Source organism: Apus apus, chromosome 5 (genome assembly GCF_020740795.1).
Source record: "Apus apus isolate bApuApu2 chromosome 5, bApuApu2.pri.cur, whole genome shotgun sequence".
In the NCBI taxonomy this organism is placed as follows: Eukaryota; Metazoa; Chordata; class Aves; order Apodiformes; family Apodidae; genus Apus; species Apus apus.
The window spans coordinates 11,253,958-11,374,864 of record NC_067286.1 but is presented as its reverse complement, the minus strand read 5'-3'; the positions used below and the strand labels follow the sequence as shown (position 1 = coordinate 11,374,864).

The 120,907-nt window shown below is 38.5% G+C and overlaps 3 protein-coding genes and 1 non-coding gene across 9 annotated transcripts; 3 read left to right on the top strand and 1 right to left on the bottom strand.

The window, feature by feature from the left end:
• Positions 1-5,028: 5,028 nt before the first annotated feature.
• Positions 5,029-16,350, bottom strand: TMEM41B (transmembrane protein 41B). Its single transcript, XM_051622549.1, has 7 exons — positions 16,153-16,350; positions 14,488-14,605; positions 13,226-13,354; positions 11,492-11,585; positions 10,595-10,699; positions 8,710-8,848; positions 5,029-7,853 (listed from the first exon to the last, which is right to left on the bottom strand). The coding sequence occupies exons 1-7, from the start codon at positions 16,232-16,234 to the stop codon at positions 7,684-7,686; spliced, it is 837 nt and encodes a 278-aa protein (XP_051478509.1). The 5' UTR covers positions 16,235-16,350; the 3' UTR covers positions 5,029-7,683.
• Positions 16,351-36,570: 20,220 nt separating this feature from the next.
• On the top strand, positions 36,571-75,562 carry IPO7 (importin 7). The gene is made up of 25 exons (XM_051621086.1): positions 36,571-36,814; positions 45,915-45,996; positions 47,568-47,721; positions 48,070-48,228; positions 51,645-51,801; positions 52,299-52,388; positions 52,821-52,915; positions 53,002-53,086; positions 57,935-58,069; positions 58,595-58,694; positions 59,760-59,836; positions 60,148-60,264; positions 61,028-61,117; positions 61,575-61,740; positions 62,417-62,577; positions 63,328-63,456; positions 65,090-65,156; positions 65,235-65,360; positions 65,675-65,772; positions 67,131-67,226; positions 68,194-68,414; positions 68,509-68,714; positions 69,895-70,101; positions 70,468-70,584; positions 72,611-75,562. Exons 1-25 carry the CDS (start codon positions 36,731-36,733, stop codon positions 72,706-72,708), a joined length of 3,117 nt encoding a protein of 1,038 aa, XP_051477046.1. The 5' UTR covers positions 36,571-36,730; the 3' UTR covers positions 72,709-75,562.
• Positions 61,250-61,431, top strand: LOC127386133 (small nucleolar RNA SNORA23). Its single transcript, XR_007889823.1, has one exon. It is a non-coding gene; the product is annotated as a small nucleolar RNA SNORA23 (small nucleolar RNA).
• A 3,673-nt stretch (positions 75,563-79,235) lies between the features above and the next one.
• On the top strand, positions 79,236-118,537 carry ZNF143 (zinc finger protein 143). 6 transcript variants are annotated; one of them, XM_051621113.1, is made up of 19 exons: positions 79,239-79,331; positions 87,880-87,942; positions 88,639-88,783; positions 89,476-89,609; positions 92,497-92,627; positions 93,408-93,500; positions 93,966-94,049; positions 94,281-94,361; positions 95,459-95,655; positions 98,379-98,453; positions 102,834-102,953; positions 103,698-103,773; positions 105,934-106,059; positions 109,008-109,187; positions 110,270-110,497; positions 111,745-111,893; positions 113,586-113,747; positions 114,578-114,724; positions 117,791-118,537. In XM_051621113.1, the coding sequence occupies exons 5-19, from the start codon at positions 92,504-92,506 to the stop codon at positions 117,872-117,874; spliced, it is 1,926 nt and encodes a 641-aa protein (XP_051477073.1). In that variant the 5' UTR covers positions 79,239-79,331; positions 87,880-87,942; positions 88,639-88,783; positions 89,476-89,609; positions 92,497-92,503; the 3' UTR covers positions 117,875-118,537. The 6 variants fall into 6 exon arrangements, with proteins under 6 accessions (XP_051477075.1, XP_051477071.1, XP_051477076.1 ...); XM_051621112.1 differs by lacking the exon at positions 87,880-87,942 and having other exon boundaries at positions 88,154-88,783; XM_051621114.1 differs by lacking the exons at positions 87,880-87,942; positions 89,476-89,609 and having other exon boundaries at positions 88,154-88,783.
• The last annotated feature ends 2,370 nt before the right edge of the window (positions 118,538-120,907 follow it).

Below are 120,907 nucleotides of genomic sequence, written 5' to 3'. Positions count from 1 at the left end.
TAGCACATTTCAGTCTTTTAGAATTATTATTATCTAGGAGTGCCCAAGTAATTACAGTTGCATCCATAAGGCTGAATTAATCAGACACCAATCTAATATAATGTGCTACCAAGCATGTGAAACTCCACATATTTCAGTTTACAGCACCAAGACATACAGAGTTCTTCACAGGCACTAGAGACAGCAGCACATGTAAGACTTCACTGTCAATGGTCTACAGCCTTTTGCAGTACAGTAACTAAGCTAAGAATTGTGAAGAGCTTTTCCATCCTTTTGGGAAACCAGAAAAACTGTAAGAAGCACTGGTGCTATTAGTATTCAGTTGATTAAGACTGTAATGGGACACAGAATGGCCTAACAAGGAGTGAAAATATTACTTAGATTTGATCGACAGTTCAATTTTAAACCACTAGTGAACCTGAGGGAGAGGTTTCAATAAAAACAGCCAGATAATTAGGAGCAATATTAGAATGAAACTTCACAAATTAACCCTACAGTAAGCACATACATTAAGATTATGTTGAGCCTTCATGGTGCTTTGGAAAGGACAGCAACAGAAGTAGCAGACTCTGGTTGCTCTTGATCTGCTATGTTCTCTAGCTCTTTTTTGCCCATTTTGCTTCTCAGTCTGTGTTTGTGAGGAAGGACCATGTATTCAACACCGTGGTAACCTTCCTTTGTGTAAGCCTGAACTGTAGTTTAACCCTTATAAACAAAAATAATAGCCTGAGGGGCTCAAAAGGACTTGTAAGAAAGTCTAGGGAAACAGCAGAGATATTGGAGGAGCAGGGACAGGGTGTCCAATGAAGAGTAAAACAGGGAAATAAAAAGTTCTTACTTGCACTTCAACTGTTCCAGCAATAACCATGTTTTTATATCTAGCAAATAAAGTGGAATGGGCCAGTAATTAAGCAGATTACCAGAAATACTGTTGAACAGCAATACTTAAATACACAAACGCCTTGCTGCACAGCAGGCTAAGGCATAAAAAGTAATCTTTTAAAGGAGAGTCTCGGATAAGAAATTCAGATTTGTGCTACACGCTACAAGACGGGAGGAACTGCATGAACCAGAATCAACAAAATTTTAATTAATCAAGAAAGAAAAGCAAGAGTCACCACAATTTTTGCTGTGAAAAACTCATTTGTACTTTGACAGATAAATTATCTGCTTTACCAGCCCGTTTACAACCCAGTCTCTTTAAAATCTAGGCATCCAATAGACGTACCCAAAGAGCTAGAGCTTTCTCCTCCCATTTTGTCTGTTTCTTTTCCATTACATCATTTTCATCCCTCTGAATATTTTGTTTCTGAAATACTCTTGCGTAGTGACCAGAGGCAACATCTGTGATACTTAATTCCAAGGCCAGTAACTTTGTCAGTCTTCTTGAGCAATGTTCCCATCATAAGAAACACTCCAAATAAAACAATTTCACTAGAAAACTTTGCAAATTGCTGATATATCCTTCAGTAAGGCAATGACACTCAACTACATTACGAATTCCTTAAAGTGTTCTTTATAATGTTGAGAAAATCTGTGGAATTGTGAAATCTGTGGAAACTGTTTAGCCAGAGAATTATAAAGCTATATTAGTAAATAGGAAGTTATGTAAAAGATCCATTGTTTTTTGCAAGACAATCACTGTTGATTCAGCTACTGTTTTCAATGGCAAAGATGAGGATTTTCAAGCTTAAGCCTTAAATCAAAGAGAATCAAGTCAGAGACAGACTTACTGTGAACATACCTTGATTATTTCTCATATTAGTTAAGTCAGACTTACTTTCCCAACAATCACAATTATTATTATTATTAGAGTTTATTACATAAGCAGTAAGAAACCCAAACAGCAAATTACAGTTTCATTCAACTCTGCTGAGATTTGAAAAAGTCTGAAATAGGTTATCTGCCTTTTTTCTGTACAGCCATTTCCCCAAAATGAAGTAAACTCAGAAGGGTTAATGGAGCTCAGAGCATACACAGATAGCTACAGTTGTCAGGGTTCTGATTGCATATGGTGTCTTCTTACTACAATTGAGATATTTCACCCAGATCCTTAAAGAAGAACATCAATCATTGAACATTAAAGTAATCCACTCCAGTCTGCAAGACTGGACACTTGAAACTGGCTGTGATTGCTTAATGACAATGTGTCTGGTGAAGGCAATGGACTTCTGGAGTACAGCCCACACATCAGCTCACCTAACACACACGCCCGCCCACCACAGGACACAGATGAGAGAACTGTCATGTCAAGCTGCTGAACCTTTCTTAAGCTCTTGTGCAGTGTTATCCCTCTTCTCCCCATCTCCAGGAGCCCACACCTGGTGGTGCAGCTTGTCAGCAGGTCACAGATCCATTGTGCAGGTATATCTACTACTAGGCTCCCAGAGCCTCAGACAGGCACTGGCACCAGGCTGCTTGTCAGTGAGGTCCAAGTTTGTCAACATTTGAGATGACAGCAGAAGGCCAGTATGTGAAAGTCTGGTTTGTTTCCACTCCTTTCACTTGTTAAGGATGGTGCCCCAGCCTAAGGAAGCTAAGTCCTCCAAGACAGAGGCAAACGCAGCCAAGGTCTCTTGAAAACACATAGTTTCAAGAAGGTCTGCACATTTCCCACTTGTAGGCCCAAGACTCAACCCAGTGGCTGCAAAAGCAGCCCAGAAACCCCCCTGCAAGGGCACTCCATCTTGCACCCTGCAAGAACAAAATCGAACCATCAGTAAGAGGTTCCCTTTCACCACAGAATCAACCATGGAGAAAGAAAATACTCTGATTTTTATCACCGACGTCAAGACCAAGGCAAACACAGGACAGAAAGGCTTTCAGAAAACAGCACAATATTAATCAATGTGTGGCCTTTAACTATATCAAGTCTGAAGTCTGGTATGAAGACTGGTGGCTGTCTGGCCTAGTGTTCTTGTTGAGACACTAGATCCACAAAGGGGCTAATTTACTGTATCTACTTACAGTATTCAGACTAAGCATTTAGTATCTCCCTTAACACTGAAGGAGAATCAGAGGGTATTAGAGGATATAATTCAGGACAAGTCCCATCATCACTGCAGACTTGCTTGATGCATGAGCCTCTTGGTTGAGGCTGCCCCCAGCCTGCCCTGCTCTCTTCCAACCTCTGCCCTGGGGATACTCCCTGTGAGAAATCATTTCAACAAACAGTCAAACATAAAAATGATTAAGTGATCTGCTTAAAAAACACTTTTCCATGGCATGGAACTCTGTTCCAAGTACAATAACAATTGAGAATTCCAGATTATGTGATACAGTTGCTCAAGGGCTAGGTTGTGAAAGAAAAATCAGGAGTTATGACCATAACATTAGGTCTTAATTCTGAAGCAGAATCTTAAAAGCTATTTCCCACTGTGACACTCCCACTCCTCTCCAGAGCCTAATCAATTTTAAGGCTATGAAGGTGTCAGGCTTTTGTAATGCCTCTTGAGTAGTTATGTATCAGTCAATGATCTTAGTTCTCATAATCCAGACCCAGATTCTTCCTTTTGTACTATAAAACAATGAAACAGGAATTACTGCACTAGGTAGAATATTTTTAAGTACAGGAAGCAGAGTTATGATATGTTAGTAAACATATTATGTTCTTAGTATTGGCAATTAGTATGAGTTACAGGCTGTAACTTCTCAGTTTGGGTGACATGAAGCTATAAAGCCACCAGCTGACAGTTAGGTATGTGTGTCATTGCAAAACATCGATTGCTTATAAAAATAATCAGAATAACTATCTTCTCTTTGAGGGAAACATGAAAAGCTCGCTCTGGATCCTGCTTTCCTGTCAAAACTCCTCTCATTTCCCTCTCAGCACTGTCATACTAAAAATATATGGCTCACAAACCTCATACTATTTATGACAGAAAATTTTAAATATAGTTTAGCCTGTATTCTTTTCAGCCTTCTGGTGAAAAAAAAAAAAATCACCCTCTTTTGTCATCTTGCAAAAGAGATTGTCCCACATTATGAAAAATAATTCATTATATATTTGAGGGATAGACTGACTTCCCCCTTCTAGCACAGTCTCTGTACCAGGTGCTAAGGAATGGACAGGCAGAAAATAAAATGAAAGAAAGAAAATGACTAAGTGACTAAGAAACAGGCAGAAACACATTTCCTCATTTGTTCCTTTTCAATGTATCTCTAGTGCAAAACATTAGAGGTATGGCTTCCATTCCTCTAGCAGCAGCTTTCAGAGACTTCTCTTTTGGTTCTCACACTTGTAAAAATGTACCTGCAGTAGCTGCTGAGTGTTTCAGTCCTCCATCAGCTACCTGGTTGAGTCAGTTCTCCTGGCTGTTCAGATTAATCCAGAGCAAACTGCAGAGAATAAGGCAGGAATCGTACTTCACTTCTAATGCACATCAGAGTAACCCACACTGCATTTAAGTTACTATCATAAAACTAGGTTATCACAGAAACTACACATGATGAATATTCTCAGGAGCAAAACACCAAAACCTTCAAAGTTACCTAACAAGAATATCCATGTTTTGACTTTGCATAATAGTATAGTTCACTACCATTCTAAAGAAAGGCTTGTTTTCATTTTTTGTCTTGACCTTTCAGCACCAGTTTTCCATTTAAAAAAAATTCCATAAACTGGACATTACAGAACATGGAAGGAAGGTGGAGGAAGCCATATTTGCACGTGAGTCTTCCATCAGGAATTAATGCAAAAAAGAAAAAGATCAAATTCTGCAAATGGATCTATTTGAGGAGATAAAACAATTTAGACCTAATTGCCTTCCATTGCAAAATATAAAAGCTTTTCAAAATTACTGTTGTATGTGAGAAATTAATTTCAGACAGAAAAGGAAGTCAAATTTACCTATGTGTTCTGAAATAAGGTAGAAATATGAACCTCATCTACAGATATAATCAGCTCAGTTAAATTTTTAATTAGTCATTAAAAATACCATTTAAGAATAACTCATCTCTTTTAAAATGGTTAATAAAATTAAGCTAAGTGGGAAGTTCAACCTGCTTCATTGTACTCAAAATACAATGTTTAATGTTTTAAATAATAGCTTTATTATCAAATGGCAAGAGACATTTAGTAGTGATGTCATGCAGGTATCAAAAATTTTAAAAGATAAATAGGTCACCTAACAGCTCAAAATTCCTTGCAATTAAAAAACAAAGCTACATCTTCCCATTTTCCCAGTTTGCTTCATGGTAGCCACTGTTTTCCTATTAAAATGTTATGGCTCTCTCTTGGATCACTTGCTGGATACCATAAAGGAAAGAGTAGACTAGTACAGTATTCCATAGCACAGTGCTCTTTTGCCTTTTTCACAAGGCTCTCCTTACTCTTCACATCCCTCAGAAGTAATCCTCATAGGGTGGGAAACTGCCTGAGGCCCCTGGCAGCTGAAAATAAACAGAAGGGACAAGTTAAAAAAATGATGAAGTTTTGCAGAGGGAAAGAACCTTATTTTCAACCTTTTTAAGGTCTTAAGGCTTTAGCCACTGTAATGGGAATCCAGACTATGGCTGAAATGCAACAATAACATGCCCAGATCCCATCTACACAGTGAAAAACAACTCAGTGAAAACATCAAGTGGTATTATGATTCATATTGAATTGAAACACAGTTCAGTTCTTTCTTTAGTGTCAAGACTCCAACAAACCTTAGCTTTACACAGAACAGAAAGGATTTTACAACAACATTTGTTATTGACCAAAAATTGTGAAAAATTTTGAGAGAAGCCACTGGACAGTAAGTAGTAAGTAATTTATTCTGAGAGTTCATCTGCATGAAAAACTAACTATGGAGAAAAAGAGGCTGTAAATCTACAGCAACTTCACACTCAACAGTCTAGGGGACACCTGCTCACAACAGCTAGATTCACACTCAGGTTTGCTATGGAATAAATCCCCTGGGTAGATGACCTCTGAGATTAGAATTGCAGCAATAAAAGTAATCACTGTTCAGTTTTAAATGTCAATAAACTACACTTTTAAATTCTAAACAACAAAACAATTGCTGAAGCTAGATGATCTTACAATAAACTTGCAAACAGATGTGATATGAATTCCTTTATCTACCTATGTAAAAATACCATTTACTGTGCAGCCAGATTTAAATAAAAGGCAAATATTGTATCAATATTTACTATATATTTACATGTAATACTGTAATGAAATGAAGCAGTCAATTAACATTATGTTACAAAATGAACAAAACTCTTTAAAGGTACCTTTTACATTATCACATTTATGGAACTGTTGTCTTACATCTCAAATGATCCTTTGTATGATGAGTTAACATGAGGATGCAGACAAACCCTTGAATTGGAGAATATGCTAATGAGCCAACTCCTGTTTCAGCAAGATACTTCAGGGGCATCAAATTAAAGCACATAAGCAGCACTGGTTTCAGTAGGATAAAACTTAAAACATGCACCCTGGTTTCTTGCTGATCAGAGCCTCATTTTATGGGATTCCACTAACAATACAACCAACTACAACAGTTAAAAGCATACAAGGGGAGGTATCATATACCTTCGAGTGAACATATATACTTCTGCTTAAAGATGGCTCATAGCTGGTTGCCCATCGCCAGTTACTGACTTTCCAGATCATGGAATAGTCTTCAATTTTATATACACTGACACCAGAGCCTTCTGTTACATGATGCTTTGAACATTATTTGGAATCAGCTCTTTAGTAAGAACTGCACCAGCTTGGTACCTGACATTTCTCCTAGCTAATTGAGTTGCAATGGAAGATTTTATACTCTTTACATATTGCTTGAGAATAGGTAATATTACACTGCTTAAAATTAAACATTTTAAGTCACTTGAGAATTGAAAATTTTAGACAATCATACAATCATTTCCTTAAATTGGCAGGATAAATCTATGAAACTGAAATATTAGCAAAGTAATCAACATTTAAAAATTAAAATTAGAACTTCAAAATTATTAGCCAGCCATGATAAAAATTCTAATTTGCTCTCTACCTTCCTATATCCTCTCCCGGGATAAAACTTTACAGAGGATTTATAGGGAATGATGTGACACTTTGCCTTTGTTAATCCAGTTAGTAAAGCAGATATAAGTTCAAGTATTTAAATTCACACAGCACTAATAAATAGAAGTAAACAATCAGAATGAGACTATAATTGTAGTTAAAGTACTGCAAAAAACCTTTGTTTCTGAGTGAGCACCGTTATTAATTATGCTATTATTTTGGAACTCCCAAAGGCAAAAAAGAAGAGAAATATTGTTGATGAGAAATGTACTTAAACCAGATCACATACAAGCCTACAGAGAATGTTACAAAATCGGACTGAATGATTAAGGGCTTTTTTTCCTGCAACTTTTAGAAAGCAGTATCTGTAGTTTAGGCCCACGTTGCAATTTTTGCTCTGTATATAATCAGAGAAAAAAATGTTACAACTGTTTCCATTTCCCTCATCCTGAGGGCCACACACTCACTCCCAGAGTAAAACACTGATGGTTTGGTTACAAAACTATATGCAGTACATTTCTGAACACAGTTCCTTCAATTTTAGGCCACGTGTTCATTTAAAGACATTCTTATCAATTACAAGCCCCCTCTTCAATTGCTTAAGATCCAATAGAAAAGCAAATATACAAATATCAGAAGTGCTGATCCTGAGATGAAGTATGGGAAAATTTGGTCCAGTCTGATCCTTATTCAAACTTCTGTTTCAGTTTCTTCTGGAAGACAGCTGGTAGGATGGAGAGGATGGCTAGAACCATGAGAACAAAAACAGAGTTCCAGGAAACAGCTTCCCCTGCTGTTGTAAGTTGGTACAGCGTTGTTCCTGCCTTAATGGCTACAAAAGACGGTGGCGCCACACCTGGGGCGGAGATTGAAAAGGGTAGGAGGGGCAAAGGAAGAAAAAACAGCGTGTTAGACCAAAACAAGACAGAAAAATATAATACATTAATAACCTAACTTTCAACACACAAAAAAAAATCACTTTGTTGCCTTGTACTTTTTTTTAAGAGTGGTGTACATACAAAATTCAAAACCAAAAATATTATCAAAAGAACTATTTTTAGGCTGTTCTCATATTTTTAACACCAACTCAAATAGAAGACTAAGAAAATAATCTCTGCTCTTTAGACTCCAGTTTCAAGTTCGCTCTACAAACGGATTTTATTTACGTTCATCATGAAAAAATGTGGATTGTTTCCTAACCAGATTAAAAAGTATTTGCAAAGAAATGCCAATTACAAAACTAGGTTTTCGTGCTAAATTAGTTAAATTACTAACTCACTCCTAGGTAGATATGTTATGACAAACCAAATGAGAGTGAGAAGGGGAAAAACAATCCTTCAGTCCAAAGTCTCACACATCCTCGTACAATTATGCTGAGCCAACATAGGAGCTTTTGTAAGTTCACAGAACTATTATAGTTATGGAGTGGAACAAAAAGTTACTAATAAAGTGTTCATATAACATACCTCTGGTTAAGCAAATAACTATCCTGGTCTCATTACCTCTGATTTAGCACATCAGAATAGTCCTGACTGCTAAAGTCTTTTGATGCTATAAGCTCCACACATTGAAAAGTACCAAAATAATATTCTTGTGTAATCTTCCAACTGCCCAGCAGGTGGTGATCTCTGCTGAACAACACATACAAAGAGGAGCACAGGATATCTCTTCTAGCTACCCCCTAACTGCAATTCACTAACAAGAATTCTTACCTAGAAAAGTGCCGATGAAAAATACTTTCAGTGGCACATTAATTACGGGAGATGTTATATTGATAAACCAGTTGGGAAGAAAAGGTGTTATTCTCAAAAATATTATGTAGTTAATAAGGTGTTCTCTGTGTCGTTCAACCTGCCAAAACAAGAAGAACAAATCACTAAGAAAGTTCCTGCCTTGAAAATACACAATTATTTTAATACTAGAGGTTTTTTGTACATCTTTTGTAGAAATTTGCTGTTTAACTGAGTTTTATGCTTGCAACTTGTAAGTGACTCAATGAAGAGTCATCAGTGAATCACTTGTTAAATAGTACTGAAGTTAGTCTGGAAATACCAGTCTGTGGTAGAGCATGATTATTTGTCTGAATTAGTCAACTTAAGCAGAACACAACTAATTCAGCATAGCAGCAGGTCTAACCCTAACTTCAGTGCAGCAACCTCTGCCTGGCTAACTGCAGCTCTGAAGTTCATCAGGTGACTGCTTCCAGCACAGGTGTAAAACCTATCTCCCTATGTGTCAGAATGCCTAGCCTAAACATTACCACAACAACCTTAACTTTATTTATATTCTTAATTATATTCTCGAGTCTGTCCCAGCTCCTTACACTTGTACTACATCAAAGCCTCTTCTCCTCCCTTCCTGGCTTTAGCACATCAGCCTTTTCAAACAATAACTGTAACCTCAAACAAGGATATAAGGACTTCAGGCCTATCCTGACACTTTCACTAAGCCTAAGTGTGGTCACCTGGCCCCAAACTGCTGAAATCAAACCTGGTCTGACTGCAATTTCACCTGAAATCTCATGTAGCAACTCACCCCAGTCACAACCCTGATTTTTCACAAAACTTTAGCTTGAACTGCAACACTAAAGCCAGTAGCTCTGCTATTGTTCAGTAATGCCATTGTGTTGTGTTTTTTTTAATCTTAGTGAAGGACAAACATTGAAACATTTATTAATCCTGCATATAAAATGTCTTAGCCCTCAAAATGCAAGCATGATATAGTCCAATTAACTTGGAAACAGTGAGATATGAGCTGCACGAGCAATTACATAGTTTAATTTACATAATTTAAAATCACATATCCAGTTCTACTAATGGAAACAGTAACCATTTGCTACTCAGAGGTTAGCCTTAAGATAATACTGCAATATTAAGATTTACTAAAGTCTAAAGTCAAAATATTACTATACTGTTTAATATGGTCAGTTGTGCAGGACATAGCTCCATAACTTACTTAATGAGCAACAAGTTTAAAATATTCTTATGTGATTCCAAGGTCTTGTATAGAGTACAGTAATAAATTGTGCTTTATACTTGCCAAAAAATTTATCTTTTTGAACATGTTTCAGAGTATCAAGAGATCCAAGGTCAAATACTAATCACGCTACAATTTTGTACTGCAAAATCTTGAACTTGATCTGACGATGAACACTTGCTGAAACTAATATTACCAGATATGGTAAGAGAAAGTTTCTAAATGCTCCAACCACGAAAACATCTTAAAATTAAGATTGTGCAATCAGTTTCCTTCCCTATAAAAACACAAACCCAGCTTTCATTAGTTCTGATGCTTAGAGAGCTATCACTTTAAATTGAAGCTGGAGAGGTTTTCTATTGACATTAGCTAAACCAGGGAGGTTATCAGGTGCAAACTCTTCTGCAGTAAAAACAACTTCCTCATAGGAAATACCATAAAATCAGGAATGCTTCCCACTGTTTAAAAACACCCAGAGAAAGTAACTACACAGTGTCAGAAAGGAGTCAGAATCCCAAAATCCTTTATTTGTAACTAGATACACAAGCACAAGACCCTAGTTTTCCATGCTGTTCCAATATACATTTCTACCATAAACTTCAGCATTGCTAGGAACTTTACCTGTTCTGACCATTTTACTGCTTTTTCTGTTAAGTATCTGTATACAACAGGACGTCCCACTAGGTATGAAAGCATATAGCAGAATGAAGCTCCAAGTCCTGAGCACTAGAAAAAAACAAACATAAATGAGAAGAAACTCTAATTTTAGCCTTGTATCTCTATTATCTACACAGGCTGGACAGAGCCTGCTTCCATGCAGTCCTTCATTGAGGACAAAGGACTATCCTCCAGCAGCATGTACACACTCCCTAAGAATGTTGTTGACTCAACATTTGAAGTAGACAATGTTGATTACCTATCAGTGAATATTGAGTGCTTCTGCAGTTTTATTTTAACATTTTGAACAGTGAAAGCTTTGCAAATACAGGGCAAAATGGCACTAAAGAGATTCAAACTTGAAAATTCATCAATTTGGTCCTCCATGTCTACTCAATTATCTCACTTGTAAGTACTGAGACTGCATCTTCTGTACATGACATTACTTGAAGCTTGTCAATAACACTTCATATCTTAAATTAAGCTTCTTGGCTATTTAAGCCATTTAAAACCGGGTGTGTTTTGCAGTATGATAATAAAAATGCAGTAATTGTGTTCTGAAATTACAATCAGGGTCTAGTGGACACTAAAATTTGCAGTAAAGGAAATCCTGGCTGATTCACACCCAGCTGCCTCCATTATTAAGAAAACCTGGAGAAACAGTTTAGTCTTTTGGATCACCACCTAACCCTACAGTGATTTTGTGGGTAATGCTATTCTCCAAAGAAGGCTGAATAAGAACCCATTCACACCCCTATTTCACTCAGACTCCAGCCATTTCAAACAGGAAGAGATTAGATACTTGGCTGTATTCCAAACTGATAGAAATACATTTCCTCACAAACTATTATCCATACTTACCAGACAAACAAGAAATAAGGCCAGGGGAAAGGGGTAAAGAAAACCTGACAGGATACTGAGAAATATAGACCCAGGAATAGCAAATGTTTGCAAGCTGAATGTATCTTAGTTAAGAAAAAAAAAGGAAAAATTCAAAATATATCAAATTCTTAGTTTTACGAACAGTCAGGATACACAATACAATTTGGAAAAGAATAAATACAAATAAGCATAGTCTCTAAAGATCTTTACTTCAAAATACACTTGCAGAGTAGCACAAGAAGCTCAAGCGGAGGGAAACAATGGGTAGATTCATAATTACACAAACAACAAGTCTCTAAAACATACTTCTGATTTTATATTGCTGACTAGAGATACACAGATTTCAGCCATTCTCTCTGAAAAGTTCATAGACCTCCTGTCTGAGCTCAGAACTACTCAAGTTTCATGCAAGACAAGTGTGAAGGCAACTACTACTTCCTTACAAATAGTATGGTGCAATTGCTGGATAAACAGGATACATGATCACTAACTTCAGTCAGAATTTTTCAGAAAGGCAAAAATTAAATTTTGCATAAGCAAACAGACTGTTTAGCTTAAGGCTTTCTAGACATACTTGAAAACTGGGATATATTGCTCACTTTGGATACAAATCTTATAAAGCAAAAAAAATTGCACACTATTTCATCTGGATTAATAATCTTCCATTATATGAAGTCCATCATACCAGTACAGCTTTTTTGAAACAAGTGTCAAGGTTCTGAGATGACTGTAACATGTTTGTCAACTGGTCACAGTCTACTGCTGAGACAGTAAATGTTGTCGTATCAGCTGGTACAGCAGTTCAATAAACAGCCAATTCTACTTCTTGTTAATAAATTAACATTTTCATTTTCTTCATAACTCTGTTATTTGTGAACTACACTTAAAAAGAACAAGCTAGAGGATAACTACTAGTGTCACATTCAGGGCTGATTTTTCTTTGAATTACAAAAGCTTCCTGATTTAAACTATGAAAGACCTCTTATATAGCTTTTAGAAGTTATTAACCTTTAGTTAAGTGTCCCTGTTAAGAGCTGGCTTAATGATTAATTAATATTCAGCACTCAGGAAAAAAGAAGTTAACACAGAACACAGGGAGGCTTTGTGTCTCCCCAGGCAGAAAGTACTTCAGAACTTCAGCACCCCCTAGAAGGAAACAGATTTGTTTTTTCAAGGTGGGCACTGCAGAGATGAAAGAAGCCTCAAAATACTTTCCTTGAGAAATATTGTACAATATTCTGTAAATGACCCTTATATGGCACTTTTTAATACCTCAAGGAAGAGGAGTGCAGTAGTCTTAGTTTTCCTTTAGAATCAAGAGTAATCTATAACTGGCAATTCAGTTTGCAATTTAAGAAGTCAGCATTACACTAAAATGAGACCAAGTCTAATATCAAAATTACTAATGCTGTCCACAGCAGACACAGTCAAGGTGAAGCTGCATGCAAATCCCCAACAGCATTTACTGCTATAGATACAGACAGATATTTCCTTCCACTCAATCCCTTTTTACAGTCCAAAAAGCATACTGAAACAGGTAGGAAATGGTTTTAAGTTCAAAGATTTTGGAATATCTGTGTCTATTTACAAACACATCCAGGTATGTTAAGCTTCTTCACCCATGATCAAGAATTTAAGTTTGTATGTTTCATTTATTTTTCAGATAAATATGACTATATCAAACCCATCATTTATATCAGAAAAAAAGGATACAAAACATATGTTGCAAAATAAGCCACTAATACTTGAACATAAAATGTGTCCTTATATTTGGACAGGACTTTTCCCAAGGCCTTTGCATCATCCATATCTCTAGGAACCTTTATACATTCTCTTTCTTCTCTGTTAAAAAAAATAAAAACAAAAACAGGAATGGTTGTAAATATAATCCAACAGCACAGTGACATTACTTACTGAATGTATAATCAGACACACTACACCACTAAACTATAACCTCAGCAAACAAACCACATTATTATTGTTGTGATAACATTCTCAGATGAACATTTAATATTTACAGTGTGTTTTGTATTAGAAAATCCTCTATTTTCGATATTTGAAAACCATGGGATTTTTATTAATTACAACAATAAGCCACACTTCTAGGGTTTTGGGTTTTCTTACCAAGTAATGATAAAAAATAATAACTCAAACCAAACCTTGGCATCTGAACAGCAGTCAACATTTCAGCCAAAACCAACCGTAACTGCCTCGATACTAGAGTCGTAACATTTGAAGTGCAGCAAGAGCAGAGCTTTACCTCACAAACAAGCAAAGCTTTAAGAGCAAAATCTCATGTCACACCTTAATCTGGTGCAACCCTGGGCAGCACAGTTGAGTGTCCTCTCTTCCTCTGTATCAGACTTAGTGATTGGACTGTTGCAAACTGAACTTGTTGAGCAAGTTATCAGACAGAAAATTAACTACTAAAAGAAAAAAAGAAAATTGTCAGAAAAGCAGGCTTCCATCTTGCCAAACTATCTACCTTCCTAACACCAGTACTAGATGCAATGAAAAGGCGAAAAAGAGAATGTGAAGCTTAGCTAAGAAGAATGTCAACTTTTGATGAGAGCCTGCAATTACACCAGTGCACAAGGAATTTTAAAATAAACCTAGCCCTAACCAAGCATGTTTTGGCCCTCAAGTAAAAAAGGTTAAGAACATAGTGAGTTACCATTACTAATGTAGCAGGAGGTATCTTTCCAAAACACAGTAACTCAACTGTCAGACAGAAACCCTAAGTCAAGTACAACTCTGTTTACACAGATCCTACCAATCGATATTTTAATATTGAGCTTTGTATCCTGACATTCTAGGATACACACTCAAATTACCTTTAAAAAAAAAAACACAATAAAACACAGTTATATCTATAATTAACTCATATCAGTTTAAAAAACACTTAATACCGTGTAGGCTCCTCTACAATTTGTGGAATGAGAAGCAAACAAATTAATCTTTCCTGACATACTTACTCACTAAGTTGTGGGAAATTTTTATATACCAGGAACATAAGGAAAGCAGCTGATGAGAAGATAGACACTAAAATAAGAAGTGATGTCCGAGCTGATCCACCTTCTGCCTGAGCTTTCCCTGAAATTAAACAAAAACAAAGTTAAAACCAAACAAAAATAAAACAAAAAAAGCCCTCTCATACTTTTATTTTAAAGAAATGTTAAGGTAGGCTCTCTACAGACATAATCTTCCCACCTTTCAGTAACATATTCAACACATTGCTCACAATCCCTGAAAGCTTTCAAACACATCTGAAGTTCTTACACTGGCAAGCATCCCATAGAAGTCAATGAACCATTAGAATTTAAGCCTCAATTAATTAAATAATGTGTAAAGAAAAAAACAGAGCAAAACAAATTCAGCCATAAATACTTCTTCCTTTCTGCCAGAAATCTGCCAATCTAGTTAACTCAATCTAACTTGCAGGTAAACCTTCAGTATGCACCATGCAACTCTGAAATAGGCTCATGAATGGATTATAACTTTTTTCTCCCTCCTAAGGAATAACCACCAGGCACAACCACTGGCCAGTTAGGTGAGACACTCATCAAGAGAAAATATATGTAAACATATACACCAGCCTGGGATATAAAGACTACAGTTCTCAGACTTGAGAAGTATGTGTATTTTACACTTATATATAAAAAAAACTTCTCTTGGATATGTCTATATGAGTTTTTATTAGCCTTTGCATTCCTGTGTAAAAGAAGTAATGAGAGTGTAAGTAACACAGTTATATTTTAGGCCTCTTCTATACTTCAGACTTTTATCAATATGCAAGACACTCCTTAGCACAAAGAACTTTAATCAGAGAACCAAACAGTAACAGCTCTCTGCATCCACACCAGGGTGGTGCATGTACCAAAACACCCTCCCCTCAGCCCTGCTGGGCCAGCCCAGCTCGGCAGGAGCAGCACTCCTGGCCACGGATACCGCCCGGGCTGTGCCTCCCTCCGCGGATGCCCGGGGTGAGACTGTAACGCCAAAGCACAAGACTCAAGCGGGTCACGCTGCCACCTCACTCTTGTGAAACACAGCAAAAGGATGATGAAACCCGGGGCCGGCTGGACAAGCAGGCGGTTTCACTCCCTCTAATGTTCCTCGCTTTGAGGTCAGCGTGACCCCGCGGCTGCGCGCCGGCCCCGCCGAGGCCGGGCGGGCAGGAGGCACCGCGGGCACGAGCACCTCCGCAGGGCTTACCTCAGTGACACCTCCTCCAGAGAAAAGGAATTTCTTTTTAAAAAAAAAACAACCCCAAACTTCAGAGAACCAAACCAAACCGCACGTTCTGCCACTACCACCTCCCGCACTACCGCCGTGCCGGCAGCGCAGTAACACGCACCGGGCTCCTCCTCGGCGTCTGCGCGGGGCCGCCTTCTCGCCCCGCTCCCAGCGCGGGAGCCCGGCTCCCCGCCACACGCACCGGCCTCCCCGCGGCACCCGGCGCTGCTGCTCGCCCGCCCAGCCGCCCGGGCAGGACGGGGACGGTGCCCGCCCCGGCGCAGCAGCCCCCCTCGGGCGCGGGCACTACGCGGGCACTACGCGGGCACTACGCGGGCGCTGCGCGGGCGGGTGCCCGCTGGCAGGACGAGGCCGCCCGCTCCCGCCGCCCCGACCCCCAGCACCTGCTAGAAGCTGCCGCTGGTGCCTGGCGCTCTCCTCCGCCGTCCGGCACTGCCCGTGCTCCGCCGCCTTCCGCTGCGCCATCGCTCCGCGCGGTCCCGGGGCCCGCCAGCCGGCGAACCAGGCCCAGGGCAGGCCTCGCCGGCACCGCACGGCAGGGGAAGGAGGCGGGACCGGCCGCTCCTCCTCACCCCACCGGGCCGCGCTCCCGCCCCCGGCCCGCCACGGCGCATGCGCCGCTCTGGCGACGCGCTGGGGCCGGGAGTTCTGGCGCTGCGCTGCTGCGCCGCGAAATACGGGAGCGCGTGCTGGGCTCCACGCCCTGCCGTGCGGCGGCGGGCGAGCGCCGGTAATTACGGTAGCGCCTCCTTTTCTGGGCGCGCCCCGGGAGGGCGTGCGGGAACCGGGGTGCGCTCGGGAGGGGTCAGTGCGGAGCGGAGCGGCGGGAGGCGCCTCGGCCCGGCCCCCCCCGGCCGCGGCTGGAAATAGAAGCGGGTCGCGTTTGCGAGAAGCGGCGTAAAACTCGTCCGCGGGCTTGTCCCGGGAGGCCGGGGACCGTGAGCGTGGCCGTGGCCGTGCCCCGGGCGTCGGGGGGGGCTCCCCGGAGCGGGGGGGGGGGTCCCCGGAACAGGGGGGGCTCCCCGGAGCAGAGCGCGGCGGGCGGGCCCCGCTGGCGCCCCCCCGCGGCGGCGCTGGGCACGGCCGGGCAGCGGGAGCGCCTGGGGGAAAGGGAGGCCCGGGTTGGGGTTTTAGTTAGGTTTTTGGGGTTTTAGTTAGGTTTTTGGGGTTTTAGTTAGGTTTTTGGGGTTTCGAGGCGGTTTGTTCCTCCTTTTTTTTTTTTTTTTTTCTTTTGAGAAGGAAGCTTCAGTGAGCTGTTTCAAATAAGCCAAATTCGCCCTTTTCCGGGAAGAAGGAACACTCGTCTGGCTGCCTCAGGGTTTTCTTCACGTCTCTTCCCGTCAGTAAGAAGGCTTGAAATCCCTCAGAAAAGCTGGTGTCGTGTCCCAGTTTTCACGGATCCCTTGGCACTCGAGGCCAGTCTGACCTCGCATCACCCGTTTCCCGGCGACAGGACGTGCCCGCCCGGGCGCTGCCGCCTCCCGCGGGAGGTGCCACGGGCAGGGCTCTCCAGAGGGCACGGAACCCGTGCACAGCACACCTGGCCTGAGCATCTGGGCAGACTTGACTGAGGGAGACAGCGTGTCCCTCTCTCCCCTTTGAAACTGCATCTACTTACACATCTCTAGCCCTTCTTTGGGGCCTTTTTCTAGAAAGGAGGCTCCTGTGAGAGAGCTGGGCACTGTTCTAGTGTTTAACTTCAGCCTCATTTACCTGAATAATCTGACTGCAACTAACTTTATACCATGACTAAACATATCTTTTAAAATTGCTTGTACAGGATACAACAGATAAGTAATTTTATAACAGTAGAAGCTTACAGATGGTGTTCCCTGAGATCACAGGATCATAGAATGGTTTGGACTGGAAGGGACCTAAAAGTTCGCAGCTCCCACTAGGGCAAGTTCCTTAAGGCCTTGTGAGAAAACTGTTCTTCTCTTCCCCACATAAGTCTGGGGTAGCCCCCCAGTACCGGCTTGCAACAGGCCCCATCCAGCCTGGCCTTGAACACTTCCAGGGCAGGGACCTCCACAGCTTCCCTGAGCAACCTCTTCCAGTGTCTCACCATTCCTCTCCACAGTTTACCTGTAGGAAGAGCAGTAATGACATAAAATTTGATGGACAAATCTATCAAAGGCAAAAAATTGATAACTGATGGGGAAGGATGAAGAATGTTAGCTTTTCCAAAACAGAGACCTGGTTAAACACCCTGCAGAAGAAGGACGCCTGAAGAACAGTTACGTGTCTTCTGCTTCCTGGGAGGCAGCAGGAACCGATACGTAAGGCAAAGAGGAAGGTGCAGTTCAGTGCACAGCAGACCTCTTAAAGCATTGCTTGATTGCTGCACTGTACAAAAACCACTTGTGTTACAGTGTAAGTGTCTGCAGGAAGCTGATAATTCTTTTAAGACCTAAATAGTCTAATGTGCTATTACACAAGTACAGCCCCTGCCAAATCCAGGGGGAGGAAATAATCCAAACTATAAATTGTGATCAGATTCCAAATAAAGCTGTAACTCATGACCAGATTCCACATGATGCTTTAATTTACGAAGAGTTTCTTACATTTAGAATCAAATTATTTAAAATTGTTTCATTAAAGCATGTAATTCACAATTTTAGTATTTCTAGTTGATACTTCAGAAATGCTAGTGCCCTGAGGAGCCAGTCAGGTCTATGAACTTGTTGCTCTGGGCATTGGTGCCAGATGAAAGAATCCTTTGTTTTTTCAAACCCTTTCACTAGAAAATTGTACATCCTAGCAAGATGGGAATTGCTGACACCATAGCAGATAGCATTTTTTCCCCTATGGTAAATGCACATCATGTTTGTCATCTCGCTTTGATTATGCCATTGCTTCTGGTACTTCAGGTAAAATGATTCAAACACTGGACTTCTTTCTTGTCTGGGTAACTTCTGACAAAACATCAAATAGATACTACACTGAAGAATGTTGGAAGTAAAATTGTAAATGAGATTATTATGCAGGAAAATGTTTACCAAGTCATCCTGAAGCAGAGGAAAAAATACACGTACTGAAAGATGTAAATAAAATACGTACCAGAACTTTAAAGCTGTAAATTCCAGGTGCTGCAAGGGCTATCAGTTATTTTCATGCAGTGGTTTGTACAGTGGGGCAAGAATCCCAGTTTGTCATGTGTGTTGTTGGGTAATCACTCAGAGCCAAGGAGTCAGAAGCAGAGCCTGCTTCAGTGGATGTCTGACTTCTAATTAACCTGCTTTGTATTGTGTAGCCCCTCTGTGTTATCCAGATGCAGGCAACCAGACAACACAGGTTAGGCTAATATCTGGCTCTTGCTAAATTCTCTACAGCTCCTATTGAGACAGCCCTGTAAGACATACAACAAACAATTACAGCAACACAAACTCGCTCCATGTGTCCCCCTCTAGTTAGTACAAGCACATGGCCTGCAGATGGTTCCCAGGATGCTGATTCTGCAGTAAGCTCTCAGTGTCTCATTAAAAATGGAGAAGAGAACTCTAATCAACTTAGTATTCAGGATTATGGAGCTCCAGCTTTCTCTATTGCTGCCAGAGTGAAATTTAAGGATTCATTAACTGGATCACTTTGAAGTTGAAATAAACTGGATAAGTGACATTAGTTAGACGAGATCATCAGAAGACTCTTAGACTGTCTGTTTTATGCTGTTCTTGCTTCCCCTCAGGGGAAGTACTGCTGTTATGAATGTGTTGGCTATTTTACTAAACTTTGAGACTGTCAGTGGTGTTTAGTATCTGCTGACAATTTAAATACTCCCCTCCAAAAACATCCACACCTAACAAATGTCAGTGGAGCCTCTGCATTCACTCTGGAAAAAAAAGACACGTCTGGGGAGTGTTCCTTAGGACTCACTGTAAAGAAGATCACTCAGAACCTGTTTTTAAAATATTAAATTAGATTAATTTACTGGAAAGGAAGCAAAGCATGAAAAATACCACCATAAACCACATCCCTTATGTGTTCAGAGAAAGAGTTTTGGTAATTGGAACTCAGTGAGCAATCAAGGAAACTTTAGACACGTGGTTGATATTAGCACTACTGGAAACAGCTTCACTCCACAGCGTGCTGAGAATGATGGCTGTGGACTGAAAACAGGTTTACTCTCTTAATGTATAAAGTATCTGCTAATGCATAACTTCATAAACAACATAAAATCTCCTCTGTCTTTGGAGCTTCTTTCTAAGCCCTTCCTGACACAGAACACACAGTGCACAATACTTTGTTCAGCAAGGAAAGGATGATGTAAGTGCTCCAGCTGGACTCTGTGGCTTTACCAGTGGGAGCTGATCTCACTGTACTTAGAGGCTATACACTGAATGAGGTAAGAACCCACAAGCTTTGTAACAACTGGGTTTTGGAAAAGATAAACTCACAATAGGAGTTCTTTCAAATTGTATGTGAACCAAAAGGAAAAATACTTTTTTGACCTGCTGGAGAGAAACAAAATATAGACAATTACTAGGGCAGTAGCTAAGTAGTGTCCTGGTTTGAACCAGGATGAAGCCAGTTTTCTTTTTACTGATCTTTTTTTTCTTCTGTGAACTCTCTTTTAAGCAGCACACATGCTGAAAGTAACAGCAAGTTTTCCAACTAGAGGACTGATAACGCTCAAATGTTTATAGTTATGGCCAGGAGACCAAGGCCACTTTGCTCCGCTTGCTCAATCTGCTGCTTTGGACACTTAAGGAGCACAAAGGTCATATCTGCAACCCTCCCAAAGGGAGGAGTGGACTAGACTGAAGACGAAATTGGCCAAATGGAGTATTCCATCCCATATGAATCCCTCTTGGTATACATTCAGGGATCATGGAAGTAAAGCTCATTTCTTTTGTCCATGGCTGGCATCTAGGGAGGACTCCATCTATCCATCTCCTGTGATCCCTAGGCTCATGTGTTCCTGACCCCTATATCTCTACCCTCAGCTCCTGTCTGCTCTGCCACTATCTCCAGAAGCATTCCAGGAGCTTTTCAGGACTCTTTGCAGCTCAGGGGAGTACAGTTGCTGGAGGTAGGAAGAGAACAGGAGTTTTGTACACTCCTGCACATATTTGTCTATATTTGTACAGACTTTCTCTTGTCACTATTATTTCATTAAAGCTGTCTGGTTTCGTTTTCAATCCAGATGCATCTCTCCATATTCTCTCTCTCCTTTTGCTGTCTGGGTGGGAGAGGGAGTATCATTGTCATTCATTTAATTGCTGTCCCCATGTTAAACTGTGACAAGTGGTCAGTTATATGAAATCACTTCCTTCTATGGGTGGTTGGATGGAATGCCTTATTTTTATCAAACTGAAAAAGCTGTCTTCCCACAGCACAAAAACTTGTATTCGCTTCTGTTTAAATTGTGCCTAGATAGAGTGTGTGTCACATGCCTGAGTCAGACACTGCCCATGCTTTGCAGAGTGAGTCATGGCAATTGTCAGCAAGAGAAAGCCTTGAGTGTAATGCTACTCCTGAGAGCTTCTGTCTCAAAATTATCAAAACCAGGAGCATTAATAAGTAAATCATATGTATAATTTCTAGCACAGGACAAGTGCAGGATGTAACTGGTAAATTAATCTGAAGTAACCATAGCTTTAGTGATTTTTTTACTTTTTACCAACTTCAACAAATTGTTTAAAGATACTATCAGTATGGTATATAGACATTATTCCAAAAATTTGCATTAATGTAATTAAAGCACATCTAAATTAACTTTGCTGTACAGACACAATGTTCATACATAAATGAGCTTTAACAAAATTAAAAATTCTTGGAAGAGTCCACTTTTGCTCAGTTCTCCTAAGTATGTTTTTGCTGGAGTACAACTAAAAATGCTTGATTACTGTGTAAACTAAGCAATACCTGTCAGAAATTAAACCTCTGACATTTATGTGTTTACCATTCTATCCAAATTCTAATTCCAAATAAACCTATGTCCTTTGCAAGGAATGGGGTTTGTGTGTTTTGATGAGGTCATACTTTCATTAGTTGTGATGAGTTTGAGTAACTGGTGAATAAGCATCTGCAAAGAAGACAAGTTAGGATGGAAATCACTGATTAAAATTCATGGGAAAATGTCACCAATTGAGATATAAATAGATATGAGCACACATTTGTAGCTGAATAGCTCTGTTTGTGTGAATGAAGGATTAGAAATATCTTGAAGCCAGAAGGCGAATTCTTGAAAGTTTTTGTTGATGAAAGTCAGTGCTTAAGAACAGAAGCTGAAAAATTAATTAAACAGCAAGGGAGAGCAAAACTTGTAAGCATTAAAATGAGTCGATTCTGAACTCACAAATCACAAATGCTCAGATTCATTTAAGTCCTGGTATTTTTTTAGAGAAGGTATGTTTTTAAACTCTGTTGTCCACTTAATGCACAATTGTATCGATTATGTACACACTGTGCATATGTACATCCTGGATGTAAAACAGAACATACAATACACTGTACACAGGTCTATGTACTGATGTAAAAAATCTACATTTTTAATAGTGTGCACCTATTTTCATTACTGCTTAATTAATTAGAAACACAGTAAACCAGATGGCTATTATGTTTCTATCCCAAAAGGTAAAAATAAAACCATGATTCTCAGTTCTGATGCAGTTCTTGCTGCTAATTAATAGTTCATAGATCACCTTAAATAGCCAGCTACTTTTTTTTCTCTATTGCATGTGGCAATGTTTTGCATGAGATGGGGAGAGAAACTTTTGTGGTTAGTCTGCTTGTAGTCTTCTATTTGAAAGCAGTAAGACAGGAGTTTAATGTTATTTTGTCTCACTGCAAATTAAAAGTGAAACATACCCTGTAATAAACTCAACCCATCCCAAGAAAGGGTCAGGAAAGCTCCATCAGGTTCCTTACGTGGTTCCTTCAGAGGCCTTACTTCTGATTCTTAGGGTTTTTTTCCCCAGACCCAGAAAGCACTTTCTCTAAAAAGACAAAGTTCTTTTTAAAATACCTTGAAAAGACAGAGTTCTCAGAGTACAGGGAATCTCAGGTGTCCTCCTGACAGAAATAAGTAACTTACTGTTTGTAACAGGAAGAGGGCTGAACAACTCCACCTCACTCTGTCAATTACCTCATCCCAACTGTTAGACTAGCCTAAAGCATCTGAGTTCTGGGAATGGGCTCAGGCAGAAAATACTTTAAAGAGTTCAGCTAATGTTGGCTCTTTAAGACAGGTAGCAAGGGAAGGAAAAATATTTCCAAAGTAAGAAAATCTTCCTGGCAGCTTATTCTTGCTCAGTGTCTCCTTTTTCAAAGCTCTCTGCAGGCACCTGTGGAGCACAGCACAACCCACACATGATAGAGAACAGCACTGGAGGGGGAGGCCAACACGAGCAGCAGTCCAGATCATGGACGGATTAAAGGGAGACAACACAAGAGGAAACTAAGTATGTGGAGCTGCAAGGACAGTCTTTGCTTGACTCAAAAAAGCTGTGCAACACTTCAGCCACACAGCACTTGTGGATAGTTGAGGTATTTATAATCTGGTGTGTATTGCTTGTGGTAACTATTTCTGGAAAATGTATATGCCCTTTTTCTGGGATAAACCCATTAGTCGTGATTCATATTTAATACTAGGTTAGAATTAAATGTAATGATCACATTTATACCTTGTCTGTGGCTGAGTTTATACTACCATAGCTGAAAATTCAAATATCCCTTCTAAGCAAGAATATGTTCCTTCAAGGATTCCTTCTAAGGACTTACCTGTCTGCAGGGCAAAAGTTCCCAAATCTAAATTATTCCATGCTGATAAAAACACTACCTTTAATCTGATCAAAGACCCATTTTCCTTGCTCTTTGGGTGCCATTACATGCTTTTCAGACTGTTTTTACAGTTTCTGCCTCTACAAACTGGAGTTTCAGCTCAGTTAAACTGAGGCTTAGGATATATATTGGGGTGGTGGCAGAAACCTATGTCTTTTGATTCTTGTTCTTGGGCACACCAATTCAGGAGGGAGGGGGTAAATAGTGAACCTGAGCAGGGACCTTTGATCTCATGGAATAATAACTCTGTGTTTCTTTTTGTTCTTTTTTGGGGCTAGTTCCTGAACTGCCTCACTGTGTAGCTACAGACTGTTCAAAAGTAACACAGGGAATGGTATTGGCAGAAAGAAACAGCCAGAAGTGGAGATTTCCAGTGCTCATTTAAACATCCTGTATCTGAGATTTTTCCTATCCAGTCTCAACCCCATCATTTACTATCACCTCCTTGTGGGCCAGGTCGCTGTTCCTGATGTAGCCACATTGCACTGTCCGGCCATACGGGCCTTATCTGGAAAGCTTGGGGCTCAGGTGAAGGTAACTCACTGTGGAGAGCTACCTTCAGACTACCTCCCAGTATTGAACACATATTGGGTTGTGTAGCTTTGACAGTGTCTAATCTGCTGGAGTAATGACAGAAATAAATTCTGCAGTGTGCTATTGAGTGTTTATAAACTGCTCTTTCCACTGTCCTCACAAAGGCCCAGGTGGAATGACCTGCTGGAACTCATCAACACCTGAGTGATTTCCTTTTGCTGTCAGGTTCTTAAAAAGTAGACAGGGGGTCAGATCATGGTAACTATTGACATTTCCTTTCTACATTTTGCTTTCTCACTGTAAATAGCCTAAGCAGGTTATGCTGTCAAACAAAAGCTTCCTGTTATTCTAATTTGTCCTGAATTGAGGTCCTAGCTCTGTCTCATAATGCTAAGAAAGAAGCCAGAGGAGAATATCTGTTTATAAAAAATAATTGAAACTAGTAAGATACAAAGAGTAAACACTGTGAAAGATAAAAAAATTAGATCTTCTTGAGATCTGAACAGAAACCTGTTTGGCTTTCTCATTTATTCTACAGCTGTCCTGGAATGTGGTCTGTACACAAGCCACTTGATTACCTGAACTGGGTTACCAGCAGAAAAGGTTTGTCAACAGCCAATTGCCTAATGGTATTGCAGAGTCAAATGGTTAGATTACCAGTGATCATCTTCCATGTCATGCTGTGAGTACAGTCTTAGTCTTCCTTCAGTGTTAAGGGCTAAATACATTTGGCTTGGAAAAGGAGGAGCAAATCAACAGTACTGGCACATAGTTTTAAAAAACAGACCAATGAAGCATAAAATTAACGCTTGTTTCAGTGTTAGGAAGGATTTGCATGTCTTCTGCTTAATTATCTAAATAAGAGAATGACCTTAAGCAATGTGACCTGGAGTATGGTAAACATGCCTGGCAAAGGAGAAATTATAAAGACAGAGCTTGTCAGAAGTGCTGATTATCTGACTTCTGACCTCAGTTTCCCTGAAATTCAGGCTCAGAATGTCTCAGTGTAGCACTGTGTCATATGACATGGTGTTCCTAGGGTTTTATGTTCTGGGAATACATTTCTCTTTTACCTACATAACTTGGTAAACAATGTCATGTCACGCAGGGAGAACACAGTTCTGGTCTGATGGCAGAAGCAGCATGTTTTGTGTGACACGAGGCCTTATGCATCAGACTGGGTAGTGTTGTGAGTGACAGGGACACAGTTTACTCATCTTTATTCCAACACTCATGAAAGCCTAATCTTGAAGATCTGCTGCTTTTAGTGTTGCTTCTAAATCTGTTCTCAGCACTGATGTAACTGTAAATCATGGCAGACTGGAGGATCAAAGCCCTTCACTGCTCATGCAGAGTTGTTCTCTTTGCTGAAGAGAATCGTTGCAGAGACATTAACCTGTAAAGTATGTACATGTGTGGGACAAGAAGGGAAGAATATGTTGTTCATCACATACAAATGCAGAGGCTCTTTCTCCTACTCACCATGGGCTGTTCCTCACAGCACTGAGACATAATATCCAGAGTCATCAAAAATGGCTGAAACTAGAGGCAGTGCCCCGCTCAGGGGAGAAAGCAAGTGATCTTCTGAGTCTGTCAGAAAGCACCTGCTGTACAGAAATACAGTATGGTCAGGTAGCTGGGGGTTTATTTCTGCAGTTTTTCCCAATTTGCACTGAAAACCTGAACGAAGATTTAAAAAATGAAATGCACCTTACTTTACAGAATTAATGATTTTCAGATTTAAATAGCCTGATCAGCAGTTATTTACAGTCATCTGTGAACTGCTGGCTGGTGGCCTGCAGGCAAAACTGCAGGATAATCGATCCTTTGCATTATTTCCAGGTATTGCTCAAGGGTCTCAGAACATCTGGAGAGAGAGGGTCAGCGTTTCTACTGTGATTGAAAATTTCTTCTGTTTTACAGGAGGAAGAGAGGTAAAAATTTGGGATCTTTGGAACTGGAGACTGAACAGACAGTTTTGGGGAAAAAATACATACTGCTTAGATACATGATGCAGGAAGAAAACTTCCAGTGAAAAAGTTTAGAAGTTCTGAGTATTTCCCATATTGTAAGGAGTCCCTACAACCTTCAGATAAATTGCATTAATTGCATTTGAGCTTAGGAGGGGAAAAGTTAAAAAGATGCCTTTCCCCCCCCCCCCCCCATTATGAAGTGTTTCACAATTCACAATTTAAGAATGCATGGCCTCATCAGAATATGTGCAAATGTCATGTCAAATTTACTTCTATTTTGCTTTTTCTGTGAGATACAAAATGTGTGTCTGTGGTGAGACAGTATTTCTCCTGATCTGGCCTCTAAGTGTAAATTAATTAAGAATATGACCCTTCATAATGAATGGGCTGATAACCAATCCACAAGGATCCTTTGACCATTGCTATATGTAACCACACACACACACAGTAAGTTTTTAAGAAATATATTCAGGTCATCATTAAACCAGTATTTTGCAACAGAAAATAATTAAAAATCAGAGCAACACCAAAGGGGTCAGAATGTGTTTAATTGAAACATTTAAGAAAAGCTGATAAATGAATTGCTGTATGTGTATTCCTATGGGAAATTATTAAATTAATTGAAAAAGCTATCATATTACTAATAGCACTTACTGTCATAACAAATGAGCATCACAGAGTCAGTTGTTAATCAGGATTAGAGATAAATTGGGGATCTGGTAAGTATAGACTTTTCACCTAAGGCTGTCTTGTGAAGGAAATGTCTTCCTTTCAATGTTGAACATGATGCACCCAGTCCTAGACAAGTTTCCTGTTGAATACCTTGGCTGAATGCAGAAATCCAGGTCTACAAATATCTGTGATAAGGAAATTAGCACATTTTCTACTGCACACAGTACTCATCCCTTTTTGCCTGTGCAGACTACAGGATCAGCTTTTTGGCCTGCTTCCCACAACAAAGTAGGCTAAAGCAAATGACTGCAGAAAAGAAATGTTAGATGCTTGTGCAAGACATTATTAATGAATATGATGTAACAATTTCTGAACACGCAAGGCTTACTCAGAGAAAATAAAAGGAATCCACAGGGAGACTGATAAGTGGTTTTATAAGAACTACAAAAAGCTGGTATGCTGTTATTCTGTAGAAATCCTTATTGTAGCTGAAACAGCATGTTTGCTTTTTTATGTGGAATTACTTGCTGTTCTGGTGATACAATTTCATGCAAATATTTTAATAAACTTTCAGTTTGATTTATCTGTAGCAGTTGATTATTTTATCTTGTCAACCCAGCAGAAACATGAATGAAAATTCATTTCACACTCTGAAGCGAGGAATCCTGCTCGGGAAAGGCCATGAGTAGAACAGCAGAATGCTGGCAAGCAGGAACCAAGGTGTATCAGGAGGGCCCAGGGAAGAAGCTGACACAGCTCTTTGTTACCCTGAGAACATGATGTTGCCCTGCATGCATCATTCACATGCATTCCAAAGGTGAAATGAGGGGCATGTGTTTTACACTTTGTTACTTCACAAAACACATGGGAAAGTCACAGAATGTTGTTCAGCCAGAGATACGGGCATTGGCAATACAGATCTTGTGTTTCCACACATGTTCCCTGCCTTGCTGTTGCAGCTACTGGAATTAGCATGAAGCAAACAGGAGGTGTGTTTGTCCCGCAGGCCAGGCAAATTGAGCTAATCTTAATCTAGCCCTTGGCTACCAACAGCCTGGAGGCCACAGGAGTCTGAATTTCTGGCCGGCTCTGTGCTAACTCAGCGAGCCTCAGTCAAAGATAATGCAAATACATCTGGGCTGCTTCTCCTGCTCCACCTAAGTAAGATAAAGCTTTGTGCCCTACATGTTTTTATGTCCCAAGCAGATACCCAGTTGTAGCACATACACACCCCAGCTCACCCACATATTATTCCACATAAACAGTTAGGGCGGCACCAGTGGTCATCATGAAACACAGACTCTACCACGGCTAGAGTATAAAGTTGAATAATATAAAATGTTTAAGCAATATATATACAGGTCAGAATGGGTCCTGTGTTTACCCTTCCTCAGCATTGTAACTGCTTTTGTTAAATAAGGAATTACTAGTATTTAAAACAATATAACGCAATTCTAGAAAACATTAATCCCATTTGGACAGCAATACTGAATTGAAAGACTTGCAAAGAATAAACACTGTGAGTTACCTAACAAAAGTGCTGATCAGATAACATCTAAAATGCAAGTAAGAAAAGGAAATTAAAATAATTTGATCTTACAACCAAAATGTATTTTTAATACACTTAAATTCTGATATTTATCTAGGAAATACTTTTCATCTCTAATCACACTTTTCAACTCTGATTTTGTAATTTTTTACTCTTTTAACATAAGCAGCTAAGGCTTATGATCTATAGAACTATTTCTGATAGAAGTAATTTGGTGAAGGAATAAGGTACTTTTATGAAATCCTATTTATTTAAAAATATGTATCAAAAGTTGTGCTTCACTGAGTGTAGCAGGAATCAAATAGAAAGTGGTAATGTTTCTTCCAGTACTTGTAAGTAAACTTTCCAGCTCATTTGCTGCTCACAAACTCTGTATCTAATCTTAGTTTTTCTCTCAGTCAGCTCTAAGCACTTCTCTACCTGCCTCTGGATATTTCTTTGATGCCTTTATTATGCTTTCTTTCAAGAAAACAGAGAATTCACCAGGCAACAGTCAGTGTCCTTGATTTGCAGTCAGACCCAACAACACACACCGTACAGCTCCAATCCTTCACCTGCCCTGCTTGGGGCCTCTGCTTTTAACACAGTCCTGATTATTTCAGCCCTTTATTCCATAAATGAACAGAACTGGTTCTACAATTTTTCTGCATAAAAGGCTTCTTTTCAATCTACCTGCTTCCCCTGTATTATGCAGAAATCTGGTAACTGTACTCTCCATACACTTTACTTTTCTAAAAGAAAAAAATGTTTACTTATCAAATGTGGGAGTAGAGAATATATCTAATTGCCTGGCCTAAAATTTAATCTTAAAATTTTGACATAGAATGGATTTTAAGGGTATCTGTTTGGCATTGGGCAACTGTCATCTTGAACTTGCTATTTATGAAAATTAAACAGGAAACTTTTAAAAAGGTTCAATTTAGTCCTTTATTTAAAGATAAACTGTTATTCATTATATTGACTTAGTAGTATGTATAGCTGTCAAGTTTAGAAAGGACAGAGGGCTAGGTATATCTGTAAAGGTGGAAAAGTAAGAAAAAGGAATATTGTACTATGCCAGCAGAATCAAAATATCTTTCCCCTTATTTTATTATAAATATATAATAAATCCCAAATGTGCAATTAAGACTGTCAATAATATTTACTGATTTCTCATCCTTGGATGAGTGTTACCACAGCCATTCAATGTAATTTATATTGCATAGCAGACATAATAGACTTCTTGATCAACTTAATCCCTTTTACATCCACCTCTTTTTTTATAACTTCTTTTCCTGTACCACCTCCTTCTTTTCCACCTCTGAAATTCCTTCCCTATATTTTCTCCTTTTGCTGCCTCCACGTTCTTCTTCTCTCCCCACTCCTATACACCCTCTCTGCTACTGGTGACATCTACACAGCTCACCACCTGAGGAAAACTGCAGTCTAAATACCTACTGTCAACTGAGGATGTCCGAAGGAACCCGAGCTTGCCAAGGTACATCCTCGTGGTGTCACCCCACCCCAGCACTTGGAACTGATGGCCCAGTGTGCAGGCAGCCTTCAGCACCCCAGAGGTGGCTCCTCACCACTGCCCTGAGCACCACCGGCTGCCTCACAGCCACCCTGGCTGCCACGACTCTAGAAATGCTTTCTAGGCAATTACATCTGCCACCAATGAGACACACTGGCATGCTTTCTAAACACAGATGTGTTATGGAGGGAACTGCCTAAAATTGTACTGACTGGAATGGGTTGATGAACTGAATGCTATGTTACTAGATTACTAAAATTCTTAACGTGTGTATGTAGCTCTTTGCAAAATAAAAGTTTTTCCTAAGTGCTGATATTTTATTCAGAGTGAATTTTTAATAATAAAATCCTAGTCCAGTTCTACTGCCTTCATTGTTATTTAACCAGTTTAAATGGAAATAGGATGTGATTATAAAGACTACAATTACTCTAAAGAGGAGTAACTTGAACTCTCTTACTAAGCAGAAAGAAATATACTTTAACAAAGTATACATCTAGCTTGCATAAGCCTTACTTGAACACATAGTTAATAATATGGCTAAAGTTACAGATTAAATGTACTTTTTTACTCTTAAGGAGTTTAATAAATTTTTGCCTATTCCCCAGCTTTAATATTTTCACAGCTATTTCTGAACAATTTCAGTTTGCCTGTAAAAACTGCATTAGAAAGCTTGTGTTTTAAAATTCAGCATCCATTTGAACACTAACAAATCATGGATGCACATTCCTTATTCTTAGATTTTATATAAATTTGCTTCCTCAAAATGTTAATTGCGCATTACATTTGATCCACAGGTGTTCATTTTAGGAACAACCATAAACAATAAGATGAGCTTGGGGCTCTACTTAAGGAACAGTAAGGAAAGGACAGACACATTTTCTTGCAAAAATAAAACCATGCCCATGATGCACACAAAGAGAAAACTTTATGGAGAAGACAATCATCAGTCATTATTCTGAGGACACATTGTATTCACTTGCAGCTATTCTGTGATCTTCAGCATGAGTGTTCATTTCATAATAATACAACACATTCCAATCAATGCATTCATTAACTTCTGTCATTGTGCAACTGAAATAAAAGCATGAAAAGAGCATAAACTGTTAGTGCCATCTTAGTATTGCAAGTATCAGTTACTGTCTCCTGCTTATCTCTCCACGGTGTCACAGATCCACCAGTCTGCAGCTTTGTGAGTTTGGCATTTTCCCTAAGGGCCATGAAATTCAACGGTTTTGAGTACAGAATTCACCATCTTCTAGTGCCTGACATTCATTGTCTATGTCTATGTGCTACTGAGGCTTAATTGAAACTACCTCTTTCTGGTTTATTTTCCCTGTATGAAGGGAAGCACATTTTTGCACAGTTTGGCAAGTGGGTAGAGTTACAGAGCTGGAGAGGACTCCGTATCAAGATACAGGAAAGCTAAAAGCACAGATGTGCATATAAATATAAAAATACAGGCTGGAAAAATGGTGCATGAGGCAGGAGATCAAACTGCTGTAGCTACAGACACTGTTGCTGCACTGCCTGTGACACAGAGCCTGACGCAGGTTCTGGGCTGAGTTAGCTGGACCTTCATATTGTGAAAACTGAACCTTCAGGAGCAGATACATCTAACTTGAAAGCTAACAGCAAAATCAAACCATGGTACAGCTTATGATCACAATATCTAGTCCAATATCCTGTAGAGTGCCAGCAATTCAAGCTTTATGCACTCACTTTTTATTAAAGCCCTGTTGGTTGGACTGAAGCACAGCTTGTGTTTTTACTAAAACGTCTTCCAGAACAGCATCCGGTCTCACTCAGAAGACATCAAGAGACAGAGTACTGATTACTGCCACTGGGAATTTGTTTCAGTGGTTCTCTAGTTTCATGTTACATATTTGATCCTGTTACATCTTTCTTCACTAAAGAGCTGTTCAGTACCCAGTATTTTCCTCTTGAAGGAATGTTGTCAGCTTGCTGCCCAGAGTTAACTGCTAAAAGGAAGAATTGGTGACAAAGTCCTGCACCTTTGAAGAGATGTTTCTTAAAAATAAGTTAGAAGTCCAGTTCTGATCTCAGAACTATCATGCATCAGAGATTTTTTCCACACCGCTCAAGCTTTTTTTTTTTTTTTTAAATAAGCTATTGCTCTAAAAGCTGTATAAAAGCTCCATCTCCTTGGTATTTACTCAGGACTGTAGTATCACTGGCTCTGTTACAGTGACTAGTTCTTTGCTGCTTCATCTCAGCATTTCTACTCCTGCTGTTCCACTTGCATATGCTACTGCCAACTAATGACTGAATCTTGTTTTCAGCCTCTGTGCCCTGGTAAACCTGTTTGAACATGGGCTTTAGCATCTGCTGTAGCCTTGCCATCTGGCTGGAGGGGGTGGGGGTGACATGTTTTTTTTTGGTGGGGCAGAGTGACTATTGATCTCATGACTATATGAAGGAGCTCAGTGGCTTCTTTACATCCATCCTGAACACAATTTCAGCAAAGTTTACCTTAAGGATGAAGCCAACTCCCAGCTGACTGGTGGGGATTAAAGGGAGCTGTGCAACCACAGGATGGGCACGTTATGGCATCCTGTGCTCCCAGCTAGAGCCAACCTCAGAGCAGGAACTCCATAAGGAACCTCCCTCATGCTGCCCACTAAATCTCTGCTTTAGCTCATCATTATAGTAGCAACATACATTAGTCAAGATGCCTCACAACTTTTGTCTTAAACCTAACTTGGACGTTTCAAATAGGTCTCACACGGATGAAGATAATAAACTCTTCATCTTAAGTAATTTTGTGGCTATTTTATACAATACAGTTTGTAAATACTTCAAAATATAAATGCTAGAGCTACTTTCTGGCAATATAGCATCTGTGTCTCCAGCACAGAGGAAGAGACAAATCATTTCCCATCTCCCCCTTTTCAGACCTCTGTTTTCAACTTTGCCTACTGGCAAAATACTTCTGTGCATATTTCTTCCTTCCTGTTGCCATCTTTGATTTAGCAGAAGTAGCTCCAGGATGAGTACTGGTGATTCATTCACTCATTCCATGTCCAATCTCCCTTTGGATTTGTGGGATTGGTAGATACCCTCAAGCACAATTATTTTTTTCCAAGTCTTGCAGTGGTATTTTGAATGCTGTTGATGCAGGAATACACTGTCTTCACATAGCTGGTGTCAATTTGGCTGCTGTCAAATCTGTTCTGGCATGTAACAGCTGATAGCAGCATTGATCAGTTAGTACCTTTTTTGGAATATGTAGATGGCATAAAAATGTCTGCAAAAAAATGTTTAGAAAGATCTGGTGGAAGCACCCAGACTTGATGAGGCTCAAGGAAGAGTTTCAGTAGCTGTGCTCACTTTATACACAATCTTTTGCTTCTATCTTTTCATTTAACATAAAGAGAATGGTACCCCAGAAAGGCATACATACTAAGCAGTGCTCTACAGTCAGCTCCAAGGGAGTATACTACTTTATTAGAGCTGACAAATATTGTCTTTGTTACTGTTCCAACTTTCCAGGCAAAATATACATGACTGCTAAACCCAAGACAGTCTATGAGAGTATGTTTACCTTCAGGAGTAATCGTAACTGATTTGTATCCAATGTTTGAGGCCTGCACAATACCATACCTGCCTTTGATGAGATAATTTGAGAAGCTCAGTTCTCCCACCATGGCCTGAAGTAGTCATACACAACAGAGAACATTACTGGGCAGCTAATCTCTACAGCATGCATATGCTTTTTTCTGTTCTGAGACCAATACATTGATGAGGCTTATCTGTCTAAGGGACACACTTCTCTTCAACATTAATGCTTGTGACTGTAAATTTGACTTAAAAATTAAATTCTTATATAAACTCATCTGTTGCATCTTGCAAGATATTTTTTTATGTTTTAGAAAAAAATTTTTTCTCCTCCTTTGTTTGTCAAACAGTTTTGGCCAAAGTCCTGCCAACTGCTGAGCTGTGCTGGCTAGGCTGAAAGTTTCTTTAGTCCTGCTAATACTTTCAAAGCAAGTGCCTGACAGAAGCGGGTATAGTTATTTGATCCTGATAAAATTTCAGAGCTCAAGATGCCAGTGCTCACCAGACCCTCGTACTTTGATGTCAGTTTTCATCTGCTAAGTTGCTCCACTCAAACTGCTAGTATGTCTGTTTTCTTTGATCTTTACTATTTCATCTCCCTTGTTAACACTAAACTACCCGTGGCAAATGTAATCCATCAAAAATTGTTCAGATTTGTGATAAATTCTTCTTTAGCTTATGGATGTTTCTTCTTAAAGCTGCTGTCCAGTCTATATAACATGTCCATCTTGACTGAATTTTGCATTTATTAATTTCTGTGAATCATTTATGCAATTAACCCTTGTATGAGGCTAGTTACTGTTACTGCCTCTGGGCAAGCAAAGAGGCCAGTGAAAACATCCTTGTGAATGTAAACACTCCCAGACATGCAATGTTTTCTGGACTCAGACTCTGGACAACTGCTTACACATCCCTCTGTTCGTCCTCCTTGCTTTTGTATACAAACAGGAACAGCGCTGGCGATGACCCTCTCTGGCCACAGCACCTCTGCTGACAACGGCTGGGTTCGCACCCCCTCGTGCTTTTCTTTGCAGCATTTTCCATCTGGATATCTGACAAAGCATGATGTATAACCAGCACACCATGAGCCCTTTGTCCTCTGAAGTATTAATTTTTCTTTTTAGAGAAGATATATTCTGTTTCATAAGTTGTTGATCAGCTTAGCATCTACTTTTTCTCTGGTCAGAGGCATTACTGCTTTGTCACTTTGAGACAGAGAGCATTGAGATTTGATCTTGTTATCTGTGACACAAAAGCATGGAAAGAATTTTGTTGCAGCATTTTAAAATGGCATTAAATCTACAGTATTTCACCTTTTTTTAATATTTTGGGCAACATCTAGAATTGGAGTGTGACTACAGACGTGGGCATCTTATAGAGCATGCAATGACATCATGTCCTGACATTATGCTACGTTGCCACTTGGTTTTCTGGGTCCATCTGTCTCCTGGGCTCATTTAGAAAGCCAGCCATTCAATGCTGGTTCATTGTTTGGTTTTATAAATGAGGTACTAATTTTCCTACTTGCAATAAAAAAACCCCACACCTGCACAGCGTAAATCAGTTAGTAAAAATAAATAAATAAATAGAAAATCAAAACACAACAAACCACCAACAAACCAGCAGCAAGAGAAACCGAGAAATCCAGTTTTTAGTCCAGCATCAACCAAGGAAAAGTTACTCATTCTGAAAATTTATATACATGAGCAAGTTTGTTAAGTTGTTTCATATATGGAAAGATATCCTAGATAAACCTGACTAGTGCAGATCTTGCCATCTGAGGTAGCATTGGTTAGCCTGCCCTGGGCCATTCTCTGGGACAGCAGCCAAGTTTGTGAGGGTGGCCTCCAAGCCCAAGCTGGCTCCAACCAGGCTGTGTTGGGACCAGCCTGTGGCTCACACGAACCCCGTGCATGGGAAATGTTTGCAAGACCACTCAGACAGCAGGGTGGTGAAGGGAACCAGGTTTTAACGTGGCACTCCCTGAAACTGTTTGACTAAAGAAATAGTGTCCCTTACCAGTTTTCCAAATTGTATCACTTTTAATTCCTCTTATTTTCTACATGTGTTTGCATTTCTGGTTTTGTTTGACATGCGGTTTCTTTGTTAAGGCGCCTTCACGTCAGAGTTGTTCCAGGATGGCCTGCTCATGAAACCTTTTATTCTTGACTGTTGTTATTGGACTGTTCAATAAACTCCTCTCACAAAAATAACTCTCAAAACGCCAAGTCTGCCTGTCATCCCCCAAACGATGACAGTGAATTACCGCATCCTACCGATCAAATTTTACAAATCACTATGCACCTAACTAATAAATAGCGCTGCTTATTTTATTGTGACTCCCCACGGCAGTGAAATGACTTCCGTGCCTGGATGCCGGGACGGAGCCTGCAGAAGGGACCTAGAGAGGACCAAGTCAAGCAGCCCCATCCTGACGCTGGGAGTCACCCCCTCCAGAAGTGGCAGCTCCGTTCATGCCGATTTTCTCACAAACTTCCGACACAGCTTCAGGACTGCTGTTCTCCCGTTTTTCTAGAACTACCGCAACAAAACGCTGCATTTTCCTAATTGCCTAAGAACTGTTTCCACCCTGTGCCCATCCTAAAACCAGCGCCTTAAAAGGAAACCCGTCCCTCCACGTACCCCGCCCCCCCCCTCCTCACCGGCCACCCAAACGGCTCCGAAAACGGGGAACCCGTGCGGAAAAAAGGAGGGACTTTCGATAAAACAAAGGATTACACGTCGTCCCAAGGTGGCCGGGGAGCCCGGGGCAGTCCGTGTGCCGGCCTCCCCGCCCGCTGGGCCGCGGTACCGGCAGGGCCCGCGGTGCCTCCAGGCCTCCCCATCCACGGGCCAGCGCCGCTCCCCGGCTGCCCGGGACGCAGGACGCCCGCCCAGGTGCCGGAGCAGGCACCGAGCCCTCACGGCGGGCGGGAACCGCGCGGGCTCTCCCTCCCTCCCTCCCTCCCGCCTCAGCGTGCGGGGCCGGCGGCGCGGCCTCCCTGCAAGCGCGCCCGCCGCCCCGGTGTGGCGGGGCGGGCGGTGTCCGAGCGGCGGGGGCGGCCGTCGGGGCGCGGGGCTCCAGGTACCGGGACTCCAGGTCCCGAGACTCCAGGTGCCGGGACTCCCGGCGCCGGGACTCCAGGTCCCGGGGCGCCCCGCGGCGGGGCGGGGCGGGGCGGGCGGCGGAAGCGGCGCCGCTCGCTGGCGGCGGCGGGGGCAGCTCTATCCGGGCCCTTGGCGCCCTCCCTTCCTTTCGCGCCGGCGGCCGCTGCGAGCGGCGGGTCCATGTGCGCACGGCGCGGCGCGGCCCCGGCCCCGGCCCCTGCCCTCCGCCTCCTGCTCGTCCCGCCGCCGCCGCCATGGACCCCAACACTATCATCGAGGCCCTGCGGGGCACCATGGACCCGGCGCTGCGGGAAGCCGCCGAGAGGCAGCTTAACGAGGTGAGGGAGCCGACGGGGCCTGGGCCGCGGCGGTGCTGGGAAGCGGGAGGACGGCAGCCCGGGCAGCGGGGCCGGGGCAGGCCTGCGGGGGCAGCGGGGCAGGCCCGGGGGGGGCGCGGCGGGAACGGGCCGAGGGCGCGGGGTGACGGGGCTGAGGGAGGTGGGGGGCTACGGGGTTATTTTCTCTCCCCCGCTCTTTCAGCCCCGTCTACCTCGGCCCCTTCCCGCCGCCGGGCCGCTCCTGGTGCCACGGCGGCCGCAGGCCGGGCCCGGCCGCCCGGCTCGCATTGTCCCCGGCACATGGCAGCGGGGCCTCGGGCCGGGCCGGGCCGGGCCTGGCGGGGCTGCCCGAGCGGGGTTCGCGGCAGAAAGCTGCCGGCGGTGCGGAGGAGACCCCCTTGTCTTCCCTGCCGGTAGCAAACCACCTCCATTGTCTTCCTGCTCAGCCGGGGAAGGGGGAATCGGTAGCGGGGTGTTTAAAACCCCGGGCGGCCCAGGCCCCCGGTGGCCCCGGGGCTGGACCCGTCCCGCCCGGCACGGTGCACAGGCAGCCTGGGGGGTGGGGGGCAGCGATCTGTCGGCGGGAAAGGGAGCAGTAAGACCCCCGTCCCTTTCTAAGTAGTGTAGCCTACTAAGAGTGGCCTGAGCTCGGAAGTGCATCTGCTAGCCTGGCGTTACTTGGTGTTCCCACGAGTTCCGTGGACCCGGGGTTCGGCAGCTCTGTCGAGGTCGGTGTCCTTTCCGGGCCTAGTATCGACACGTGCCCAAAAGACGGGGGAAGAGTGGATTCCCAACCCAGATATGTCATCTGCTAGGTTCATGTGTCATCTTGGGATAGAACAAAACTGGCAGGTCCTCGTTCTACAGGTTTTGAACTTGGAAGAAGGTTATATTTTTGTTCCACTCAGCTCCACCCAGTAGGTGAAAACTTCATTGATGAGACACAGCCATGGGACTTTTAGATATTTTGAAAAAAAAAAAAATGCTCTAGCGTTTGACTCAGAGAAAAAGTGATAGCTTGATGGAGAAGGTGAAGGATAAGCTCTTGTGGTGCCTTAAATTGGCCTTTTCCACAGACTGCTTTCTTTGTTGCTTGTAAGCAGACTTCAGGCAGAAATACATTTAGTGCAACAGATGTTCAGCAGAGCTTAGATAAAGGTGGGCCAAATGTTCTGCTGGCAGTAGAGAAACTTTCAAAAACTGAAGGTATAGCTTCTCATATTACTGAAAAAAAAGATTAATTAAGCTGAATTCTTGCATGTCACATAGTAAGTCAATGGCAAATAAATATTGGATCTATTTTAAATAGCTGTAAACTTAGTGTTTAATTGAGGTTTGCTTAAAGTAATTTGCTCTGTTTTTCATATACTACACTAGAAAAATATTGTCATTTTTCTTATTTAAGCTAAAGTGAAAATAATGTAATTGCCTATAAAGATAGTAATATATCTAAAATCTTAAGCAGGCTCCAAAATGCAAGTTCTTGTGTGCTGTGCATGTCAATATCCATATATAGTAACTTGCTTGAAATCTGCTTTAGTTATTTTCTGCAGGTGTTGAGTTGCTGAACATGCAGGAAATAATGTTCTCTGCCAGTGGAAGTCTTCAGTAAATGTCTAAGTGTTGTATGAAGGATCATGCTCACTAGCAGCTGGCTTTTGTTCACACTTTTTGAGTCAAAACATCATGGTCTATCATGTACTACACAAGTATTAAATGGGTATAAAATCCAAATAGCTCTGCCCCTTTAAAAACACCAGACATTATTGAATGAACCAGTGCCTAAGAATTCTTTGTTTTTGGAAATGTAGCCTCACTGATCTTTCAGAGACCTTTTGTGATAAAGATACTTGTTAAACTCTGTATCTGCAAGCACTTGTACATAAATGTAGTTTTAGTCATATGCATGGTCTTGGTTTTGCATAGCTTTATTGAAGTAATGCATTTGCTTGCAGGATACTAGTCTAAATTTTTTAACTGTTAGGGCAATTGTGTTACCAGTTGATATTTTATTTCAGGTATGGGATCTCTTTCTGTGTAAAGATGAAATAATACAGCAGTGAATGCTGTTCTTCTATGTGGCCAGGCACACACAAATGTTTTTATAATTTAATAGTTGTCCTTGGTTGACCTTTTAGTTTACCTTTAATTTGTTTGACGTGCCTCTGTTGAGCTGATGAGGCTGGTTTGCAGTAGAATGGTTGTTTTACCTTATCAGAAAAGAATGTGCTTCAGTCAGTAATTTATATTTCTACTCATAGAAGAGTTAAGTATCTAGATCTGTCTTCATCATAATCAACAAAATTTCCACTGACTGGAGAAAGGAATGGGGGTGTATGATTTTTGTTTTGCCCAGACTTTGCTATTTTCCTTTGACCTTGGCTAAGTAATTAATTGTTCAGTGCTTTATTTCTTCATTCACAAAGTTTCATCAGGTTATATTGCCTGCACATAAAATGCTGTGAGAACTTCTAATTGAGGTACACTAAAAAAAAAGGGCAGATTATTTCAGTCTCTTAGGCTTTATTTTTCTCACTGTGAAAATAAATTATAGGGAATCATACCACTAGCTCTTGTGTCTGACATCTTCTCATGTAACTTCCAGATGATGACATACCCTGTGGTGTTCACCTATCTCTGTTCCTGTCTTACAGGGGAAAGCTTTGTTTTAAAGAGTTTAGAACCAGATTCTTCAAGTAAGCTACTGGAAAGCAGCAAGAATACGTTGTTGCATTTTGAAACAGTGTTTGGACTGTGTGTGTAACGTGTTTCCCAGAAATGGTGATGAAAATAGATATTTTTAACTATACAGCTATGCAATGACACTCTGAAAATAATACAGTGTTGTTTCATCTTTTAATATCAACGTATTTATAAAGGCACAGTTGTTAGATAATACTTTCCTTGCAGATTTCTTCCTTGTAATTACAGGGAATTATAACTTAACTGTTATTTGTGTCTTCTAAGTATCTGAGATTAACCCCAGTACATACAAGCTGTTAAGGCATCTTTGCAGACTAACAACTCAATTTTTGTGTCTGAGAAGGTTGTGTTTGGTTGCTTTTTTTAAAAAAAGCAGTCCCCAGTAAGTCAAAGTTTAACAGTTTGTTTAGGAAAACGCTATCCCGTTGCTCTGCTGATAAAATGCCTTTCAGAAGTTAGGCTTGAGCTTTTTCATGATCTGATACAAGTGACAGGGGAGGAAGAAATTACTTAGCTTGTTGACTAGTCACCATACCATGCCATTGGTTTAATGGAGTACAGTAGGGCCTGGTTCAGTGTCTTTGATTGCCTGCTTAATAGATATAAATGTCAGAACGACAGAATGATTAAATTAAATGATTGGACTCGTAACTGTTGGGAGCTTTGGAGTGTAAAGTTTTCAAAGGGAGAAAAAGCAAACTGCTTATTTCATGGTGCTTTTCACCAAGGAGTTTCTGATTGCTGAAATACTATGCTTTGGATACTTTGGGGTAGATATTTAGTGTTACCCCCATCTCTTTTTTTTTTTTTTTTTTACCTTTTCTAATGTGATCTTCGTATATAACACCTAAGACTATATATATTGTAGTGTGAGTAAGAACAAGAGCAGAGCATGAGTTTCCTGGCTCTGATTATTAGATCATGGGTCTTCCTTCAAAGTTGTTAGTATGATGTTTTACCTAAACTACTCGATTATTTTCAGCTCCCTTATCTTTCATCTATATATTTTGGTGTGTGCTAGATGAGAGATGCTTTGGGAAAGGATGGTTTTAAATTTTAAATATCAAGGCTGGTCCAACACCAGAGATCCCCTTGGGGGCAGCAAGGAACCAAGGGAGCTTTGTCTTTCGAAGAAGTTACGTTCTTGATGCACGTTAGCCAGTACAAGGTAAAAATCCTTGCAGACAGGACGACTTGCCACTTTCTCATGACTTAGCAAATAGTTACTGTGTGTGCTTAGCTAGCCTTTGCTAAGAGCACATTCCTTTTGCCTCTGCGAACAGCAGGGCAAATAGGCTCCAGAACTTGCAGACACTATTCTGATGAAATGAGCATCAAGGATGTTTGCAAGATCTGATAAGCATGTGTGAGGGTTTTTTTGTTGATCTTAAACTGCGTTTACATATACATTGTAGCTGCGAAAGAGGTGGCAGAACTAGCTTGCAAAAATTGAGGTCAGAATGACTTCCACACCTGCTGAGTGCTTAAAAAAGAATTGAAAGAGTGCTACAGGGCAGTTTGCTGTTTCAGCATGGCCTTACAGTTCCTGACCTTACCTTTCTATAAAACAAACCAAACTGTTATGTCTCAGTGTAATAGTTGTGTTCACTGAGTCCTGTCACCAACTTCATAAAAAATTGCATATAGATTTTTTCAAAACTGCAGTGATGGAGATCTGTTAAATTAGTATTTTTCCAGCTCCTTTAAAAATAAATTGTAGCCTTTATTTAAATTTGTGCTACCTTGAATAACTATATAAAGAGCCTAGGGTCCTAGTTCAGTGACATATAGTAAATTTTACTGTTCTGATCTGCTTTTTTCATAAGTGAAGGAGCTATCTATAGTAGTGTCTGTTATGGTATGTTCAATTCTTAATGTCTGAGAAGAGCGCTTGTGGGTTTTTTTACCTGAGATGGAGCTTCTTGTTTTTATCATTTAGTGGTATGCAGGTTTTGTGTAAGATTATGAATAATTTTAGTATTAAAGATTAATGTAACTGACTTCAATGGGTATAATTACTGGGGAAAAAAGTTATTTTCTACATAATTAACTGCTGATATGCCATGAACAGGTTTTTTTTATGTTAACTTCAAACGTTGTTTATGTTTACTATTATGTAGCTGGCATGACACTTTTCTCAAAACTCTGTTTTAGCACATGGCTAAGGAACAAACTCTGCTAGGAAAAACTATTGAAATATGCAAAAAGATTGTATGTTCTGGAACAGCATTTGATACTAGCAGACAGTGGTGCAACGTTTGTGGTCTGATAGAACACATTCCTCAGCTAGGGAGGCTGCATAGCAAAGATTGCTCTTGGGAAAAGTCCCTGAATTCTTTGGCTCTTAAACAACAAAGTCATACCAGTGACATGGCATGTTGGAGAATTTGTAAGGGGGAAGGACTTGACATAAGTTTTGGTTTTATTTTTTTTAAATGTGGAGTTACATGTTGAGAAACAGACTTTGACAGAACTGTGTTGGGTTTTTTTCGGTTACCATTGTAATTTTGTTAATTTAATATTTAAAAAGGTATTTGTAGACAAGGAGCAAGAGGATAAACAACAAAGTTTTACTGATGTCAAAACTTTATGAAGTCACAGAAATTGTTTCTATTCTACATGCAGTATAGAGTATGTGACAGCAGCCGTTGTGAAATCCTGATTTTAATTCTCGCATGCTGGAGCCATGGGAATTGTCTGTAGAATTACACTACTTGCTAGTGGCTTTCACTGAAGTGGCATCAGTGCATGCAAGTCTTTTTGGAGACCAGGACATGCATGGGCCAGCAGAATCCTCTACATTGTTTAGTTAGACCTGTTAGACCTTTAATGAATACTCACTTGCAGCTCACCTTTTGTAAAGCAAAGTATTCAGGCTAATTGCATGTACTAAAACAAATAGCTAGTATTTTTATAGAGTATGTACCTAAAATAGGTGTGGTTCTTTGGTTGGCTTTTTTTAGTTACACTGTCAGTGAAGAAGAGCATGATGTCTTGAGAGGCAGCCATCTTTAAGGAGTAAAAATACTAAAGATTAAAATAGTAGAAATGGATGTGTGTTAAGTATTTTTTAATGCCTCGGGTACACAGTTAGCATCTACGTGGTATTTTATTTTATGTTCAATTGCTTTTTTCAGGTGCCAGTAAAACATTGGGTGTTCTTTTTAACAGTAAAGCAAAACAAGGGAGCAAGTGACAGGTTATTGTACCTGGGGTTTTATTTGACCATCCAGTACACGCATGCATTCATGTAGCTGTCCTTACTCCTCCCCACGTTTCAGTTTCTCTGGAATCAACTTCCTTTCAGTGGCATGGGAAGTGGGGCGTTGTAGAGAGTTTGGAAGTCCTTTATACTCTATATATAATGCATTGAAGAGTTAATGTAACCCTGTATAAATTTAGTTATGAGCCAAATAGATTAAGAGGAGGCTTTGTGAAGTACAAGTTATGTTACTTATGCTACCTCATGTTAAAAGCACAAATTATTTATAGTCTGAATCTTTGCTTTGAATGAGTAGAAGGGGTAAAGTAGCTCTTTCTTGTGGCTGGTTGGTGTCTGATGTTTGCAGTATTAATAAGGATGATACTTGTAAGATGTAAAAAAGAAAGCAAACCAGAATAATGGTATAGGTGTTCTGGTCCTGTCTTTTAGAATTTGTTATAGTTCAAAGAATCCAGTGAAAATACATTAATTCCATGTACTAATGTAAATGACATTTGTAGGGAGCTTATGTCATAGGATCAGTCCTTATTTTTAAACAATGTATTTAATGGTAATTTAATTTAATGGTATTTTATTAAATTTCTGTGTGTGGCAGTTTTGTACCCTACTGTCTATTTTTTTTGTTGCTTTTTGTTTTTAAGACACAACATTTTTTTATTCAATTTGTTTTGTTACTCCCATTAGTTCCTTGGTAGTTTTTAAGCAGTTTCCATTTTTTTAACTGAAATTGATAGTATTTATTAAAAGGGTAGTTGTAATTTATAATGAAAAATGGAAATTAGTCCTTCATTTTTTAAATTCTAGGATTGAATGCTTTTCAGTTTTGAAACATAAAATACATCACAAATTTTCACTATTGAAAAGGTAGCTGTTAAGTTTATCATAGTCATTGTGGAAACACATCGGTTTGCACTTTTAAGTTCATTTATGCAGACTGTAGTATGACCTTATTTGTAGGTGAGTTAAAGGTTATTGGAACAGAAAGCTTTCTTTAGCAAGCTCCTAATAATACATTTAGATACAGGAGGACTTCCGCTGGCATTAATGTTGGGCATATAGTTGAATACTGTGCTGAATTAGGGTCTGGTGTCATTTGGTACGTGTTGCAGAAGTGTCTGTTTATCTTACTTAAGAATAGAAGGAACTTAATGGACCTGGAGCTGTAGTAGAAATTAATACAAGTAAAATGTATTTTAAATTCATTTTAAATTTATTCAACTGTTACTTGACAGTTTGAAACAAATACCTTTTTTTATTATTTGAAAGTATATTTGGTTCTTCAGAACTTCAGGAATATCAGAGGGATGTGGGGTCAGAAAGATGTGTGCTTGCATTGCAGTGTCAGTTACCCCCAATTCAACAAAACACAGTCTACAAATAAACGTTTCATTTGGACCAGATACGAGTTTTGCTTCTGTGGGTTTTCCGTAGACCGTAGATTTTTTTTTTTAGTGCCTCGGGTGAATATGTAAAACGATGTTTTAATATTTTGGGGAGATTCTTAAGTCAGTTCATTCTTCATTTAAAATCGGTTTTAAATAACAGGAGATAGAAAACAAGCTACACTAATCCAATCTTAGTACAAATACATGAACAAACCCATGTCCCAGCCTGTCCCTTTTCACTAGTTTATGCTAGAGTGTATAGGAGATGTTTCCAAGGGAAAGCCTGGTGCTGTAGGAGTGAGCTGGGCAGTGTTACACACTTAGGAGAAATGTGGACATAATTTTGTAGTGTCAAAAGAGCTTTTGGGCCTACTAAAAGAGTAGAAAGGTAATCCCTGATTGTTTCTCTAGGTGGTATTAGTTTGCTCTGTTCCAGTAACTGAAAGAGTTGTTTATTTTTGATAGATGAATAAATGAAATTTTAGTGGTTTTCAAAGTATTCGTTTATTTGCTTTCATAGGGAGTAATAAACTGTGCAACAAATAGGTAAGTGATGTTTTCCTAAGAGTTTAGCAGATTAAGTTACATAGATCTATGCAGTTGTCTTTGATAGAAGTGCTACAAAGAGTATGTGAAACAATATTGACATGTCAGTGAAGATAAAGCAGAAGTACATCTTGGCAATTTAAATATTGGCTTAGAAGGGAGCTCTGTGCATCATCTGGTCCAGCTCCCTGAAGCAAAGCTGTTTTAAAGTTAGTTGGGGTAAATAGAGACTTGTCCAATTGAGTTCTGAGTATCTCAAAAGGTCTTTCAGCCTCTGTGGAAAGACTGTTTCAGACCATGTCTACCCTTGTGATGTTTTTTTTCCTTTTGCAAAACAGGAGTTTCTCTCACTGCATCTTATGTCCACTGATTCTTGACCTTAAGAAAAATTATGTTGTTGTCCAGTTATAAAAAAAAACAGAGTTAGTTTTTTAGGGTCATAATTAACTTTTCCCAGGGAAATTGATTTTGTGTCTTGAGTTTTTTATGCTTAGAAAAGGTGGATAAATGATTCTATAACAATGTTAAGGTTAGTTTCCTTGTATTGAAAATACAGTAGAGCATTTAGTGTCCCAGTGATGTTTCTCATTATTGTAAGAAAAAACACTTGTGTTTGTTTTTTTCCATTGTAAGCGAACTCTTGCAAGTACTTGCAAAGTTGTTACTCCACAGATGTCATTCCACTTAGGTCTCCAAACTGCTGATTTGCTGTTCTGTAGGTATGATGACAGTTGCCGTAGTAATGCATAAATGGTCACTTGAAGCTATTTTTTAGAAAGATCAACTGTAAGTTGGACAGGCTTGTTTGAGGCTGGGCCTAGTGTTAAAACAGAGTCACAATCTGTTTCTTAGATGATGATATACTGAGTTCATACCATGTTAAAGGTCACTGTAAACTTGCTGCGCTTGTATTTTGCTGGCTATTTAGATATAAGTATTTGTTTTGAATGAAGAAGATACTTGGTGACTGTTAAAGGCCTATTCCTGAAGCCTGTTTAATGATTTCTACAACTGTTACTACCTTAGACAGTAGAGTTTTTCCTCCCCCATGCTGTCTTCAGAATCCAGTGAGCATGAGACCTCAGAATGCTTTGGTTGATTAGTTGACTACTGTGAAACTGTCTGTATTGCTGGTATTTTATTGATTTCATTACATCATTATAAAGGTATTGTAAAACCTAATGGGAATATTCTAAAACTTAACACACTATGAGTAAATAATTTTTTTTATTTCCCGTTACAGGCTCACAAATCAGTGAACTTTGTTTCAACTCTGCTTCAGATCACTATGTCCGAGCAACTGGATTTACCAGTGAGACAGGCAGGCAAGTTTTCAAATATTTTTTTCATGGTATCAACTTTTTTGATGCATATGCATGAGTAGCTATGCAGATCCTGTTTAAGAATTACAATGGTCTAAATCTCAGATCCTCAAAAGTTGGGAGTTGCATGAATTACAGCAATCATAAACTGTATCTGGCACTACGCACTGACAGAAAAAAAACATGGCTGGTTCTCCAGTGATTGTTCCCCTTTATCTCTAGTAAGTAATGGGGAAACAGTGGTTTGTGATGCAGGCTAACTTGGTTCAAGGAGGTAATTTAACATTTTACTAGTAATGCTAATATTTCTAGACATTTTTGGTGGGACAAAACAAATTATGTCTTTTGGAACCCTGATAATTTGCACATGATCCATCATTAAAATTAGATTTTGATCACCTCGAAGCTGCTGTGATTACTTGATAGAGGTTTCTAAAAGGATACCTCAGTGGCTTTTCTGACAGTTCAAGAGGTATGATCTTGATTGCTTATTTGGATCTTCCATTTAGTAGACTATTCTAAGTCGCAGCATACGTCTAACTTGCATTTTTATCGTGTTGCTTGGCATACCATTTATATGATGATTCAAAAAAGTTACTATTTTTGCGTGTTTAACATGCAAAAAAATGGGGAGGTTTGAGGACAGCCTCCCAAAATTCACCCTCAAGATAAGCCAATTAAAAACCAAAGCAGTCCGTAAAGAGTGGAGACAACTCATAAAACACAAAGCTTACAAACAGTGAGTGTTCAGCAGAGCGATTAATGGCACAGTAGTTCCCAGAGGACAGATTGAAGTCTGCATCACTTCAGTCTTGTAACAGCACATATGTGCTGAGTGTTTCTTACCTCTGCAGACCCTTGCAGAAGCCCTTTGTTTTCTAAACCTTCAGAAGGTCCATATGAAATTTGGGAAGATGAGTTGCTTTATAGATTTGTGCAAATAATTAGATTAGTAGCAACTTTGTTACTGGTTTTTAATTTGAGATATCCTGTTGTGTTTTGTCAATCCTTTTCTTTCCAAGTGCTGTAATCTATTTTCTGCCACATAAGCAGTTTAGATTTGGTTGTCAACTGGTAAGTGCAGGCACTTGTGCCAGCAGCCTGATTGCTACAAAGTGCTGTGGTCCATAACCTTGGTGTAAAGGAACTGTTTCTCTTTTGCATTCATTCCTGTATCACAAACTTAATTAAACTTCCTTACAAGGGATGTTTTAGATAGTCATTAGTATTGATTAGCTTTAATGAAACTACTGAGAAAATACTTAAAAAGTATTTTTCAGAAGTGTGTTCCTAAAATGCTCTGCAACTACTAATTTGTAGCACAGATAAAAGCAGTAAGTTTAGTATTTTTATACAAAGCCATGTTCTTTACAGAACATTTTTATGCTAACGTCTTAATAAACTGAGTATTAACTTAGTAAATTATTAGGTTCACATAGTTTAAGTTTTTTATTCTCCTAGTTTAGAAGTGGTCAGTGTATTAGTAATTTCCATCAGTTTTGTTATAAAAATTTAGTTTGCAAAATGCCTGTTTGTCTTTGACTGTCAGCTGATTTGCCACATCTGTCTCACAGGGGTTATCTACTTGAAAAATATGATAACCCAGTATTGGCCAGATCGTGAAACTGCACCAGGAGAGATCCCACCTTACTCCATCCCAGAAGAAGACAGACACTGTATCCGTGAAAATATTGTAGAAGCCATTATTCACTCTCCTGAGCTGATTAGGTATGCAGTTTTAACCTGCTTATGAATAAGCTGTGGTTTCTGACTGTTGGGGTTTGTTGTTTTTTTTGCTCAATGATCACCTGCATGCTAAGTATCATTGCCATACACTGTGTATCCTACACATAGAGCTAATATAGATGGAAACACAGTTTTCGGCTTGTGTAGCATGTAGAAAGTTAAATTTCCTCAAATGTAGAATTTTAAGCAGAAAGTACAGAACCTGAAACGTATAAAGAAAACCTGAAAGAAGTCTAATTTTGGGCAATATTAGATGTTTCAACATCACAAGAATATTATTGAGTTAATTGTTGTAACTTTAAATTTAATCATTGTGCCTTTGATTTCCAGAGTACAGCTTACTACTTGCATTCACCATATAATCAAGCATGATTATCCTAGTCGCTGGACTGCAGTTGTGGAGAAAATTGGATTTTATCTTCAATCTGACAACAGTGCTTGTTGGCTTGGAATTCTTCTTTGTCTTTATCAACTTGTGAAAAATTATGAGTAAGTATTTTCTACCACATAAAGCAGCAGAATAAATGTATTTCTGTGGATTTTTTGTACTCTCTCTGTGTATTGTAACCATGTAGAATTGTGTGTGGGATTGTGCAAAGGTGATAGAAACATAATTTTAGAAAATATTATTGAACACTTGCTGTATTTGGCCCAGATATCTTCTCCACTAAGAAATTACAGAAAAACCACTCTCATTAAAGGTTTGCGATCAGAAAAAAATAAAGTGTTTAAAGCCTTAATTAGGTAGTTGGTTTTTATGGATTCATAGCAGTAAGAAGCTCTGCTCAAAATCTTGACTTTTGCAGAAAACAATTATTTGTTTAAACCAAGTTTAGACTCTTAAAACAATTTGCATTCTAGTTACCAGTAACAGTAAACATGTAAAGGTTTCAAATTGTGAAATCTTTAATGTTAAGAAGTTGAGAATTTGTTGACTTGCTCTGCTGTGATCCTTTTGAAAATTTTGATAGCCTCATCCAACCCGTCATAGGAAATCTTTTTCTTGTATATGCATACATATGCAAGGCTAGGATTCAGGTATCTGTTATGATCAGAGCTTTGTAGTTCAGACTGCACTTTGAGAAGTTATGTGGAGCTTAACTGTTGCTGCTGGCATGTGGGAAGCTCATTTGAGCTGAATCAGACAAAAGTTCAATCCTGTAGTCAGGGAATTGTAGTGGAATGGCTGGAGTCTATAACTTACTCTTTCAAAGCACTGTTATCTGTAATATTTTTGTTTCAGGTACTTGATTTTAAATGTTGCATTGAAAAATTTACCTGTCTTAATTCTGTGAATTTTGTGTAAATTAGTGTAAAATGGGTGAATATCAGATTCTTAAAAGTTATTTTTTACAGGAATGCTATAAAGACCTTTGTAATCCCATGCTAAAGTTTTTTATGTGGCTGAAAATGGCAAGTCCTGCTAGGAAGGGAAAAAAACTTAATTTCTTAATTGATTTTCCAGTTAAACATCTTTAACCAAAGATACAGCTGAGATCTGTGAGTTATAAAACATGAAGTGTTCACTGGTAGTGGATTGCAATTGTATCAATCCTGGTTCAGAGAAGAATTTTGTTATGAGCACAGTCATTGTGTGATGTACTAAAGTAACAGGTGTGTTCATAAGTTTAGTTGACCAGACACTTTAGCTGAGGCCAGCAATTGCTCATAATTGTTAAATTTTCTGGAATATGCACATTTCATTGCATAGCAATATGGGTGCAAGCAGGTCTCTAAAATTTGTTACACAAGTCAGGGTTTTTTTGGGAGGGGAAATATGCGTAATACTATTTACTTCGATCTAATTGTTACTGCTTGAGTTGTAGGGATCTTTAGCTATTGATTTTGTTTTATATTTTCTTAATAAGGAAGGTAAATATCTTTTTCAAAATTATTTCTTCTCCAAATCCCACTAGCAAGATCAAGCGTTTTTTTTCTGGTCTTTTTCAGTTTTGTCTTTTGTAAAAATTAGAAACTGAGTTTTCTTCAATGACATTTAGTCCTTATACCTATAATATATTTCTATTTCAGAAAATACATTGAAACTGTATTATTGAACAGGATTTTGGGGCTCAGTGTTGTGTAGCAGTTTTTAGAGAGGATGCCATCTGGCAGCAGATTGATTGGACTTGATCTTTTATTTTTGTAAATTGGCACTGTTTAAGATGCTGAGCATTGACATTTAACATTAATGAAAGTCTACAAAAATTTACTTAAAACAAATCCAAATCTCCCAACCCCAAAATCTCCCACGAGAGTCCAAGATTATACTGATAAACACTTAATTGAAAAACAAAGGTGAGAAGTCTTAGTGTTACTTTGTTCTTTTTGTCTTCACAAATGCGCACAAGATTGTATTCCCTTGGGATAACTCTTGAGTCAATAAGGACTTTCTATGTAACTTGGGGGAAGATTTCAAAATGTTTTCTTTCAGGACTTTGGAAATGTTTTGAGAAGGGACAATGGAGCCTTCTTTTCAGCATAGACAAACTGGTGGACTGTCACCAGCATGGAAAGGTCTGAGACATTATTTCAAGGAGGCCTTCTAATTGAAGCCTGCTCAGAGTCTGCCTCATAGCCTTGAAGCCTACAGTCCTTATCAGCTGGTTAAATTTGGGCAATTTAAACATTAAGATATGAGAGACAGACACCTCATAGTTTACTTTCTTCAATGTCGGTGAAGTAATAAGCTCCTGGAAGTATTTTGATAAATTGTGATCTCTGATAAATGGCTTTCTGGAATTCTACTGACTAGCCCAGCATCTACCCTTCTTGGCAATAAGTGTGTGCCTTTTGCTTGCAGTTTTTGTAGTGCTCTGATTGCTTTTCACTGTAGTAATGGTGTGGCTGAACATGATGTAGTACTCAAAGTGAGTAAGTTGGCAGGAATGCATTACCAGCAGAAAACTAATGTGGATATATGGTGGAGTAATGGACAGTGTTCTGACTTGGTTTTTAACTGTAATGATGTCTGGCTATAGCTTTATTTCAAATTCTGTAACAAGAAATAGCTAGGGGTTTTGGATTTTTTTAATCACATGTTGTTATGAACTGTAGTATAACCAACTTGTTTCTACACTGAAGAAGGCTGACTTTAAAAATTCAAAAGCTGCCTGAAAGTTGCCTGCACCAGTCCTGCACCTGGGTCAGCACAACCCCAGGCACAAATACAGGCTGGGGGACAATGGCTGGAGAGCAGTCCTGAGGAGAAGGATCTGGGGGTGGTGGTAGAGGAGAAGCTCAACATGAGCTGCCAGTGTGTGCTGGAGTCCAGAGGGCCAAACACAGCCTGGACTGGATCAAAAGAAGTGTTGTCAGCAGGGCCAGGGAAGTGATTCTGCCCCTCTGATCTGGTGAGATCCCACCTGGAGTACTGTGTACAGCTCTGGTGCCCTCAGCACAGGAGGGACGTGGAGCTGTCGGAGAGAGTCCAGAGAAGGGCCACAAAGATGATCAAAGACCCGGAGGACCTTTGCTATGAAACAGGCTGAGAGAGTTGGGGCTGTTCAGCCTGGAGAAGAGAAGGCTCCAGGGAGACCTTATAGCACCTTCCAGTACCTGAAGGGGCTACAGGAAAGCTGGGGAGGGGCTTTTCACCAGAGAGGGCAGTGATAGGACAAGAGGTGATGGCTTTAAACTGAAATAGGGGAGATTTAAGTTACACATCAGAAAAAACTCTTCACCATGAGAGTAGTAAAGTATTGGAATGGGTTGCCTTGGGAGGTTGTGGAAGCCCCCTCCCTGGAGGTTTTTAAGGCCAGGTTAGATGAGGCTTTGTGCAGCCTGGCCTAGTGTGAGGTGTCCCGTAGCAGGGGGGTTGGAACGTGATGATCTTTAAGGTCCCTTCCAACCTTAACCATTCTCTGATTCTATGATACACAAAACAAGTTTGTTCTTATCTAAAGGTACAAGAAACCAGAGGAGCGGAGTCCTTTGATAGCTGCAATGCAACATTTTCTACCAGTTCTGAAGGATAGTTTCATTCAACTCTTGAGTGATCCATCTGATCAGTCTGTCCTCATCCAGAAACAGATCTTCAAAATATTTTACGCCCTTGTCCAGGTAAAAAATAAACTTTATATATACTCGATGGGTAAGTTGATGTAAAGTGTTATGTCTTTCCTTAAAATAATAGGTGACATAAATAATATTAGATTACATCTGAATTGTGTCCCCTACCACTCAGTTGTGGCGTGAGTCACAGGTTTTGGTATGCTTGATTGTGCTGTACTTTGGCTTTTGTACAACCCTATTCCTGGTTGGCATTAGATAGAACTTACACATGCCGTTCTCTAAGGTAGTTTGCTTGAAAACCAGTTTTCAAATGACAGATTGTAGAGCCCAGCCTACATAAACTTACCAGTGTAAATGCAGCAGTTTGGAATGAAACTGCTAATATACTCATAATTGTTCTTTAGCCTGGTTGTCTGAGTCCTTTGCTAATCTTTCATGGTAGCTAAGTGTAGACAAAGATTTGAAAGAGCTAAAATCAAAACTGTGAAAGTAACATTGTTTTCAAATTGCTGTACAATACATTTATTTTTGTCTTTTTTAATAAGTACACATTACCCTTGGAGTTGATAAATCAGCAAAACCTGACTGAGTGGATAGAAATCCTGAAGACTGTTGTGGATAGGGATGTACCAGCTGTAAGTGGATTTTGTCTTTGTCTTTAAACTTAAATATTTTTCATTCATTAGAATGTTAAAGATTTAACTTTTTATTTCTGCGTATTTTTTTTCTCAATAGATGCCAAGAAAACGTGTTGGGCTTTTTTAACTAGCGTTTTTTTAAACAAACTAGACAAATTTTGATAATATGTAGCTTGTACAGGAGTTCTGTTTTCAAATTACAACACAATTTATCTTGGCTTCTTGTTTCAAGAATTTGTTTACCATTTATGCAGCATAAATAATGGGCTTTATTTTTAGATATTCTGTACTTTATATTTCTGTTAAGCCAGAAGTACAAGTGGCATGTTAAAAGTAAAATATGCTATATAGTTGCTCAAAATACATATAGTTTGAACTTTTTTTGAATAGTTGGTAAATACTTACTGTTTATTCTTTTTTCCCCAAAAGGAAACCCTTCAAGTTGATGAAGATGATAGACCTGAGTTGCCTTGGTGGAAATGCAAGAAGTGGGCTTTGCATATTTTAGCTAGACTTTTTGAGAGGTATTTTCTCTTCTATTTGTATTTAAAAAAAAATATTTAATAATACTGCTGCACTCTTGAATTTGCATGCTTGATTCTACTTCTAGGTATGGAAGTCCTGGCAATGTTTCCAAGGAGTACAATGAGTTTGCTGAAGTGTTCCTGAAGGCCTTCGCTGTTGGCGTTCAGCAAGTAAGAAACACTGAATGTGGGGGGTTTTAGTATAAGTTCAGAGTTAGTAGTGATTTCGTATTTCATTATTCTTTGAAAAGGCTTTGTGCTCTTCCTTACAATTATTTTCTTAAGGACACTGGTATGGAAAGCCTGTGGGTTAAAAGAAAAGAATTATTAAAAATAAATAAATAATGGATTTGCCACATAGGACAATCCACTTAAATAGCCTCTGCAGCATTGATGATCTGTAGATGGAGTGAATGCTGTCATAGAACAAGCCCTCAGATGAACTTCAGATAAATGCTATCAGTTTTTCTCTTTCTGGAAGAGAGGGGTATAACATGTTGCAAAGCTGGCCTTCTTACCTGCCCTTTTAACTCTGATGGTATGGTTCTTTTTTGACTCAAAGCCAGTAAATACTAAGCTTCCTAGCCTTCTCCAGAAGCCTCACCAAGCAGAGGCTAGTTTACAAACACGTAAGTCTCATCACTTTCCTCTCATCTCTGTGTCTGGGGGTTGCCACTTCTGCAGGGTCTGTTCTACACAAAGCAACTTCTGGACTACTGCAGCTTATAGCTTGATGTATTCATGTTACAACAAACTATTTTTGATTTATCTTTATTGGAGTAACTTCATGATTCAGATAGTACTGCCACATGGCAGCAACCTGCATGTATTCCTGAAGGGACAGAATGGATTGGTGGGGTGGGAATTGTCGTCTGCCTCTTACGGTGCATGTGTTTAAAGTCAGTAATCTGAACTTTTTGAACTAGCAAGAAAATTTCCATGAATACTGGGAAATTCTTAGATCTAATTTGCAGCTTCTGGCTCTACTGCTGACTTTGTTTCTTTTGAAACAAGTGTTGGTTGATGAGAAGCTCAACATTAGCCAGTGAATGTGTGCTTGCAGCCCAGAAAGCCAATTGTGTCCTGGGCTGCATCAAAAGAATCGTGGCCAGCAGGTCAAGGGAGGTGATTCTCCCCCTCTACTCCACTCTTGTGAGACCCCTCCTGGAGTACTGTGTCCAACTCTGGAGTCCCCAACACAGGAAGGACATGAAGCTGTTGGGCCGAGTCTAGAGGGGGCCATGAAGATGTTCGGAGGGCTGGAGCTCCTTTCCTATAAAGACAGGCTGAGAGAATTGGGGTTGTTCAGCCTGGAGAAAAGAAGGCTCTGGGGAGACCTCATTGCAAACTTTCAATACTTAAGCAGGTATTATAAGAAAGATGGGAACAAACTTTTTAGCAGGGCCTGTAGTGGTAGGACATGGGGTAATGGTTTTGAACTGAGGGGATTTAGATTCAATATTAGGAAGAAATTATTTACTGTGAAGATGGTGAGATGGTGGAACAGGTTGCCCAGAGAAGTGGATACGTACCCCCACCCTGGAAGTGTTCAAGAACAGGTTGGATGGGGCTTTGAGCAACCTGGTCTAGTGGGAGTTGTCCCTGCATGGGCAGGGGGTTTGGAACTAGACCATCTATAAGGTATCTTCCAGACCAAATTATCCTAGGATTCTGTAAGTTTATTTAAAAAACATTTCAAGTAGTTTTGGTAAAATTTCTTTATATCAGCTCATGAATCTCCTTTAAGGTAAATAGCTGTAAATGTTAGTAGACAATTTATGAAAATCTCAGGGACTGGAATGTTTTCTTTCAAATCTTTATTTTAGTCAGAAGAGTTCTTAGTTCAGTTTTCGTAATTTTCATTCCTAGTGAAATTATAATAAATTACAGGACTTTAAAAACAGGAAGAGTAGGGAAAGCATCTCCTAAATAGATGTTTTTGGAAGGTCATCCAAAGCATTGGAAGAGAACATTTGTCACATTGAGTGTTAGGAAATATATCCCAGCACTCTACTCAGACAGTTAATATCATCTTCTGAGATGCTCATAACTGTAAATAGCATCAGACAGATTAAGCATTCTTTAACACCTTACTGTTGCTTTGCACTTCAAAGGTAAAATGAAGCCCTGGCAAAAAATGGTATGAGCAAAAGAAATCTTTGAAAAGATACATATACACTTTTCAACAAGATACTTTGTGGGTTTATTTACATTTTATTTTAATTGAATTGGAACCTAACTGTTACTGCATCCAGGTAACAGCAAGAATTCAAGTCTTTACAGAAAATTGCTAAAAAGCAAAGACTTTAAAGTGCTTGCAGTTTCTTCCTATACCTTCTTCCTTCATTGTATAGAAATACTGATAATTTTTAAGGTGTTGCCCTCTGTTTCTGCGTGGAGGATAAATCTTTGATCGCATGCTCAATAAATAGAATCTTTGAGATAAATGTTATGGAAAATTTTTTTTAAAGGATTAATTTCTTTACAAAAATTGGAAATCTGTATGGAAAAAAAAGGTCTGATAATATACTTGACTTCATTCTCTTTACTCTCCAGAGTGTACAAACCCTTTCACTAAAGGACCAATACATAAATATATAGTATGGAATTACAAGTTGTTCAGGTATCAGTTTGAAACATACTGCTGATATTATTCTCATACTTCTCAGTGATTATTCCTTTTATCTAGTCTACATTTTTTTTGTCATGTGTATGTCACCAACCAGAAAAAAATAGTCCCGTACATTCAGCATTCGTTAGAGCTAAACTCTCTTAAGCTTGGCCAAAACAGGCTGAGCTGCCTAGCTGAAGTACCCTGATTCTTATCCAGTGTGTTAGCAGCTGTTTTGCTTAAGTTATTTCTCATTTTGAAAGACCTGATGAGGCAGAACTAAGCCCTCATTGAACACTCCTGCCTGGTTGTTCCTTGGCGCAATTGCAGAATTTTACTTGCCCTGGAGTCTCTATCCCACATTCTGCCCTTCCTCCTTGCAATTCTTGAGGCTTTTCTTAATATTTTAAATTTCTTTCCTTATTTCATCTGAATTATAGGAGGTATCTGCTTAGATTTGTGAAAAGAGAGGACTAAAGCAGTCTCAAGTAGTGTGACTGCAAAGACTGTTTATTCCCCATCCCTTCATTGACTATTGATTAATTTAGGCATTTCTGTATGCTGCCCTCATACAATGAAGAATCTCTCCCAGAAAAAAGAAAGACACTCCAGATCCTTCTAAAATTGAAATATGCCACCAAACTGGACCTTCTTATATAAGCCTTTCCACAGAGAAGAGGATTGTATTACTGTGTTAGGTTCTAGTTTGCTGAAGACCCAGGATTACTACTTTTGCGTAGAACAAAGAGCCCCTCTTTTATATTTTTTTAAATTTTCCTGAGCTGCCACCATGGTGAGACTCAGGCCTGTCTCAGATCCATGCATTATAAAAGTTCAGTATATGATATTAATATGGTAATAGTAATTTCTTTGTTTGTGTTGAAATTTATAAAGGAAGCCAATCTTTAGAATGCCATGTCCTCTGTAAAACCACAACAATTCCTAGTCTTGATGAGTTTCCCAGTTGCTTCTGGAAATACTGTATTTAAGGCATACCATCAAGGAAGGAACTTTTAATGATTAATTATTAATATTATTATTATTAAAAATTATTAGTATTTTATGATTAATATTTTTAATGGTTAATATTCTTAATTGTTCAAGAAGCATGTTAGTCTTACCATGTACTCGCATTTTACTGATTCTGGAAGTTACAAATATCTGTCACTTAAGGTATTGTTTTTGCAGAGAATTATTTTCTCTTTTGGCTAGTTTACAAGAGACTGAAAAGGAATATTGGCATATACATTTTTTATAATCCTCAAAACATCTGCAAGTCTGAACATTTGCTCTGCTTTCCTATCCTAAGTCGATATCTAATGCCACCAAAGCCTTGTACTGAAATGAGGGTAGCAACCAGTAATTTCATGAAGTCCAGGAGGCTTTTAAACATGGGCAATTAAACTTTCAAGACTCATAATACCTCTAAAGCATAAAACAGTTTGTAAAGCTATGAATTTCATGGTGAATGAATGCATCCTCTTTAAGCTCAAATGCAAGGCGTGTACTGTGGGAGAAGTGCTTCAGTGCTTGTATAATAGATGTTATCAATGGAATTACTTTTCAGAATAATGAGTCTCATTTTCCCAAAATGTTTTCATGGTGATATTGCAGATTGATAGATATCTTTTCAGTTCCTTCAGTTTGGGATTTTTTTAAACACTGTTTTTTTTTTCTGAAGAAATAAATGAAACTCTGGAAATGGGATTTCTTGTTTCTCTCTGATTGGTGCTGCTGCTCTTGAAGGTGCAGTGTTCCTACTGTCCAGGGTTGTGAGACAAGGAAGCTCCCAAACTTTCCCATGAGCTAGAATTTAATTACTAGTAATGTCCATTTCATGTCCTTATTTGTGGAGAACCTTGGATTTTAATAAATGTAAATCTCTGTGAATAGTTCTGAATTGTGACATGATGAGGACAATTGAGGCCAGAAGACCAAAGGGGGAGGCTGATTTGTCAATCTTCTTATTTTTCATACTGTGTCATTGCTGTAAGGCTGTGCTTAGGCAAGAATCAGTTGCATGTGTGAGTGTAGAGTATTTTACCAATCCAGTGTTTGGGCATTAATTTCTGTCCCCAAAGAGTGGCAAGGTGGAATAATAAACCTCAGAGGGAAAGGTCCCCTGGGCTATGTTGATGAACTACCATGTATGTTTTGTCTTATTAAAGGATTGTATTTTTTAAAAGATGTGCAGCCCATGATATGAGTGGCAAATGACCTCATAAAATTAACAATGATATTTAGTAGAATGATTAGTCAGTACCCACTTTTGTCTAATGGATAACCAGGGTTTTTTTTTTTGTTGGTTTTAGAGGGGCTCTTATGTAGCTTGTGAGGGAGGGTAGAATAATTCTGGTGAAAGTGGTTTGTGCTCAGTATAAGCTCTTGATGAGATCTTATTTTTCTAGGTGTTGCTGAAGGTGTTGTATCAATACAAGGAAAAGCAGTACATGGCTCCTAGAGTTCTGCAGCAAACACTGAATTACATCAATCAAGGAGTGTCACATGCAGTCACCTGGAAGAATCTGAAACCTCATATTCAAGTAAACATTTTTGGGGTTTAATACTTCGATGACTCAGTAGTATATTAGTCAGTCTTTTGTACACTTTCTCTAGCCTTGCTAGAATTCAAGTTTAAGGGACCTCTGTTATGAATTGCTGGTGGAAAGAGTTGATGCCTGTTTGATGAAGCCTAGATAGGCGAACGAAGCTAGATAGTTGCCTTCTTTTCCTGTTACTCCTTTGTGCTTTAATATCTTAAGGATTACAACGTCACACAGCAACACAACACATTTGGAGATGGTGGTAACTACTCAATTTATGGCATTGAATCTCCATATACCATTATCCAAAGCAAATCTAATATCTTGAGCCGTATTGCAGCTCAGCCTTAAATGGTGGATTTTTTGTAAGGTAGCACAGAAAATCCACTGTGTCCAAGTAGTTTTAGAATGTAACTATTTTATGTAAGAAGTGGCAGGATGGACAAAAAACTGTGAAATACAGAACACAATACAGAGATTGATTTAGTAGTGCTAGCCTGTTTTCAACTGTTTTTATTATTGCAGGGAATCATCCAAGATGTTATTTTTCCATTGATGTGCTATACAGATGCTGATGAAGAGCTTTGGCAAGAAGATCCCTATGAATATATTCGCATGAAATTTGGTGAGAATTTGAAATCTACTCATGTTAAAATACAGCTTCACACAAGGATGGGATTTTTTTGTAGTTTTATGTGAAAATAGAAATTACTGAATCCTTGAAGGAAAAAAAAAGAAACATTTGTATTACCCAAATAATATAACATAATTAACTTTTGGATATATTGGTGGAAATGACAAGTAACATATCATAGTCAACAGTGGCACACATGTTTCTGCACTTGAATAAGTAGCTAATTTAGATAGTTAGAAAGTTTTTGTTACAAGTCAAACAGTCTGGGTCTTGCTGACAATAATTGCTTAAGTTTAATGTAATTAAAATTTTATGCTTTTAAAGAGATAACATTTCAAGGCCCTTGAGTTTTTATAATCTTAACAAATTTCACACATGGCACAGCTGAGAGCAGATTTACCAGAATGGTAAAGGAAATATAATGAAGTAAGCCCAGCGTTCCAGACTTGGCTAATTTCACCTCCTATGCCTTGCTGCTTTGTTGCTGGGGTTTATGTTAAGTCTATGCAGTCCTTTCAGGCTGGGGAAGCAAGAATATACTTCAGACTTCCTGAACAGACTTTTCCCTCCACTAGGATGGATAGAACAAGGAAACTTGATGAGTTTGGGAGTTTCTTATCCCTCAGGTCAGAGGCAGACCTGTAGACAGGTTTTATGCAAGTTTCTGATTATGCTCTTCTGCAGAGCAATAAGAGACTGAGCATTTTAAACTCATAATCAGTTGTGTGTTTGCCTGTACAGCAAATAATATGTCAAAAACTGATGGCTGTGTCTGCTTGTACTGTTACACAACACTTACCAGAAGAATAAGGAAGACTACAATTTTGTATTAGATATGTAGAGCCAGTGATCACGGAATAGGCGAAACACACGTATTGGGAATTTCCAACCTTGTGTTACTGTTGTTTAGTTTTGAAATATCTGTAGTAAGAAAGCATGATTAACTAAGTGTGCAAAAAAATGGTTGCTCTTCTGTATTAAATCATTAGATTGCATTAAGATCATGAACTGTAGTAATGGACAAAAATTAATGTCTGATACCTGTTTACTTAATAGATGTGTTTGAAGACTTCATTTCTCCAACAACTGCTGCTCAGACATTGCTGTTTACATCATGTAGTAAAAGGAAAGAGGTAAGCTATTCAAGGACTTTACTTGGATAGAATGTTAGCTAGATTTAGTTTATATTGTCTCCATTTGCTGAAAGAACTATTACTACTAAAAGTTTCATATCATGGTACACAAAAATGTATAATTTATCTCAGGTTTATTTTCCACTGCTCCATTGGTGATTTTTGTATTTGCCACTTCACGTAGGACACAAAACATCTAAATTCCAGACTTACCTCCAGGAGCAGGTTATTAGAAGTTTAAGCATTTCAGAGCACTGATAATGGTTCCTGAGATGATTGAAGTGTTTTTACTAACTTTACATGTGATCTAGGTCTTGCAGAAGACAATGGGCTTTTGTTATCAGATCCTTACGGAGCCAAATGCTGACCCTCGTAAGAAAGATGGTGCTTTACATATGATCGGTTCTTTGGCTGAAATTCTCCTAAAAGTAAGCATAACAAAACTGGCCTTTCTTTGGGTTCATTTTTATTTCCCTCCTTTCATTTATTTCACATAAAGTGTCTTAGAAGAAATGAGAACAGGACTTGGAGTTTACATGTTTCTGAATCGCTGCCAGTTTTTCTTTTAAGCTGTTGAACTTAATTGTTTTGGTTTTCTTGTCAACTTAATTACACAAGTTTTATTAGGTCGTGTTCAAGGTCAGATTATTGTTTAAAGTTTCTTTAAGCTCTCTTTTAGTAAGAATTTCTGCACCATTTCCTGTGCTACACTTAACTACGATCCCTTTTTTATGGAAGGAAGAAAGGAAGGAAAAAAATCCATCTAGTGAGAGGATTATTTTTCTGTGTATATAGAGTGAAAAGAAAGTAAAATTAGCGACCTTGCTTAATTATTATGGTAGTGAAAAATACGCAAGGCATGGACTTGTTTTTGGACCACAGCTCAGAGAAGTTTCTCTGACCACTTTTGCTTTTGATACCAAAGTAATGCACTGTCAAGCAAAAAAATGTCAAAAAATGACAGGAAAAAAGTGTCACTATTTTGACTCGAGATTATGAAAGTGTAAGGATCCAAATGTAATTACTTATATGGAATTTCATTGTTGTTTAGTGGACTTTAATAACAGCAGAAGTTAAAAGTCTGAGGGTTTTGTTACATTGTTCACACTTTTAAATGTGACTTTTTTACTGGATTAGAAATGCTTTTTTATATAAAGTTTTAAACTGATGTTTCTATTTGTATTCTGACAGAAGAAGATATATAAAGATCAGATGGAATATATGTTACAGAATCATGTGTTTCCTCTCTTCAGTAGTGAGCTGGGTTACATGAGAGCACGGGTAAGAAAGTGGCTGATTTACCATTAAGATACACCATCTCGTTCCAACTGAAAAGTTCAGGAATATTCTAAGAGTTTAGTATACATCTTTATATGTGATTATAGATGGCTACTGTGTATTTTCAAAATGGCTGCAGAATTGTGTGCATAGTTTTCCATCTGTGTCTGGTGGTACAGTCTGTTTGTGTTTTGCATTTAGACTGTACTGCTCACACAAAACCTGTGGCCAAAGATGAACTTGAGATCATAGTACTGGTCTAGTGATGTCTGAAAGACAACCCTCCCACTGGCCAGCCTCCACTCTCTCAAACATCTTAATATTTTAAAAACTTTAAAGTCTCTATTCAGCAGTAGTTTTACTTCATATTTAATAATTTCTGAAGGTTGTGTGTATACGAGTAGTTGATAATCCTGTTGGTGAGTTTTGTAACTGAATTTGTTCAATGTCTTTTTTTCAGGCTTGTTGGGTTCTTCATTATTTTTGTGAAGTCAAATTTAAGAGTGACCAGAACCTCCAGACAGCTTTAGAACTCACAAGACGGTGTCTGATAGATGACAGGGAAATGCCTGTGAAAGTGGAAGCTGCAATAGCACTTCAAGTTCTGATCAGTAACCAAGAGAAAGGTAGCTCTCTTTTCTTAATGCTACAGCAAGCTTTGAAGGGAATAAGCATTAATATTATGATGTTCAGGGAGACTGGTTCTCTTCTTTCCTGATGTTAACTTACTTCTTGCAATTGTAATTTGTAATCATTTATTGTACTTTTCCAGCTGGAAAATTGTATATTTTTGGTAAATAAAATTACCACAATTTCATGGTACAATCCAGTTTTCCAACACCTAATCATTGAATCAATAATAGGGTGGCACTGTGAGCATATCTATCTCAGCATATATTCCTTCATGGTAAAATTCAGTGTTTTTTTTAAAAAGTTGTCTTTATCCTGGCAGACTTTATGTTGCTTAGTATTCTTGAAGCTGGAATGTAGGCTACAAACCTAGGCTCATTGGACAAAAATGTGTATGTACCCATTCCCGTTCAATTAAAATTTGCATTGATAAGTCATCTTGTATTCCATAAAGGCTGTAGAACTCTCGTTTTCATACATCAATTGTGATCCTCTTGGTTTACATTCTTATTTAAAAAATTGTTCTGAGTGTTAGTATTGCTATAATTGTGTACTGCCGATGGTTTTGGCAGATGAATGCTGAAGCACTAAAGAGTAATAAAATATATATAGACTTTTGTATACTGTAGTTTTGTAAGAATGCAAACTCAAATATTTTCACTTGTATTTCAGCTAAAGAATATATTACTCCATTCATCAGACCTGTAATGCAAGCTTTACTTCATATTATAAGAGAGACTGAAAATGATGATCTTACTAATGTGATTCAGAAGATGATCTGTGAATATAGTGAAGAAGTTACCCCAATTGCAGTAGAAATGACACAGCATTTGGTAAGACTTTCTGGTGACTTAGGAGGATGTTTAATATGCAGAAGACTGGTATTTTAAATTAAGAGAGTTGTCCATCAGTCAATAGCTGTTATTACTCTGGTTGGCTTAAATGCATTGATGCATAATTATTTTTTTCTACAGAGAGACAGTTTCTTCTCAAAAGTGCCTTCATAACTTGAACTAATTGGAAATTTCTTAAGAATGATGTTTTTTCTTCTGATGGTGTTAATAATGATTTTTAATAGCACATGTAAGTTGAATCTGCAGTAGATACTCAGAGCCTTGAATGGCCACATCCTGCAAGTTGTACTAATGGTTTCAAAAGCAGAGGTCAGCTTTGTGCTTCCCTATGCTAAGGACGTTGCTTTGGAGTTAGAACTGAATTGTTTGCATGTCCTCTCTGGGAATGCCTGCAAAGTGATCCAGTCTGCTTTAGCTGCCAGTTAAGTCTTGTGTCAGAAAAACTTAGTTGTAGAAGATGTATTATTTGGCATGGAAAGTAATGTCATTTATATATCTTTATTGATGGATGGATAAAGGATGACAGCTCAAATGGCTTAATATTCAAATGTTATCAATCTTGAAAACAAACTCTTGAATGGAATGGTCACATTCTAATATTCACATGTTTTCTTAGCAGAAGTCCTCCTTAAAATTTTGTAGAATACCAGATTTGCACAATTGTTCTTCATCTCCAAGCATGTCCTCGTTAAATGACATATTTATGCATTGTTTTGCTGTTGCACACAGGCAATGACATTTAACCAGGTCATCCAGACTGGACCGGATGAAGAGGGCAGTGATGACAAAGCAGTGACAGCAATGGGAATCTTGAATACCATTGATACACTTCTCAGCGTAGTTGAAGATCACAAGGAAGTAAGTAACAATTACTACAAAGCTGGTATGTATTGTCTAAGACACTGAAAGTCTTGTGTAGTTCCAGTGTTCCTGACGTTTTTTCCTGAAAAACTTGTCCTTTCAGCCAAAAATACCTTAAAACAGAAAACAGTGAAGTACTTCCCATGCAACAAAGTTGTAACAGAGTAGGTCACATTTCTAACACAATAGGTGGAGTAATAGAGCATAAATGTTGCCACAGTGTTTTCCATAAGAATCCAGGTTCTTGTTCAAATAGGTGGAAGCAACTTTTCTCTAACAGATGGAACTCATGTCAGCTCAGCTGAAAAAACCCATCTGATTTGATGAGCTCTGCCCTTCAAAGAAACCAGATAAAACTTCAGTTAGCTTTGAACATCAACTCTGCTCACTTAGCTTGATCTCTGCAAAAAAAATCAATGTCTGTAAATACAGCTGTTGTGGCTTGTTTATTGATTTTATTTTTTTTGCCCTGCCTAATCTGCACAGTAGAATTCTCCAGTGTGATGACAGCTTTTGTTACTTAGTTTGAATGCACTAACTTCTGTCCAGAGTACAACTTGTTAAAAAGATGCTGTTGCTGATTAAAATCCTTCTTGACAAAGTCAGCTACTGTTTTCTGATAGATAAATAAATGAGAGTTTTTTAGTGCTTGAACAGTTCAGTGATAAATTGTAATCTCAGGGCTCTGAAGACTTATGCAAAGGAAGCAGTATAACACAAATTTCGAATGCCCAAGGTTGGAATCCAGTGCTGCCATGCAGTGAACTAGTTTGGACCAGTTTGGCTCATTTACTTGGTAGAAATGCTCAGTACTGGTTGGTTTTTTTCATGTACTGTTTAGTGTCAGCAAATTCTTGCTACCTAAATGAAAAGTCTGTGTAGCAGGATGCTAGTCCTGAGGAACTCACATGTAAACATTGATCAGTAAACATTTATATTTAGAGACATCTCACACAGGGTGACCAGTGTTTGAGGAAATAAGGTATTTAACCTGTTAGTTTAAAATCCTGTTCTGCATAGCTAAGACCAAAAAGTCAGCCTTTATTTGTCCCTATGCAGGGTGTGTACCCTAAGCAGGTTAATGACTGATTTGTTACCTGTTCTATGGACTAATAAATACTAATGGGGAAAAGTATCTGAATCTGTAGACCAGCATTTAGACTGATTGTCCACCTACCATATGAACATCCTGAGCTAGGTTTGGGAAGTGGTTTGGTATTTACTTGTTTATTTTGTTTGTTGTGATATTACGTTTCTGGAACAGCTGATGCTTCCTGCAACTCCCATTGCTTACCTATTTGATATATACATTTACTTCCTGTGTTTTGATGGGACTGAACTGTTGCATAGAGTTACTGGCAGACTTTTCTTTTTAAAGGATATTCTATCATGAGGTTATTCCAACAGAATGTTCCAAAAATGCCTTGTATTAAAAGCTGTCTTACATATCCTTAGCTAAGAGTTCTACTTATACACATGTGATGCTCTAAAATGTGAGAAATTTTTAATTGTTTTTAGAAGACTATATTGTATAAATAGAATCTGCTTTTAGTAATTTTATTTTAAAACATGTTTAATTTCAACTCCGAAGTATTAAAAAAAAAAAGTCATAAATCTCCTTTTTTTTCAGATTACCCAGCAGCTGGAAGGGATCTGTTTGCAAGTGATCGGAACAGTTTTGCAGCAACATGTATTAGGTATCTGTACTTTTGTTGGCTTATTTTTTTAAGTTTATAGAATTGACATTAAATTTACCTAGATTCTGTTTGTTTTAGAGTTCTATGAGGAGATCTTTTCCTTGGCTCATAGTCTGACCTGTCAGCAAGTTTCTGCACAGATGTGGCAGCTTCTTCCTCTTGTTTTTGAAGTTTTTCAGCAGGATGGCTTTGATTATTTTACTGGTAAGTAATAAAAATCAATCAGTAAGCCAGTTGGTTTCATACATATGATTTCAACCATACAGTGAATTCCATCTTGATTGAAATGGTAGGAGACCACTGAAATTAGGTTACGCTTTAAGTGTTTTATTCTACTGTTGCTGCAACCAGACTTGTTTTGCTAAGGCATCTACGGCTAGATGCTTGTTTATATTGACAAACATTAAGTAAGAACTGTAATTAACTTATTAATACGTAGAATTCAACCTGATTTTAACAGGTTGTCTAATAAAACATGCAAACAGTGTCTAACTGTGGTCATTCTTCTTTTAATACAGACATGATGCCTCTCTTGCATAATTATGTTACTGTTGATACAGATACACTTCTGTCAGACACAAAATATCTCGAAATGATCTACAGCATGTGCAAGAAGGTAAGCAGCCTCCTTGGTGATCACAAAACCTGTGATCTCTGAAGAAATTCACTGTTAAACTGTGTACTTTTTTCCACAACAGCAGACTGTGAAACTGAAGAATTTTGATGTCTGCTCTTAAAGCATGATGCTATTTAATGTCCTCTGTGATTCCACAAATTATTAAGTTACTGCGGAGAAATTTAAAGGTCACCTAAAATTTCAGATACACCGTTTTGCTAAAAGGGAAAATTAAATTGTACACAACAAAAGCAGATTAAATGATCCAGGTTTTCTGCATGGGGGCACACAGGCATGCAAACCACACATATGCACATTGCAAATGGTAGATGGTTTCCTTTTTCCTGAGATTTGTAGCCTCACCGTGGCTAAGTGAGGCTACCACATAACCATATATATGTACACTGAAGGTCTTACATCTGTTACCTAAAACCAGTAGAGTATGGATGGGAAGTAGAGGGATAGGAATAGTTATTTTGCGAAGTTCATGCCAAGCCAGTGATGAAAGCTGGGAGCAGAATGCAGTTCTCACTCAGTCCGGTCACTTCTGGGCAGTGTTTCAGTTTTTAACTTAGCTTCTCGGTTCCTGTATCTTAGAGGTAGCTGTCAACCAGGCTTTCTTTATCCAGTCAATATGTAGAATACCAAGCTTTCCAGAATGTTAGCCCTGTGTGAGGAAATAAATACTCCTTTATAAGATGGTGTCAATGTTTTATTATCTCTTAAGAGTAATGTGTGGTGATTTCAGTTTTCCACTTCTGGGTGTCATATGTTGTATCAATAGAAGAACTATGGTGAACTCTAAGTTGCCCCTATCTGTGGTATTTCTTGACGAGTTCTTTTGAAGATGTTTAAATATTATAGTGAATATTTCTTGCCAGCCTCTATTTGAAAACAAGTTGCAACCAGGCTGATGAGGCTGATTGTAAATACTTGAACATTTCATAGATATATAAAAAGAAAACTATAACCTCATAGTAATTGGTGTTTTATTAGCTGAGCACAGTGAGTCTTTCTCAATGCATATCCCAAAATTCAGTACATTAATGCTCATGAAAATTTTTTGCTTTGTGTATGGAAATAAACCTTTGAAAATTGCAGTTGATGGTTATACAGTCACTGTTATTGCTCTGCATCCATACAGTTATTTGTATGCTTGGATTAGTTTTTACCCACATTCACCCATGTTTCAGTCTCTAGTTGTGATACTGAGCCATTGCTGTAGATTTGGCTGCTTCACTGATGGATATTTTTGCTTGAATTGTAATGGAGTGGGGACATTTATACCAGCTTTTCAATGCAAAGCAGTATATGGAAAATAATTCTTGAAGGGACCAACAGTAATTGTTATTTTTCAGGTCCTCACAGGAGTTGCTGGAGAAGATGCAGAATGTCATGCAGCAAAGCTGTTAGAAGTAATTATTCTTCAGTGTAAAGGACGTGGCATTGATCAGGTTGGTAACAACTTCAGTTGCTATAACTAATATTTAAAAGCTTATTTTCAAATGTGAATTGGTTATGTATTAACATGAGTTCTGAGAAGTTTGTGCAGTGTGACTAATCATGACTTCTACTTCAGTGTTACTCAATTAACAGCCCTGCAGGGATAGTTATTGCACACTTTGTCTCCAGAATTTAGGACACTATAAAACTTGTGTTTTTGTGAATCTGGAAGGGTACTGTTTTAGGAGCATCTTGGTTCTGAAAGTCAATTAATTATATTCTAAGTTAATTCTGGTGAATATTTCATTTAAATTATTCACTCTGTCAAGTTAATAGCCTTGAAGTAAGTAAGAATGAAAATTAAGGTCCTGGAGTCCCAGTTAATGTCATAGAGGAACTACAGACTTCATTATGCACCTATGGAAGCTGGAATTTGAAAGATGAATTTGTGTGTTTCTGCTGTGCACATAGCAAGCACTTTATAACAGCTTTTTAAATAATTTTTGTATGCTTATTAATAATTGTGGATATGGTTCCTGGAAACTTCAGTTTTTAATTTATTCACAGGAAAGTGTGGGATCTGCAATGAGACAACTACTTTGAATAGCTGTTTTTCTTGAGATGTCAGTAATATCTCCTGACTTTGTTGCGGATATTAAAAAAGGCAAAGTTGATATTTCTGGACTTCCTTGTGGACACATTTCCTCTATTTTTGTATTTTTAAATCACAAGATTATAGAACCAGGAGTTACACCTACTGTGCATGATGTCACAAAACCAGTATGCTTAAAGTAGATAAAATCTGTTCACCTTTTTATTTCATCTTCATATATGACTTATGCTGGCAATTAAAAATGGTTCCTATTTTATGCCTTCTGTATTTAGGTGCCAGACTGGCTTTATGCCATTTCTCAATTTTAGTATGAAATAGAGAACTACAAAATTTGTGATCACTGTGTCATGTTTCTCACTCTTCAGTGCATACCCTTGTTTGTGGAAGCTGCATTGGAAAGATTGACAAGAGAAGTGAAAACAAGCGAACTGCGAACAATGTGCCTCCAGGTTGCCATAGCTGCTTTGTATTACAATCCTCACTTACTACTAAATACATTGGAAAATCTTCGTTTCCCCAATAATGTGGAGCCTGTCACTAATCACTTCATAACACAGTGGCTTAATGATGTGGACTGTTTCTTGGGGTAAGTGTTTCTGCTTTTTCTCTGTGATACACCTCTGCTACCTGCTTGTAAATTGGAACAAAACTGGCAACTTTTGAATTATTCTGTTTTCTAGACTGCACGACAGAAAGATGTGTGTGCTTGGCTTGTGTGCCCTTATTGATCTGGAGCAAATACCACAGGTTTTAAATCAAGTTGCTGGCCAGATCCTGCCAGCTTTTATCCTTTTATTTAATGGATTGAAAAGAGCATATGCCTGTCATGCGGAGCATGAAAATGACAGTGATGATGATGATGAAGCTGAAGAAGATGAGGAAACAGGTATGGAAACTGAAATATTGCTGTTGCTTTGTATTTTTCCTTTTTTCTGTTTGAAAATCCTAGTTCCAGTGTGGAACTCTGAAGAGTGCCCTAATTCCAAACATCAAAAGCTGTGGTAGAGTACTTGGCATCTTTTAACAAGTTTCAAGTATACCTGACTTAGTATCCAGTCCCTCTTAAACTAACTTCCTAGGCTGAGTCTCTTTAAAGTCACATCAAGCTAGCTTCTGTGTGTGGATGCTGTCATTGCTGAAAGGAATTATTTCTAGGGCGTTTCCCATTTGAGTGAGGGTAAGTGTCAGTAGAAGGAGTTTCCAGGAATCCTCCTAATCCATTGTACAGTTTGGACTAACAATATTACAAATGGCCCCATGAGCTGCTGGTGTTTTAGCTGTGTCTTGAGAATGACAGTTCTTGTGATTTTAATTTTTTTTTCTTTCCCCTGCACTTATGTAATCTCAACTTCATCTGCCTTTCTAGATGCTTCTTCATACAGACATTTCACAAACTTTCACATCTTTTGCCATCTTTATATGAAGTTCAGAATTACCAACAACTTCCCCTGTACTTCTTTCTTCCTCCTTTCACTATACTCTGCTTAAGCTTTTAGTTCTTGTTCCCAGTTTTCTTTCCATCATCACTCTGGTGCCTTTGTGAGTGATTGTTTGGAATAGTTTTCCACACTCAAAGGGAGTATCTCTTGGTTTTCATCTGTCTACTTAAAAACTAGTTTCTTTTTGATCTCTGCTGTTGAATTCTGGACTCTAGACAATTGTCACTATGCTATTGTCATTCATACTATTACATTTTGTATTTCTTAAGCATTCTTTTCAACAGCTCCTTTGAATGTATCTTTGAAAGTGATTTTATCAAATTATTTCAAACTTTCTTTGGAACACAAGTATTCTCTCCTAAAAGTTTTACCAAGTGCTGTTCCAAACTATTGTATATATGTTTTTATATATGTATTTTTTTGTGAAAATGAAATTTGCCTTTACCATTTACACAGTTGATGTGAGGGAAGAGTGTCTGGGGGGACAGAACCATAGCACTAGGAGAGGAGTTAAAGGGCTTCCCCCTGTTACCAGTTCCATTGCTTGTTTTGCATAATCATCTACCTGAAGAGTTGTTCTTAATATTCTTGAGATAATATTTTGTGTGTGTGTGATATTTAACTCAGAGGAATTGGGGAGTGATGAAGATGACATTGATGAAGATGGTCAAGAATATCTAGAAATTCTAGCAAAACAGGCAGGTGAAGATGGAGATGATGAAGACTGGGAAGAAGATGATGCTGAAGAGACTGCTTTGGAAGGCTATTCCACAATTATTGATGATGAAGACAACCCTATTGATGAATATCAGATATTTAAAACAATTTTTCAGAGTAAGTAACTTTATTTCCTGGCCAACAAGTTATATTGTAACTTAATTTAGTGTATGCCATACACTAGTGTACACCATCAGCTAGAACCTTTTGAAAGCTTGAAAGCAGGCTTTTCAGTATGTGCTTTGAACAAGTTCTTTATTTGGAAAGAGAAAGCCAACATTAAGCTTTCAGAGCAGGGAAGGTGCTTGAATCAATATATGGTGGAAGAGGTCATAGGTTGCATTAGTGCTTTTACATGTCTTAAATTATGTAACCCTAGAAGAATGCTATTCTGATTTCAAACAGCAGTGAATTAGTAAGGTTTATGTTACGTAATGTTTTAATGAACACTCTCCTTTGGCTTGTGTTTCCTTTCTTGTGCAGCAATTCAGAATCGTAACCCTGTGTGGTACCAAGCCTTGACACAGGGTCTTAATGAAGAACAAAGAAAACAATTGCAAGACATAGCAACTCTGGCAGATCAGAGACGGGCAGCACATGGTATTTTTCCTCCTTTATACTATTAATTGCTTCTTTCACTGTTTGGATGCTGTTTATGTGTTTTAAGAAGCATAATACAGAAAATACCTATAAATCAAGCCTGATAATGTCTTCATCAAGGCAGGGTTGTTTTACACTCCAGCAATGTTTGAATTCTTTTTAAGGTTGTCAGGTCACAAAGCCTTAATGCACAAAACTGATGGCATACCACAGGTGTAAGAAGTGCTAGAAACAACTTAATGAAGTGGCCAAGTAAATCATATTTGTTATAATTGCTTTAATCTGAAAACAGTTGATTACCTGAAGGTGAATGAACTCTAGTTATGGTAACAAACACATTAAGTGGCTGGCAAATTATTTCCCCATGTGACCTAGTCCAGCTGGGATAGATACTGATACTAGGGGTGGGAAAATAGCAAATTACCAAAGCAGTATCCATCTTTAAAGCTATATCATTAAACCTATTAAATATTTCAGATTGAAGAATAGCAACACAGATAATACAAATTTAAAAATATAGCAGATCCTCAGTTTTGGGTTTTTTGCAAATTTTCCTAGGTGTTTGAGGGTAAACCTAAATACATCACTTTCAAAAATCAAGGCTGAACTTGGATTTATCAGTCCAGTCTTGTATCCTGCATGGTATTCAGCAGTTACTACAGGATGTTTCAAAACAGAAGTACCCAAAATTTTAAAGAAAAAGATTGGTAGTAAGAATGGACATTTTATAAGTAGTTTTTGTTAGAAAACAGCCTAAATTACCTTACAAAGCTTGTAAGTGTCTAGAATGGTCCACTTTTTTTAATGGGAATAAAATACTGTTTCACTGTGACCCTTGTCAAGCACTGGACAGCATACTGATGTGATTATGCCCTACTGGTGCATTTTATGAGAATAATGTTCTCTGAGGTGTTTTTTTCAGCTGCTTATTCATAGAGCAGCTTAGATTCAGGTTTTGAAGTTTTACTGAGGCAACCAAATCCTTACAGGGAATTCTTGAATACTCCATTTAGGCTACCTACCACACATGAGGACATTTTTTGGCTTGTTTCCAAAGAAACAGACAAAACACAGATGCTTTTGATAGTAAAAGTTGTCCTGTATTCCCAAAAAGAGAGAGTTTGCAATTATTTTGAGGTAGGAGAAAGCTCTTAGACTGGAAATAAGAAACTAATAAGCATTGTTGTCTTAAGCTGGGAATAATATAAACCTTCTGCATTATCTAGATAGTAGTAAAGGTAGAGAAATACAGATTTCTGTCTGCTCTTTACTGACCTTATTTTCAGTTGTTCATGTATTAGGGTTTGTAAAAACCAGTCTTGCAGTAATCTTCAAAGGATGGAATATGCAGCAAGTAAAACCAGGCAGCTTAACTGTCACTGTTAGTTTTGCTGATGGATATGTGGTCCTCAGATGCCCAAAGATCTTAAGGTGTGATTGAAAATGAAAAGTGATAGTTTTCTCTCCAAATTATAGTACGTTGTTGGTGGCAAGGGGCACAATACATGTATACTAAAAAGTCTGTTTCTGATGCTTCAGTGGTTATTTATTCTTATTTGTTGAATTGAGATAGGAACACATAAAATTTAGCTAATGTCTGTGTACTGCCTTTTTGGTACCTGTGCTTTGTTACTGATTTGACTGAAAAGTTTATTAATGTTAATCAGAAAGAATGGGGCATCTGTTAGCAAGTTCAGAAGTCCAGCATTCATTGAGGTCCTGTTTCTGAAATGTGAAAATTACATACTTATGTCCAAAATCTAAAGAGCAGGCTTTTTAAAATATAAATTCATTTAAGCAGATCTATAACAATAGTGAGAAATTTAAATAAAGAATCAGTCCATCTGTTGTATGGGGCCTGGTACATTTCCACTTTGTGGGTGCTGATTACTTTCTTGGGTAGTGCCAGGTTAAATCTGTATGTCTGAGAGACTCAAAATGGTCAGTGACAAATTCTTAATCTCTCTTTTCCCCTACACACACTAAAATATCTTCCTTCTGTTTTGTTTCATTTGTTTTGTTTTAGAATCCAAAATGATTGAAAAGCATGGAGGATACAAATTCAATGCTCCAGTTGTGCCAACTTCATTTAATTTTGGAGGCCCTGCCCCGGGAATGAATTGAATTATCACTTTTCCTGCTACTGTGTGATTGTAGTGAAGAGCTTGTGTTCCTCCCAATAGTGGTTCCAGAACTGGTTCATGTTATCTACAACTCACTCTAAACTAATTGATAAATAGATTGAACAAAAGCCCCAGAAGTGGGACCTGATCGTGCAACCTAATACTGGAAAGCAAACCAGAGGGTTTTTTTGAAGATAGGAAGAATCTGAATTTAAAGCTTCAAATGACACACTTGGAAATCGGAAATCAAGAGGGGATGACATGAAGGCAGCTTTTCTTTTTTCTGAGGAAAAAAATAGGCGTGGGCTGCAGGACTATTTAAAATGTCTCATTTACAGGACAAGCTAGAAGGCAGACTTGATTTTTACACCTGTGGCGGTATGAGTATTTGCCCAGTTTATTTCCCTTTTCTCCCTTCCTATTGGGTGTCTATTCTTTTAATGTAAATAAGATAAGGTAATCAGATAGCCTTACTTAATCTTCATCATTTCCATTTATCAAGATTGTTCATATGTAGAATATTGGACACTTAATGTAGCACTACATAACTGATAAATCTGTAAATGAATTAGCACTTTCATATTGAAACAAGCCTGCTAGCCTATGTACAAAAATAGCAAAATGTTTGCTGTTTATAAAAAAATAAAAATAAAAAATAAGGGATATATTGGGGAAAATAATTTCAGGTTATTAATTTAAAATGAACTAGCAGTTTTGTACCTGGTGACTTTGTGGTGCAGTCACCTCTGGTTGTGACTTGAATTCGGTTATGTAAAAAGGGGTTAGTGATATTTCATTGCTGCTAAAAAAGAAATAGCAACACCCTCTGTGTCCTTTCTTTTTCTTAAAGATCTCACTGTACAAGGTGAAATTTGGATACAAATGTGTACTGTAAGCACTGAGGAAAAAATTACCTTTACAAAAGCAGGTACATAAGATGTGAAGTTCTGCTCGTAAGAGTCGATTGAAGTGTGTGGATGAAACATCTATATATGCAACCTGTTAAAAAACACAGTTTAATTTGGCTAATCTGGGCTATAATCTATGAATTTTTTTCCCCTAATTTTGTGAAATACTCTTTTTTCCAGCGTGTGGTGGTGCAGGTGCACCACTCTTGCATTTCATTCCCCCTCTTTTTGCACTCCCAGCATTAGTGTGTGCTGTTGTCTGCCTGATCCAGACGGTATATTTGAAGTGTTGCCAATCTTTCATTTTTGAAGCCACAGTTTTCTTCCTTCAAAGTTGCTATAGTAACTAGTACTTTAGCTAGAGAGGCAAAATACAGTTCCCTCTGGGACCACTATCAAAACCACTGTATGAAGCAGCCAGCAGGGAGATGCTGTGAATGGGTTGGCTTAAATGCCCCCTTTTTCTTTTCTAAAAGCAAAAATCCATAGTTTTTGATCTTCCCTTGAGATCATTGGTGTCAGGTCTTTTAAATCAAATGTTTGTTTTTTCTTTTGGCTGTTTTTATATTAAAAATGTCACCTGCTGTTACAATTGATATTAAACAAGCTACCTTAATTTAATGTAAGCCTCCAAAATTTAAATACAGGTTAAAAATAAACTGAGTTTATATCTGTAAAAATGAAATGCACATATATATATTATGATACTCAAAATGCAGTCTTCAGAAAATTGGTTTGTGTGGTGTGGTTTTTTGCATCAGCAGAGTAGCAGGTACTTGTGGTTTGGGGTTTCCATGAGGAGCTGACCATCACCATGCTTTGCCTTCCATTTGTTGCACAACCGCTAGCGCTGCTTTGAGCAGGTGCAGTGGGTTTTTCCAGGCACTCCTCTCTGGTTTGCCTTTCTTCAGCAAATACAGTTCCCAGCACACAGAGTGCTGATGGGAGAGACTGAGCCAGGACTATTAATGCCACGTTGCCCTAGCCGAATACCAAAGGGATACTTTAAAAGCAAATTGCGGACTGAAAAGGATGGATGTTGCACCTGATGTGAAAAAGCCTGAAAAATTAAGCCTTGAATCAGAGTATCCATTATAGTAGTGGTATGAAAACCACAGTAGTACTTCTGAATCTTTAGCTGACTGGCCAAGTACATATAGCAGAACTGGTGGGTTTTTAAAATGTGTTACTCATGAGCACGTACAGGTGTACTCCGGCCTCAAGATAATCTCTAGACAAGGTTTTATTTTTTTAGAAAAAGGTGACAGACATAATTGCAGCATGCCTTTTCCTGTGCACTCCTTGACCTTGAAAAATGCCCAGTTTGACATAAATTTCTGAACATCTGTTTATTGGCTGTCTGCTTATCTTGCTATGTTATGCATCCCCAAAAAAATGTAAGAGAACCTTTTAGGACAGATGAGATACTTCAGCCTTGTGGCTGAAGAGACAACAGAGCAGCAGTGAGAAGGTTCTATACACAAAGATTAAAAAAAATTAGGGGAAAAATCACCAATTTAGTGCCATTGTCATTTCTGGAAGTTATATTTTTCAAGTCACAAGTCAAGGGAAGAATTTTATCTTGGTGTGAAGAATACAGTCTTACTTCAAGGGTGCTTTTATGTGTCACTAGACTGATTAGCAAGGAGCATCTTTTTTAAGAATGGATCTAGAACTTTGCTTTCCTTTGCTCCAAGAAATGTATTTATATAAATTGCAAAACAATTTGGCATTGTTGTTGGTGGTGATAGTGCATTTCGTGATGCAATATATCAATTTCAGTGATACACTTATGTCAGATTTAAAATTGATCTTCCTCCTAGAACTTGCGCTTACCCATTCCATTTTCAGGGATAATGCAACTCTAAAGGAAGATCTGGGAAATTTAAAGCCTCTGTTTTTTCTATTATGGAAGATCTCCTTGGATTAATAAACATCTAAAGCAAATCCTTATCTTCACTTATTTCGTTGTGGTGTTTTGAATGGTAGCTGTATTCTTGCAGTCCTTGGGAATCCCGATCTAGTTACATGGCTCTAAGGTTTGTATTTTCCTCTCAAATATTCCTTCAAGCAGAAAGCCTTTGATACTGTTCCCGACAGCACTGTCATGGAAAACCTGGCTGCCCTAGGCCTGGACAGGTGTATGCTCTGCTGGATCAAACGCTGCCTAGATGGCTGGGCCCAGAGAGTGGTGGTGAATGGAATTAAATCCAACTGGCGGCCAGTCACAAGTGGTGCTTCCCAGGGCTCAGTGCTGGGGCCAGTTCTGTTTAATGCCTTTATCAACAGCTTGGATGAGGAGAGTGAGAGCACCCTCTGGAAGTTTGCAGATGATAGGAAGTTAAGCGGGAGTGTTGATGTACTTGAGGGCTCTGCTCTTCAGAGGGACCTGGGCAGGCTGGATCGATGGGCTGAGGCCGGTCCTAAGGGCTTCAACAAGGCCAAGTGCTGGGTCCTGCACTTGGGCTGCGACAATCTCATGCAATGCTTCAGGCTTGGGCAAGAGTGGTGAAAAGCTGCTTGGCAGAAAGAGACCTGGGGGTCTCACCAGTGGCTGAACGTGAGCCAGCAGTGTGCCCAGGTGGCCAAGAAGGCCAACAAGCATCCTGACCTGCCATCAGTGGTGTGGCCAGCGGATCTAGAGGCGATTGTCTCCCTGTACTGCACTGGTGGGGCTGCACCTTGAGTACTGTGTTCAGTTCTGGGCACCACAGTATAAGAAGGATATTGAGGTGCTAGAGCAGGTACGGAGAGGGCAACGAAGCTGGTGAAGGGTCTTGGTAAGTCTTACAAGGGGTGGGTGGCTGAGGGAGCTGGGGCTATTTATTAGGGGAGACCTTATTGCTCTCTGCAACTACCAGAAAGGAGATTGTAGAGGCAAGGGCCAGTTGCTTCTCACAAGTAAGAAGTGATAGGACAAGAGGAAATAGTCTCAAGTTGCACCAGGGGAGGTTTAGGCACGATATTGGGAAAAATGTCTTCACAGAAAGGGTTGTCAAACACTGCAACAGGCTGTCCGTGGAAGTGGTGGAGTCACCATCCCTAGATACGTTTAGAAGTCGTGTAGATATGGTGCTTAGGCACATGGTGTAGCAATCGAGTTGGTAAAATTAATGGTTGGACTTGATGATCTTAAAAGTCTCTTCCAATCTAAACAATTCTATGATGAGGCACAACCATAGTTCTCTTAACTGTGTTAAACACAAAAGGCCTGTCATACACTATTTTTAAAAATGCTGGGTAAATGGCAATACCCTTTTTCCTAAATCACTATCTTAAAACAATACAGCAAAGCTGTGTTCAGTAGCCTAGATTCAAGAAGTTTGCACTGGATTAATTACAGAATACCCAGTAAACATGCAGATGGTTCTAATTGTGTTGAGTAGTTGATACCTGCTAAGCTTTATGGGTTAAGTTGTATTTTCCTAAAGGAAATTTCTTCCTCTTTCAAGTATCAGTTCTCGAAGAGTCGAAACATCATGAAGCTTCTCAGCACATTTTATCTTTACCCATTTCTGCCAAGTTCCGTTTCAGTCCTTCCTCATCTGTACTTTCTCTCGCTACCCATTTTCACTTTGTCCTCCTGTAACTCCCTGGAGATGCTGCTCAGAAGCTGTAAGCACCCTGTACTGCAGCAGTTCACCCTGAGGCAGCCACCCCGTGCCGATGCTCGGTGTGCTCGACACCCATGTGCACAGCTGCCTCCTTCCCTGGAGCCAGCAGCAGGGCTGATGCTGCCACGGGCACAGCTCCTCCCTGGGGGCTGCAGGCTGCCCAGGAAATGTGCTTCCAAAGTCGGCGTTGGTGGGAGAACCAGCATTGTCCACATGGGAGTTTTGATTTAACAGGCCACATCCAGTTAATGCTGGTTCACCAAGCCTTGTATGTTGGTTAAGATTTTACCAGTCTTCCATGAGTTGGGCTACTAATTAAGTTTTTATCTTTAGTGTGTGATGAGCAGTGGATGAACGCAGCTGCTGAAAATCTATGCAGAAGTCAGTGTTTTGTTTATTTTTAGAAGTGTACCTGGGAAGAGCACTACAATTACACATTTCTGCTCAATCCACCATTCAAGTTTTAACCTGAATGCAGAGGCAGAAAAAAATTATCAAAATTTGAGAAAAGCTTGGAAGGTTCAAGTGTCTCTGTTCTGCTGTTACTGAAAATGCCAGAGCTGAGCCCCATAAGATAGGTTTTTCCCTTCCCTGTGGTCTGTGGGACCTTCCACATACCCAGAACTAGGAGCATGGAAGAGCTTTGTTTGTCTGGTGTTGTAGCACTGATTTTAATTTTGCAATTAAAAGGTAGCTTATTTAACTTAAGTGGTGTGTCACTGGTTTGCACGTATCTGGTTTTTATAATTATGAGATTCTCAGACGTTGATGCTATAAAGTACATCAGAATGGGAAATGCTGAGTTGTAGGATTTGACAGATACTAACAAGTAATCCATTAACATATAGGAGTAGGTAAACCCAAACCAATCTACCTGGGATTATCAGTGTTACTGTACCTCAAAATGATGGCTGTATTTTGAGTGAAAGTTACCAAGATGAAGGAAAACTTGAAACAAAGAAAGGAAAACTACTCTGTATATAGACCTATTCAGGAATAAGCTATTTTGGGCTGTCTTGTATGACTGACAGCCTTTAGAACTATTGTTCTAAAAGATTCAGTAAAAAAAAAGGTAAATGCTTTTATATGTTAATACATGCAGAAAGGGTCGAGTCAGTCCTACAGAGCTGGGCAGATCCTGTCAATGGTGACTGCTTGTATTAATTGCACAGTTCAGTTTTCTCGAAAAGTCACCTGCCAAAACAACTGTAACACCCTTTTCTTGTATGTGGAGCTGTTGTTGGACTATTATGTCTCCATACAAAAAAACACATAAGGATAAATATTCTAAAGCTTAGTTTTCAAACGGGAGTCCTTACGGACAAGGCCTGGGCCGACGCGCCGGAGTTAAGGAAGCAGGGGAAGGAGCGGGTGCTCGCTGGGCAAGGGCAGGTGCCCGGGCACCCTCCCGGCGGCCGCCGGCCTCCCCGCTCCGCGCCAGCAGGCCCCGCGGGCCGCTCCGGGCCCAGCAGGGCGCCCCGGGGCCGTCAGGGGGGGCCGCGATGGCGCGGCCGGAGCCCGCAGGAAGGCCGCGGCCAGGCCAGCAGTCCCTCCCGGCCGGCGCCCGGCGGCCCAGCTCCCGGCGCCCGCCTCCGTCCCCACCGCGGGGGGCCGGCCGTACTGCCGGGGGCAACCGCCTCAGGGCTGGCGCGGCCTGCTGCGCTTCCCTGCCGTTGCTTCCTCCCGCCCCGCGGCTCCCGCCGGGGCACTCGCGCCGCTGCCGCCGGGCAGCCCCCCTGGAGAAGGAAATGGCGCCCGGCTCCCCGCTCCCCGGCTGACGCACGAGCGCCGCGCTCCCCGCGGCACAAAATGGCGGCCGCAACGGCCCCGAACTCAGCATAACCGAGACGCCATGAAGCCGGGAGGCGGGGCCTCGGGCGCTTGGCCAATGGGCATGGGCGCGGGGCCTGGAGGCGGCCAATGGCGAGCGGGGGCGGTGCCGCGCGGCGCGGCGCGCCCAATGGGAGCGGCGGCCGCGCGGGGCGCCAGGCCCGCCCGCGCGGCTCGGGGCGGCGCTGAGGCGGGCGGGCGCTGAGGCGGCCGTTTCCTGTCCTGGTGCATGGTGGTCGGACGGAGGAATTGTTGGAAAATTTCTCGGCGAGGTTAGTATATAAATGTGTTTTTACCCAGTGTGCCTTATTCTAACCACCGCCATCTCCGGCGGGGCCGCCGCGCGGGCCGCCGGGCCGGGCCTCGCCCTCCGCCCGGCGCGCAGGGAGGCAGCGAGGGGCAGCGAGCGGGGGCAGCCGGGCAGCGCCGGCACCGACCCACAGGAATAAAGCCGCGGCTCCGCCGCCCGCCCGCTCCGTGCGGCCCGGCCCCTCCCCCTGCCGCCGGGCCTGCCCGCCGGCTTCCCGCAGCGCGGGGCCCGCTGGGCCGGGCCTCGGGCACGGCCTCCGCCGCCCCCTCCCTCGGGGGGCCCTGGGCGCCCCGGGGACCCCTTTGCTGGCGGCCCCGGCCCGGGCCCGGGTGGCGGGGGCGCCCGAAGGCCGCTGCGTCACGGGCGGGGGCGGCCCGGGGGGTCCTCCCGCCCCGTGCCACCGGCGCTGGCTGCCGGAGCTCGCCTTGCTGGAATACCGGCCTTAATGTGTTTTTACGCTTTTCTGTGTTTTTTTTTTTTTTTAATGTTTTAAAAGCGCGTCCCTTCCGTTCTGGCGGAGGGCAGGCTGGCAGGCGGCACTGCCCCCCTGCCCTGCCGGGTCGGCCCAACGTGCGGCCTGATGCGCGCGCCCGGGAAGCAGAAATGGGCTCTTCTCGCTCGGCCCTGCTCGGTCTGAGCGTCGCCGCTTTGTGCCCGCGGCGCGGCTGCCGGGCTGGCAGGGGAAGGGCCGCGCACCGAGCTCGCGGGTCATCTGTCTTGCTACACTTAGCGCTTTTTCAACTCGTCAAAGTATCGTACGAAATCACTTTTAAACGTTTTGTAGCCTGCTGTCGCTTCAGCTTTTTTTTCCTAGAACATCTGATAGAACAGGATCGTGAAAAGTACTTTCCTAGAAAAATCACTTGCAATAACTCAAAGTCTTTTATTTTTTTATAAAGTCTTACTTTCACTGCTTGCTTGTCAAGAAAAAGTGCAACTTCCATGCAAATTAAAAATTCTGTTAAACAAGCCTACAGTTGAGCAGTTCCAGTTATGTATAAAATCTCTTTAAGGGCTTGTGTTGGTTTTGGCTCTCGAAGAATTAAATTTGACATAATACCCGGAGTGACACTGGGTCCAGAGATACAAAAACTTCAGCCTTGAATTCTTTCAAAGGAAACATTTTTCTTGTCATATGCTTTTCTCAAGGTTCTGCTTCAGGTGTTTTAAATCTGTTATACCTTAGAGAGCTGTATACCACATATTTTTGTCATAACTTCAAGGTGAACATACCTGAAAAACTAAATTTGCCCTTGACTAGTAGCTTTTTAAGAGAAGTAGTATGTGTGTAGTAATTTTTGCTTCTTTGGGTCACTGTACTTGCCATACAGCTTTAGAATAGCAGAGGACAACACAACCATGTTTTCATGGCTTGTTTCTTTATATTTCATGCATTAAAGGCTTGAGCTTTCAAGCTGTATGTGTGTTAGAAGCTATTTACCTTAATCAAAAATGAAACTCAGCAATGTGATTGTTTTGGTAATAGATTGCAGCTTACATGAAATGTAAAAATAAACATTTTAAACAGTTCTGAGAAATGTATTTCAGAGTGATTTACTAATTTACATAAACCGTTCTTATTGTAATTAAATTATGTATTATTTCTGGTATCCTGTGTGAGGAAGAGTTGCCTTATATTAAAGGCTCAAATAAAGCAAATGTTTAGGCAAGTGTAAAAGTTTCTTTAGCTCGAAAGTCACACAGGCTTCATTCCCTCTGTCTTAATGCCTGTGTAGCATTTGATGCTTAAACATCAATACTTTTCATGAGCTGGCAATCCCTTTTCTCAGAGCAGATGGGCAAAGTGATAACAAAGTGATGAATATTCCCTGGTAATGGTCACCACAGTTAGGCTGTACATTTGTTTTTCTTTCTAGACTATCTCAAATTATGCACTGCTTCAGCTCAGTTGAATGCTGCTGACCCATGATTTGCTTTCCTGTACTGTGGAGGAGAAGGGGATGGGTAGGAGTTTGAGCAGCGAGCAGGGCCTGAGCGGCAGGGTGCTGTGGTGTGCAGCTGCCTGGGGGCTGCCTCCTCACCTACAGCTGTTGGGTGTGCTAAGGGAGTAGGCTGAGGCTTCCTCAGCCGAAGTTTGGTGATTTCCTGCTGGACACTTGTCTTTTCTGGGCATTCCTTAAAGCATTGTGTGGGTATGTGTACTCTTGTGGTCTTCTGTAGTGGCCTTAATAAAATGGATGGGTTTAGTTTTAAAATCAGTCTAAAGAGATGACAGTTTTGAACTGCGTTGCTTCTCTTGCAGGGTAATTGGTCCTCATTTAGATGGCAGGATGTTGATTTTTCCTTGCTGTTGCTTGGCCTTAAAGAGTTTTGGGTTAAAATATGCTCAGCATAGGTGGAGTCTTTGAGAAGCAGTTATTAAATTCTTAGGTGTCTTTAGTTGGCAAGTGTAATACTATTTGTTGCCCAGAGTGTAGGGCTCAGCTGTATTTGGATGAGTTTCCACACATGCAGTGAATAGCACATTCCCAATAATCAGGGCAATTCTTCCATTTTCTGGCATAATGCAGATACTCAAAAAGAAGATACAACTTGTCTCTGGTCAGATTCCTTTGTTACTCTTCCTTTCTGCATTTTGACTTCCACCCTCGTCCTTGATCATGCCCATGATTTCTGCTTCCCACACTATCTTTCCTAGCTCCGGCTGTCTCTGATGTGTATGTACATACTATAGCATCCCAGAGCAACCTTTGTTTGCCTCTTGCCCCTGGCTTTTTTCCTGTGTTGTCTCATCTCCTGCACGTTTTACAGCTCAGCATCATGCCTTCTGCCTGTCCTGCATTAATAGGTAGGCAGTTTGTTTTTTCATCTCTTCTGTGCTGCAAGGGAATTGGTGCACCTTGTAAAGCGAGCATGAATTCGGTAGCCTATTCCTGTGCCTTGTGCCACAAAAGAGCCCAAAAGATTGAAGGAAGGTTTCTTTGTATTTCATGGATCCCTAGGATGGATTGTGATCGTAACAGATGGATTCTCTTCTGGAATCTGAGAATTCAGCTCTGAAATGCAAGTTCCTGTAAATAGAGGTGTGCGTAGATATTGTTCTGAGGTTGGAGTGAGGAATCTGAGGGAGGTGCCTGTCCATGGACACCACGTTTCTGGGGGAGAAGGGGAAGGAAGTGTTACAACCCATCTTGGCACAATGGAGATTATGGGGTTCTGCCTGCACTTGTTCTGCTCTTAATTGTATTTACTTAAGGTAATATGATTTTGGTCCTCTCTGTGCACCAGGAGCGGTTGATGAGTTACTCAGAATTGGACTAAATTAGTCTATGCTTCCACTAATTTAGTATGTTGAAATTTCCTGAGTTACACTGCTTTGTAAGCTGTATAGTGGGATTGTACTTTGCTCCACCAAGATAACATTTGCTAAATAAATGAAGTTCTCAGATTTGAAGGGAATTTACATTTCTGTCAAGTTCCATGATATTCAAAGTTGACATCAAAGTTATACTTAAAACTGCATAGTGTTTCCCTCAGTCTGTATTTAATTTCCTGCTGAATGTTTCCTCTATACATTTATGGAGAGGAAAATTGTGTTACCTGTTTAGTGCTCTTTGACTTAGTTTCTGATGACAGACTTCTCTAGAATTGGCAGATAAGTCTGTATTTGCAGGTTCGTTGGTGTTGTCCATATCTTACATATAGTCATACTCAACTAATATGGTATTGCACACAGTTTCTTAGAATATATTGAGATGTACTCTTTTTAAGTTTATATTTGTAATTGTTTTTTTTGCAATTCAAGGTAATGGTAATTCAGTAGGCTATTTAGTTCCTGAAATACAGGCATAGTCTAAAACACCATTGTTAACTTTCATGGCTAATACTGTTACATCTGTAATGTAGTTATCAGATTACTAATTAACTCATAACCACACAAAACAACCCACTCAAAATTCTGTTTTGTTGGCAGTCTCAGCAGATACGCAAGATTTGAAGAGGCACAGCCGGGATTAATTGTTTTGGTGATGTAAATTACACACACTTGTGATTTCCTGACAGTTAAATTAGAAATCCGTTTGACACAAAATAAAACATTGATAGAAAGAGTTTATCTCCATTTCTTTAAGATTTTTAGCCCTCAGGTAGTTACCTATTTGCCAGATGTTCCTTGTTTTGTTTAAAACACAGAAAGAGCCTGAGGTTTTATGATTGAAGGATTTAGTAGCCTCCTGAAACGCTCCAGAATCTAACTCTATCCTTTTTTTTTCTGCAGAGGCATTGCTAGGAGTAATTTGTGTACAAATCTGACATGCATCATCTGGATGCCTTCTTTATGTAGCCTGTAGTTTGTGTATATATAGTTAATGGTAAAAAACAAACCTTAAAAGCCAGTAATTTAAAAAACATAGGTCCATAGGTTAAGTGCTTTAAGTCTCTTTCTCACTCTGTGACTTTCAAGGGTAAAATCCACTTGGAATGAAATCTAGTGTTTTATCTCACAAAAGTGTGCTGAAAAGTTATGTAAAGGTTTTAGGTGTGGTTTTTTTCAGTTTTGTTTATAAATTTTTCAAGTATAAACCAAAAAAATCAGATGATCTGCCATATACTCAGCTTTTTTCTGCTCTCAGGCATAGCATTCTATTTCTGAGTGGGTACATTATAATTATTTATCCTTATTTTTTTATTATTAAAACAAAAATAATTACCAGTCAGCCTATGATAAGGAAATGTTTTGTATTTTGGTTTTTGTGTGTTTTTTTAAAAAAGAAAGTATACATGAACGTTGACAGTACAAGTTTTTCCAGGGGAAAAAAGAAATGTGCATTAACTTTGGGCAACAAAGACCCATCTGAGTTCAGAGAGTAGCTGGCTTGTTTTGATAGGTGAGTTTTCATTGTTCCTGTGAGGAGTAAACCATTCCATGCACACACACAAGTATTCCAAACGATGCATAGGTGTTTTCAGTCATATTTTCATTTGATATATTGGTACAGATTATATGGGCCTTTCTCAGGCTAATTCTAGGTGACACTGTACCAAGAACAACTGTCTCATTAGTGCATTGATCATTGACCAGGTACATATAGTATACTTTTTTGTACTTTAATAAAGGTTTCAGAATCTTGGTCTCTGTGCCTCTGCAAATGGTGCTGTATGGATCTCAGTTGGGTGCTGCCTTTCATACAGGGTTTTTGGAATCAGATCTGTCTGAAGACTCCCAGATCAGTTTCACACTTCTAGCTCAAGAAGCTGTGCTTGTCATTGGGGTAGTTACTTGGAAGCAGTGCTGTTGCAGTCGTGCTGTGCAAGGCCAATGTGATCATTGAACTAAGCATTTGCTTGTCCCAGAGCTGCAGCATGAGTTTAATTAGCTTTCTATCAGCACTGTTGACAGTTAATATACTGCTGGAACTACCCTGACCTCCACTGATTAACCAGTAATTTCTTCTCTAATATGTTAAAGAAACGTGAAGTTTGCAGTCATATTTGAGATTAACCTGACTCTTCTCCACATACGTAGGACTTCTTGGTGGGTTTCTTTCTGATATGCCTGCATTTTTTTAAACTGGCATACATTTGAAAATCATAGCATCCTTAGCACACTCTCATAGTGTGAAGTTGCACACAAATGCATAATCTGGTAATACTAGTTAGAGTAAGGATTTCTAAACATTCTTTATCTGCACTGGTGAATCCTATTTTTTTTTAAATAAAATGCAAACATTGATCTCTGACAGTACCTTTAACATTCTGTAGGCGTGATTTGCAGTGTAAACTGTATGGTGATGACTTTGTGGAGAGAAGAGACTGCTGGAACATAAAGTAATTACATGAGGCTAAATGTGGCTCTCAGTGCACACACTTCAGTCAGAAGAATTCTGCTTGGTTATGGCAGTGCTAAATTTGGTCTTGCATTTATCTGGTTTTTGTGAAGAAGTACCAAAATCTGTGGCAGTGAAATAGTCTTGAACTATGTTATAATCAAGATGTATTGCTGGTGGAACAGAATGGTTGGAATACTGCAAAAAGAGTAACAAGGATCCTTGAGTTTGACTGCAAACCTCTGCTTCAGACAACATGAGTCTCTACAAGTTAGCTATGCTGCCACTTGCAGTGTATACATCATGCTTATGCAGTTGACAGTGCTGTCAGACTTCGTTAGGTTCTCCAGTGGCCTGTGGTTCATAATTCACAACACTTTGCTTTCTAGAAAATAGTTCTGTAAGATACTTGTATATCTTACTCCTCTGTCTGAATCCTAATATTTTTACCAGGTTCTTTAACAGAGATTCTGTGTTTCAGCCTTGTTTCCATTTTATAAAGTAGATTATTAATATGTAAATTGCAGTTTAATTATATTTTGCTTGCCTTTACAAGAGACGGAAAAAAAATACTGTGAAAGAAGTAAAGATTGTATTGAGAAAGCACGTAAAAACTTAGAAATGCCTAACATTAAGTAATTTGTTATGTTTGTTCACTAAAAGTCAATCTGACTAGCATGAAATCAATGCTTCAGTACAGTGGTAAAATGCTGAAAAAGGTAAGGGCTGTTGATGAAAGAAATCCATGTTTCATCTGTTGAAGCATTTGATCAACACATTCACAGCTTCTGGTTTTCATTTCTGACCCTGCTACAGAATTCCAGGGTAATACTGGAAAACATTATCATACAGATACATATGGAAACAGATTTTAGAGTCTCTGTGCTGCTATATTTTTGGTTTTGAGTTTACAGGTGTCAAATTACTTTATGTAACTAATAAGCTATATACTTGGGTCTTCTAGAAAGAACTTTGAACTAGTCAGTTTTTGACTCTGTCATTATTTGCACTGAGACTCAGAAGGCTGTAATAACATATGTTACCAGTAGAAATACATTTAACCAGAATGTTAGATGTAGGTGCTAATTTTGATTTTTTCACAAATGTTTGTTAATCAGGCTAGTTTTGGGAAATTACTGATATTTGCAATCTTACTGGTTGGTTTAAGGACCCTTAAAGCAGACAGTATTTAATTCAGAAAAACTTTAATTATGTTACTGAGCTGACATACTTGAACTGATTCTGGGATCCACCTTTATCAAACATAGGAATTCAGTTTCCTAAAATTCCTTAATGAACGTTTCAGCATTGGAGTTATGTGTCATTTGCCATTTTACTTTCTGGATTGGTTTTCAGTTTTTTTATAAGTTGTATAAAATTACAATGTTTTTGTACATTATTTAGAAGTGTATTAAAAATAAAAGTGATGTTTGTTTTTAAATTAAATAAATGTTTATTATTTCAAGTTTCTCAGTGCTGTCTGTACAAGGAGGGTGAAGAATCACAAGGCTGCTGAATGTCTGAAGTAGCTGTTTTCCCTGTCTTTTCCAGTTTTCTTCCTGCACATTCTAGATTTCATTTTATAAGTTTTCTTCCATGATTGCTACTACAAACTTTATTTCATTTCCTGTTAATCATCCTCTAAGCATAATTTTTCTCTCTAAGGAGTTTCTGCGAGTTTTTTTTCCTTTGTCTAGCAATGCAGTGATGTAGTCATTCTTTAATAGTAAATTCCTGCAATTTTCCAGAATTTTTTTTCCCACACTCTCTACTATATGGGGTCTCATCTTGCTGTCCTCTCAGCTGCCACAGCTTCCAAGTGCCCCAAACATGTGGCATGCCCTCTACCAGCTCTTGCTTTGATTTCCAGCTCCCTAAATCCCATCTGCTGTTTCTTCATTGTTCAATTGCTAGTTTTCTGCAGAGACTCCCGTTATCAGCTGCTAGATTGAGTTTACATAAAAACTTCTCTTACAACATTGCATCTTTTCTCCAAGCAATGACAGCACCCAGCAGATTCTGTTTGTTTATTACTGGAGGGAAAAGTGCAAGAGGCACTCTCTAGATAAGCAACTTAATTAAGTCTTGATGAAAAATTCTTTCTTTTTAACCAACCTCTCCCCTGCATCCCTCTGATTTTTGACTGTTGAGTATTTAAGCATAATGGAGCTCACAATTTTTTTCTATTCAGGGAATTTGAAGGGGGTGGTTTGGTGGTGTTGTGTTTTGGTTTTTGTTGGGATTTTTTGTCTTTTTTAATTAAAAAATGCACCAATGTACCCTGCTGGATGGCAGATTTCATCTGTTAGTGTTACACAGAGGGTTTCCATTGCTGGTGCAGCTTTTGTCAGAAAGCAAAGCATGAAGTCAGGAAGGCACATCACTAACTCACTGCGTTTGCTTTATGAGTAATGGTGCAAGACTTGTTTCAGCATCACTTTTTGCAGCTGGCTGTTGCTTCCATCTATCAGATGCTGTTTTCAGGTCACAGATCTTTCGGTCTAATGCTTTTCTGTTTCAGGCTGATTGATATATATATATATATTTATTATTTATTTTTGGGGTGGGAAATATTTTAGCCATCTTAAAGAATGGCAAGATTGTATCTGCTTGAATACCATAGGAGTATTTTGGTGACAAAGCATTTCAGTAACGCAATATGCATTACTGTCATTGTGAAAGTCTTCCCAAATATCATAATTAATGGGCCTTTGAAAATTGCAGCTTATGTGTGATCCATGAAGATCTTCAAGAGTTCATTAAGTCAAGTATCAAGTTTTCACTTCAGTGAGTACATCATGACTAAGCCCGTACTTGTGTCGTTTTCGCAGGACAGCTCTTGAGATTAAGCAGAATAGTCATGTATTAATTTCGTTCAGCAACCATGAAGGCACTACTCTGGGTTTCAAGTATTTTCCTAAAAATTGCTGCTTTCAGCTGCTTTTTAACTACTGAGATGCAGTATTTAAAGTGGGTAAAAGAAATCTTTCTCTCTCAGGTTCCTGCTGACAAAATTGCTGGCAGGAGGTTTAAAGAAAAAGCTTAATGATACAGACACACAGAAATAAAAGCAATGAGGTGGATTAAGGAAAGAAGTTGGTGAGACTGGAAGAAAGATGAAGACAAATTTGCTGGAAGCAGAGGACAAAGCAGCATATAAGCCAGTTAGCAGAAAAGGTTGGGAGGAGGGTGACTAAAGCTGAGGTAAGGAGAGAATTGAATTTGGAAACAGACTGATTTCAAAAAACACAAGATACAATAGGAGACAATTTGCAGGATGGATGATGTACCAACAGCATGGTGACACTGTTTTAAATGTATGCAATATCAAAATTACTAGATATCAGAATAGTTCAAGTTGGAAGGGATCTGCAGAGGTTATTTAGTCCAGCCCTGATCAAGGCAGGTCCAATTAGACCAGGTTGCCCGAGGCTGTGTTAACCAACTTTATGTCTTTAGTTCTTTCCCCATCCTCTTTGTCAGAGCACATAGTCCTGCCTGATTACCCCGTCTTCTCCACTGGGGAGGAAGAAGAGAGGCTGAAAGTGAGCAGCACATCCACTTTTGGCTGAGGGTACTGCTCCCTGCACAGCAGAGTGACAGAGCACAACTGTGTCATCACCAAAGAGTGAGTGGAAGCTGGAGTTTTGCTGTTTGGGAAGGTCCCAGTACTACAGCCTCCATTAGAGGGGGTATGCTTCAAGGATGGGTCCAAACACGAACCACTGTGAGACAAGGAGGCAGGATGGTCATAGACAATTACATGATGGATGTGTAGAGCAGGCCAGCAGTAAGAGAAGACTCAGAGACTAGTTGCAGAAGGAGTTGGGGTGGGCATGGGAGTCTTTTAGATTATTTAGACAAGAAGGATGGCATTATATTTGGGATGTGCTAGAAATTTGCTACCATGTTAGGACTGGCTGAAGGTTACTGGTACTTCAAGGAGAAGGGATGGAGCTGGGGATAAGAAGCTAGTGGAAGGACAGAGGACTGAGAAGATGATGTATTGGAAGGAGTAATTTTAAAGAAGTTGGAGCTGGGAGGAAACAGCAGCAAAGTCTGTGTAAGTTACAACACATGTTTGTCTAGATCATCTGGAATAGAATAAAGTGAACATGGTTCTGTGTGTAACAGTACCTTCTGATTTTTTTAGTGTGTGGTAATTATTAATAGGCCACACTATAATAACAAACACTGTAAAATAGTTTAAACAAATACTTTTGCTCATTTAGTCCTAAAATTTATCTTATATCAGGTTTCCTTTTCTTCCAAAACAGCTATTGAGCCTTTAAGCAATTGTTTCTGCTCTGACTCTTTTAGAACTTGGCAGTTGTCTACAATGACTAGCTTCCTCTCTACTTCCCCAAAATTGAGAGAAGAGACATAAAAGATCTGGAGGAAGGAGTATTCTATTTCAAGGCAGTATATCGAAGATGCTAAGAGTTTCTTAAAAGGTACTTTCTGTACAAGTGGGAATATTCCAAAGTAGATCTGAGCTAAAAAGCCTTTGAGATTGCAGTCCCCACTGCAGTTGTTTCAGAACATAGTTCTAACCAAAAACAGTGATTGTGAAGCCTTCCCTTTTGTGTGTGAAATGGTCTAGCTGCTTTGCAACCTACTTTCATGAGGTGTCCTGAGAATTAAGTGAATGGAAAACATTGACGGTACAGAACACTGTTAACAGTTAAGAAGACAAACAACCTCTGTGCGCCACCAGCATCTCATACCATAATTACTTAATTTAACCTGCTACAAGCTGGCAGTACTTCCAGAGGCGTGATCCTTGCAGACTGGTCTGGAAAAACCTTTTTTTTAGTGCTAGTTTATTTTTTTTAACTGCATCGGTTTTCTGATCTTACTTGCTGCACAGTACAGAGGGTAGTTGTTTAAGCTGATCCTGTAGTTGCAGCATGTTGTTTCATTTTTCATTTACGAGCAAAGTGCTTTCTAAGTAAGCATTTTGTCTCTATTTTGAGATAAATGGGGAAAATGAGTAATAAGGAAAGAAGTCCAAAGTCACTAATGTGGTGATGGCAGAGGAAGGAGTTGAACTCAGGATCTCTTATGTCCTTGTACAATTTCTTGTCTCTTAGATTAGTTTAAAAAAAAAAAAAAATATTAAAAAAGCTATTTAGTTTTTCTTCAGAAACATCTAGTATTAATGCAATTTAGTCTAGATGGTTTCTCTTTTTTTCTGTTGTATTACAGCTCTTTTAGAGACTTCATTTTCTATAAAAGCTTCTTTTCTTGAAATGGGTGCTGGCAACAAGAATTTCACATCTTCCCCTGGGTATTAAAAATTTTCTTACACTTCTTTTGAATTATATTTTGGTTTCTGTCTTAACTGTATCTTCATTTTGGTTGTTCAAGATTAAAATTCTCTGTTACAAGCCTGTATTTTGATCTCCTTAATGTTCTGGATGGATATTATGTAGGATTTTTATCTTGGAAGGCATATTTCTTACTGAATTGTGAACTGATAATTAGTAGTGGGTTTTTCTTATATGATTTTCAATATAGGGTGTGAACAAATCTGCTTCTTTTACAGGAGGCTCAAAACCTTCCTAAAGCTACCCCTTCCACTTACTTTATTAAACTCTATCTATTCCATTATTTGGGCTCTTAACAGTTAAGCAAACTGTCCATAATATTCTCATACATGCCAAGGTGATTTAGACTCCAAATCCAGTTTCAGGAGGTAGTGTGGTACTTGGTATGATACCACATTAAGAGTTATCAAGCCTTGGACCGTATTGACAGGTTTGCTTTGTGCACAGCACTTGGGTTAAAGCACTTGAGACAGCAACAGCAGCAGAGCTGCAGCAGCTGGCTGGGGACTTGTTTTTTCCTCCACTGAGACTAAGAAAATTTATGTAGCTGCCTGCCTCTCTAGGAGTCTGGTTCAAAGTCACTTGGATGTGTTTGGAAAATTGCTCAGATATAATTTCCAGCTACTAAATTAGTGCACTAAACCTTTTAAATAATGCAGGCATGCTGGAGTACCTAAATAGTCTAATTTTGCTTTTGTTATTCATTAGTTTTGATGCAAGCACAAGTTTCTCAGTGGTCTTTGAGACCCCTCGTGAGTTGCTCATGCAAGGGCAGAACTCTGGATTGTAGAGGTAAAATAGGTTAGTTATTTAGAAGTGTAATCATAAGTAAATTAAAAATTTTAGATTAATCTTCTCAACTTTGAGTTACAAACCAGCAAGTTCTAGAACCATACTAAAATTAAAAGCTTTGATTGTTTATCTATAACCTTTTTGTAAGATTATCTAGCTGCTGCTTTGTGTTCAAAAAACTCAGTTATCAAGAGACTGGGATGGGGGAAAAGTTTCTTTAATGGTGTGTAGCCTAGATTGCAATTCCATGTGATTTATTCCTCTCCCTGCCCCCTCCCTGTCATCCATATGCAAATGTATGTTACATTAGCTGAAGGGCTTGCAGAGCTCACTAACTTTTTTTGGTTAGTTGTTTTTGTTTTGTTTTGGTTTTGCATTTATTTTATTTTTCCACAGTGGTGAAAGTAAACATCTGAGTTAGTAAAATGCAATATTATGTATTTCCATTATAGTTTCTTAATCTGGTGATACTGATAATTAGTAATGGCCTTTTGGATTCAGTAGACTTCCTAATCTCCCATATTGAAACATGCCTGAGTAAAAAAAATCAGTATCCAAAGGGATAGATATATCTGGTTTTATGAGATACATGCTGAGTTGTGACTGTCACTCACCAAACACTATCCTGTTGTCTCATCAATACCTTTTATCATGAGATACTTTTAATAATTTTCAAGGAGGTATTTAAAAAAAAAAATATTTTTAAATAGACACCTTTCTGAAAGGTTTAGGGAAGGAGTTGGATCATTCAACCAGATGTACTAATGAAGCATGTATTTCCCAGTGTGTCTGGAGAGATGCTTAATTTATAAACTTAAAGCCTTGCTGTTGTCCTGGATGGCGTGGATGAATTGTCAGCTGTATTTTAATTCTAGGGACAAAAAGATACCCGTATTTACACCAGTCATTTCCACCATTATTCTTTATACATGGGTTGAATAATTCATGTTCAAAAGAAATCTAAATGTGATTGATGTTGCCTGAAGTTCTTAGTAGCTTAGTTAATTGAAGTAATAAATTTACCTATTTCAAATAACTTACTTTCTTCTGAAGTATTTTCCAGGTAAGTCAGTCACTCATTGCATCTTCTTTATCCAGAAAGTAACATAAAGTATTTGTAGCAGCTGTATAAAAATCTAATAAACTTGGATTGTCTTTAGCTAGTTCTGGTTCTGTACTTAAACTTTCTATTTATGTTTTGTTAATACTTCCTTTCTAGGTAGACAATGTTATTAGCTCAGATAAATCGAGACTCTCAGGGAATGACTGAATTTTCTGGAGGAGGAATGGAGGCCCAGCATGTGACTCTTTGTCTCACAGAAGCTGTAGCTGTGCAAGGTGAACCTTCAGGTTAAAATACCTCTTCATTACTGTGTCTTTTCTATTTGAAATTGAGATAAAAGTCTAAAACTTGTATATTCTAAATGAAAAATCTAAAATTATTCTTAGTTAACTGAGATTAAGTTTGCTAATTTAATTAGGAAATGTAATGTTGTCTTCATTAAGGTAATAGGAGTGTAAATATGCCAAAAAAAGAAAATAAAAAATCTTACTTTATTCTCACTATAGTTTTACTGGTTTATACTTCATAACTTCAGTTTATATCTAAGTATGTATTAAAGAAGTTAGGTTCTAAAATAAATCGGTGATTTAGGATTGGTTTAAATTTGTTTTCTGACAGCTTTGTTATGATATTACATGATTAAAAAACTTTTTCCTAAACATGTTCTACTCTGAATAGATTGGTATATATTAATGACAGGTAGTAGTGTACAAAACAAAGTCATCAATACAAGTATATATATCATTATTTCATTGTTAATGCTCATGACCTAATTAAAGCTTCTCCTAAAACATCAGCTTTGTAGTTATTTATTCAGTGACATTGTAACTTCTTTAGTTAAGGAAAATAACATCCCAGCTGTCATGTTTATGGAGCAAAATCTTGAACATAAGATCCTACTATATGTTCAAGGTTCAAAAGCCAGAAAGCAAGTAAGAACTGTTTCCTGTTGTTATTTCTGAAATTATAATGCTTTAAGGGGGTGTAATGACTTATGGAGGTGGTTAAGTTGTGATTTTTAGGGTTCGATGCTGGTAATAGTGAATTTGAACTTTTTTCATTGCTAGATGGTGACAACTTAGAAAACATGGAAGGTGTAAGTTTGCAAGCAGTTACACTTGCTGATGGCTCCACTGCTTACATACAGCACAACTCTAAAGGTAGGTAAATGACTAGAATTTGATTGGTGTTGAAATCGTATTCTCCTTTTTAACCCTGTCTTTGGATTGTAAACCTTTTTGGGTTGTGAAGTCAGGCAAAATCTGTACAATTTTTATGAAATTCCAATTCCAGCTGGGTATTGCAGGTATTACAGTAATGCTATAAAATAAATATTTCTGCTACTAATAAGATGCAGGTATTAAATGCAGGTTAAGTCAAAAGTGAGATGATCTGTACACTTCAAACCCCAAATATCAACATTCTGTATAGAATATCAGACCTTTTCCATGTTCTTAATCTCGAAATTTTAACAACTCTCTATAGTCATACTGTGCTTACTCTTTGCCAGGCATTATTTCTTTGTCATAATTATTGATATTTTTATCCTGAAAGTATAAGCTATGTGTTTAAACTGTGATGTCTCAAACAGAGCATTTTTTAAGAATTCTAATTGTGTATTTCAGATGGTAAATTAATGGATGGCCAAGTGATTCAATTAGAAGATGGTTCTGCTGCTTATGTTCAACATGTATCCATGCCTAAAAGCAGTGAGTGTAATAATACAATAAATTCATTACAAAATAATGTATTACTGATGTTTATATTAAGTAATTAACAGTCATTATAATAGCTTGATTTCTTATTTTAATGGAAACAGTCATTATGAGATCCTAGGTACTTTGTAGTCCTAGTGTTAGTACTTGTATTTAATCTTTCCAACTAAGGGATTTTTCAAGCTATTGTTGAAGCTCTGAAGCTCTCTTCTTTCTTTCAAACAGGGGACAGCTTGCGTCTGGAAGATGGACAAGCAGTTCAGCTGGAAGATGGAACTACAGCATTTATCCATCATACCTCAAAAGGTAGGGGTTTTTTTCAAGTGTGATATATTGTATTAAAGTTCAGCAAAACTTCAGCAGTATAAAATATGCTACACTTTTTTGGCTGTGATGTCATTTAGTGTGATTACTTTTAGAGTAGATTACTTGTTGCTTTTACTTTCTGACATCTGGGAATTGTTGAAATTACACTATTTCAGTTCTTATTTGGGCCCCTATAAACAGAATCAAACCCAGCCTATTTCACTTTGTCTTAGCCCAGTGTCACATTAAAGTAAGTATATGTGATCTTAGTAGAGAATGTAAGCCCCTGCACAGATTTCAGCAATAATAGCATGTGAAAATGAGAAGACAAGCTAAAAATCAGTCGGTCCCTTTTGAACTAAAGTATGTAGATATTGACTTGATTTTTAAAGATCATGCTATTGGTGATTATGCCACTAGGTAGTAGGGCAGAAAATGTGAGAACTAACAGTCAAGGATGTAAATGTATTATTTTGCATGATAACTTAGATTTCTGCAGAAGATGATTGCACTAATCCTGGAAATAGTACTACTTTCCTACAAAAAGTAAACAAGTGGATATTTTAAGCATGTTTAAACCAGTGTGTCAACCAGCAATATTAAGAGGAGAGAATGCAATATAGAATTTCTTCCTTAAAAGTCATCCTATATTTTACGTTTGTTTTGCATATTTGCATGATTCTGTTCTTAAAATTAGGAGACTTACAATTTAAAAAACCTGAAATATTGACACCAGTACTTGTGTTACATTAGTTTCACTTTATTATGAGCAGATACAAAATATAAAAAAGCATATCTGTGTCCCTCGTTTCCTTTGGAAATAAAGCTAGACCAATATGAAATTGGGTTTACACTTTTATAAGTGTGCAGAAATAAAGCTATAGGAGGTGTTGTCTTGAAAAAAAATTAATCGGTTCTATTCATAGTTAATATTTTAAGAGTTTATATTTCTCATATACTCGTGGTCTTCCTTCTCAGACATTTCATACATATATGTGGCTTTAGGAGACAATTCCTAAATAGCAGTAGTTTCACATGTAACATGCAAACATTTTTATTCCTTTTCTTACACAACACTTTGTAATATTATTTTTCAGACAGTTATGACCAGAGTGCATTACAAGCAGTCCAGCTGGAGGATGGAACTACTGCCTACATCCACCACACGGTGCAGATGCCACAGTCAGACACCATCTTAGCCATTCAAGCTGATGGCACAGTGGCAGGTCTTCATACAGGAGATGCTGCCATTGACCCAGATACCATCAGTGCTTTGGAACAATATGCAGCCAAGGTATACTGAAAGATATTTCCTTTATCCATAACATCCTAATGTAGCATCACAAGGTATTTGATAGCAAAACCCATTTGTGGTCTAAGAATTAAAATGATAACTAAGGGAGTCTTCAGATGCTTAGAAGAGAGAACACCAAATTGTCTTGACAGTGCTTCACTGTCAAGAGCAGCTCCGCTGTGTAGTGTTGCATAAAAGTAACAAAAGATTGAACACTGAAATGAGGTGGAGTCAGACTGATTTGGAAAGTTATTTAGACAACTAAATATTTTTATCTTAAATATGGGAAGGAGCCTCTAGAGAGGAGACTGTTTAGAAAGAAGGACAAAGTTAAATTATTCTTTTTCAGAGACTATTGCTGGATATTCTTATTTTTTTAGCTTGCATTGTAAAAAGTAGGGCCTGGTGTACTGGGCAAGGACAACCCATGGTATGAAGTGTAAACTAGACAATTACACAGTTACTGAGTTTGGAAAAAAACTTTGCTTTCAATATTACAGTGTAGCAGGATGCTCAAAATTATTCTTGTCTGCTTTAGGGGACTTGTGTAAAGCATGATGGAAGTATAATAATGGGCAGTCCAACTTCTGTGACTTTATAGTTCAGCAGTGTCCCAGTTGCTGCATGATTATAATCAGTGCTTGTATTGCTCTGGAAAAAAGAAATAGAATAAATTAAAAAATATTTCTTCATTGTTACTGGGAGTTGTCATATTTTGGGAGAAGGCCAGTTAAGATAATTAAATGGCTTATACACTGTTCTTTCTATTATGCTTCTGTTTGTTACAATTGAAGAGATCCTAAAAGAGGCAGTCAGATTGTATTGTGTTGTATTTGGCTATGCCTTAATGCTTCATAAAATAAAAGGTAATTCAAGGTTCTTTGAGCTTTGAATAACAAGCTTTTACACATTCCCTACCTACTATTTAGTTTAGGTTTAAATCAGTTGTAACTTTGTCCTTCTTAACAAGCATCTATATTAATCATAATTTGTTGTAAGTTTTTTGTGAAGAAGAAACAGAAGAAAAATAAATAGATTTTAATTTTTGTCCTACTTAACATGTGTCTTTTGAATCTGTAATATGAATTTGTTTTCTGTAGTGTACTTGGTGTGTCTAGGAAAAATTATATTTATTTTCTATAAGTTATCATGTCAGAACCTTATTCTGAAAGGTACTGTTAGAACCTCTCATGGAAAGTGAGTAGAAGTGAGTTTCCAAGTATTGCACCTGTTTTAAGTACAAAAGCAAATACTAGCTCAATCGTCACAACCCTGCCTTTCTCTTAAAAGGAGAAATGTGGGTTTGTTATTTTACTCCATGTATGTGTATGCTTCATAGTGAGGCAATGTATACTTTTCATAGCAGCTGGTATAGGTACAGAAAAAGGTACAGAAAGGGGCAACAATTATGACCAAACATAAGAAATTATAGAATTTTATAAAAATTTAAGTGGCACAGAGAAAAGCAGTGATTTGTCATTGTCTTCATCAATGTAAGAACTGGGAACATCAGATTAAACTCTCAGGTGACAGGTTCAAGAAAAACAAGAGAAGAATACTTTTTCAAATAGCACAAAGTTAAGCCATGGCACTGCTGGTAGAATATTGTGGATGCTAATATGTACCTGGATTCACAGAGTAATTAGATAAATTCATTGAAGAAAAATGTATCCGTGGCTATTGGGTAGAAACATGGGACTTCTAATTCAGAAAGTTCCTAAGCCACAAATTGCTTGGAGGTTGGGAGCGTATTTCTGGGAATGTGTCACTACATGCTTGTCCTGTTTCTTAAGACTTCTCTAGCATCTACTACTGGCTGTTGTTGGAAGTAAAAAAGGCGTAAGCATAACAGCTGAGGTAGGGCTTTTGCCAAACTGTTTTAGAAAAGAATAAAATTACTTAGGCTTGATTTAGGTGCATCAATCTCAGCCTTGAGAGTAATGGATACGGAGAGTATTGTGAATGCCTGTGCTCAGTACAGAGGCAATTAAAGAATGGGAAACTATGCGAAGTATACCTTAAATTAGTTTATCTACAGTGACTAATAAGAGAGTGCTTTTTGAGTTGATGTATGTGAGAAAGTCTCTGGGTTTTTTAAACTGGGAAATTTATATTTTTATTTAAATAAAAATTTCAAATTAACATCTAATACTCTTTCAAATATTTGCATAAGCTTCTTCGAAGCCAGCAATACCTTTTTCATCCTGTAGACTGTTTTTAAAAATAAACTTATGAAGCAATACACCAGTCTTTGCTTAGTTGTTGTAATTTTACTATTTCAAATTGAGATGTAACACACCATCTTAGGTTTTGATTCCAAAGGAGTTGTGCTGTTTGAAACAAGTAAATTCTGCTTAACAGGGAGTGAGAGATATATCCTTATTTTAAGAGAAGTAAACATGTTATTTTTTTCTGTCAGAACTCAGCATTATTAAATTTATTAATGTAATACTTTTGTCAGTCAATTTAACATACTTGATTCTTGTAGTCTTTCCTACCTTGTTTTAAAGACACCTTTGAGATGCTCACTTTACCTGTTCTGTAACACATGCTAGAAGTGGTAATTTTCATGTAAGCTAATGTAGTATAAGATAACCATGTTTCAAGAGGGAGCTAGAGAGCTACGAAATAATAAGACCTCAGGAGCTGTCTGTAACCCTCTGTTTTTCAGATTAATAAAAATAACCTGTAAATGTTTTTCCCATTTCAACTTTGTTTTTCAGGTGTCTATTGATGGAAATGATAGTGTTAGTGGTACAGGAATGATAGGTGAAAATGAACAAGAGAAAAAAATGCAGGTATGTAGCCCAATAAAAATTAATTAAATGTATCTATTTATTCTGTCTTCTCAGCAACATGCATGATCAGTAGTCCTGTGTAGCCATGAACTAGGCTGCTGCTACCATTCAGAAATTTTAGATCTCAAACTTTTACAGATAGGTCATATTTCTCACTTTATACAAGGTCCTTTGACAGGATTTAAAAAATATATTCTAATACTTACAGATTTCTGTGTTTTTTCTGTTAAAAGGTAATTTAAAATTAAGTTGGATTTCTAAGATTTTTTTCAGGCTGACCCAAGAATTTAATCAGTAGTGTGAAAGTATTTCAGAAGTTCTTTTCTAGAGAATGAACTGACATTTATAGTCCTTAAAGCAGAAGGAGTGCTGACTCAGTTAATGAATTCTTGTCTTCTCAAGAGAGATAATTCCAGACATATGTTTGGAACCATTCTGTCAGTGGTGACTTATTTTGATTCCAGTTGCTCTGTTAGAGTCCCTGACTTTCACTGCAGGTTTTGTAAGAAAGCAGTAGATAAGAGCATTGCTCGTTGTGAATGCTTGAAGAGGCAGAAAAATACTTCAATTTCTTTTTCTGTATTTATGTTGTTAGTGTCTAGAATTACAGAAACCTTTTCTGTATAAAAACAGTATCTTAAAAATTCAAAGGGCAATGGAAAATACAGATGCAACTTATAAAATCTCAAGCTTTTTTGCCTGGGATTCATAAAATTATATAAGGAGAGTGGCATTTGTCATTATAACATAATTTATTAAAGGAAAACACAAAGCAAAACACGTTCTGGGCTTCAAAGAATTACAGCCAATGACAAAAGAATAATAAAACCTCTATACCCTCTAATGTTCAAATGACAAAATAAAAAATTGAAAAGTCAATGCATTGGTTTATGCAGAAAGATTTGGTCAGAGAAGCCTTGTTTTTCCTGTTTGTTTGATTTAAGAGATAATGAACTGGACAAGAAGGAAAAGTATTTTCCAAGGTAAAATACTGTGAAAGGAAGAATCACAGGCTCACCTCTGACAGTTACCTTAAAATTCCCTATTCTTAATTTTCTTTAAAAGCTCAGTTCCACAATATTTAAAGCCACAGACACTCCACTGTTGCCTCTGTGGCATGACACTGAAAAGAGGGAACAGCTGATACATGCGTTATGCATGGTATTGGAAAATATTCCATAAAATAAAATAAAGAAATTTAGAGGGTTTGCACACATGTAGCTTGAAATAGGGATGCAACTCCAACAAAAGGCAAAATTCAAGGAAGAGTAAGGTAGATCTTTTTTGGTTTTACCTGGAAATAAGAGCCTCTTAAGTAAAATTACCTTTAACCAGTGTCATTACATGTTGATTTCAGCATCAGCCCCAAAGCAAAGTGAATCTGGAGGTTGTTTTATCTTATGCTTGTATGCCAACATATGCACCATATGGAAATGTGCCAGTCTTACGGAGCAGCATACGTTCCAAATAAAAAAAGATCTGGTATTTCAAAAGGTATTGAAGCTTAGTCGCAAATTCAGACCCTTATTAGGTGACTTCAGTTGGCTAATTGAAGGGTCCCAAAGCTATCAATTAGCTGTGAAAATCTTAACCGTGTTTCTGCCTTGATTTAAGTAGATACCTACTTGTCTTGATTTAAGTAGATACCTACTTGTAATACATTCTGAAATAATATATTATTTGGAATATATTAGTCTCATATCTAGATACAGTGTTAAATAAGTGTATATTTAAAAACGTTTTAAGTTCACAGGTAACACAAGACAAGAACAGATGTCATGCTGTTAAGCAGTCATTCAGTCTTGCATGTGGTTGGGTTTTTCACCAAAGAAAAAAGCATAGAACCTCTTTGTGATTTCTACTTGTGAAAACAAAAGACTGGATGTGCCCAAATGGATATCACATGCTATTTCCTTTCAAACCTGTCATGCCCATCTGTTCATAATAAAAGCAGAATCAAATGACTGAAGTTTGTACACATACCATACAAAACAATGAGATCTTTGGTACCTTTGTTGTTCTCCTGTGTTACCTGTCTGAATTCAGGATGCAGTTGTGATTTTTTTTTTTTTAATTTTGTCTATCTAAATGTATTTTGAAGTACACAATTCCTCTCAACAAGTTTCACATTGTTATAAAGGTGCTTTATTTGCTCTGTTCTTCTGATTTTGTGCCTCTTAACATCTGAAGTTTTTTTAGTTTTTTTAGAATGTGTTATCTATTAAGCACAGTAATTTTAATACTATGTATGTCCTTGTTGAATGATAATACTGAGTTCTTAATAATCCTCAAGTCATACCAACTAATGTATTGTGAAGAAACACATGCTTCTGCAAACAGTTATCTGAACAAACAAATGCTTGTGATGTTCAACTGATTTTTTTTTTTTAAGTGCTCAATTTTATTCCCACCTCCTTCTTTGTATCAATCTTAATCTGGGTAAAATTATGTCTGGTTATTTCCTTACAGACATTAGCACATTGATTATAGAACTTATTCAATTTTCTTTTGAACTTTGACATACTTTAGCTTTATAGCAGATCTTAGGAACTATATACATATTTTTATATGCTGAAACAATGAAAAATACTAGCAAGTTTACTGATAGAGAAAACAAATCAATGCCTAAGGGCAGGTGCTCAGCCAAGCGTTGTCTCCTTGATCCCTAATGTATTAAAGTGACTTTTGTGATTCATATTATACGTTAAACAATAGTAATGGGTTTCTTGATTCATGAGGTTATGTTTTTCTGCATGATTCCAGGGAAGCTTTTTGAAGTGGTGGAGTTGTACATTTTAGTTGATTAAAAATTTAATGTTCAGCTTTGCTTCTTTAGTCTTAAGAACAGCCTGAAGGTAACAGGGGGTACCCTCCCTGAAGAATTCATAGGCAAGTTGTTCTCAGTCAAATATATGACCTATCTGAAGGAGGAATTAGAGGTCTCTGTGCAGTTGCAGGGGTACAGTGTCATTGAGATGAGGGCAATGTAGTAGGATAGGTCAGATGACTAGGGTGCTGCAATGCATGGATACAGGCTCTTTAGTTAGGCTCGGTGGGGAAAGAGAGGAGGAGCTGCCCTTCGTGTGAGAGAACAGCAGGGCTCTGCTTTGGGCTGGGGGATGAGCCAGTCAAGAGCTGATGGGTCAGAATTAGCTGACAGACCAGCGTGGGTGGTGGTGTGGTGGCTGTCTGCTACATAGTGCCTGATTGGGAGGATGATGAGGCCTTCTTCAGACAACTGGAAGAAGTCTTGTTGACAGGCCCAGGTCCTCCTGAGGAATTTTAACCACCTTGGTATCAGGTGGAAGAGCATCACAACAGGGCACATGAAGTCCAGGAAGTTTCTGGAGTTCAGAGATGGCATCTGGCAACTTAAAGCAGGTTACTGAGCAGCTGGTGAGGTGAGGCACTTTTCTGGACTTCCCTTCAGGAGTCTCCATCCTTAGAGATACCCAGAACACATCTGTATATTGCTTTGAGCAACCTACTACAGCGGACACTGCTTTGAGTGGGGGTGGTGGACTAGAAGATCTCCAGAGGTGCCCACCCACCTCATCCATTCTATGAAATGTTCTTTTGACAACTCAGAATAGATTTGGATCCATAAGAAAAAGTGGGTGGTTTAAAAGAAGGATAGACCTTTTAAAATAGTCTCTATTACTTTACATCAAGTTGTATAATAATGTTTACATTTGGGCTTCTGCCTCTTTCTTCAGTCTGTATTCATGTTTCTTGTGTATTAGTGTATGAATAAGCCTTTAAAAGGGGTTTAAGTTGCATCACAAAGCTCTTCTGCATATTTTCCTGTTATACCATGCCAAAAAGGAGAGTGGAACCTAGCTCAATTGCTCCAATTAGTTTGATCAAAACACATGCACCACTGACTAAGTAAAAAGTGCTTTCCTGAATTTTCAAAAAGTGTTAATTATAAGTGCATTTAATTATTGCTTCTTGGCCTTTGCATTAACTGATCTTTGAAGTTGGTCTGATTTGTGCCTAATCTCCCTTAGGAACAGATGCAGTTCCTTAAGTGTAATCTAAGCCTCTTGTGTCTACTAATTTGGTCATCTTTCCATTGGACTTATATTTAAATTTTTTTTGTTGTTATTTGGCTAATTAATGTATGGTTTTAAATTTCCTAGCTACATGTGAGTATGTTTAACAGTTGCTCTTTTTCCTTTAATCAGAATGTATGCTTTCTAGGTTTTTTTTTTTGTTTATTTACTGAGGACTGAGAAATTCATGGCATAGCAAACAAAGACAGGAGAAACCTGTCAGAATCAGCTCTGGCTTGATAGCAAAATGAAGTGTCTGACTTTTCCGATCCATTGTGGCAGGGATTTTTAATGTGGTTTATTTTTGTTTTGTTTTAAATTTAAGATTGTTTTGCAAGGACATGGAACAAGAGTGACTGCAAAATCTCAGCAGAGTGGAGAGAAAGCCTTTCGCTGTGATTATGATGGCTGTGGAAAACTGTACACAACAGCTCACCATCTTAAGGTGATGAGATATCAAAAGAGCATTGTTATTTTGATATTTTTAATTTTTTTTGACAGATTATGTGGTTGAAAGTAACAGAAATTAAGACAGCCAGTTGCAGTGGTGCTGTTTTGTCAAATGTTTAATGCATTCATTTTACAGTAATTGGTTGTCCCAGGTGCTCAGCTGATCTGGCTTGGTGTTCTGGGTAGAAGCAGGTGTGGGACTGTGTTAGGCTCCTATATTGCCAGCATGTAAGAAATCTCTTGTTGAGATAGTTTCTACCAGCAGTGTCACAGAAATTCTGAAATCCAGCGTTCACTTTATCTACTTTATGTGTATGCATGATCATGCAAAAATGCCAAGTTCTGAAAGATTTTACCATCATAATCCAGCATTCAAAGTGAAAGCTAGAGCATCCTTTCTTTACAGGTGGTAAATCCTTAATTATTTTCCTTTTTTAAATTAAGTAGAAGAATTACTGAAACAGTAAGGGTGCAAGGCTATTTGCTTTCCAGTGACAGGGACAATCATTTCCATAGTCCTGCTGGCCACACTATTGCTGATACAAGCCAGGATGCTTTAGGCTACCTGGGCACACTGCTGGCTCATATTCAGCCCATTATCAACCAATACCCCCAGGTTCTTTTCCACCAGGCAAAGTTTAGGAGAAATGTCATTACCATATTTCATTTTTTTCTTAATCACAGATGATGTAATCAGACACAACATTAAATTAAGGCAATGTATTGCATGTCTTGACAGGTGCATGAAAGGTCACACACAGGAGACAGACCGTATCAGTGTGAACATCCTGGATGTGGCAAAGCATTTGCAACAGGTAATCTTTCATAGACTAGCTCCTGCTTGTTAGTGTCTTTCTCTGTATAAAGGAAGTTTTTTGTATTGCCTTTTAATACTGCCTTCTTTACAATGAAGTAAAGAACTTGGTTGGGACAACTGAAAAAAAAAATCATTTCAGCTAGTATAGTATAGAAAGAACAGAGATTTTACTCTTAGTTACTGAAGGAGGAATAAGGTGAAACACTTGACACTTTCCTTACTCTCCACATCATACTACAGGTAGATTTTATGTTGAAAAAATAGTCTTTATGAACGTAAAACTAATAGTATGAGTTAAATGAGGTGATAATAAGAAGCTGAACCTATTGGCTAGAGGTAAATACCTGATCTTCTGTTCCAAATTTGAAAGGAGCTTTGATGGAAGATGCTGTTTTAAGTGTTCTTTATTGAACTTTTATCAGAGTGACATGTCACACCTAAGTGCATTCTACATTTCATAGAGACTACGCTGTTCATAAATGATGGTCTTCTCCCTGAGATTTTAATTTGATTGTGCAAAATGCAATTACGAAGAATGAAACATGAAAGAAAGTGAAAGAGCAAAACTTTTTTCATATTTTATTCTATTACTTTGAATGTAAATTAGTATGATGCTTAGAAAAGTTAGGCTGTAATGAAAAAAACCAACAAAGGTGGTTTTAAAATAACTTCATCTAATATGTTAAATACTGTTTCTTTGAACAGAAACAAGTAAAATGTTGATGAGAAAGGTCAAAAGGAAAACAACCACACTTAAAGGGTTGCACCTAAGTGTAATGGCATAGTGTTTGTAAAAGGATTTTAAAACTACATAATTAAATATTCTTTCATTGCAACAGACTGATCTATGGCTATAAGCAACTGTCTATCAATACCATTTTTTTGGTCAGAGCCCTGGTACCACTTTGGCTCAGTAATCCTTGCCTTTGATAAAACTAATTTTATGTACTCAATGCTCTTGATTTAAATATCAAGAACTCTCCTGGGTTGGATCATGAAATCAAATTGATTTTAGATGTAAAAATGTATTATGCTCAGCTTGGTAGACATGCTTTGGGTTTTTAAAAACATCAAGAATAGAAATTTCAGCTGTTTTAGGGAGAACACACTGTGAAACTAAAGCAGATACCATCTGCTTACAGACTGTTACTTTATTTTCTATAAATAAATACGTCATTTGTGGACACAAGTAAAATTCAAGTTCATTTTCTAAAAGGACTGTTTCAGGGTGTGGGAAATGGTTCTTCTTCTTCCCCACATAAGTCTAAACAAAATGCCTTTTAAGCCAGCAAAGGCCTTCTGCTGATTGTACCCAGCTAACGACCAAAAGCAGGCCTGCTGCTCAAGGACAAACAAAAGCAAAACAACAGGTGCGATACAAGGCAGGAAGGAAGGGCAACAAGTTATGCATTGCCCCTACTGGTTACTGCCCTAACTAGGGACTCATGGATGCCAGTTGGCTCTGGACAGTGACACTGGCTGGACAGGGGGGTCACGAGGGTATACAAAGGTGGCAAGTTTTTTAGTCATGACCTTTCCACAAAGTGCAGAAAGGAAAATCTTGGTAAAATGCATTTTGCAAAATAATTTACAGAGGGCCTTATCCAAAGCTTGCATTAGACTGATAAAGTTTTAATGATTATGAGTTCCTAAAAGTAATCTTAAAGGTAATGAGTATCCATGACTGCTATCAGTTATACCCATAAAATAGAGTTTAGAGCCTGGCTAGCAGTAGAGCTTTTACTGCTGGCTTCATTAATGGTACTGATTTTTGTATGAGCGAAAAATTAAATGTCATTTTTATTACAGTAGTGATAAGAAAGAAAAAGCAGATCGAATAGAGAGCTTAAAGCTTCCTCAGAAGACTGAATAAATATTTGTCCACGTTATAATCATTGCAGTTTATCCTTTTGAAGGGAAGGAGAAGTGTTTTGGGAGTGTACTTTCTTCATAAATGAAGGATGAAAGAATTCCTGAACATTATCTAGAGTTCTGCTGCTTTGTATGTAGAATGAAGAGCTTGTGAAGAGTGAAAGAGCAAATTTTACTCATCAGGGAACTTCCTGATTGGAATGACAAGCACAACTTTTGATGGTGATGGTCTATGAGTATCCTAATTTTGTGCTTATACTATTCTAACATCCTCTTTGATTTTCAGGTTATGGGTTGAAAAGTCATGTCCGAACACACACGGGTGAAAAGCCTTATCGGTGCACGGAAGAAAATTGCACCAAATCATTCAAGACTTCAGGAGACCTGCAGAAACATATCCGAACCCACACAGGTACCAGTACCACCACTTTTTGTTGTTGTTGATTTGTTAATTCATTTAGGGGGATTATTTTTTTCTCTTTGGTCATTCTGTGACTTTATACTTATGAAATCAGCCTGTGTATATTCGCTTTCTGAAGCCCAGTGAGCTCACCAGCTTTTCAGCATGGTAAGCATTTACTGCAAATCCAGCTTGCTTTTCTTGGAAAAGCACTTAAGCATTCACACTGCTATTGCAAATGCACTAACTTTAGCAGTGCATCACTTACATTGTCACTGAGTCACTTGGTGCCTTTACAGTTTCATTTGCAGCTGTAACAGAACAAGGCACTTTTCCTCAATATGACTTGCCTTTTAGAAATGACATCAGTGTGCTTAAGTTTTGGTGCTTTAAGATAATTTGCATGCCAGCTTCACAAAGGTTGATAGTTCTGAGTTTGTTGTTAACATTATTTCCCTTCTCTTCCTGCAGCAAAAAAAATTATCAAAAAGATCAGAGAAAACCAACTGTTACTAAAATTTCCTAATGCATAAAAAAACCCTTAACATTTTGTATGTAAAAAAGATTCATTTGAAAGCCAAAACACAAATAATTTCTAGACAGCATACTCTATGCTCAGCAAAACTCTACCCCTACACACCCATGCAAACAAGTTTGCACCATGTTTTTCTTGTTCTTGAGATCTCCAAAACCAAGAAAAAAACCCTTAAACATAGGAAGACTAATCAATCACTTACTAGCCTAGTGCATTTACTTGCCTGCTTAGAACACTGCCAAGTTTTCCCACTGAACTTTCTGAATCTTAAGACAGTAAAAAAGAACAAAAGAACTAGTTTTTTCTCAGGTTTAAAAGGGAGGGGTTAGGAGGCAATAGAAATTATAAAAACTCAATATTACATTGATATAATTTTGCTTTCCTGGACATTTGTATTCAAAGACAGTCTATTTGGATTTGTATTATGATGTTACATCAGTCATCAGGATGAAAATGTAGATGTGACATCTGTTTTCAGCTGTAGAAGAGAACCGATTGACATTATTGTAGTACATCAAGTACAGACTATGAACTGATTTATGTAGTACGGACAACAACCTGATTAGCTGTAGACTGTTGTCTTTACTTCTCTATGGCCATAGAGTTTGTATGGTAATTTAATTGCTTTAATCTAATTTAGCAGTTGAGACAAAAGACTTGAGCCAGCCTATATAACCATTTACCCATTTGAACGATATTATTAATACAATAATAGACTCCTAACAGTCCAGAGACTGGAGTTCAGGGATGTAATTCTTTAGATTTAAGAATAGTTGGAGGAAGCAGATGAAAATTGCACCAAGTCTTTGTGCAGACGTGTGGAGCAGTGTATGCTCATACCCTGCACAAGCTGCAACAGTGCACCTGATAGAGGCAAGTCTGGGCTCTGCCAACTCTCTCCCGTGGCTCTGAAAACTTTTTGTTCCTTTGTCACCCAGAGCAGGATTAGTGCTCTCAATTTTCTGCTTGTTTTGGCCAAAAGTGATTTTTCCCTCTCAGTGGCAGTCCAGTCTCAATTTCTGTTACCATCAAATGCTTGCCTCGGCTTCCTGCGTGACTCCCCAGGCATACAATCTGGTGTCAGAAAAGCTGGTGTGGATGGTTCCCCGTAGCTGCTGTGGGGTAGCGCTTGAAGGCTTCTGACTTGCTTTGCATTCCTAGTGTTAGGAAATCTCAGTCACCTGGAAACAGGTCGCTTTTCTAACAGGTACATTAGAAACTTAAAAGGCTGGCTTCACCAACCGGTCGGATGACATTCCTCTGGGCATTCTTTAAGAGCGATCTCTTGTGGTTTCTAATGCAGGGTCTGTTGTTGGGCGGGGTCGACTCTGCAACCCTGATCTTTTCAGGCGTGATTTGCGGTTCTGTGCTGAAGCAAGGATTAGGGGAGCCATGGTAACACAACACTGAGGCAGTGTACGCTTAATACACACTCTGCCTTGGCAGGAAGCTGAAAAACCTTCCCGAAACAGCTGCCCTGAGGAGTGAATTATAGTTTCCTCTGCCAAGGAGCTAACTTCTTTGGAGTTTCGTGGTATTAATGTCTCTAGGACAGTTTTTTGTATCTGTCTCTAAGTACTTAATGTTGTATCCGTAGTGGTAATCTGCCCTCTCTTGCTCTCAGATTCTTCTCTTTGGTAAGCAGCAAAGTGGGTGGAATGTACTTAGCTTTGGGAAATGTGAGCTTCAACTGGACAGTATGTTGGTGGCTCACTCGTCTCCAAAGTTAACCCCCTTCGTTGTCTGTGTGATTTGATAGATCTGAAAGATCTGGGGTATTGGGGTACTAGACAGGGCTTAGCCTTATCTAGTGTGCCTGGTGAGATGTTTTGGTGCAGTCGTGTAAGTCATTGTGCTTAAACCTGTGTTACATGAATAGTCTTATTTTAAAAACCTGTATTTACAGTTGCTTCGGTTCTGGGGTTTGAAACTTCAGGGCTGACTCCCTTTAAAAAGTTGGTTCTTCTCATGTAAGGCTTTCTATAATGAGTTTTACTAATCCATTTGTATCTTGGTTATTTGCTGAATCATGAAGGTGTGTCATTTTATAAATTACAACTGACAAATGTACAAATGGTACACTACACTTGTGTTGGATAATGTATGTATTAATTCAGGAGACTGTTAAATATATGTTAGAATACGGATAATGTGGAAGCATCTGAGTCTTATTTATACATCATAAAGTACTAATCTAAATGCTTCATAATTTAGCTTACAGATTGTATTATTTAATTGACTTTTGCCAGCTTTGGCTGTAGAACACTCCACAGTAGCATGTTTGTGATATTTCTGACTGAGGGTCTCAAAGACAGTATTAGATAGCTTTAGATTCTTAGTTTCACTCTAAGTGTAACTTAGGATTTCTGTTCTTTTATAACTTTTATATATGTACCCTTTGTTTTTTTGTTTTGTTTTGTTCCAGGTGAAAGGCCCTTTAAGTGTCCATTTGAAGGATGTGGCAGGTCATTCACAACATCTAATATTAGAAAGGTTCACATCAGGACACATACAGGCGAAAGGCCTTATTACTGTACAGAGCCAGGATGTGGGAGAGCTTTTGCCAGTGCAACTAATTATAAGAATCATGTGAGAATACACACAGGTATATGAGTGGTTTTTTGTATTTTGAAGTGGAATCTGCTTGGAAGAGGCTTTGTCATTCTACTTGTGAACACTGTTTTGGTGCATTGTAATTGGGTACAGCTGTGTTTATGTGACCTGGCATGGTGCTCTTGCTTGGGCCCCATCCTCCTTTCAGCTGATCATAGTTAAACAGTTAGGTTTCCTGCCTTGCTGTCAAGGTAGAATAATTTTGGTTTGGATACAAGTTCTTTAAAATTATTGCAAAACCTTGTCTTCAGTGGACATTGGGCTAAATCCTTAATATGGTTCTGGGGCTTGCCTCCAATGTGAGCTTGACTTTGGCTCACTGTTGTGAGTCTCCTGCCCTGTCATCCCAGCTGTATTTTCCTTGCTGCTAGAGTGGTGGTCAAAACCTTCTTTTTGTTGACTGGAGGTGAAAATACCCAACTTCATTGTCAGGGGTAATCCGCAGAAATAATTGGCACCAATTCAAAGATTCTGAAATGTAAAAGCCAGTCATAGGCATATCATCTTGGTAGGCTTTTCTATTTTATAAAAGTACAAGTTTTACAGAGGTACATTTTGTATCTCAGTTTACTTTTTTAGATTATAATGTAATTTGGACATTTTAAAATTGATTTTTTAATTGAAATAAATTTTTATATGAAACCATAATGATGTAAACATATGCTTCCTGTAGATGTCTTCAGATATTGGACTCAAAAGTAAGGGAAATTTTACCAGTGTATCAACATACCTGATCATTGGGAAAATATGGGGCTTCCAGTAATAAAATAAGAAAATTCTCAATACAGTGCCAAACTGACAACACAGCTTTCAGCCTGTTTCATTGTCATAATGAGAAGGATGTTTCAGACAGAATGACAGGGACAAAAAAGGGCCCAGCTTTTACTGGCAGTAGTTTTTACAGAAGACAGTGAGTGGCTGCATTGATAAAACTTTGTGAGCCTGAGCTTCATTGTTGCCAGTGAAACTGAAGTATGGTTGGTAATGGAAGTGTGTCACTAAATATCAGTTGTTGACAATTTTTTATGTGCATTCTGAATAGAGTTCTCTTTATTCTTTTCTTTTTCCATGTAGGGGAGAAGCCCTACGTCTGTACAGTTCCTGGGTGTGATAAACGTTTTACAGAGTATTCCAGTTTATACAAACATCATGTTGTACATACTCATTCCAAACCATATAACTGTAATCACTGTGGGAAAACATACAAGCAGATATCTACACTTGCTATGCACAAGCGGACAGCACACAATGACACAGAGCCCATTGAAGAAGAACAAGAGGCTTTTTTTGAGCCACCCCCAGGTTAGTTTCAGTCTTTGAATGTGTTGTTGTAAAAATATAAGGTGCGTCATATTTTGATGTTTTTTTTAATAACCAAGGAAATGAAAGCATAGATAAAAACCTGAAGTACTTAATAAAGTTATTTGACTTCTTTATTGGACTTTTTAGTGTGGTAGACAACTTGTAAACAGAAACTGAGAGAGTAACTGCCCAGATCATAAACTCATTTAGAGAAGTCCTGAGGATAAAAGAGGTATTTGAGCTGCAGTCCCAGCAAGCCTGCTATAAACATGAATGTGGGAAGGGACCTTAGAGAATCTAAAATGCTGATGTTCACAACCTACTGGATTTTTCTTAGGGATTTTTCAAAAAGTATGTATAACATCATGGTTGGTGACAGTCTTGTGAAGGAGTAAAGGCACTGCCTTGAGAAATGGAACCTGTCTTTGCAGCACCCTCATACTGGGCTGGTTTTGCTGCAGTTAGTAGCAGTTTCTGTAAGCTGTCCTTGAGACAAAGATGAAAATAAACTCATGTGCTGCTATACTCCTTAGAATGTGATTTTCATGGTATCCTGAGTATTGAATCCTATGAGTATAAAAGATCAGACCAAATGAAGTACTGTGACAGGAGAAACACCACATGTCAGTTTGTGATTTTTAGATGTGACGGAGGATAGGAAACACATGCAAACTGTTCTGGTCAGAAAAGTTGCTTTACTACATGGATGTGGGAAACTCTACTGAATGCCTCAAGCAGATTTGCTATAGTCTAATTCCTCCTTTCAAGGGAATGATAAGATTCATTTGCTGAAGTTAAACATTTATTAAGATTATGAACTTACTTAAATCTTCACACAAAGGCATCACTGTGTTCTTCTGTATGTTTGTTAATTAATAACTCTTTAAAGAGCTGCCAGCTGTGTTTGCATGGAGCCTTTTGTATGGAGAGGTTAACATGTAATGAATGACTTAGAAATGTTTGTCACCATTTTAATATTTTCTTATAAATTAAATGTGTATTTTCTTTGTGTAGTATTGGTGTGTTAAAGCTTACTGCTCAAAGTAAGCAGTTGTTCCCAGAACAACAGACTTTCTGACTTGCTTTTGGTATCTTTCCCTTTATTTTTCTCAACTTCCCACTATAATTTTTCTACTGGAGTGTTTAAAACCTTCAGACCAGGCTGGAACTTCATTGTTGTCATGGGGTCTCTTAGGAGCATTTAAAAGTGTATAAACTATCCTCTTTGCCTTCTTTGTATCAAATAGGTCAAGGTGAAGATGTTCTCAAAGGCTCCCAGATAACATATGTGACTGGTGTAGAGGGAGAAGATGTAATTTCTGCACAGGTTGCTACAGTTACTCAGTCAGGATTAGGTCAACAAGTAGCACTAATATCCCAGGATGGAACCCAACATGTAAGTAACCACAGTGTTGAAGAGCTGGCAAAATATGTTGAGGATTAAGGCAGGTGTTTGCAGATACTCCACGTATGTGCTTTCTAAAATCTTTTAGGATTGTTGATAAATACATGTGTGGGTTTCTTAAGGAAAGAAGCTTCTTTGGAGCTGGGTCAGGCCGTTTTTAGGATTGGGCTTCCTGTGGAATACCTCCATTAAACCACATATTCTGACATCTTAAACTGTATTAATACAAAGATAGATTTTTTTTTTTGTATCCTTACTGTCTTTGTCACTCTTAAAGTAGGCATGGGCTGTTAACAGTTGTTATATATACAGCCTAGTTTCTGAGTTTTCTCAGAACTCCCTGATTATTAATATCTGATGGTTGTCTTCACTGTTGTCTGCAAACACAGTAGGGGGGTGTTGGGGTAGGAAATCTTTCTAGTTCAGGTGCTCACTTCACAAGCAGTTTGGTAGTGTGCAGTTCATACTATTTCCAACAAAAAAGAAGGTAAGGAGTACTTTGATACTGCAGTTGAAAAATGCTACAATATATATTTTTAAGGATTCTCATGAATATATTTTTTAAGGATGTCATATGAAATTGCATTGGAAGGGGATTTCAGCACAACTCTTCTGTTTAGCTATGGCAATAAAGCAAAGGCATATGGGGAAAGTTTATATTTCAGCTGCAAAGGTAACTGAAATGCCAGTAGCATATAAAAGATATCTTCTAAATTCAGATTGGAAATGAAATATTAAAGAGGACTGTTATATTTCCAGCCCTGAACATTGCAGCAGTACTAAGTAACTCACATTTTTACCCTATAAAATGAAGGCCTCCAGAAACCTTGACATGAAATTCCTGCATTTATTTAAATAACCTTTCAGCTTGACTTTAGTTCTGGAATGTTTTATTACCTTGTAAATCAGACATTAAAACATGTATCTGATGTGCTAATGCATTTATACTGGAGACATCAGGCAGTAATTTATATAATTAATTTTTAATGAATTGTTTATTTGTGGTTTAAATTCTAAGCCCTCATAGGCCTTTTTAGTATTGCCATTAAGATAAAAGTAGGTCAGGTGGTACTACCTTGAGTCCTATTGTCTATTGCATAAGGCGCATAGATAATCTATCATGCAGTTATTTGGGATATGATTAACATGGATCTGCAAACTCTGGGGGCAAGTATGCATCCTTTTTTTATTACTGAGAGCCATAATTTAATTTTTGTAAGCAAATAGGTCTGTCTGAAAGGTCATGGAATATCACATCCCAATCAGTAAGATGAATGCAGTAAGGGCTCTTTGTCCAAGATGGGGACTTGGCCAAAGAGGGACAGTGATTCTCAAGGAGTGCATGAGCATGTCGGTCAAGAGGTGGAATAATGGCTGCTAGATCTGTTGGGCAGCATGTTACCAATTTTTCCCTGCCCTTAGGAACAAGTTTCTGTTTTGTTCTGGATTGTTACACAGTTTTGTTTCAGATGAAGAAACTGAAGTAGCAGGGGTATTCCTGTTGAATCCAACTAACAGGAATTTTGTTTGAGAAATGCTGTTACACTCCAAATGCTAATCAGCTTCCCCCCCAAAAAAAAAAAAAACCTTACATGAAAACCTGTTGCCAAAAGCTTGAGACCCAGGTGTGACTTGAGCAGCTATCAAACCTTTTTTTACTTCTGGAATGATTTTGTGTTTCAGGTCAACATATCCCAGGCAGATATGCAGGCCATAGGCAATACTATCACTATGGTAACACAAGATGGCACCACCATCACAGTCCCTGCCCACGACGCTGTCATCTCTTCTGCAGGAACACATTCTGTAGCGATGGTTACTGCAGAAGGCACTGAAGGGCAGCAGGTAAGATACTATGCTGCATACCTGTGTAATGTTTTTTATAAGATTATATAAAATAGTCACTTAAGCCATCACAGTTCTGTCATTCACATAGATTTAACTAAGTACAGCAGTTTTCAACACCTGGCCATAGCATTCCCCTCATGAGAGTATGACGTGTTCTGCTCCACTGCTGTATATCAACATATGGCAGAACATTTTATAAACAATAATTTGGCAGAAAGAAAAGTAAATAGAAAAAATAGGTACCACTCTGGTAATTCATTTAGGTAGATGTAAAATAAGACCTAGAAATGCTGTTTCCCCAGAGTCCCATAGTAGATGAGTGGCAGATCTAAGAAAGGAATCCAGTACAAACTGCAACTTTATCACTTAATATTATGGAACTGTAATTTATTTGGCAGACAGGAAGCACTTCTGTAGGTATATGCTTATGGTATTTTTTAATATACAAATACATAACTTTTTTAGTAGAAATATAGTGATACAGTTTTTATTCTGTAAGTTAAAATACATTCCAGTGTTCTAAAAGCACACCACAGGAAAATTAAGATACTTGTTAATCACCATGCATTGTAGGTATAAATAATCATGAGCTTATAGACACATCTGTTGAACTTCTGTGCAGTTCTGATGCTATTTATATTTTTAGAGCTAATAGATAACTTTGAGAACACAGTGATTGCAACTTTTCGTAAAAAATGTCTCGCACAATAAAATTATGCTCATGAATAATCACAGCTTTGAATTTAACTTTGAAGATAACCATTGTATGAGGACAGTAACAGTAACATATCTGTCATCCAGTTGATTCTCTTCCTTGGGTCTTGAAGGTTGCTATTGTGGCTCAAGACTTAGCAGCATTTCACAGTGCCTCATCAGAAATGGGACACCAGCAACATGGGCACCATTTAGTGACTACAGAAACTAGACCTGTTACATTGTTGGCTACATCCAATGGAACGCAAATTGCAGTACAGGTAAGATGGTGATAAGTGTTTTTTGGAGTGTTTCTTAATTCTAGAGCTAGGCTTCCCTGAAAAAAACAAGTCTATGACCATATGATCTCATACTTAAAATATTGCGTAGGATTAGGAATTTCCAAATCTATTTGTAGAACTTCCAAAAAAGGGGAACTTAGGGGAGAGCCAAACTTCAGGTCACCTGAATTGTTCATGGAGTCCCAGTTTTTTAGCCGAAAAGCACTTTTAATTCATCCTTCAGCATTACCTACAGAGCTGATACATATAAAGCCAGACTCTCAAGGGTAAATTTCTAGGAACTTACACAGGAAAAATTACTGAGTTTATGTTTTTTGAACCTTGAAATGCTAATAATGAAGTGTGAACAGAAAGATTAAACAGTTATATAGAACTATTAATAATAAAAAATCTCTGGAAATATTAACTTTCTGTTTATGTGTCAAACCAGCGCAGTATGAGCAACAGTCTCTGTAAATAGTTCCTCATGTTGTCCAAACACTGTAATGAAAGAGTATCATTTAAATTGGGCTAATTTAAAAGAAGGTGGAAACCAGGCACAAATTAAGCTTTTATGTAGAAAATAACCAAAACTAATATCTAGACAAGTATTTTTGTGAGTAGTTTATTCAGAGGTAAGCTTGGCTGGACTGGAAGGTTAAATGAACCTTGAAGTGCAAACAATGATCAGTATGCTGCCTTGCTCAAACATTAAATTAACTACATGTATATTTTATTTTTGTTATGATGGTAGGTTAATAGTAGCTTTTGGAAATGTTAAATCTGGAGGACTTAGTATTTTTAAAGTTCATCTCTTTAATGACATTTCAGTCAAGGTTCAAATGAATGACTGAAGGATCCTACAGAAATTGCCACTCCAAGGACAGAAGCCAATTCTAAACTCAAAGTAAAAGGAGCTGAATTAGTTTAAATGTTGGGTTCCATACTAGGATCAGTCCTGCAGAGTGCCTAATACTTTTAGTCCTCCTCATAGCCCTCTTGATTCTGTGTTAAACTACGTGCATAATAATAAGTCCAGTGGGAATGTAATGAAGCTACTTTTGTATTCAAATATATTGTGGAATTAGGACTCAACACTGTGTATTTGATCCTGTTCTTGTCTGGGTATCACCGCAACATACGTTTTGTTCTAGAAAACATAGGAAATCATAGGAACCATACATTTAGGTATACAATTAGGAGGAGGATAATTTTCATTAATTTCATTCATAGAGAAAACTCTATGAATTTCAAACGGAGTTGAGTATATACAACTGTCTTGAGTATGGTTTGCATGATGGGCCTTCACTTTGACAAATACCAGTGTGACAGAACATCAAGTGTGGCTATGCAGAGAGGAGATGCTCTGAAGAGTGTCTTAGCAAATCAGTATTAAGTAGTATAAGTCAATATGTGTACTTGGAAGGATCTTGGAAATAGCTTCAAATAGGAAAATAAATGCAAAAAAATGCACTCAGAAATTTCATTTCCAGGCAGTAAAACATACTGTGCAAGTGGAGGTAACAGCAACTTAAGTCAGGTTCTTTCATATTGTTCATATTTACTGAAACTGTTAAGAGATCAAAACCTTTGGGCATTTGAGTCTCAGGATTAATGCTGCAGTCTAAGTGTATGTATGCATGGTATTCTCTGAAGACCTCAGGCAGAAAGGAATTGTGTTAATATCTTCATGCAGAAATCAGGGATTGTTGTTTTCCCCTTTGTTAAATGGGAAATAGCAAATTGCATGCTGACTGGAAGAGCAGTGAAAGTCAAGCAGCTCTTAACTCGGGTCTTTTGAGCTAAGTTGGCAGAAATCAAAACTGCATGTAAGAAAAAGCATAGCAAAAGGCAACAGTTTTCATGAGAGAAAGAAAAAAAGTAACTTGCACCCTCAGCAGTGTGTCCTTTGAATGAAAGACAAACGCAGGCACTCTCTCCATATGCCCCTCTTTTGTTACCAGCAGTGAAGCTTTTGCTGAAGTATCTTTATATTAATTAAAAACTTAAAATATACAATACAAATAGAGAATTCAAAATTAAAATATTATTTATTATTCATGACTATGTGATTTCTTCTAATTTTTATTTTAATCCATTTGGTTTCTAAAGATAAAGCTAGTAGCCTGATTAAAGTCCTAATGAGGGGGTAACAGAGGTCTTCTTGATTTGAGTGGCTCCAGAATGTGAATCCAGTGACTATAAAAGCAAGTCACAAGCAGTATCTAGAACTGTCCCATTAGGTCTGTCCATCTGTCAAATAATCTGGTTTATACTTTTCACAGTCTCATACATCTTTCTCCCAAGCTAGTAGGTAATGACCAGCTTCACATTTTTGTTAGGTTGAGGTTGTCTTCAGTGTTCAAAACACTGGATGTAAGTGCATGGTGTACATATTATGAAGCTCTCTGGATTATTTCCCAAAAATGTGTCAAGTTGTCTTTATTTAGGGTTGGTTGCTTCTGACAGTGCCAGGTACATTGATGGCTTTGTACTTATAACTACAAGATCATTTCCTCTCTAACCAACTGTAGAGTGGAACGTGTAAGGGTAACTGCTGTTTTATACAGTCAGGATTCTGCAATAAGTGTATACTTTTAATATATATTGATGTCATATGGTGATCCAAAGAGCTGACTTTCTGCAAGAGAGTTATGAAAAATGAAGATGTTTGTTTGTTTTACCTATGTTAAAATGTAATTCAACAGCCACTGTGACTTCTGAAAGCCTTATCTTAGTTTTGTTGTATCTGCCAAGTTGAAATATCATCACCTTTTTGTGTCATGAAATAATGTTTACCATGCAGCAGTTCTTTGAAGAAAATTTATTTGGTAGATACATAGACACTGAGTTTAATCTGCTATCAGAAGTTACCTTAACTGTCTTGCTGATTAGATAGCTCCTAGTATAATTACAGAGGTGTGACCCTACTGATCACACTTACTGGTGCTAAAGTATTGATCATATCCAGATATATTGTTTAATCTTTAATTATTAATCTTAATACACAGTGATATCCATATGTAACATTCTGGATTTATTTATGTTTAAATGCATGTGTTTCAGCTTGGAGAACAACAGTCTCTGGAAGAAGCCATTAGAATAGCCTCCAGAATACAACAGGGTGAAACACCAGGGATTGATGATTAACTTCTAGAACTGCTACCAGAACAATAGAGTGAAAGGTATTTTATTTTCAATCAACAAAGGTCCATGCCAGCAGCAACCCATAAGAACTTTGAAGTTCCCCGCTCATTGATACTGTGTACACATTTTATGCAAGAGCGAAGAACGTTTTGTAAGTTTTGTGTACATAACCCTTGGAATGGACTGACATCATCTACTTCCAACCATTGTATATTCAGGACTATGGAATTAGGATTATATAGTAAATTTCTTTGTTATCCTTTCATCAGATTTCAGACTGGTCTACAAGCAAGTCAAATATTAAATAGAAGGATTGGAATTAATTTTTAATGTTATGTACAAATAATGAAGGCATTACTGAAGATTTCAGATGCTTAAAATACTATTAAAAATTATCATTTCAGGAACCCCTACAAGTAATAAAGGTGACAAAGCCTTTTAAAATTGCATTCCATAAATGGAAAAGTTTTTGATTTTGAGCCTACTGTAAATTTTCATATTTTGATTTGTTTCATACAGATTTGAGTACTCTTTAGATGATCACCCCATCTCATTCATTGTAAATACAGACTGTTAATGCTGGAAGTGCTAATTATATTATCTTTAAATTGCATTATGTACAAAGGAGAAACTTTGGTTGTTCAATATTAAAGGAAGTAAATCTAATGATTTTGTTTCTTTATATGTTTTACTTAAGATGTTACTCTCAAATTATTATGCAATAAAATATAGCAAGATTGTATTGTCTAGATAGGATGGTATTGTCATGTGATGTACTGGTTTACTTTTTAATGAGACTGAAGTTCAAATTATTTATTTACGGCCTTGTATAAATTTTTCCAAAGTTTATTTATCGTAAACTTAATTTTTGACATATTAATTTTTATGTTAATCCACGATAGTGTACTAAGTAATTAGTGTTAATAGTTATTTTAAATATTCTAAAACACTACAAGAATGATTAAAATAGTCGATTTTGACTAAGAGGTAAATGACCTGTTTTCAAGAGGAATATTTTCAAATGGTGCAGTTGCAGCATAAGTACAAGTACTAACAGTCTATTTTCAACAGTTCTGAGTGCCTGCTGCTACCATTCAATACCTAGGACACGTTGATAATCAGTGCTTTTGAAAATCAGGACACAAGTTACTAGAAAAAAGGGATTAATTAATGATGATGTAAGTACAATGCTCTTCTCCACTTGTCATTCTGTAAAGGAAACAAATCTGTTGTAGATACATCTAGCACATACAGTAAAAGGTAACTCATTTTTTTTTTATATGAAAAAGTGTCTTTACTCTTGTTTTGTTAGTAAGCTTGTTAAGCAAGTTAAATCTTTTTGGCTTCACGTGAGATTCGGTGCTTGTTTTAGATGAGTGTCAAGAGCACTTCTAACACTGAAGCCTCACGTTTTACCTTCTCAAGGGAGGATTAAACATCTTCTGGTTGAAGTGTTAATCAAGTAATCATTTTATAATTATTATGAGGTACACATTTTTCAGAAAAAAATAAAGTCCATAACTACATACATTGAGGTATCTGACCTCAAAAAGGCCAAGTTTTAATAGAATGGAGCTAATTTATTGTGAATTACTATATCAGTGTGAGTTGCAGCCTTTTATGTTTTTCATACACATGGCCACCTGAAAAGAAGTACAGTGAAAGAATAGTACTGTGGGACAGATGTGGACAAAGACTATTCTCTGGATCCTTTACAAAGTAGAACTTGTAATCACTGAGGTTGTCTGTAACTTTTGTGTAGGATTGAGGCTGCCTGCTCACTTAGGTGCCAGTTTTCCTTAAGTGTTGTAATACTTGCTATCCCATGGAGATAAATGTACTATGCAAGGAGGATTAATTGCCTGTCAACTAGATCAGTTTCTTAGTACTTACACCTTTTAGAAATTAAAGATGTATCATTTGACATGAATGTTGAAGGGTTTTTTCTTTTCTTAAATTTCCTTGCTGATAGTTGCTGGAAACAGTGGCTGGGAAGGGTGGCTTTGACTTAGCAAAGAAGTAACTTAAGTTCTTACTACTTTTCAGTTTCCAGGACATTTTCTGACCACTGTACAAATGTGAGTATTCTTTCCTCTTTTACACTAGTTTGTTTCCTGCAAGGGATTCAGAACTAGCTCAGTCAGTAAAAGCTACAGATTTTTAAAAATTATTTTTCTTACTAGTATCTTACCAGTTACCGTTGCAAAACTCCCAAGTCAAAGGTTGTGCTTCCATGTTGTGCTAGCTACCTCTCTAAAAGAAAACGTATTTGCTGACTAAATAAGCCAGACTGACTTAGACTGCTTAGAGGTTAAAGAGAAGCTGAGGTGATTATACGTGTCTTAGCTGTGAGGCCTGTATTCATGATAGACTTTTTTTCAGAGTGGAGAGACCTGTGTGATTTTTTCCATCTTGCTTCCATTCAGACTGGAGTGGAAAGACGTGTTTTGGTAAGCTGGTGCTGCATGTTGGTATTGGAAGGAGCTGTAGTGGAGATAAGACAGGATGAAACCGGGCTAAATAGGAATATTGGTGAAATGGATTTCGGGAAGAGGAAACAAAGCATATGACAAAAAGGACTGGGTGTTTGAAAGTAGAAATCTGTATCCTTTTCCCCACAGATTTTACTGCTCTTTTAAAAAAATTCTGTCTCAAAAGGAATGCTGTGGCACACTATAAGGAAATAATTTTTAAAAGAGGAATCCTATAAAGGAAAGCAACTCAGTAGATCACTTCCACATAAAAATCATCTTCCACATTTCCAGCATTCCCAGTCACAGTTTTTCTCTCAGATATTAATTCCAGGCTTACAGCAACTCCTCCCTTTAAAGAAGTAAAACCAAAACCTCTCTAGACTGCAATCAACTTTTCCCTCTTAAAAATTCTACAGTTTTTTCACCACTGTGGGCTTTGCTTGTCTTTGCTGTAGTTCAGTGCCTCACCTGATAGTAAAAGGAGAGGCAATTATTTTCGGTGCTCCAGGCTGATGACCTACTGTGCCAGACACTCTACACATAACAATAGGACAGTTTTACC

Bases quoted from the DNA above. Each gene is read 5' to 3' on its own strand.
- IPO7 (XM_051621086.1), top strand. From the start codon at position 36,731: ATGGACCCCAACACTATCATCGAGGCCCTGCGGGGCACCATGGACCCG. The intron at 36,815-45,914 runs GTGAGGGAGCCG...TTCCCGTTACAG, and splicing joins CCGAGAGGCAGCTTAACGAG to GCTCACAAATCAGTGAACTT. The intron at 63,457-65,089 runs GTAAGTAACAAT...CTTTTTTTTCAG, and splicing joins TAGTTGAAGATCACAAGGAA to ATTACCCAGCAGCTGGAAGG.
- ZNF143 (XM_051621111.1), top strand. From the start codon at position 92,504: ATGTTATTAGCTCAGATAAATCGAGACTCTCAGGGAATGACTGAATTT. The intron at 106,060-109,007 runs GTACCAGTACCA...GTTTTGTTCCAG, and splicing joins ACATATCCGAACCCACACAG to GTGAAAGGCCCTTTAAGTGT. The intron at 114,725-117,790 runs GTAAGATGGTGA...CATGTGTTTCAG, and splicing joins GAACGCAAATTGCAGTACAG to CTTGGAGAACAACAGTCTCT.
- TMEM41B (XM_051622549.1), bottom strand. From the start codon at position 16,234: ATGGCGCAGCGGAAGGCGGCGGAGCACGGGCAGTGCCGGACGGCGGAG. The intron at 11,586-13,225 runs GTATCCTTTTTT...AGATACATTCAG, and splicing joins TATTTTGCAACATATGTTTT to CTTGCAAACATTTGCTATTC. The intron at 7,854-8,709 runs GTAAGAATTCTT...TCTCCGCCCCAG, and splicing joins TTTCATCGGCACTTTTCTAG to GTGTGGCGCCACCGTCTTTT.